General features: G+C 41.2%; 1 protein-coding gene and 2 long non-coding RNA genes across 3 annotated transcripts; 1 reads left to right on the top strand and 2 right to left on the bottom strand.

The window, feature by feature from the left end:
- Positions 1–31,699: 31,699 nt before the first annotated feature.
- On the top strand, positions 31,700–35,634 carry LOC146711437 (transcription factor Sox-9-like). Its single transcript, XM_085454284.1, has 3 exons — positions 31,700–32,488; positions 32,838–33,085; positions 33,407–35,634. Exons 1-3 carry the CDS (start codon positions 32,061–32,063, stop codon positions 34,174–34,176), a joined length of 1,446 nt encoding a protein of 481 aa, XP_085310410.1. The 5' UTR covers positions 31,700–32,060; the 3' UTR covers positions 34,177–35,634.
- Positions 35,635–75,855: 40,221 nt separating this feature from the next.
- On the bottom strand, positions 75,856–122,896 carry LOC146711436 (uncharacterized). Its single transcript, XR_014920166.1, has 6 exons — positions 122,764–122,896; positions 121,760–122,443; positions 90,867–90,928; positions 78,415–78,469; positions 77,587–77,657; positions 75,856–76,639 (listed from the first exon to the last, which is right to left on the bottom strand). It is a non-coding gene; the product is annotated as an uncharacterized LOC146711436 (long non-coding RNA).
- A 12,356-nt stretch (positions 122,897–135,252) lies between these two features.
- LOC146711435 (uncharacterized) lies at positions 135,253–138,234 on the bottom strand. The gene is made up of 3 exons (XR_014920290.1): positions 138,144–138,234; positions 136,031–136,181; positions 135,253–135,485 (listed from the first exon to the last, which is right to left on the bottom strand). It is a non-coding gene; the product is annotated as an uncharacterized LOC146711435 (long non-coding RNA).
- Between the last annotated feature and the right edge of the window lie 5,945 nt (positions 138,235–144,179).

Here is a 144,179-nt window from a genome sequence, read left to right as displayed (position 1 = left end):
AGCTTCTTCTATATAAAAGGAACATGGAAGTATGGCTAAGTTTGAAAGCAAGTTTCATCTGAACAAACTGCAAGACTTCAAGAGGAATGTTCTTTGGTGAGAATAATGCAAAAGAGCCACGTTTGGTGAAATCATCACAAACACTTCACACCAACTATCAAGCACAGTGGGGGGATTTGGGTTTGGACTGCTGCCACGGGACTGCGGCATTTTGCGGAACTTAAGTGTTCACCAAAATCTTCTGGGGTCAAATCTGGCCAACAGTGAAAGCTTGGTCGAAATTACATTCATGCAACAGGACAAGGATTTCAAGAACACCAGGGAATCTAGAACAAAATGAATCAGAATACTTTATTAATCACTGAGGAAATTATGTGGTTACACTTGGTCCAAGAATGTAAGACCGAAAGAACAGAACAGAATGTTATTGCAGCTAAAAGTGGTTCTGCTATGTGTTGAATCATTGTGTTTCACAATTAAATAGGAACACATTTTAAAATGTCATGTGTTGTTGTCTATCTCTGGTCCTATTTAGCAAATTTCAAGACCTGGCTAGAAGGTCATTTTTCTTATGGCTACTATGCAAAACTGTTGAACTGACAGCAATCTGAAAGAGAACAGATCAGGTTTATTATCCTCAACTTCAAGCTAAATAAGTCAGATTCATTTATCCCCTACATTTGCCATGCTATAAAACTGCTCTTACAGTTTTATAGTGTAATTTTAAAACTGTGTATGCACTGTATATTCTGTGTATTTATTATCTCATTCTTATTGCCTGTTTATGCCCGTCCTTATCTTCAACGTCATGCTACTCTGTTGTATCTTAATTGCCTCTTGGGGATAAATAAATTCTTTCTGATTCTGAAACTGAGAAATTGTTGTTATTTTCAGAATGTATTACACAAACTGCTCCTGAATATATGTGGTTTGTTGACTGACACCTAGTAGACAAAAAACTCTGGGAAAACTGAGATGAAGTCATTATGTCAAAAGTGATAAATCATGCACCAGACCTAATAGTTAAAACATTCATACCAGGCCAATTTCCAGGCCTTCAGTAGCATAGATCATATCAAAATGTCATAATAATTCTTGATAGAAACAAAGATTAATATTGAATCTATGTGCTGATTAAAAAAAAGGTTACCACAGAAATATTGGATTTCATGTAGCTTATGGATTGTATTTTTTTCCCTTAGTGTTTCTCTCCACAGTGTGAAATAGGGGCGCGACAGTGATTCAATCTCTCACACGTCAACCTTTTGCACACTTCCCTGTCCAAATAGCCAATCAGGATTCATTTAAGCAGCAGTTGTCTGGAACAGGATCTGACAGGCCTGGCAGAGGTGTTCTGCACCACATGTGAGTCATGGAAGTCCTCAGCAGTCCAGGTCTGAAATCCATACTGTGGTGTGCACAGACATTGCTGATTACCACACCGCTGTTGCAGACGTGTAGGACAAGGTTGTCATGCCTAATCGTCTAATGAACAAAGAGTGAAGTCACACCAATAATAAAAAAAAATCTCGCGTTTTCTTTTCTTTTTTTGTTTTCAAGTATATATTTTACTCTGTCTTATTTTTTTTATGTTTACAGCACTTATATTTGATCGGTTGAATTATTTACTTGTTTCTTTCTTTCTTTCAAGGCTTATTTTAGAAATGTTAGAAAAGTTTTCTACTTAAAAATTTTTTAAAATGGTAACGCACACATGTGATAAATTTATAATGAAAAAAAAAAAGAAAAAGAAATAAAAAATCTCTCATGACTGAACAAGATAAATGCATGGTTATTTGGCACTCAGCACTGTTATTTTGTTCTTCATTATTTTTATTTATTCTATGTAAACTTCAGTACTTAGACTGTGGTTCTGCTGCCAGATCACCTTTCAGGAGGCCTGCAATTTCAGTGTCCTGCCTCGACGCTTGGATTAATTTGGTTTAAACAAACCGGCTCTGGGCTTTGTGAAGCCATTCAGAGCACAATCATTGTTGAGAACCCAATCACACACCAAGGCAAGTTTTTCTTGCCTCAGTGTTTTACACTTCTGTAGACATTTGAAGTATCTTTTTACATGAAACAATGCGATTCATAATATCATATTTGTCATAATTAGACTCATCCTGCAACAAAATTACAAGAAGCAGCGAGAGATTTTATCTCAGTATTCATCTCTATATAATTTTATGTGATGATATGTTTCATTCATTAATTTATTGTCCTATTGTTGTTATTAATGTTCTGTTTGATACTGTTATTACACAGTATCACACAGAGCCAAAGACATCAGCTCAAACTGACTGGATTAGATTTGACATGATTTCATGTTTTGAACCCTTTCCATATTGCCACATTAAGCAGCCTAAAATCTAAATAATGTCTGCTCAGAGTTTCTAAATATCATGGATAGCAATGAAAATATTTCTATGAGGGAAAAACTGGCTAACGTTTAGCTTGTTCTCAATCCAGTGCACAATCCCATAACAAAGGTTATCTGTTTACATTCCATTCAACATCGCATCAGGATATTTCCAGACATGTTGAATTTGTGCGCCGAATGTTTGAAAAAGCACTTTAAATTTGAGGATATTATATGCCTCGCACAAGTTTTCTCATTAGTTGAAACGGGAGGCTTAGCTTTATTTGACATCTGAAAAATGAATTTCCAAAAGGTAATTTGGCAAAAAGGCAGGGTCAAGAATTTGTCAGGACTATCCTCCAGGAACGAAGCTGTTTATTAAAACTGAGAGCTTGACTGTTTTTGCAAACTAACCACACACTATATATTATGACACAAAGGTGTTAAGACTGTGTTTAATGATGCACGGGCACGGTCGTCACCAGTGTTCCGGTCGCTACTGGATGTATACAATACTTCTTATTACTTTTGTAAAATCTAATACATCACTTCACTTACTTCATGAAGAAGAATATTTGAGTCAATATATTTTCCATTACTTTTAAGTTACTCCACAAAATCAGCTGAAATGCTTTGACATATAATTGTTAGCAACACATCTCAACATAAACTCCTTTCCTGATGATCACAGTAAAGATAACACTGGTTATTACATACTGAGGCCTTTTGTCAAATGTGATGTTTACCAACATGGAAACTTAATGCTTCGTGTTGTGGTACAAGAAGGGACCATGTGGAACCAAAAGCCCTGTAGCCAACGTGACTTTTTTCAAAGGCAGGACTTCTTAAGTTGTGCTTTATTGCAAAGACTTTGGCTCTAGCTCTAATTAACAAGAGCAATTTAATGAGGTTCAGTGAAGTTGACCTACATCTGTGTTCCCTGTTCGCAATACACAAAACAACTTTATGAATGGTCTTTATATGAGAGAAGTAATCGCTGAAGGAGCTTCTAACTTTGTCTGAAACTCACAAAGACTGATGGAAAGCAGGACAAACACAAAGACAAAGGGCCAAAGATTTCACGCTGCACATTCTGTTTATGACTGTGAAAGCGCTTTTCTTTTTTTTCCATGCCCAAGCATCCCACATACTTTATAAATCAAACCATCAGTGTGAGGACAGGTTGATGACGTCATTCACGGTCGATTTCCAGCAGCCGGCAGGGCTTTGATTAGAGCAGTAAATCTCCTCCTGTTTGACTGTCCTCCTGAGTGAAAGGGCATTTTAATGGTCACTCCTCCATATGTTTTTGGATTTTATTTGTTTTGAGCTATGCTTTGTAGGTCAAACTTGCATTTGTCATCATTGAGATGTTATTTTTATTTTCATTTAATCTACCTTTGTTGATAAAAAAAAGAATTTAGTTCAAGTTTGAATCCCTATAATCCTGATTCCTAATTTATTGTCGTATGCACCACAAAGCTATGCATATTCACTGAAACTACTTTTGATGGCTTTGACAAAAATGACCTTTTACACAGTGAGACTGTGCTATCTAATGTAATACAGGTTCCTTCACAATTGTTACCAAGCAACAAAATCAACACCAAAACATACACAATGGCTTCCTACACGTGGATGTAAAAAATCCCCTTCTCTTTGCATATAAGGTTAAACTGTTTCTTCATTAGGTATATATAAAACAAAAACCATTGATGAGCAGTACTGGGAAGAGGCTGGAGGAACATTTCCCCACTTTCTCCGGCAACTACTGGACTCACTTCAGTGGCAAAGAGGAGAAAATAGACCAATTAAATCAAAGATTTAAAAGAATTACAACTTGCATTGCAATATGTATGATATCTACATTGATATATATATTGCCTATATCATTGTGGCTTATCATAGACACCAAAAATGGTTTGCCCTCAAAGTTTCAGGTGTTATTCCACAGAGTCATTAGTGATGGGAGACCACTATTGCCTGATTTCTTATCAGTTCTGTGCACCACTTAAAGAGATTCCTGTTATGGGCTAAGAGTCTAAAGACCAGCAGTAAGAGCAAAGTCCAACATCAGGATTATATCACCGAGCACCAAAGGAGAAGGGAGGATACTATTAATATAAAACCAACTTCCAGCACTATGTCAGATAAGCTGGGTATTGCATTAGTTTCATGCATCTTGCTTGACTGATGAGGTGAACAGTGTTGAGTGTAATAGTTTACTATAATCACATTACATTTTTCTGTAACACAGTAATCTGATGTTTTATTGTCCTAAATCTAGTTGTTCTAAATTTAGTAATCACTTTGCAGTTACAATTATGTCATTAAATCTTGCGTTACAAAGGTTCTTAAGTTATCTGCATGATCGGCCAATAGAGCAAAAAAAAAAAGAGAAGCATTAAACGTGTCGTTTTAGATGCACTTGCAGTTTGTGAATAGCTGAGACATGGGCATTACTTTTATTTTTATTGACCCAAAGAACAACAGGGCGATGGTAAAGTGCAAAAACTGCATCCAGGACAGAAACAACTACATCATACTGCTAACACAATATCGACTCTTTGTAAACATTTGCACAGACAACAGAGAAGAACCCGGAGTTCATGCCGCTCCAGCTGATCTTCAACGTGAAACAAAGGCAGTGATGAGCTGTCAGGCTTTTCTACCTGTACATGTTCCTACAGCACAGTCTGTTTGGCCTGGTTTTTGTGTTAATATTTAAAAACTAAAGAAAAGTCGCGCTCTCAGATGAGCAATTATGTAATGTACTTTGATACTTTTAAGAAAAGTAAAAAGTAAAATTAATTAATTTCAATTCATTTTTTTTTTAGTAACAACGAAAACACGGCACATGCTATACCGTGAAAGTCAAAATTCGGCCCACGCCACAGACTATAATGGACATCCTGGGTAAACACTGAGAGTAACGCTGCATCTCAACATGCATTTCACTGTTCAAGTTGTCATTGCTCCGTGAGCCTGTCAGTGTAAGTGCTCAGCTGGTAAACAAATCAGAGTTTATTAAATACACACTTGTCACTCTCCACTAGCCAAGCGTGGAAAAATTTATTTTGACAAACATTGCCCCACAAGACTTAAGTGTCCCTCGCTGACGCCAACAGATAAATACCTCTGAATTAGGAGATGGATTTCAGCAAATGTATGCTTTTAAAACATGAATTTCACGCTGTCCCTGTGGCTTATCTAAGGTCAATAAACAGCCAGTGAGTGACACACACAATTACTTAATCTAATTCTCTTCCTCAGGTTTAAATATCTGACTACTGTACACTAGGGCAAAGTGGTTAGCTAGAAAAAAACAGTCAGAATATATGCATCCACAGAAGTATTAATTAATGTAGAACAGTCTGAATCAATTCTTTTCTGTTTGAAAAACAAAAAAAGAACATATCTCAGCTTGAGCGTGTTTATTGCACCACATACTTTTGCACACTGGTGTTGACAGAAGTGCTGGAGTTGATGGTAAGCTGCTTGTTTCATGTTCTATAATTGAAGTTTTTAAACTAAATATAAATAATTCAGCATTTTATATAGTGTTGGTTATTTGGTTAGTTTATGTATTTATTTATTTTTTAGGGGACATGCTCAACCATCTGTCTAATCTTTGCAAGGTAGACAACTGAGCTGTCAAACCTACAGCTCTATAACAGTAGCAGTTATTCTGTTTGAACTGTATTGCTTTAACTGCTAGATAGCTTGTCTATCTAAGATTCTCTTGCTCTTCAGCATTGCTGAATGCAACGGTTAGGCTACAGACTTTGGGGAACTGCAATGAGAGCTTCCAGACCTGAAGGAGACCCTCAAATATGCACGCACACACATATCGTGTGAAGTTCCACTGCAATCATGGTATTTGACGCTATATGAAAACACCCTGGAAAGGTGGGAATGATAATAATAGCTGCTGTGCATTTCTTTACTTTGTACAATTCTGGCTGACGCTAACCTTTTCAGGCCTTTTTACAATTTCTGTGCTTTAATCGCACATGCTGGACTCTGTCACAAAGCTATGAAATGTAAGAAAATAAAATACAGTTATGTTTCCATTCTCCTCTTTTTTTTTCCACTGGTAATGTTTAGGTTTCAGTAGGGAAAAGGTCATCACAGCCTGTCATGTATCTTTGCTACTTGGTTTGTATTTAGACAACTTTTCTCTAGATCTCTTAGCTAGTGCTATCTGATACGTATGCCACTGTTGCATTCCTTATACAAATATCTGCTCTACCCTCTTTCCTTTACTCTCTTTCCATGTACCTTTCTCAATATGTCCACCTGAGCCACTTGTTGCTCATCTCCAGTTACTGAATCCAGTAATCTGTCAAATGTTCATCGTGATTTTGTTTAAACTTTCTCCATGCTCTTCTTTTCCGTTATCACTTTCTCTTATTTTTACCAGGTTAAGGGAGATAGCCACTATCCATGAGCATGATTCTGCTGGGGTCTCCTGTCTCCAAGTCAAAGGGAAACACTGAATAAATTATTATTCTTGTGATTATTTTCAATTAATAATTTTCTTTTGTAATTAAACTCTGCATATATTAAACCACACAGGAGGCTTGCAACATAAAAGATCAGGGAACTCTGGACAACTACATAATGTATTCAAATTAAATTATATTTACCCTTAAACAAGCCCAGCCAGTCCTCATGTAAGTTAAACAAGACAGGGTTGTTTACATTCCATATGGGACTGTGGCTGTGTGTATGTGCGTGCATGTGAGCATTAATGCTAGTGTGCTAGCTCTTTTGTTTGGAAAGACTGACTTGACTTTCTGAGAGGAACTCAATAATTAATTAAGAATTCTTTTATATTTTGTCCTCTCTTTGTTTCCTATTGGTTTTCTCTCTTTCAATTTTGTCTGCAATCAACTTTTAACATCTCTCCTTTTTCTTCATCCCTTGTGGGCTGAAACATTACCATAACAACAGTCAGGCACAAAAGCCCTGTGGGCATGTGACAGACTTGTGGGACGGGGACACATGGACTGCAAAAGCAAGAGAGAGAGACAGAGAGAGAGACAGAGAGAGAGACAGAGAGAGAGAGAGAGAGGGAGACAAAGGCAGGGAGAGAGAGGCTGCCCATGCTAATATCTGCAGCTGGGCCTTTGGTTTTGTTCTCTATGCAGCTGGGCTGGATGAGAGAGCCTGGATTCCAACACACCCCCGTCGGCATAAATCTTGCCATGCTTGAGGCTGCACACACTGCAACAATGCCACTGAGTCATTCTATGCCAAGTCGGCTGGCCCTGCACATACACACACAAATGCACACAGACGCACACATGCTCACAGATAATTTGTTGTTGTGTGGTCATGTTTATAGCTACCAGGACTTTTTTTTTGTCTTTTAGATGGAATATATTAAGCATTTATCATCTGTTCAGACTGAGGGTAAATGAAATCCCAGACGATGCTAATTATTCCTTTCAGCCTCATTTGCATTGTCTACAGAACAAGACCAGACAAGATTGTGTCATGTGCAGGGGTCAAGTCCAAGATTAATTTTGTCAATCTCTTGTCAGTAAAGGTCTGGAATAATTGCAAGATATCCCTGCAGTTGTTGATGTAAGGTTGGGTGAATACTTCTGTATCGAAGCAGATCCCGGACTTTAGACACAGTATGACAATTTGATGTGCCGCCTAACCGCTTAAAAATTCAACACCCACAATATTGCTCCTCCATACCACTAAAATGCATCCTTACCAGGGCATCGTGCATTAAAACAAAGCAAAACCCACACACAGTAGCAAACTTGTTTCCAAAACATTTGTCTGCAGCTTTCAGCCTATCATTAATAACCCCATAAAGAGGTCTTTATGTCTGAGTGGACAGTGTCACTTTTTGGAGTCAACTTTGACGAGATGAATGTGCATGGTGAGCTTGAATGCTTCGCAGCTGGGTGTGAGCAGGGTGCTGGTGACAGCGGGTACCAGGGCACAAATCCCATGGCAGAAAGGGCATCTTTGTTTGGCCCAGGTGCTCTCTCGATGCACTGCCCTCACATCCTGTTTAGGCTTATTCATTATGCATGAGCCGTACATTTAAAATCATGAGCTTCCTGTCAAAAGCCAGAAAGGGCCAGCTTGGCCAAGTGTGCTTTCTGTGGCTTCAGAGGGAGAATAGAAGCGTAACATTTTCAAGGCTCTGAAAAGGCTAAAAAACGAAGGCCATTGTGGCATGGGGAAGCCTTATAAAACACATTATAGCTCTTTCTGAGATACAACAAGGTCTCATAAACCAGTCAAAGCTTTCAGCTCTGTTGACATGGACTTTCATAGTTGTCTGCCGCCTCAGGCAGCTCTGTATGGACCACATAAATATGCATGATTTTAGTGACATGCAATGAATTTTGTGCAGCTTCTTGGGAAACTTTTACTTGTATCAGTTTGTCATCATCATTGGCTGCCATAATGAATAAAAATGCAAAGTCCACTCCCCTTGTGTGCCCCACTGCTCCCATGAGAAGATGTGGCTCAGTAATTACTGAGGGATTACAATAATCTACGTTTAGAAGCGTAACCTCCCCCTAGCCTTTGTGGCTCAGCACGAGATGAATCCAGTACAATTAAGCCATTTTGTTTCACTGCATGACTGTTAATTAGCATTATCTACACCACTGGCTTCAACTCTCAGACTGGGTTTCTCTAAGGTTCTCATCATTTCGTCAGTTCCCTTGGTTACAGCTAGATCTCCCAGGGTCTGGGGTCACAGGGGTCACCACCTAATGTCGTGATCAGAATACAAGAGTTTTGCCTTCAAGTGTTAAAACTATCTAAGAGACTTTTCTCTTGTATGTCATAGCCTGTTGTACTCATTATGTATGTCGTCACAATACGCTTGCTTAAAATACTAATGTGGCTGACTGTATTCTATAGTCAGCAAATTAGAGTCTACGCTTTGCAGTTCACAGTGGGTTAACCTCAGAGCAGTGGGTTACCACACCTCTGGTAAAAGGTGTCACAACCCCAAGTAAATGCCATAGCCTGGAGGAGCTCTCCCCAGTTGCCACCAATCAATATAACCAGGATCTGAGCAACAGTCAGGAGCACCACAGGTGGAGACATTAACCATTAAGAAGACATGTCTACTGAGTGTCTGGGGATAAAGTGGACCCTGTGGCCTCACTGCTTGAAGTGATCTTCAGGGCAAGTTAGCACAGTTTGGCTTAAACAGGATTTGGGGAGTGAAAACCCCTTTATCATGGCTTACAAGGATGAAACTGTAGAGCTACTTAAAGAGATCCCAAAGTTCTGTGCTCTCTTAAAAGTGGAGACATAATAAAATAATAGTCTGTTATATGATTATGTGGGTCAAACTACCAAGTAGAAACAAAGATTTGCAGTCGTGCTGAATAATAATTGAAAAATATCACTGTGGACCCATGAATATATTGAATCTCTTATTTCATTTCACAAACAGACAAAAATTAACTCAAGCTACAGAAAGAAAAAAGCAATAATAGGCCTTCGTTTTCATCCACTTTAAGTGGATTCATTCCAGTTCTTGTACAAACTTGTGATTAACTTTAATATGAGTCCATCATTTCTTAATTTAGGCCAAACCTGAGGTCACCTGGCCCACTGTTGTAGCTTTAATCATATCACAAGCAAAAGCTCAAGAATGTTTTACGCTTTTAAAATGTATTGCACATTGTTTCATTCGACGGCTATTCCAAATAAATGTAATATAGGAATGTAGGAATGTAATATACGCACACCCAGACACACACACAGAACAAAATCATACAAAAAATGCCTTTTAGCTCATAGCAGGGTGTGTCGATATTTAGTTTGAGCTTCCAAGTTTGACTTTCATTTGCAGTTCTTACAAGCTGTCATATTAAATATGTTACTGGTATAAACTGAGATCACCCATTAGTGAAATGGAAAAATTAATTTGGCTGCGAAGTAGATTCCACAGTGAAGTCAGTGTCTGACAGCTATAATCTGGATTGCTCGCAGCCTGCTGTGGGTCTGTCCCTGCCACAGGCAAGATATCCAGTCATAAGATCCAAAAAGAATGGCATCAGTCACACTTTAATGGATCCTGGATTATTGGGCCTTCATTCCTCCACCCCTACGGGGCCCAAGGGTGGGTGGTTGGCTCCGCCACAGTCTCCAGAAGCAACCTACATCTTCCCTTGTGACCCTTTCATCTGCCTGTGGGCAAACTCAGCATGATTGCTACTAACCACAGGGTCAGAGCCTGCTGTGTCATGCTGCTCACTGGCCTCAATTTTGTCAAATTAGTAACCAATCTTAACTCTTGTTCATTGAAAGTACTTAAAGTCACACTGGGAGCACTGAGGGATCGGTTTTTCCCACTGCAGGTGGACAGACAGAAACAAATGCACTCCCCCTTATCCTGCTGATAACATTCTTTCAGGTTAAAACTGGGAGGAAGCCACTCAGGATGTTTTTTTACATTTATATCTGATCATTAATGATTCAGTCAAACTCTATATTTGAAATTATTTACATTTAAACTTATACTTGCTCTCACTTTCATCACATTTTACAATGGTGGCTTTCAAATGAATGTGCATTATTGTGACTTATTTAGCCTAATACAGCCTCTCAAACCAAAGGGCTGCTATCTGATCATTGGTACCACTTAGTGCAGACCAGCTGAGACCTCTGTTTATGCTTTAACTGGGCAGCAATAATGAGCACTGGTCTCTCACAGTGCATGAGTCAAATTAAATTCCCTTGCCAATTAATGAGAGATTTTCACAAGGCCCTGTAGCACTGACGCTAATCTACTTGGGTGATCTACAGTGTCCCTACACTAAAACACCCTCTTATATTCCGGACCACTGGTGCTAGCCTTCGTGCTGGGATTTGTTCCTGTTTTCATATGTTTCTGCAGGACTGGGAGGATGGAGCCAGTCTGTGTGTGAGCATCCTGCTTGTGGAACAAACTTGGTAAATGGCCTACTCAGGACATTTGACCCTGTGGATTTTTGATTCTTCGGTGTGGGTATTTTGGAGCTAAGACTTTTCCTCTAGCAAGGGCTAAAAGGCTCAAAAGGGTGGAAAGCAAAATATTTTTATAAGTCCTGGACGCCTGGTTGCATAAAAGGTTCCACAGGCGTTTGCATCAAACCTGGGCTGAACTGTTGAGAATACTGATTCTGTTTCACACACACACACACACACACACACACACACACACACACACACACACACACACACACACACACACACACACACACACACACACACACATATATATGTATACAAAACTCCATGATTTAGAGTCATGTAGAAACACTCTTAGCAGCACTAACCTGAAGTAACTGTTTTATGTATACTGATCAGTCTCTCCCTCAATAGAGGAATCTTATCCCACTGTTCTTAACAATGTTGCTTCAGTTCATTGAGGGTTGCAGGGATTTATTTTTGCACGGCCTTCTTAAGGTCCTCCCCAAATCATTTTATTTGAGCTCTGGACCTTGATTGAGCCTAACACTAACACCTTGGTTATTTTTTTCAGCCATTTGTTATTGATTTACGAGTGTCTTAGTCCTCTTGCACAACCAAATTTAGTCCATGATCTGTGGCTGTAAAACAAGCCCAAATCACCACGCCTCCACCGCCGTACTTGACAGCTGATATGAGCTGTTTGTGTTGATATGCTGCGTCTGGTTTTCGCCAAATGTGTCACTATGTGTTATGGCTAAACATCTCCACTTTGTTCCTGTCTATTCAAAGTACATTATTCCGGAATTTGTTTGTTGCAACCCTTCTAACCAAAAAGGGTTGTTCAGTTGTTCAGTCTTCTTTTCTTTTTTTTCAAACTGCTGCCATGAACTTTAATATGTAACTTTCTAGCTGTGGCCTGCAGAGCCTAACATGTAACTCTTGGGGTTTTTGGACATCCTCCAGTTGTGATTACGTAGCAGTTATGATAACTGCCATAGTAACAGCTTTGTAACAGAGGTGCTAAATTAATTTGTCTAGGGAACACAAAAGGAAACCCCTAAGAATCTGGAGACCTCCCTTGTTTACTAATACTTTGTGCAATTCTCCTTTGGTCTTATAGGGCAATGGACAAATCAGATATGTGTATGTGTGTGTGTGTGTGTGTGTGTGTTAGGGGGTGTTCCTCTGTCGGCTGTTCCATCTTCCTACTTTGCCTGATACTAGTGATTATAAGCTAGTTTGCTGAGGTTGTCTGGTCACAGTAAATGCAGGTTAGTTGTCAGTCACTCCGTGGTCTGTTGGTGGTGAAAAGAAAGAAAAACGCAGAGTGCTGGGAAGTATAGGATCCATTTAATCAGAGGGGGAAAGCGGACTCATATTGCATGGGGACTCTTCACAATGACGTGAATTCAAATAACTACAATATTGAAACGGGACTGATGCATCTTATAAATATCATATAGGATATTTTATACAGAACATGCAATATATTTACTGTGCGTCCTTATATATAACAGTGTTAGCATAAATACTGTGATTTTACTCCCTTTTTTAAAGGTTATTTGAGAGAACAGTTTAGCCATCAATCATTGCATTAATGAGGCTCACTGGTTACCCAAAAGTTAAAAAAAGAAAAATGTTCCAGTGATATTTGAGGGTGTGAAGTTATATAAGGCTGTTTATAACTTACAGCTTTATTCACTGCCTGGGCTTTCAGAGGTGGCTGTGCTGCCACCTGGGAGCTGCTAAGGTTGGAAAAGCTATGAATAACTTTTTACCACATTCCCAGCCTTAAAAAGAAAAGCCACAATATGGATATAAACTTGGATTCTGGGAGTGAACTGAAAAATCTACAGGTATGAACACAGGTATATGTTTACATAACAAGAGGATTCTAGGAATAAGGAGGTGCTCTGTACCCGCCGTGTATTATCAAGGTTATCGAGTCTTCAATAGGAGTTATAGGCTTCCTCGTGTATTGTCACTGCCTTCATTTTGTGTTTTCAGCGTAAGACTTGCTTTCGTGACTTTATCAGCGACTGGGATTAAGTATATTTGCTCAGGAACAAGAATGCAATTAGCACAGTCACACTCACTGATCAATGCTGGCCTATCGGTAACAGCTCATGAGCAAACACAGTTTTTTTTTTTTTTACTTTAAACAGATAGGAAAGGAATGTCAAATACAATTAAAACTCCAAATAGTTGACTGCAAGTGTTCAACTGATGTTATGTAAGAGAAAAATACAATTTCCCATGTAGTCTGGCTACAATGGCCACAAACCTTTGTGAAGTCGCCTGTCTAATGTGTGCTCACAAAGCCAGGGAGTCTATTTGTCACCCCTCCCTAGTTCTCATCCCTGTGTTTCAGGTAAACAATAGATATGGGACCCCCAGCTGCTGTGCCAGGTGACCTCATCACAGTTTCGCCAATCAGCCCTCGCTCACGCAAACAAAGGTCAGCCCGGTGAAAATGCCAGTGTCGGTTCTCACAGTCACCCCGATAATATCTCCGTCCTTCCAGCCACACACTCATTGACATGGAGCAACCACACAGATAGGGTTGCAAATGGGCACTTCTATGAGTCAAAGCAGGGGTGGGTGGGACACTGGACATCCCCCCAGCGGATACCTTGTTCTCCCATTAATTGATCGCTACTTGATCTTGGATGGTGATTCAGGGGTACTCTCTAGGGCAGGCCACCAGTCTCGGTGATATGTGTGGGAACTGTTCGGAGGCCACGAAGGTGCACCTGTTAAATGGCCGTTTCGACCTATTCCCCCGGCACTCTGCCCATTGTTGGGGATTTATATTCAGTTTCCTTCTCAGATGGACACACAGTAGAGGACTGGTGGAGTGGAGTACTCTCTTTTCAGAAAATGGGCTGCTTAAAGGCAGACCTGCTATGGTAGGGAGTAATGAAAGAGTGACATAGATCTTTATGATTACTTTATGTTCCACAGATCTGATCTTTTCAAATATTTCTGTAGCAGTCATTTATAATTTGATTCTGATGGAAATGTAATGAAACAATATAGTCATGAAGACCAAACAGAATCTTTTGTGGGACAGAGGACGATCACAAGCAAGCAATTAGCCTTAATGACAGCCTGATGTCCCGTGGCCTGCTTGTTGACCTATGACCTTCAGTTTAATGAAGGCTGTAATAAGTGCCATTACTCTGTCAGCGTGGCATCTCGGTCAAAGGTGAAAAGCTAGATGACAGGTAGCCACTGTAGTGAGGACTGCAGGTGGGATGACAGTTTAAACAGACAATGAGAGGCAGGTGCAGTAATGATATCTAGCAGACAAAGTGTGACAGTTGCCAAAGTGGGAGGTGTCCATGCCAAAAAGTATTTGCTATGTACAGTATGCACATTATAATAGATGCAAATTTGTCACCATTTACAATGTTTTGCCCACTTTTTTAAAAAAAATGCTGTTTTTTACCTCTTCGGTATCCACAGTATAATGAGCAAAATAGGTCAAATTAAACATTTGTGCATCCTGAGATAATTATTTTAGTACATTTCTCTGTTAAACTGACTTTAATTTTATTGTTGCGCTCCTTTCAGCGCTCTCTCTGTGTGTGAATTAAACCGTAATCCATATCATCGCCGTGTCATTCTAGCATGTCCACGCTAAGCTGAAGCTGCTACCCACTGACACACCACTGCTGTGATCTTCAGAGAGAAGATAGAAAGGCAAAGGAGTGGAGGAGCGGTGGGAGTGGAGTGTTGTGGGGGGTGGGGAGGGGTAGGGAAGGAGCCGGAATTACCAGATTTAAATAAAGTCAACTTTCCGGCCATCTGGCCAGTGTTTGGGATAGAGGGGAAAGCCTTGAAGGCTTGTGGAGCCTGAGTGAGAAAGCTGTATTTTTAATACTCCCGATCCAAACCTCTTAGCAAAATCAAATGCATGGTAGGTCTACCTTACAATATAAAGCACCTTGAGGCAACTGTTGTTGTGATTTGGTGCTGTATTGAATAAATTAAACTTGCTTTTGTCCTTATCACAATACACCAGCTACAGAAATAATGTCCTTCAGTAGCATTTATGATGGGGGACATATTTGCCTAAGATCAGATACAAACAACTGTGATACTAATAATGAGGTTTAGTTATCAGTATCAACTGAGTGAATTTTAGATTGATGAGTCAGTCACAGCACAGCCTGGAGTCAGTGTAAGTGGATCTTGAGACACGCATCATGGTCCAAGAAAAGTGGCACATGGGCTGGTGAGAGGAAATCAGGAGAGGGTGACCAGGAGGACATATCCCTAAACCAAGCACTCTAAAATTAAAGACAAAACAATGTGTCAGGGCATGATTGATCAGTCTGTAGTGTTTTGTCAAAATTCAGCCGTCTTTGCAGCCCCACCCCCAGGCACTTCCTATAATCAAAGGCCATGCCCACCCATGGCTAATTAGACATTAAGCAAACGTCAAGAGGGTCTGATTTAAAGCAGCCATCCTAGACCTGAGCAAAACAAAGGGAGCAGAGTGAGGAAATGGGAAAGATCCAGATCAATACTGAGCGGGACTTTTGTTTGCTGAAATGCCATAGAGGCTGAAATAAATCAGATAGAGGAGGGAGAGAAGGCCCAGCGATTGCGTTCTCACGGCTCCCCGGGCACTGCACTGAGAACAGGCACACCTGGCCTAACAAAGCCCAGAAAAAGGGGAGGGATGAGCATGCAGGCAGGCATGCATCCACAGAACCACACACCCACAGACGCTATCTGACTTCAACTAAATCATTTGAACAAGAGGGGATTTAAAAGGATTTCCTATTGACGCCATCAGACATATAGCGTGAAGTCTCAGTAGAAGTAATACTAAAAATAAGAGGACAATAAGAGCATTCATGATAATCACAACTTTTATATGTATGTATATTAATTATTGTCAGCATCATTGCCAATACAACTTCACCATAAAAACACTCTGAATTCTGAATAAAGCGAAAGGAGAACAGCCATGATAATTTGATAAATTGATAAATTGAAAAGTAAATTAGAAAATTGATTAAAGGGCTTCAAAAGATATAGGTGGCATTTTAATTGGCATTTCATTTCATGTGATGATGCCCGGTGGTTTCCTGCTAATGCAGATTTAAGTAATAATATTCATATGGCGGCACCACCTCTTGGTGTTCACAATGATGCCATCAAAAGGAGTTTAATTCAGCTTTGGGTTTTCCCTGATCAGTGATCACTCCAGAGTTTTCTGATATAAAACGCCTCACTTCACCCCTCCTTCCCACTTTCTGCAGCATCTGTGGCAGGGCTCCCCCTGTAAATCATACTGTCACTTCTCACACTCGGCACCTCTGGAGCGTGAGCACCCGAGCTGGTTTCAATTTGTGCCTTGAGCAAAGTTAATAAGTTTGAGATAAATTTAGCTGGCCTGGCTGGAGCTGATTTGGCACGGTGTACGCTTTCACCCCCATGATTAGCCGTGGTCCTAAACTTCATTGGTAAAGCACAAAGAAAGAGTCTGTTTCACCCTAATGCGGTGTGACCCCATGCAGAGAAGCCTGTTATCACTGCTTTTTAGTGAGTTCAGGTTACAGGTGAGCCAGGTACTAAAAAGATAATACTGACATAGCGTATGCTGCTTATGTGGGCAAGGGGGGGTTCAGTTAGGAGGAAGTAGTAAGAACATCCACAAAACGTTCTCTAGCAAAGAAGAAATTCAAGCAAGTTAATTCGCCGAGGAAAGATGAAGGAGGAAGCTGTCACAGAAGAGAAACTGAGAAGTAGCACAAGTCAGGATTATACAATGACTGAAATTGTTCACAGTCGACGAGCTGGGTTTAAGGGCCACTGCCATTTAGGTAAATTTACTTTACATCAAGCTAATACTCATCTATGCTAACCTTCAGCAACTGGCGAGATGCTAGTAAGCAGTCACTTGGCTATTAACCAGCTGGAAGTGACTAGAGCCCTTTTTGCTTACAACCACATGATTGGGGGCTACCCCCAGTAACCTAATGCAGGGACCAATTATACATAATTTAAGACTTAAGCAATTTCGACAGATTTCTGGAAATTACTGTAGAGCTCTTGTTGCTGTTGCTGAAGAGAAATGACAGTGGGATATTTTGACAGGTTTTTACTACAAACCAGTTCTCAGATACACAAAAGTAGGGGTACATGGCGGCTAATATCCATGTGTTGATTGGGGCTAAAGTCAGGGGGTTAAGTAAGGTCTAGTTAGCTGGGTTCTGAATTACCACAGAGGAGGTTAAGCAAAACAACAGGCCTTCATCCCACCTGTCTACAAATTACTGCTACATAAACACGATGGCCGGTCGGCTGCATGCACACGCATAAGATAAATTTACCTAGGTGGTCGAACGTCACGTAACACAGCTGACAACTGGAGACGGGCTCAAAGATCGTGAGTTTGAGCCTAATGCTAAAAAAACTGCGAGCTGTGCCAATCTTTGTGTGTTTTGGAGAGGCTACTATTAGTAATTTTATTCACCACAACTGTATTCCATGGTTAAATGGTTGTCATTGACATTACAGAAAGAGAAGCGTGAAACTGGAACAAAGGTTTTCTATCATGGTGTAAAAATACAGTTCAGCCTGAACCCTATAACATGCACATATCTCCATTAGGAGCTGATCCTGTCTCCCCTGCTGTTTTTGGCTGTGTGATTTGGCACTGTTAACAGGTGGATGCCCCTATGTTTACTACCCGTCTCTCTGTGTTTGCTGATGGTCAGACAGGAAGCTGGCCAGACTGTGGTCAGCCTGAGTCAGTACTGGAAAAAAAGAGACAATTTTCAGATTGGTGTGAGGAAGACTTGGTGACATCACTGTTATGGGATAGCCTTCTGAAGGTGGAGGCAACTTGAGTATTTCTGGCTCTGCTTATATACACACTATCCTAAACATGAAACGCTGAAGTAGTCTCAAAATATCTGAGCAATGACATCATTTTGGATTGGAGCGGTATCTGCCTCCGTGTAAGCGTCATGATTAGGTGAAGCTTAGTATGTGCCAGGGACTTCTGTGGACATTAAATATCCCAAATTAGTCATGTCTAATCCCTATAACTGTGATTGTACTGCATACATATTAGTATTTGTGTGAATGTGTGTGTGTGTGTTTGAAAGCATGTAATTGCGGTGTGTGGTCCTATTCACATCACACATAGGTGTCAGCTCCCCACTGCTGGGCCGCTACCACTTCACCTAGAGACACAATTAAAAGCCCCGGCCGGAAAGCGGGGCTGAGCGGGTGGATGCTGAGATGAGACAGGCTTACTGAGCAGTTCCTTTCCCTCCTCGTCTCTGAAGGCTACTTGGCAAGACGCAGACGGCCCGACATGTCAGTTCCAAACAAAAGTCCAATCTGTCTCAACACAGTTGGTTGACTGCAGGACTTGAAGCAAGCCCAACACGTAGCATCTCTGTGCTTGCTTTGCACTGAGCCATGCATGCTCACACAAAGGGAAACAGGAAGGCCTGATCAGGTCAGCATTTCACAGCTATTCAGGTGGTCTGCATGTAGAGCTGCAGAACTCAAGGGACACAGCCACTGATAATTTTCTCTGGCATACGCTGATTTTTCTTTAGAGGCAGTGAGAAAAGTGTTCTTTCTCATCAAGGCCACTGCTACATGGTCAGTAATTACCAACAGATGCTTGCCCTTTATTTGTATATGTCTTTAATTTTATTTTAATATGAGGCATTAGTCAAACACAATCAATCTAATAACTGAGATTTTAAAAGGATTTTTTTTTTTACGGCTGGAATAGTTTCCTAGCAAACTTTTAGATAAACATCATAATTGATGTATGAATAAGCTGTTGATCCATGTGGCATCTTAATTATTAGATCTAAATAACATTTTGAGGATATAAATCAGGAAACTGAGACAAATCATCTGATAAATTTCTGTTCCTGGGATCCAGTGGCAATCCTATAAAATCCCACATATAGAACGCTGTTTTGTATTGCCTCTAGCAGTACATTAACCTCTGACCTTAAACTTACATTTAGGACATCTGGTTTGTGTACTGGGACCAGCGATCATTCACCTGTCATACAGTCTTAATGCACTCATATTAACAAGGCTAACAAGACTAAAAGAGCTTCTCCAAATAGATGAAATCAAATGAGGGGAAGATTTGTTTTCAAGCCTCAGACGTGTACTCGGAACAAACAAACAGATTTACTACTCAGACAAGTAAGTGCTAAGTGAAAGTGTTGCATTTTGTTAGGTAATCAAGAGAGTAATCATCAAACTTTTAAGCTTCTCTCACATCAAGTGTTTTTTTTTACTCTTTTTCACCCTTTGATGTAACGACAGAGAAAGATTTGCTTCCTTTATCAGTTATGGTCCCTCATAGCTCATAGCTTTCCAAAGATTACATTCATAGATTTTTTTCCCTCTATAAAAAGATGATTCCCAGAGTTTACAGGGGAATACTCAAATTCCCATTTCCTAAATTCTATCTAATTGGTTTTTGGCACTTCACACCCAGGTAACAGGTGTTTGTAGTATTTCCCTTCCTGAAACCTACAGTGGGTTTATTTAGGTTTTCACACTCACACTATATCCACCACCCAGCTCCCACTTTTCCCCATATAACAGGAGAAAAGCATCACTTGCGTGACTCACAGCCCAGCCAGTCTGTTACACAGCTGAGGTCTTGGATGCAACTTAGCCGTGCGCCTCTATAACACAAGCTGTAAAATGACACAACTCCTCAAGTAGCTCCTCAGCAGCTATCAAACCCCAAGTGCCTGTTAAAGCTCACTGACTCCCCCTCACCTCTACCATTCCACCCTTGTCTTATAAAACCAGGAGCCATAAAAGTGCCCCAGGGATCACTCTTTTTTTCTCCACGTGTTCTCAGTGTTGTGACAAATAGACAATTCATACATAAACATGCTGTGGCAATATTTTGGACATGATTCTTTCAATTGGGGATTAATAAGAGCTGATTTATTTGCTGAAGATCAGAGGTCAGACCACAGATGGAGAAAAATAACCACAGTGGATGCTTTGTTTCAACGTGAGTAATTTCCAGTATAAGCAGGAAAAGCAGTGATTATTCACTAGTGAGGGTCAGAATCAAGCTCGCCTGATCTGCAGTTACCTGATCTGAGTATGAAAAATATCCCAGTAATAAAGCAATAAGTCAAAAGACAATTTTATGACCAGTGTCCGTGTGGACATGAAGAAAATATTACAAGCCTAAATAGGGCTGAGGACTTGGAATGTCAGCTCCAGCAGCCCCTCCCAGCCACTGCACCACCCCTCCTACCCAGTGTTTCCACCCTTTTCCTTTTGTCACTCCTTTCCCTCCCAAACTTTTCCACAGGATTGCCAACAAAATTCAAGTTTTAGCAACTGCTGGCATTATTTTTAAAAGAAAAGCAAAAGTATTGATCGACTGATCAAATGTTATGAGATGAAATAAAAATTGGACTTATAGCACAAGTAATTTAACCACATACCAGGTGCAAAGTCTGCTGTGTTTCCTTCCAAGATTCCAAGATAGGGTTTTATACCAAACAGTCCTACTACAGGTCTTTTAAATTGCAACCTTTGCAATATTGCTTCAATTTGCATATGTTTGCAGACACTTGCAAAGAAAAAGCTGCTGAGTTCTTATAGCGCAACATGGAAATGATTACCTCCTGGCAAATGCAGATTTGTTGGCAGATTTCTGCTTGAGTATGTGTGTCTGTGCACATTCAAGTGTGTAGATACACTTGAGCACAAAGAGACTAATTGCCACTTAAACATCACTAGGTTTCATTTGACAAGTGTGCTGTGCATCAGCCAAAGCAACATCTGGACTCAAACAGAGAAATGAGATGACTGCCAAGCACATGCGTTACAGCTCAAACCTCAGCGCAGGAGAATGCCTGCAAGGCTGAAAATTAGCTGAGAAAGTGTAAAGGCTGCACAGCAGAAATGTCTTTCTGTCTCTCTTTCCGTGCTGATTCTGCAAAATACATTCGAAAAAGGAGTTGAAAACAATATGGCAAATGTTTTTTAAAGTATATGACTGTTAGATGATTTTCGAGAAAGCCTCCACAAATACAAATAAAAACTACCCTAAAGGTAAAGGTTATAGTCACCCCGAGGAAGCGTAAAAAAAACCCCTTTAAAATAAAGTCATCGAATACACAAAGATCTAATAAATATTCATTTCACTACTTTTAAGGGATACATTTATTTTACAAGTGGCTTTTACGACCAAATCGATGTACCCCTTACAGAGTGGTGTTTTCTTTTTTGGTGTGTCTGTGTTTTCAAGGATTCAAGCATGGCTAACGTTTGTGGTAATGACAAAATATAGTTACGATTAGTAGCTGTGGAAAGGTGAAAAGTGGAAGAAGATGTAACAGATAGAACAGCTTTGGAATGGCTATGGAAATATCATAAAATCTTCTCCAAATGAAATGATCTCAGGAACATTTGCCTTTAAATATTAACAGTAGCCAACGTGACAATTTTGACATGTACTTAAATACAAGGCTACAAGCATTTCCTTTTCTTGTCTTCTGTAAAATAAATTATTACTAATGATTGTAAATATGCCATACAATTAAAAACCATAACATTATTTGCTTGAGGCAAATCACACATTGTGCTACAGTAATGAAAATGGAGGTGCTATAGCCAGCCCCTAGGATTTAAACATTCAGGGTGGAACACCTCGTGCCCTTCAGGAAGTAAGGCAGAGGGGACCGTTCAGCTGCCCGGAAGACGTCGGCTATCCTCCCACCTTATACCAAATTCAAGGGTAAACTCTCACAACTCAACAACATCAGCAAAAACAAGCAGTTTTTGATCACAAACCTCCCTCTGAAAAAAAGTTGCAGTTGTTACTTGGTTTCTATAATGCTGCACACTCATCAATTCCCTACAAGAGTACGAATTGTAATAGAAACATTAAAGCAATGTTGATGTTTTGACTTCAAATACTGCTGTTATCTAATCTGCTAATGGTTTCATAATTAAAAACTTTATCATCAGACAACTTGTGTTTCCTGTCCAATGATGTTATCATAACCACAAAAACTTGCAAAGTGCACAGAAGAAAAAGTGATAAACTGTTGTTGGACCCTAACTATCAACATTGGTTTCTTGCTGTAAAATTTTTCTATGCATATCATAATTGTCATGTGCAATATTAATACGGCAACAGAGCTACATCTGAAAATGCAGGTTAATCGCTAAAGCTGGAACTCCTAATGCCACCGAGTGGCTAATCAGCTTATTGATGCATTTCTTTCAAACCTAAATGCATGCTTTTTTGGCAGCGGTCCTGCTCATGTGTCCTGTTGTAACTTTGTTGGCCTTTTTCTTTCAGGCAGGCGGTGATCACACATCTGTTGTTGGTTTCACCGTATTCTACCTTTTCATATGCAATAGGTAACATTTTGCAGAGCATAAGCAATAATTGGTGAGACAACTGTTAAATGGTGATCAGGCTCTGAGTGTTGCAGAAATCTTATGACAGACTGTAAGGCATATCTGGCCTCCATTAGTCTGTCTGAGTGAATGGCTGTGAGGTTTAGTAATCTGGATTTTCATTGAAGGGTAAAGCAGGGAGATTTTTTATTTTTTATTTTTTGGTTTTTTGGGAGAGGAGTAGAGGAAGAACAGGGAAGAGACGGTTTAGGGAATTGCAGGCAAGGACATTCCTTTATGGTTTTGATTTGGGAGTGACGCTTCATCAATTGCATAGTAAACTGCCTGAGTAGAAAAAAAAACTTAATACCACTGAGCATCGAAGTGAAGTGATGAATCCAGCAATGCTGATGCTTTTTTCCCCAAGTAATGTGACTTTTCAGGCTGCCTCAGTAATCAAACTGTGGATTTTATAGATAGTGGTGATGATAATGATGATAACATTGATGTCACAGAATGTTTTACTGAAAAAGATAAATTAATAATTCTGCTGTTCATAGTAAAAAACTGATCCAAATAATACAGATGGAGGCAAAACTCTGTTAGCATTGTGTCTACCCATTAAGCAATTTACATTAGAGGGATGCTAATCCTCTCTAGTCTCCACTACAGATGGATGAGAACATTATTTATGCAATTGGCTCCACCATTATAGTTTCACTGAAACTGTAATGGCAATGCAGAGCACTGAGATCCACCGTATTTGAGACAGCCACCCTGCCAACCTTCAGGCAAAGAGCACCTCACTGGCTAATTAAGACCAGAAGTCCTCCAAAAACAAAAGAAGAAAAAGAAGAAACCCAGAGGATTTTCTTTAATTCCATACACAGGAATCCAGGTTTCACTCAGCACTCACCCAGATGCAACAAAGGGATTACTTTAACCTTCAGCTGCTAAATATTCATAAGCAAAACAGTATCCATAACAAATATATCAGCAACATTCAGTCACCAAAGACCTATGTATCTTACATAAACGCTGATGCACGGCACAGTTCAAAAATGGATTGCCTTAATGTGAGGATGAAAGCAAAACAAGCTATGCAAACAAAAACAAAACAGAATAGTATCAACAGACTGGAAAATCCATTTTACTCTGCTAGATTTGCTTAATGATGGGTTAAGTAGTAGAGTAAGTAGAAGTAATAACTGCTTCATGATCAAGCCAAAAGATGGTAGATTTTGGACCGGTCTGATAAAGAAATACCTGACTTCAATCATGCCAGTGAGAAATGTATGCAGAACCCCAGAGAGCGGAGAAGTTGGGGAAGCGGAGACAGTTTTCAACACAAATAAAAATCAGCTGGCGCCTGCTGAGGAGGCGCCCGAGTACAGTATGTCCTGTCACCGCCATGGACAAAACTCTTCCTAGTCACGCCTAAAAAGAGGATTTACATCTCCATTTTCACATTTGGCTTTTGGTTCATACTAATATGAAAGTGGCCAAATGTGTGCCATGCAATATGAATGAAGGATTTCACAGCTGTTTCTTAAAATAAACAAATAGTTGTATATGTATATGCTTTCTGTTTTCTCTCTTATATCTTTAAGTCAAAGCCAGATGGCAAAATTCATAAACAAAATTCTTATTTAACTAAACTAAAACTGCCAAGTAACGTTGCGTTCTTTCCCTTTCACCTCATATTCTCCTTTTTTCCTTATGTTGTTGTTTTTTACTTGCTGTTAGCCAGCACTACTGCCCATTTTACCCCCTGTGGGACTGCACGCAGTCTCTGTTGCAAGCTCTCCCTCCCTTGCACTTGTGATCTTTGGGCTGGTGGGAAACGTGCGGAGGTATTCCATTTTCTCCCTGCTCCGTGCACTACTTTAAGCGCCATCCCAAGAGATGTGGATTGGGTTTACCGTCCAGACCTTCCACTCCCCACATGCTCATCAACACTGTATACATCCACTGGTTTTCATCAGCTCCTTCTCAGGGTCTGCCACCTGCATGTTCTTCTAAATAGATACTATTGTTAAAAAAAAAAGAGTTAAGCTTCAGTGAGCAACTTCAACCAAACCAAAGTGCGCTGGAGCCACAGTTTCAGGTCACAGGAGTGCGCTGAGGTGTAGGTGCTGTGTAACTCTAGATGGTTAATTACAGTGTGTCCGTGGCAGTGAAATAAGAGGGTCATAGCTTCCCGATACTCTTTTTCATGATTCAAATGTTCCTTTTCTCTGTCCAGATGGAGTTATCTCTCAACTTCTTCTAAAATCAAAGCAAGAGTCACCATCTGCTTGCTTCTCTTGTTTTGGGTTTCATTCATTCAGTCATTCAGTAATAAAAAAAAAAGCTTGTTTGTGGCTAAATTTAATGATGCTTTCTTGCCTGCATGCCCCATCATTAGAGTCATCTGATCTGCTCCTCTGCTGCACCTGCCTCACTTCACCATCTCTTGTTTGCAAGAGTTTCTTTGAAGCTTTACCACAGTGGATTATATTTACCTGTTACTTTATTTTTTACTTCAGCTAATATAGAGAACATATTTATGCATTTGACTATTGCCTCCTTGTTTTCACTTTTACATGCATGCTTGCAGTTTCCCAAACTGACACGTTCAGACACTCATTTAAAGGTTAAAGATAAATGATCCAATTCTGCTATAGTTAATTATTTGTGAGCAGGAGCAGTGCTTTGCTTTGTGCTCCAGTAGTTCCAGTAGTTCTTTCTAATAGTGTAAACTCCTCTTTAAAATACAGGGCCAATAATCAGATAGCCCAGAAACTGATGCCCGGACACAGCAAGCTACAGCAAACAAGATGGTACTCAACTGTGCAGCAAATCCAGTAAATCAGTTAGAGTTTTCTTACTCCTACTAAGAAAGGTAACCAAACTGCTCAAATATTGGATATCAGGAAATAGTGGAGAACAATTTCCTTTCAGAGTAACATTAGAATGCATGAGCCTGGCTCCCGGAGGTTCAGGGCCAGCACCGCTGGGCTGCTCCAATTAGATGGCGCTTCCCTGCTGTGTCTGACCCAGCCAGAACACAGAAGCACCCAAAGGGAGCTGGAAGGAAGAAATGGAGGAATGAGAGAAGGGAGACATACATACACACAGGCGTGAGAGCTGTGTTATGTTTGGCACGTATCACCTTATGTCTCTCACAGTCTACATACGCTGCGTGTCATGCTGCAAAGTGATCATTAGATAACTCCAAAAGGTTTAGCAAAATAAAAAGATGAAAACTCAAAAGACTAATGTGAGGAGAAAGCCTCTCATATTTAAGAACAGTTTTCATGCTTTCTGTGTATGAAATTATTGGACTGCATGGTGTAGGAACAGTAAAGAAAATAGTAAAGGTGATATTGATTGCTCCTTTTTTTAAACCCAATTAGGTCATTTGTAACTTACTGAGTTTTAAAACGTTGTATTATTACACTTAACCCACTATGTAAACCATTAATAACAAGTTTTAACTATATTTTAAGAGGTCTTTGTTTTCCACAGCACATAAATGATAACAGTAAAAGCATCATATTTTGTGGAAATAAAATCCAAACTGTCTGGAGTCAGAATCTCGCAGTCAGTTGTCAAAATTCAAATTTAACCCCGTCTCCACAGGTTACAGTCACTAAAAGCAATTTGTTCACCTTCTCTTCCTTCTCTTTTTCCTTTTCTCTGAAATAAGTTTTAACAAGAATAGACTTGGCTTCCCCCCCCCCCCCCCTGTAATAAGACACTGTTTTAAAGCCCTTGAAGTATGTCATTGTTCATTTCACCTCTGCCCTTTCTGAATGTAATAATCTTATTGCCATGGTCTAATGCTGAAATCCCTGAACACTTAAGAAGACTAGTTTTTTTCTGACCACACAAGATATTCCTGCTTCTCCTGCAACAAGCGGTATCAAAGGCACATGGTGAGCAGCTAAGAGGAAGTGCATCTGTAGAGCATCCGTTTGCGAGATTTCTGCAAAGGTTGGGGCACTGGCTCTGATGCAGGTGCTATGCTCTGGAAGGTGATTAGATATCATCACTCTTTCATTAACTTGGTATTTCTAGTATCTCCATGACCGTGTGGAAAGAATGGCCCCTTTTCATCGGTGCTCCCAGAAAATGAGCCGTGCTGAAAGAGCCAGGTTAAGTTGGGAGGATAATGAAACAAGAGAAAAGGGGGGAGAAAGCTGACAGAGGAGTAAATAGGTGCAGTGTGGGTAATTTCTTCTTAGTATTTAAACCCATGTGTTTAACAGTGTAAACACTCTAATGTCACTGAGAATAAGCAAATATCAGCCAGCAACTAAACAAATGCTGTACTGAGAAATAAATAAATGGGGATCTAAACAGGCGCAGGTGACGTAGACAAGAAGGGGAAGTAGGGGAAACACATTAAAGTTTATTTTTAGGTTGCGACAGTACGGGCGACAACAAAAGTCTCCATTTCACCTGATCGCTGAAACAGGTGGAGGGAGGGGGTATGATATTCCATTTCGTAGACCAGACCCAGGCGCATACAGGTTCAACGTGAAAAGCGTCTCTGTGGGTAGGCGCTGGTCTGACATCACCCGGAGTCGTGGATGGGAGCTTTTATGTGTAGTGGTGCCAGGAAGCTGCTAGCACTGTCAGCCAGTCTGAGTCAGCGCTACGCTCTAGACACAAACGTGCAAAAATCCATGACAGAGATGAGTTTCACAACTCTGCCTGCATTCTGCTCAAAATAACCTAAACAAGAAGGCCCGGCCCTTGGGGGGTAAAGTATTTCACTGGCAACAAAAAAGAAAAACTGCAATTTATTAGTGTTTGTTATGCAAATTGTCACTGTGACATTTTTATCTTGGTGATGAGGCTTTTTATGGTTGTTTGACTGTATATTACACTGAACAAGAGTACAGCTTATTGTGTATGATTTTCAACTTTCTACTTTCTTTACGTAGTCTTCCAAAACTTATCTACTGTGTTTCTTTAAAAAATAAAACTCTAGACGTCAAAAGAAAAGCAGCAGCTCATTAATGTTGTTCAAGTAATGCTTTGTGACTGTCACCTGCTCTCGTTCCAGAGGTCCCCTGTTGAGAGCGAAATCACCTTAGCGACCTCTGCAAAGACTCGGGTAATGTCATAACATTTTGTCAACACCTTCCGAATGAGCTATTGTCATTCAGACATAATTATAGGTCAAGGCCTGTCATTGGAAATGGAGGCCAGTGACCTACAGATATCACACTCTGCTTTCATTAGCATTTCATTGTCATTCAAACTGAGTCTGAGCCACTTCACCTGCAGGCATGAAAGGTACCTGAAAGTCACTCAGCTGAGTTCAATATTGGATTTTCTTTTCAGGTGTGCTTCCAGGAAAAAAATAATTTAAAATATTGTTTAAAAACTGATGCTTGGCAGTTGCACCTATCCAAACAGCTTATGTTTACCAAGTACCATTGGTTCCACTGTCTTCCCAAATCAGAGTGTGTTTCCTTCCTTACAGATACACTATCAATAGGTACCTTCAATGTTTCAGTTTACTAGAAGCCAAGAGCAGATAAGACTGAGATTACTGCTGCACTATCTCCAGGGGAGGTCAAAGCAAGAAGAAAATATGCAAGAAAGTGCACAGCAGTGACTAGTACACACAGCTGAACCTGTACAGGGGTGAAGGCCAGAATACATCTGCTTCTCAGTTGGAAGGTATTTCCTTAGTGACATAGATAAGCTATAATCTGATTTGACCTCATGAGTGAGGTGACTGCATGGTGCACTTTAGTATCATTTTAAATCAGCTTTTTAAAAATTATGTTAATTATAAATCAGAATTTTCCTGAAATATTGACCTCTAAATGTATCTGCAGTGTTTTGGGCGGAAAGCCGTTAGGCTCTGTTTTTGTCTCCTCTGTCTTTCTGATGAAGTGGAGCTGTTGTGGTTCTGAATGGGATATCAGGGAGGTGCAAGAGAGTCAGAGCAGGGAGTAAAAGGCTGGCAAATTCTTAAAAAGTCCCTCTTAAATTTTACTCACCGCAAAATGCCAAAGCAGTGCCGAAGCACTCTGACCTGGAATGGCAAACACTGAGGAAGCCCATCCGTATGAGAATGCCATTGACAGTGGGTACTGCAACCAGTGTGGTCTGTTTCAGACATAACTTGTTTAAGAATCAGTTACAGAGAAACTGAGGAAGTACCCGGAAGGACACTTGATTTGTTTTGCCAAAAAGGATTTTGTTAGTTTTCCCTCTTGTGGTCTTTTGCATTTCTAGTGAATTATGTGCTAGTTGTGGTACGTCTCAAACAGATGTGATGTCAGTTGTGAGTGCTTGAAGCCACTTCTGGGGGGATTTTTTGTTTTTATTTATTTATTTTATTTTAGATATTTGGATAAAATCTTTTTTTTTTTAAAGAACAAGAATATGGAAAACAAAAGATCAATGCCAATACCAATTCTCCTCATAAAAACTATCATTTCTATTTCTTTCACACACTTCAATGGGAACACCACAAAGATTTGCACACCCACTAAACTAACACATCCACACACAAATGAAAGGGGGAAAAAAAAGAAGGAAAAAAATGAGGGGCGGTCTGTTCAGACGGTTGCAGTGGAATCTGAGAGTGCTAGGAGAGGTGGAAGACATGATTTGGCAGTTTACCCCCAGTGTTTGCCTCAACATTTTGACGCCATGGCTCGAAGTCAAGCTGAGAAGTTTCCCAAGACCTGCTCAGCCTGCAGGTGGGTGTTCCGCGAAAGCGCTGAGCCCGGCCCCTGAGGATGTGTGTCCCCTTGACCGAGCGTACGCCACTGTGTAGGGCACCTCAAACTCTTAGCAGTCAGCACTGTGAGGGTGCGAACATGTCCCACTCCTCTGATGCCTCTGTGTTAGCCATCACAGGGTTTACTCCTCAGTGTGTCGAGACGAGCTGCCTCGCAAACTGACAAGGCAGCAGCTCTCTTTGCACTTCCCATGTCTGTTTAAAAGCTGAAAATTCTGTAAATTAGATCAAATATTCAGTTTCTAATGAGATTATGTATTAAAGGAAAAACAACAAACCTCTACTATGTTCCTCTACTGCTTGTATTTCTCTCCAACAGCCTTTTTTACATTTGAATCTATGTCATCTAGTTATATGAAGGGAAGCTGTAAGGGCCGTCTGCCACAACATCTGGTCGACCAAGAAGGCAAGGAGCACAATGAGAAGGGAATTAAAATAAATGTAATGAAAATCATGGGAACAAGACGGGAAACAATAGACCTTTACCTTTAAAAGAGAACACTTAAATGGGGGGAAAGGAGTTCTTTAAAATATATAGAGATTAATCAACATGTGTAAAATAGTTTATGTACATGTTTAAAACACATATTTTGACTACACCATACCATGACAAATATTCTCTATTTAAGCAACATTAAAGCTATATCAACATGTATTAACAGCAAAGATTTTGAGACTTCTCACAGTGGCATTTGTAAACGTTCACTAATAGAAATCCAAATCATAAAGTTTTGATAAAAATGGGAAGCTTTCAGTCCCTTTCTGTGTCTCCATGTGATCTCATAACTTACAGTTGGATTTCATTTCTAAAATTGAATACATGGATTAGAGGGACTGAACTCTGAACAAAGTGTCCTTTGTCCACAGGAAAACAAGTGTTGGAGGAAATCCAGAAAAGTAGATTTTGCCATTGTGACATGTTTTTCATGCACTCTTTTTTATAAAAAAATAAGTTGCCCTCACTTTGAATCTGTGAAATGTATAAACAAAATCAATGAATGTTTTATGCATTCTGATTTTTTTAAAGACAGTACATCTACTATTAGTAGAAGTTAGAGTCTAAATATGTAGAGAGTGACAAAACTTTTTTTTTTTAAATATAACCTGCGTGTAAGTTCTTAAGACAAATCACCCGTCCAATTCTAAATCCAAAGCTAACCTACCTCACTCAAATAATACTGAAAGTCTGTCTAAATGACGTTAGAAATAACCACCAGTGATGTCACTTGTTGAGTTTGTTTAGGGGAAAACATGAGGGTGAGCGGTCAACCTGTTTGGACCACTAATTGTCCACAGATAGGAAGCTACAATTTTTAACTGGCGATTACATTTAAATTATTAAAAGAAAAGAAAAATTAAATACCCTCCTGATTTGTTTTAATCATTGCAGCACCGCCACAAATCCACGGCTTCCTCTCAAGTTTCTGGACTGCTGTCTCCCCCTGTTGGTCAATGTGCACTGTGCAGGGAGCTGAGATGACTGAAGGCTGCCGCTCCGGAGCAGCTCTGCAGGGACTCACTGGCAGAGCTGTCTCTGTGCAGCACTAGTTTTTGACAATAACAGCCTCCCTGTATTCAAAGACCCATAAACATCAGCTCTACTCTTCATCGGTTCCTCAGCTCTGATTTAACGTAACTGACCCTGTATTTATAAAATATAAATAAATAAAATGTTTTACTTATTTCCTGTAAATTACTCACACCGCTGAATATTTATCATAGAAAAATAGCAGAAACACAAGGATAAACTTAGTTGGTAGAGCAAAGGATTAAAACTGCAACATCCCAAATCTACATTCCACCAACAAATGTATTAAAATAAATCTAAGAAGAAGAAGTTAAAGAAAAGTTGAAGATTTGTAAGTATGACTTCAGTAAAGAAACAAAAACAAACTTGATTTTATAATCAAGTTTTTAAAAAAGAAAAATACAAGAGTTTTAATGACAATCATACCTTTATTAAAGATGGGGCGGGTTTTGTGCCTGTTACCATAAAAAGGAAGTTCATCTTATCTGATTTTAATGTACGAGTAACTAAATCAGTTTATATCATAAGCATGCTCTTTTAAAAGTTACAAAGTTACAAAGTTGAAATGAAATGAAAGACAATAAGAGGGGAAAAACACGTTTTCCTAACTTGAGCTGAGTTTTCAGTTGTTGACTGCAAGACTGCTCTGGAGCAGAGTCAAATTACGTCCCGCCTACTAAAAAAGTTTCCCCCAATCATTTCCTTGCCGTTAAAACATAAATCCAGGCATCGCCTCCCGTGTCTATAGACTCTTCAGCAATCCTGCAACAGCAGTTCTCTCACGTTTGTCTTCAAAGTCACAGTTTCGAAGCTAAGTATTCAAAAGCGACCACTTACAGATGGTTTTCTTCTCTGCGAAATTGTGAGCATTCAGCGGAACAGAAATATTTCCATATTTACTTATTTTTTCTTATTTTTTTGTTTATTTTTATTTTTTCATTTTAAAGTTTGCCCCCGGCAAGCTGACACTGCAGCTTTGGGGCATATCACCTGGATATAGAAAGAAGGATTTTTCCTCCTATTTTTTTAATTATTTTTTTTAACTGCGAGAAGCTGTTCTTTAATTTTTTCGCATGAATCTCCTCGACCCTTACCTGAAGATGACAGAAGAACAGGAGAAGTGTCACTCTGACGCTCCCAGCCCAAGCATGTCTGAGGATTCCGCGGGCTCGCCTTGTCCGTCCGGGTCGGGTTCGGACACTGAAAACACTCGTCCGTCCGACAACCACCTCCTCATGGGTCAAGACTATAAGAAGGAAACCGAAGAGGAAAAGTTTCCCGTGTGTATCAGAGACGCGGTGTCTCAGGTGTTGAAGGGTTACGACTGGACGCTCGTGCCTATGCCGGTGCGCGTCAACGGCTCGAGTAAAAGCAAACCCCACGTCAAAAGACCCATGAACGCGTTCATGGTGTGGGCTCAAGCTGCACGGAGAAAGTTGGCCGATCAATACCCACACCTGCACAACGCAGAACTCAGCAAAACCCTGGGCAAACTTTGGAGGTAGGCTCGCTTTAGTTTATCGTTCACTTTTACAATGCACTTTTACGCGCCGCTGTGCGCGGCACATTATTTATTAACGTATAGATTCCTGCTCTTTCAAGTTTAGCTTTGCAGTATTTTGGTTTGAATGCTTTTACTCACCTATGCTTTTGATTTTATGAGTATTTTAAGTTCATTGTTATGCATACAATGACTTCTAAAGAATTACGATGCTAACTTTTTTTTCTTCTTTTTTGTAATGATCAATGCTAATTACCAACTGCACAGATTGAATCAGTGTGCTTAGCTTCTGCAACTGTTTACCAAGCGCAGTTTAACAAGTTTGTACAATTCCGTGTGCTATTTTCAGATTGCTCAATGAGGTAGAGAAGCGCCCGTTTGTGGAGGAGGCTGAGCGTTTGCGAGTGCAACATAAGAAGGATCACCCCGACTACAAATATCAGCCAAGGCGGAGAAAGTCTGTCAAGAATGGGCAAAGCGAACCGGAGGACAACGACCAAACTCATATCTCTCCAAATGCCATTTTCAAGGCGTTGCAGCAGGCCGACTCTCCGGCTTCAAGTATGGGCGAGGTGCACTCTCCGGGAGAGCACTCAGGTGAGGGAACAAGAAATAAAAAGCAAATATATTTTCTGTAATGTTTATGTTTTTTCAAAAGTTCCGGTTTGGATTAAAAATATATTTTTTAGAAGCCCTCAGGGCCTTAACTGGAGAACTGTTAATGATTAGTAGTTAATGATTATTAGGTTTTACAAGCCATCATGCAAATACACCTGCCTGTAGTTACAATAAACCTCTCCTGGAGGCATGTACAGTTAAGCTTTTATATCTCATGTGGGAAACATGTTCTTAAATTCAAACTTTTTTAACAAAAATGTTATGCTAAACAAATGTCTAACTTTGCCTTTGTCTCACTAGGTCAGTCACAGGGTCCACCAACACCCCCAACCACCCCGAAGACAGACCTTCCCTCCAGCAAAGCTGATCTGAAACGTGAGGGGCGGCCCATGCAGGAGGGCACTAGCCGCCAGCTCAACATTGATTTTGGAGCTGTGGACATCGGTGAGCTGAGCACTGATGTCATCTCCAATATAGGAAGCTTCGATGTTGATGAGTTTGATCAGTACCTGCCACCACACAGCCATGCTGGGGTGAATGGTGCAGCGCAGGCTGGCTACAGCAGCGGCTACCCTATCAACAGCTCCTCTGTCAGCCAGCAAGCTAGTGTTGGAGCCCACGCCTGGATGTCCAAGCAGCAGCAGCAGCAGCAACAGCAGCTCTCTCTGACCACTCTGGGTGGAGGAGGAGAGCAAAGCCAGCAGGGTCAACAGAGAACCACCCAGATTAAGACGGAGCAGCTGAGCCCCAGCCACTACAGTGAGCAGCAGGGCTCCCCACAGCATGTCACCTATGGGTCCTTCAACCTCCAGCACTACAGCACCAATTCTTACCCCTCCATCACCAGATCACAATATGACTATTCAGACCACCAAAGTGGTGCCAACTCCTACTACAGCCACGCAGCTGGCCAAGGCTCAAGCTTGTACTCCACCTTTAGTTACGTGAGCCCCACTCAGAGGCCGATGTACACCCCAATTGCTGACACCACCGGGGTGCCCTCTGTGCCGCAGACCCACAGTCCGCAGCACTGGGAGCAGCCCATTTACACACAACTTTCCAGGCCCTGAGGAGGCAGTCTGAGCACTGACTATATAACACATATATCCCAGACTTCTTTCTGCTCGGTGGCCTTTGCACCGTTACGTCACACACCTTTCATTGCCAACAGAAAAACATGACAAGAACTTTTTTTTTTTAAGGTTCTGAAAAAACACATCTTTGGATTGGCTCACAACAGTGCCTTTTGTATTGGTTTGAATTGTGATTATATTTTTTTAGATATAATGTTTTAAAAAAAGTTAAATCCTCTGTGAGGACATACTGGCTATAAATATATTAGTATGTACTGTGTATGTGTTCTGCTCTTGTCATTACTATCATATTCAGTGTCATCAGCACCCTCGTCGTCACGATTTGAAGGTTTAACAAACGTAACAGAGCAGGAATGCCGGGTAAAAACACCCTTCAGTGGCCTTACTTCTGACTAATGTATTTTTGTACAGGAAGTAAGAAACCGTTTACTGACACTGCCGTCTCATAATAGCCTATATTCTGCTTTGAACTTTTGTACTGTACATATTTTAATGTAATTCCAATGAGATGCAAGGATTGAGCGACGCACGTTTGAAATAGATGAGAATTTTTGGCCATGATATGACCGTGTCATCAGTGAATTAGTCAAATATTCTACTTCTTGTTTGCTTTAGCTCAAGTTTATTGTGTTGGAAACGCTATAGCAGGTGCCATGTAATTCTCCTAAGGGCCTTACTGTGTTGCTAGCTGTAACAGCAATGCTTGCTTTGTTTTGTTTTCGTTTTGTTTTTTTGCCTTGAAACCATTGGTGCCTCAAGAGCTACGGCAGTGAGGCTTCGTCCACTTTGAATTGCAGTGTGAAAACTACAGCATAGTTCTGACTTCCTGCTTGATGAGATACAAGAAGTGACCTTTGACCCCATTATTCTCACCAACCATCAAGTCTGAGTCCGGTGTGTTTCTATCAAGCCTTCTGCCTCAACTTTCTTTTCCTAACCCTTGTCTTAATTTATTCTTTAGCATTAATTTTATTTGAAAATAACTATTTGCAATTGTCGTTTTAATTCAGCAGCAGCTAGCTGAGGAGAAATAGGTTGCTGTCATATGTGGTACAAATTTGTTTATTTATCATTTGTAAATGTTTTCCTTATAAAAGTTTCTTTTATTCATGATCTAGTTATGTACAGAATACTTATAATTACACGAGTAAGTAAAAAGAAAAACTGGAAGTCTTTCCTTTTGTCACTCTATTTCTAACAAATGTCTAAATGAATATAAAAGCAGCCGTTTTGTAAAGAATTTGCTGGAATCAACATGTTTTTTGTTTGTTTGTTTGTTTATCAAAAACATTGTGTTCCCCATTTTATATTCTGTCTCATTAGTTCCCATTTTGTCATCTTCTTAATGCAGTTTCCCTAGGTAAACATGGCATTTTCTTAAAAGCTTATCTTTTGTATTATATTTGTTTGCAATAAAAGCAAAACAGCAAAACGTCTTGTCTCGTCCTGTGTTTTTGTACAGCGCTGCTCGTGGTTTCCATCTGTCAGCATTTCTCACCAACACATCTGAGAGTTTCGGGGGCACTCTGGCAGTACGGGTACCTTAATACGGTGTGCAATAAGTAGTTATGGAAAAAGGCATCTAGTCATCACTGGAGATGGAGAACAACAATAGGTGGTATTTTTAAAAAAAAGGATTTAGTTCAGTTGATGTGAGAAGAGACATCCCCATCAAACCAGTTACAAAAAGGTGCTGACATGAGATCAGCAGATTGGCGATGCCACTGGATGAGTCTGAATTACCTTGGAACAGAAAAGGGGGGGGGGGGGGGGGGGATAATAGATTGCACAGATAATTTAATTTCTGCATTACTTGGAACCAGCTTGTCATCCACCAACAGCAGTAGTTTGGTAACGCTGCACATCGACACTTCTCCCTTCTCAGACCGTGAGGTCACAGGTCCATTATTACCATGGACTACTGCCAAGATGTATGTCCACCCCCAGCCCCCCTCGCCTGTATACTCAACGGCTTGAAGAAACAAACTAAACACTGAATATTTTTTAGTCATTACTGGCCTCGTAACATTGGAGCACGGCTGACCTTAATAAATCAGTGACAGTGTAAACACAATCAGGTACTATAGGTTTGTGTTGAAATTTGAGGCACATTCACAGATGACGTCTCTTTCCTCATGTCAACTGGACTAAAATCTTTTTTTTCTTTTTCCTGCCATCCACTGCTGCACTTCATTTCACTGTGATGACTGGACATTTTTTTACCTTGTTCTGTAGCTACTTATTAGACATCATACTAAGGTACACAAAACCTGTATTATGGATAGAGAGCCAGATATATTAACTAGACCCATCAACCATTTCAACACCTCATTGTAATGCAGACTGGAATCGGTCTGAGTGACTTTCTCCCAAAGTTTTTTTATGTGTTTTTTTTCTTTCTTTTCTTTTCTTTTTTAACCATATTTTGCACTCTTATGTAAAGAGGGGGAAAGAGAAATTGCTTCTCTAAAAATATGTCCATCAGACTAATTTATTTATTAGATAATCTAAACTGTTTGCTATTCTGAGAGAAAAATGTCTAGTGGCTGTTTAACATTTCGTTTTATGATCAGAGTAATAAAAAAATACAAAAGTAATGCTTTGTGACATCATAACGCCAGCTTTACTTCGTTCATCTGGTCTGGGATTTTCTGTGGCTTCTGGTAAAGCGTTCAGAAACTGATATGCGGTCACTTAAGGTTTATTGTGTTGAGGACACAACACTGTCCTAAGGCTTGACTTTGGTGTCTCTGGTTAAATACAAAGGTAGTAAACTTCCCCTCTAACGGTGAGGAGCATGCGGGGCATGTGAGGCCCTGAACCTACCTCCCACAGAGAGCCCCTGAGGCACATCCATCACTGAACCTCCAGTGGCTCAAACGTGGAGCTAGGCAACAGGGCAGCAGGGCCTCAGGGCTTAGGCAGTTACCGCTGATTCAGAGCAGGGCAGAACGGTGATGTGGGCGTTCATGAGAAAAGGACAGAAGAACATTAAAGAAAAGCGCCCCTTTTATCATTAAAAGCACTGATTGTCAGAAAATCTCAGGGAAAAAAAATCCATCAAGAGTTGTTAAGCACGAGTTCTTAATGAAAATAAAATGTTACCTGACCTAAAATGTCTTGATGCTGCCTGAGCTTGCTCCAGCAGGCGTGACTCAGTGCTAAGGACATGATTGGCTCCTCGTGAAAACTGCTGCCTGAAAGTTAAACTGGGGCCAACATTTCTGTTCAGTAAACAAAGAAAAAAAGTCAACTTTAGTAAACACAGGTTCGCTAGTTATAGGAAATGACCAAAACATTTTTGCTAAATTGTTTCACTCTCAGGTTGTTGGCAGTGTTAGTGCATGGGAAAATGTTAAGTGTTTACACTTGCAAGTCCAGCTCCCCCCAAAATCAATCCAGATCAATTCAGAACACATAAGGTGATCATATTAACACTTCTGGTAAAATATTAGCCTGCCTTTTTTGCTTTAATATTTCTAAAAAGTATATTTTTGATCATTTCTTTTAATTGATCCTTTCTCTGAGTATAGTTTCTGTTGTTCCTTCTATGCGAGTTAAACTCACTTGATTGATTCAGGGTGAATCAAGTGAGTCTAAGTCACTCTGTTACAGAGGAAAGGTGTTTGAATGTTTATCTTTTATTATTCACAGAGAGTCTGGATAGGACATGTTTGAATTTCTCTGACTTCAGTAGAAAAAAGAAAACATAGAGATAATAGAGAACAAGATGATAGTGACTTTCATCGTATTTCATCAGAATGATGTGTCATGTAGTTTTGTCAAATGGTAGCACCACGCCAGGAAATGACATCAGTACTGAGGTTTTCCCTGTGTGAGACCACAGTGATTCATTTCTCAGGCTTTTCTGCAGGCACAGGCGGTCTTGGCCAGAGGCGAGTCAAAAGTAATGTTAAATTTAATGTAATTCATCCCAAAAAATTGCCACAAGAAATGATAATAACGTTTTCCCTGATTATAACTTCTGTTAACAATTCAAAGCAACTGCACAACATCAGATATTCAGGAAACGACATATACAGTCACAGCCTATCATTACTGGGGATCTATATTAAAAACAAATCTGGGCACAGCAAAAAAAAAGAAAAAAGAAAAGCATCTTTCTAAACTAAGCGTCCCAGCCTGCCGAGCTAGTGAGTGGATTGGGGCTGAAATGGGTCTGCCCACCAAACAGCAGGAGTGCCCTGATGAATGTTTCCGAGAAGGATCGGAAACAAGACCAAATTTTTCTTTCTTTCTTTCTTTTTTTTTTCAGACAGGCCTTTCCATGGGCAATTTTCCCAGGACGACTCCATTATTATTCCGCAGAGACGTCTGCCCCCTCCGAACCCTATGGGTGGTCTTTCTAAAGGCAAAAGGAAGAGGAAAAGAAAAGAAAAGCTGAAAAAAATCTGGTGATACACCCACGGTGAGTGGACGACAATAAGATACACAATAAAGTAAAACGAAACAAACCAAAAGTCGATCTCAACAACATACTGGAAGCACACCGTACGCTGATGGACTTTGTGAGTGCGCTTTCTTTTGCTTGGAACATCAATTTTAAAAAACAAATACTGCAGATGTTCAATGAAACCAAATATTATGGATGATATTTAGTTTATTGATGACAGGATTGTTTCAATGTCCTGTATAAAGAATTTAAATTGCTCATCCAGTCCATAAAGTTGCTTCTGAAACTATTAAGACACATCCAGATGAACTACACTAAATCACATGGCAAGACAAGCTGACTACAAGGCTGTTTCCATGGAGGCTACACCCTCAGCTGAAGAACTACTGTGGGAGTAAATGGGGAGCAAATAAAGGGCACATTTCCTCCGTCCTGAACTGCATTAGGTGGTGTATAGCCGAAATCGCAATGTGATCTTCTTTCTATTGTGAGATTATATTTACAATAAAATTTCACAACCGTCACTGCTCAGTTTTGCTTTGTTACTGTTGGAGCAGACTTAGGAAGTAAGACTTTGCCCCAAAGCCATCCATCTTCCACAGGCCCTAGGAGGAGAGCGGCCTGTGCCAAGAGGCCGAGCCGGGCCAGCCTGCTAGAACCCTTGGTGAGTTTTGTGCCTTTGTCTGAGGATGTGGAAGAAACCTGGCACCAGCCCGAGGTCAGCGGCACAAAATTATATTACCATAATCCCATTAAGTGTGTCTGAGGCCTCATGAGCCCCAGCTCAGTCTGGGAGGAAGGTAGGTGAGGTCTGGCAGTGGGTGGTTTGTGCTAAAGTGCACAGCCAATGAATAAGATGAGACTGGCAGTTTAGGCATTTATATATATTTTTTATTTTTTTTTATTTTTAAGAAGTCAAAGATCAGTCAAAGATAAATAAATGAGTAAAATCTTGGTGTCAGTCAAAAACATGCCTAAAGCATGTGTTTTATATGAGTATGTGGTACGTAAAATGCAAAAAAAAAAAATAAAAATACAAACAAAAAGCATGTATTACAGAAAAAAACATGTATTAGCAAGACAGTCTTCCATAATTGAATCCAGGGGCCTAAACAAGAACATGGATCAACTGGGTTTGTCTATAAGCTTTATTTAATCAAGGTTTCTCATCCTTATCTCTATTATCCCTCATTGTTCAAAGAAGGATTCTCTCCAGTAATAGAGATGAGATTTTCCATCCATGTTTCCATTTGTTTCCAGTTAAGACACTTAAAGTTTTGTTGACAAACCAGCCACAGATATAGTAATTTGTCTCTTACTGCGACTCTGTACCTGACAAGTCTTGACAGAACATATCATTTAACTGTCCATATTTGCTTATTTGGGACAGATTGTTTGAGAAAAGTCAAACTGACATGTCGGTAAAACTGATGCCATTCTCGCAGGGCATGAGGACTTGAAATAAGCCAAGCTCTGCTAGCTGATCCTTGAGACAAAGCCGAAGCTGTCATGTACATGGAGAAACTATGAGGCATGTAAGTCAGGCATGAAACCTAGTTCCTGTTTTGTTTCAGTGTTAAACCACACCTATTTATAAAATAAATAGAGTGGAATTACTATTGCATTCATCTTTTTAATAAGACTTTTTAGCTCATAAATTAGAAACAGGAGAAATATTAGGTTGCTTTTTTTCTTAGATCATAATTGTCCGTTTCTGTTATTGCATAAAAACGACGACTTCTTAACTATCGAGTTATCTAATTCTCTTCCTGGGGCACAGGCTGGGAGAATTTTTACATGAAATGGGAGTGCACTGTTTGTGTTTCTTATATCTTTGTTGGTTGTCTGCAAAGCCACTGCTGTGACACAAGCTGCAGAGCATTATTAGCCGTTCAGCAGCCTGTTCTTTACTGACAGACCCCGGTATCTCAAACATACCTCCCTTATGTTTGTCCATTCCATCTACGGGACAACCAGTAAGCCTTAATCCCCAGTCTAAATAAGTTAATACCTCAACCAACATGTAAAAGTAAAGTTCATGGCCAAATGCAGATTCCAGAGAAACAGCCAGTACCTAACCTGGCAGTAAACCAATTAATCAAACACAGAGAGACTCTTTGTCACAGCAACAGAAAGTGACAACCAAACCAGCAGCCAGTTTGTACTAAAGGAAGAAATGAAAGAAATTTTGCATGTTTTTAGCATTTATATGTGTCCTACTTTTTTCCTCCTTTCCTTCTGTACAGCTCTTTCTTTTGCTGAACCCAGTGGCCTGCATGTGTTAAGATATGAGCTGTCTCTTTTCCTTTGAGAGTGGAGCTTTTGAATATCAGCAGAAGGCCAGGAGTATTACTAACTAGAGCCAACAGCATATTTACCATCAGAACTTGCTTAAATCACTTTTATCATTATCATTTCACTGCGACCAAAATAATCAGTAGCCTGGTTTTAGTTTAGAAGCTAGTCTCGGACTTGTGTCTTGTGATTTGGTGCTCATTGTTTGCCGACAGATTATAGCTGCAGGAAATCTGACTTTTTACAAAACTGGCTGACAACAGGGTGTAAGCAAAGTCTACAGACAAAAGCAGAGCTCTGGTAATTATAACATTTTATCATATAATTTTATAGGTCTGTCAAAGAAAAATAATGTATCCATGCAGGCAGCCTCTTAAGAGCATTAATTGGTAGCAGTACTGGGATGGCGATCGGAAAGGGCTTGGTATGATTCAGCTGTGTGCCTCTATTATTTTCTCCACAGGTAGTTTAATGCTTTCCAACTACCTCTGAAGGATCAGCAATTTTAGCGTCATTGCGAGCAGAAGGGAATACTTTAAAACAAGGTGCAGGAGAGCACGCTGATGTTAGCTGTTCTGCAGCTCCGACTTTTTTGTTTTACAGATACTTCGATGGCCCCCTCCCTTTGCTGGTGATTGTCTGGCACAAACGCACCCTGTGATTTAAAACTCTTCATTAGGTGTCAAATGTATTTCCAAGAAAAGAAAACGTTTCTAAAAAAACATTTCTAGTGTTTTTTCCCCACAAGAGGTTTGGAAAACATGCAATTCGGATGTCCTAGAGTGCAATGAAGCTGCAGCAGCTGCAGGGAACAGGTGTTTGTAGTGAGCACAGGGTGAAGGGTAATGAGGTCTGCAGCAAGTTAGATGCATAAAACACAAAAAGGCAACTTAAACAGTGCAATAGTGAAAGAGAAAGAAAAATATAACTTAACCTCAACGGGAGCCATGTTTTTGTGTCTCTGTCAGATTATAAGAGTAGAAGAAAGTAGCCAGTACATCTGGAAAAAAACAGACAGTGGGAAAAGAATTAAAACTAGAAGAGACTGGGTGTTTCTTTTTTCTTCTTCTTTTTTTCTTTTGACGTGGGCTAGATGAAGGAGAAATTTGAATCGCTCACTTTATAGCAGGATCACAGAGTGGGATTTCAATAAATGGGTGAGTGCTGTGCCCAGGTACAGAGCCAAAAGTGCCAGACAGTACATCCAGCTCTCTCTTTCTTTCTCTGCCCTTCTCACTTTCTGTAACTTGCTGTGAAATTCCAAGTAGACGTCAGGAAGTAGAGAATCAGTAGGGACACATTTGTTTTTCAAGAACAGAAAAGAAAAAAAATGCATGAATTGAACGAATAATTTTAATTTCTTGTTGTTTAACCCCTGGCATTGAAACTATACTACAGAACACTGTTTCTTCTGACGCTCTCATAATTTGCTTCTGTGGTAACGCAGCCCGGTGTCACTGACCACCAGAGAGTGACATGAAGCCCTGGGAAAAATCATGCCCCTTCCTGATTTATGATACCTGTGAACACTTCGAATTTCTCTCCCAGACGTGTCAACAAACATCACAGCGCAGGTCTAGTTATGCGTGTGCTTATGTGCGCAGATCCAACGTGCCTGTTTAACACCTTGTCAAGGTTTTCCTCTTCTTCCTCGCGCATTCTCTACCTCTGTACATCCATGCTCAGTGTGACCTTTTGATCTTTGGTCACTGACCTCAAAGCCCTGAAGTCCCCTTAAAGGAGCCTCCTAACAATCTTGGAACATTTGGCTTCCAGATTTTTTTTTGTTTTTGTTTTTCCCTGAACCCTAATCTAAAACTGTTCTTTATTATGTTTGACAATGGTTTTGCTGGACATATTTTTACAGCTATGAGCCTAACAACGATACATGTCAAACGCAGCCTCATCAGCATAAACTATAAAAGTGGAAAACAAACTTGTTTTTCTACTACTTTAAATCAAATTTGATTGGGAATAATTATATGAAAATACAAATAACATGTATATGCATGTATTATATATGGTGGATATGTGGTTAAGAAAATGAACAGATGGATAGATATATATAGAAGCTATATAAATATTTGTATGAGTGTGTCCAATTTTACAAATAGAAATTGATGGGTCTGCTGCAGGCTATATGTATATGATAACATGGACCCAGGAACCTGCTTCCATGTGTCTAACCAGCCAAACTACACCACAAAACCCATGAGAACAGACTCTCCTGTAAGATCCAAGAATGCACTGTTGCATATAAATGACCCACAACAACACAGAAAGACAGAGAGCGAGAGAGAGAGAGACAGAGTGAGAGTGCAGGAGGGAGAATGAAAGACGGAGGGAGAGACAACAAAATACAGAGGAGAAAAGGGCCCCTTCCTTACTGAGGCACACACACAAGCACGCCACAGACACACACAGGCAGGCAAGCCTGTGAAATATGACAGCCCCATGGTGAAGAAGGTGGGGGTGAGGGAAGCCATATTGTAACAATCTGATTCTGTGGTCATTAATCGTATCCTGCTGTTCCAGTCTCCCCGACCGTGTGCGCTGAGCGTATGTCAAACACATTTCCCCTCTCGCGGTGGGCGCACTCCCAGCCTGCTCTAATGCTGCACAAAGACACAAACCCCGAGAGCTCCTGAAGGCAGACAGGCCAGATAATCTCCCCCTCGGACTCCAGCGCCAAGTCCAAAGCCAACCATAAAGACACAGAGAGACACGGGCATACAGGGAATGTCCTTTGGCCTGGCTGCCTTCGAAGCTGCTATTCTATTGTCACACCAAATGCTATGACAGATAATATCATGAATGAAAAGGATATATTTCGGCAAACTCCTTTAGCTACGTCCCTACTGGCCTCATAACTAAGAGCTACTGTTTAAATGTACACTGTCTCTGTTTCTTTCCACATGGCTTTCCAAATAACTCTAATCCTTTCAGTACAGTGGCATGGTTCAAGTATCTGTCCTAAGACGTCTATTCGATGAGATCAAAAGGACACTTAAATGTCAAATTAAGCTGGAAACAAAAGCAAAAGCAATCATTTAAGAAAAACTTCCTTTATGTAACTGATTATAGTTTTATAGGTCTAGTATTCCAGAGCAATCCTAAAATCTATTCCTTGATAAACATAGACAATCTCTGGGCAACCGTCGGTATTTGGCAACTATAAAGTGGTCTATCTTCCTTTTATTCATCTCTCCCTCCATACTGCTTGTCTTGTTCCATCTTTTCCCCTCCTGCTGTGAGCTCCCTCATTAGGGAAGTGATGATGTAACCCCTCTGTTTCATCAAACGCTGTCATTTGTCATTATGACTGATAAGTGCCGAGCTGGGCCAGCCAGGAGGAGGAAGGGTCTCCCTCTGACCTCCTAGCTGTGTCACTAGCTTCGCCTATTAATACAAAGTTCTATCACTTATCTGCCTCACTGCCCATCTCAATGCCTAAGTGCACAATGACAGAAGAAATGAAAAAGCTAAAATGCCTCCAATACTGTTTCCTGGCATCAGTACCAATGCTGTCAAATGTAAAAATATGACAAATATTGTCATCATCTCTCAATCTTTGCATTCCCATATTTTAAACTAGGTCTGAAAACATCTCTGAAACTGCACCGGATTACTATTGCCAGGAACCTGAGAAGCTTCTTGACATACGGAGTCTCCGGAGCAATGGAAAATCTGCCTGAAACCTCATCAATCACAGAAAAGCAGATTGGATGAAAAAAGTGCTTTTCATCAACTACTTTAAGATCCTGACAAGATAATACATTGTGAAGTTGTCACAAATACTTGACTGAAGACACATATTGATTGCAAGCCTAAGATTTTCCAGACTGCAGCTACTGTAAATGCTGCTATTAAGAGAAAATCTCTTTTATGGCTTTCATTAGAGTAGAGGAAATTGTCAACTTTGTAGGCTGAAGAATGCCACATTTATCCGAGTACATAGTCGTTTCCTGGATTTTCCACATGCGACTCTGAATCAGTTGGTTTAGGAAAATGAACCACATCAGAAACAAAGAGTGATACATCAGTAAGTAAGACTTGAGTATCTAAATAAGACGGCAGTAAGAAAATGAACAATGAACACTTGGTGTATGAAGACACACTTAAAGTGATCAGATTAATTTGCCTCTGGTCAAGGGATGAGTGTAAGGAACTGGAGATGTCTTGACAGAACCCTTGACCTGTGGGTCTCGGTTTGGGTGGGTGCTCGTCAGTAGGGACAGAAGAGTGGGGTGATTGATTGAGTTTCTGTTTGTGGGCTCAGCTGGACATCCTGAAGAAATTTCCCCATCCATCAGATCGTCCAGAGTTGGGAAGGTCTGTTTCCAGATGGGCATCATTGTTCCTGGGCCACCCTGACAGACATTTGAAGGACCCGGCGAGAGCCAAAATGTTGTTGACAGCAGCCACAGACAACCCACAGCACCGGCAACTGCGCCTGTCTGTCAACAACCTTCAAAAGTTGTGGCTTACACCACCCTAATCGATAACATGCACCAGATAGGACATGTAGAAACAATAAGTGTCATTACAATTACAAGCCATAACTCAGTAATCATGCACAGAACGCAGATAAAAGGTAGCAGCAATGGTGCCCTGGCAATGATCGCTGTGTCTAGTGACCAGTGAGGCGTAACATAGAGACTTAATTGTGGTGCGAGGCCTAATTGCATGGTCAGGATAGGGGGTAATGAGTTAATCGCAAGCCAGTCATCCATGATGAGAAGAAACAGGTCCCTTGCACAGTAATTACACGGATGGTCATTAACCTCTATGCTTCAGGACTTGAGAGAGGAGGATGTCTTTTGGTATCTTTTTTTACAGTCCAACCTGTAAGCATTTGGACAAGTATGCAGCCTTTTGTACTTGATCTTGAGTATATTTGAGTCAGTTTAATTGCATCTAACATATAATCTAGGGAGGATAGATGTTCATTCAGGGATGTAGAAGTACTCTTGTCAGTTTGCAAGTCATGTTGACATATTGAAAGAGCTATTCAAGAAAAAGGACCATGTAGATATTTAGGGGAAATAATGGGGATGGAAAGCATGTGATCCCACAGTTCCACTGCAAAAGGCATAACATTACTGTCTATTGGGTGATTTCCTCCATGTGGATCCAGGAATAGTGTGTCTGTGTTTACATGAGCTGATCCCCAAAATGTGTCCAGAGACTTGGCACTGCAACTGGCAAAGGCAACTGGCAAATCAGGGCACCCTAATGGAGATCCATTAAGGCCGTCTTCACAGTGAGACCAAGCAGACCAAGAAACACCTATGCACTTTGATCCATGCACTTAAACACGCAAAGCACTATGAAAGATTCCCCGCTTCATATTTTCATAATTGTTGGAGGCTACTTAAGTCAAAGCCAAGTCAGCAAATTTTACCTGGCAACGTATGAAGAGAGCCATTTGTGTGGAGAAGTGTATCAAAAAAATTTTTCTTCAGTGTTTGCTTTATAACACTGAAGAAAATATGAAGGTGTCACATTGAGGTGGTAGAATATGAGCGTCTTTGTCAACCTTGGACTGAAGAAAGTGTCAGTTCACGTTAACAAGGTGTAACCATAAAGTCTCCTAAGTTCTGCTGCCAAACTAAATTCTAGTGTGGAAATTAGACCTGGTACGACTGACTGAATTACTTACAACTTCCTGTTTAAAAAAAGGAGTCAACTTTGAGCAGTAAGTACTTTTGGGGAATTTAGTGTTGGACACAAAATAAGGTACACTAAACTGCTTGAGGGATTTATATTAAAACTACTTGAGGGATCTCACAGTCACAGAAAAAATCTGCAATTTGGACAACCTACAGTTATCACGCCTTCCTCCTCTGTCTTCCTGATAGCGGTGCCTTAATTTACTGGAGATTATGTATCTGAATTTCAGGAGCGGGACCACGCCTCCAAACATGCTCCTTCCGGTTGTCATCTATATAGGTTCCCCCAGTTCTGCAAGCTGTTCATTCTCGTTTACGTGCTCCACCCTCACTCCCTCCTTGTTCCCAATTCTTAAACTCTTTCGCTCCTATTTAGTGCATGGGGATCTGCCAGGCCCAGGAGCTGTCGCCAGTCCCCTTTGAGGCCTTCCCCAAACCGCAGCTCAGTTAATGTCCAAGCATTCACCTTTACCTACTAAAATGCTGTCAAGCCTAAAATGAGGACGTGGGCCCAGCTAGTGAAATACATCATTTCACGATCAGCTTAAAAACCCCTCCGTAGATGTTTCGAGAATGTGGGCTCTCCCTATAGTCTACTTAAATAACCACTTCTTCAGTAATGAAAAGAGATCCACTGGAGGATCGACTACACTGATATCTCCTTTTCTACTGGGGCACCTCTGTTAGTGTCCCATCCTTTCTGTTTTCAGAGGCTAGACAGGATGGGATGTCATGGCAGAAAACTGCCCATTCCCTGTTGACTCAGAGCTGGAAATGAGTAAGCTGAACTCAGACCAAGTCTCACTAGGGACCAGCCGCACCTCACTTCAGACATCCAACCCTTGACATTCTTAAAAAGTCTTTGGTTATTAAGGAAAACAAACAAGGACATCAGACACACACCTCTCTGTGTGATACTGCCCTGGGTTAATCACAAAAATCAAGTGAAGCTATGATAATTTTTAACGTTCAGAAATGGTGACCACCATTTAGTCTATGAAGGAATGTGAATTTGATGCCAAATAATATTTGGAGTAAATGAAATGTGTCTATTTCACATGGAGGCTTTGCAGTTTGTTACCCCAGAAGGAGACACCATGTGCAACCTCACAAATATTTGCCTCAGTGCAAGGGGCTGCACGGTGGGATGTGATTCTCATTCCATAGGAGGGAGCTCTTTCACCCCTTCAACCTACCCCCACATCCTAAGCTCCTATTCTGCTTCCTTCCCTCCCTCCCATCTTGCCACACATCATTGCCCCACTAAACGCTGACAATTGGTGACAAATGGACTGCACTGCACACTGCGCGTCAGTTGCCCCAGGAGACAGTGGCAGACTCAGGGTAGCGAAGAAGTGCAGAGGAGGAGGAAAGGAGCAGGGAGCCCTCGCAGCAGCAGGGCGCCTGGCACAGGTGGCTGAAAATCAATACAGATCCGGCCACTGATTGGGCATGACAGCACAAGAGCAGTGGAGTGTGGGAATCCACTGAGTACCACACACAGCAGATTTGGATGATGGAGGGAAAGAGAGCAAAGAAGAGCCAAGAGGAGAGGGAGGGGAAAAGAAACATTATTCCACATTATTGCAACTAGGGCAGTCCCATTTAAAACATACTCGTTCCAAACTGTGTCTTGCAGCATGAGTGAATGATTGAAGTCATTAGCAGCAGGGAGAATGGGTTATGGCAGCAAAATACACAACTGATTTGGAATGACAGCATTTCAATGATGCATTTCAATGAAACGATTCAGCAGCATCAGCCTTGAACTGCAATTCAGATATATGACATTATCAAGATTGATATCACACACATAGGATAGCATTTAACAACAATGGCTGAAGTGAGCCTATAGAGCAGAGCTAACACACACACATGTGCACGGCATTGCTGTTCTGAAAAAGACAGCTTTGAGGACACAGTTACTCTCATGGGGTTGAATGCATGTGTCTGTTGCATTTGGAGCAGAGCTAATGCTAACCAAGCAAGCCACCCATTTTCTAAGAAGCTTATGCAACCACAGAGTCTAGCTGTTGTGGGACAAGAGGCAAAGTACTGCTCAGTAGTCCATCACAGAAGGCACAAAACTGCATGCATACATTCTACAGCCAACTTTGAATTGCCATTTACCCTAACGTGATTAACTAATGTAGGACAAATATGTCACTCAACTTCACCCAGGAGGTCCAAATCAGGAACTTTCTAACTGTGAGGCAACAGTGCCAGCTACTGTATCACCCCGTGACAAACTAAAGGAAACTCCTTTTCTCTGACATAACCTTTGAGGTGATAAATACTTGGTGGGATGGATGATTGTTATTAAAGAACATCACACGTCAAGCGCTAATACCTTTTCCTACATTCAATCTCACTTTAAAATAAACTTTAGTGAGTAAATGAGCTCCGAAGGTTTCCTGCCGAGGTGCAAATTTGTGTGTTGGCTGAATGGGATGGAGATGGTTGTGGTCACAGTAGTAAATTTTGAAACCTGGAGTAAAATTTGTCAGCCCTCATGGTCTACTAACAAGTCACAAATTTACCTCTTTGGCTGCGAGTCTGACTGTTATGAAATTATAATGGAAAATAACCTTTAACCAAAATATGAAGACAGCATTTTCAAACAACTTTATGACTGACAGTCCACTTCAGCAAGTTCCTGTTATCCACTTGCCAAGTCTGAAGCAAACAGTGAACCATAGAAAAGAGAGACCGTGTCGCACATACACTCAAACAGAGAATCCCTCATTTGTTAAATAGATTACATTCTGACAGGGCGATAAGGTATACTTAATAAAGAAGGATGCAGTTGGCATTTGGGCAATTCAAGTTTTGCATATTTCTATAGCTTATGTAAATAAATTACACTCCCAAAGTAATCACACTGCTCAAGTTAACAATGCAGCTGCTGATATGTTGAGCATATGTTCCGGTTCAGTGCAAATAACAAGGATTCATGTATTCATACATACAAAACCTTAATGACTTTCTGTCAAACAAACTCTTGTTGGGCATTCCACAAATTTCACTCAAAGCTGAGTGCATGAAAAACTGTCACGTTGACCACTTCACTGCTGCTTGGCATAATCATGTGACCAGATGGATCTGCAGGCCAAGAGAGATGCAGGTCAGTGAAAGAAGAGATGCAACAGCAACAAGTCTTTAAAAACTACAAATAAACATTATCTATCATAAGCAGACATAAAATACATCATCTTATAATCACAGAATTATCAAAAACGATGTGACTGAGTCATTGCAGCAACTTGAAGAACTTAATAAACTTCATCCCCAATGGGAAACATTTTTGCACTGTCAGAAAAGATTTAAACTAAGTTTGTAACCTTACCTTAACAGTTTTCAAAGCTTAATTAATGTTACTAACACATTATAAGCTGTTTTAGAACATTTAATTTAGTCAAGCTAGAGGTTCATGTTATTTATTACCAGTAAGTGTACAGTGCAATGCACACTGGTGCATTGAAGTTTACCCTGTAAAACATCCCATTATTTTTCCAGTGGTTTAAACAGCTTTTACTGAATGATTGAATTACTCCAATATTAAAACTCATTGTGTAACATAGAGTAATAGAGTAGTATCTCTTTGAATTGAACTTTCCCTTCTTCAGCTTAAAAATCACAAGGCGAAATATTTTCAAGTATATAAATTTCCATTTGATTTTGATGAATGGTGATTCTTTAACGAGTCTGATGCACTGGCAAACTTAAACTTGACATAAAAGAACTTGGGTGAGTTGGGTGAGTGGCATTCCCACCCTCGTAACCCCTGGCGAAGGACCCCTCCCACATATGACAGTACAAATTAATCACGATCCCAGACAAACCCTCACCCATCATGCAACAAAAGATTTTCCCTGGCACTGTATGGCCCCCTCCAGGCAATAAATTACACGTGGGAGTGTACGTGCACATATGAATGAAACATTCAACAACGGCATCGCATGTCATAAATTTTTATTCATGCATTAAATGTTTCATTTCATTTATTTAAAAGGAACAACGCAATTTAATATAGATCCAATATGAAGCATAGCTGTTGCTAATTTTCAGCTCTTGCTGTCCCTTGTTGGGCTTTACATTCACAAAAGACTCAATTACATAAAACCATTGTACACTAAGATGATAAAACTACAAAACTTACACATGAGCAAATATCTGTGTCCCACCAGCAATGTATGTAGAGTGCATGTGAGCATTGGGTTTGTAAGCGTGTGTGTGTGTGTGTTGACACAAGCATGTGAAGGAAAATTTTTTTGTGCAAGTGTTGTGAGTGGGGATGGGGGGGTGTCGCAGCAGGGGACCGCGATCAGCTGTGTGCAGGTTGCCGTCTTTGAGCTGTGGCTGGGTGGGGGTGTGTGGACATGTCGGCCCTGTGTGTGGGAACCCTGCGCTCCTCACTTCTCATACATTGTTCTCCCGTTCCTACAAACCGTTAATGCCACAAAAGATGCTCAGCCTATTGTGGCCCGGGACAGCTGAGGGAGGGGGGAGGCCAATGGAGCGAAGGCAGGCGAGGGAAGAGAGGTCTAGCCAGACCTGAGCATGGTATAGATGTTTTGGTTACCGGCCCACCTTTTCTCTCCTCCCATCTACACTCCTGCCCTCCTCAACTATCCTCTCTGCTTCCATGCTCTTTCCTCTCCTGTCCTCTCCTGTTCTCTCTCGTCTTTGCTCCCCTGTGCTCCCCACTCCTCTTCTCTTCTTTCCTCTTCTCTCTTCACTCATCCTTGCCACTTAGACCCTCTTGAGAGGATTTGGCTGGGCCGGATTTGGAGGGGGGGGTGCTTATCATACAAAAGAATTAAACCAACTCAAGGTCCAAGCTTTCTCTTCCAGTCTGCAATGGCTAATCTGAGAATCTGTGAAGGAGGGCTTAGGTGATGTTATATTTTCATTAGACTAGATGGCAAACAGGCCACTAATGGTAAGAGCTGTGCGTACCATTGTGATGCAAATGCTGATTATTTCTTTAATTAAAGCACTGGAGGGGGGCAAGAGGGGAGAAGGGGTGGAGTTGACACTGATAGAACTGCATGTACTTACCCCTACTAGACAAGAATTCTCACGTCCGGCCCAGACTGGATATCTGGGGCTTGGGGGGCGGCGGGGTTTAGCTGGTGTGTGAAGTGCTGGGGATTGAGGCTGAGTCTTTCAGTCTGTGACCCAGGGTTTTCATATATATTTATAATGCCTGAAGGCATACATTTTTCTGAACCTCAAAAAAGATCTTTGACTCAGTTACAAGAAAAGCTGACTAACTACACATCCAACAATACATAGAATGCATAACCTGCACTGACAATGCCTATTGAGCATTTACGGGTGAGGTAATATCTTTCTTATTATGTTTCGTATCCTGTTTGTACACATGTGTGTATATTATTTTTATTAATACCACTCTATGCATTTCCAAAGGGGGATTGCTTTGAGCTGAACTGGAGCTGTTCATGAAAACAAATAAATAAAAACAACTGATTGTTGCAATGCTTGTGCGGTTGGAAATTAAGAGACATTTGCTGATGGCTTATACCCATTCAGATAATGTGCATTACAAAGGAAGAAGGTAGAAAAACATTCACTGTTGTGTAGAGGAGCCATCCACCCTAAGGATCTGTACTGTTTGTCCTTGCCACGGTTCTGGTATTCATGGGAAGTCTCTAAGGCTGTAGACCAGATGTGGTCCTAAAGTGACTGCATAGCATGACAGGAACAACTGTAGGCACTGGAGACAGAGGGAGGGAGACAGAAACAGAGCGGTGGGTCAAATGGGTGCAAGAAGTCTCCCAAAACACCTCAGATGGTGGGTGAAAACTGTGCGTATGCATCATGATTGGTGGTGAGTGAGCGCTGCTGCTGCTCATGACTGTCGAAAGTGAATATTTGGAGGTGGTTGAGGGCGGGATAGGAAGGGGTGTGTGAGGAAACCCTGAGAACGTTTTTTTTTCTCTCTTGGCATAGCTGTGCTGCTCTCCAGGACCACGAAGTGTTGCACCCCTGCAGCTTAAGCCTCTGTCTCTTTTTGTCCTCAGCACAACAGCCTGTGGCATTCCATGGCAGCAAATCTGGCTGTGCTGTCACATGGGGGAGATTAGCCAAACTAAGACCTCAATAGAATGCTCACTTTACTCACCCATTCCAGTAGTGGCTGCCCCCCTCTGCTACACCCCCACTTTCCAGGGCCCGAACACCCTCACACACCCAATTTAACCGTTCCTCGTCTAGACAGAGTGCAAAGCGATTATTATTGTCATTATTAAGACTTATAAGCAATGCCCTTTTTGGTCATTGTCACATTCCCAGCAGTACACATGAGCTGCCAAGCAATGAGCCCTATTTCCCACTGGGAAGGAAACTTCCTCCATGGTTGGGCCAGTGCAGCAGACCACCCGGCCAACCTTCAGCTTCTGGGAGTAGATGCAAATATCTTGCAGTGGATTTACATCTATTTCCTATCTATTTTCTTCTCTAACTGTGGCTTCTCATGGCTTCTGGCTCCTCCGGTCCACCTCCCTTTTATAATGTAGTTTTTTTGGGCTTGGTCACAGATATTTCACAGGATTATTCTTGCAACACCGCCACTACCCACAATATCCTCATCTGGCTGGGGACACTGGGAGGAGGATCTTCTGGGAAACAAGGCTCAAGCAAGCAAGAGAGGTTTGTGGCTGCTTGAAGGGACCCGGGCTGAGCAGAACTCTCTCCTAGGGGGTACTGCAAGAACAAAGCCATCTGACTGCATTTACAGACAAAGAGAGAAACACATGTGGTTCATGTTTGTAGCATGTAGGACTTACACCATTTTTCCCTTTCTGTAGAACCCCTTCAGGCTCATTTGCATATGCATTAATGCCCAAATGAGAATTATTAGATTAAGATTTACGAGATTCTCTCTGATTTTCTTTTTTTGACAAACATCTTGCATCAGATTGGAGTCAATACACTGAAAGAGGACACTTCACATATTATTATAGTAGACAGAATCTGATCATGGTTATGATTTGAGAGTTAAGCGCATTGGTACAGTTATTGGCTAAGTGAATCACTCTTTCTTTTTTGGGTTAGTTTTACAGAGATGGGGAAGGCTGAGCTTCATTAGGCCCCGGAGCTGAGGCCAGAGCACGAGTCTAAGTTTGCAGCTGGGGATTGGGGGCCACAGTACAGCAGCTCAGAAAATAATTAGGTTTACTTTCACATAATGGTCTACTGGTCAGATCAGCACCATTGCTAAGCACAGGCAAAAAGCAATTTTATCGCTTCTACATAAAAGGATCTAGCTCACTGCCTCCTAAAATGGATGTCATTAATAGACCAGGTCTGGCTAAAAAGGGGTGAGGGCAGGGACACTGCAGGCAGGGTGATAGCCAATAGATTAGCAAATGATATATGGGCAAGAGCTGCACCTTTCAAACTGGGGAGCCACCTATGCTGTGCCTCAGTGGCACTGCCTCCACCTGTTTTGCATTACAGGCAGGGCAAAAGAAATGGTAAACCTCAGACCACATGGTATATCTAAAGTCATATATACCTAAGTTGATGCATGCATGATAATATAAAAAATCAATGCTGCAACTGAGGATAGTGAACATTTTTACTACCTATCTAATCTCCCTTTCCTTCCAGTACCAGTTCAGTGCTTTCTCTGAAGAGTTTAACTATGGGCACATAATTCACTAACATTGTGCACCACAAATAACAGCTCACTGGTTACTGGTTTCACCAATATGTGTACATTAATTTCTTATAACATCACCATATTTTAGATTCAACTTTAAACACACCATGCAGGCTGACTTTGTTTATCCTCATCTTTCGGTCTGCTGCCTGCTATAGTCAGAGATGTCTGCCAGCTGCAGCCAGCTGTAGCCAGCTCAGCACACTGCAGTCCCGGCCAAGCCTATGCAGGCGTGTTGCACCAGTGGGCCTGCTGGCATTAACTGGACAGATTAAGTCATGCTTTTACACTTGGGAGATATTGCGAGTCCCAACAAGCATTTATGCCACTGATGATCTAACACACCCAATGAAAGATAGCATCAGCCACTCACTGAAATTAAGTAATTCCCATAATATCTCCTACTAATGGCCAAAAATGACTCCTATCAACTTCAATCACAGAGCTAAGCTTGGCTCTGATTATGAGCCAGATATTTCAGTGTCTTTTTGGAATAAAATGCTGTGTTGTTAAAAAAAAAAAAAAAAAGTAAAACTGATAGGGCTAATATGACATTAATAGCTATGGCTCACTGCAGTGCTGGGGGTTATGGTTGCATAAATGATCAGAGTTACTGTGCTCTCTGTCACTAAATGCGTATGGCCTTTTGGGTGTGTGCCTTCATCTTTCACCTCCATGAAAAATAAGGCGCCAGAGTTAAGTTTACCTCTCTTTGTCAGGCTTTGGGTTCCTGTCAAACAGACAAACCCTAATCACCTCCTCTTGGCAGTTGACCCAGTTAGGCTGGCTTTGCAACATGGAAGCCTTGGGCATATCCAGCACATCCATTATGAATTAATCCCAACTCATTACATCCCCGGGGTCATAGGATTACTTAAAAAAATCAAAGGAAACAAGGAGCAGATTATTTATGGGGAGACCAGGGAATGTGTTTGTCAGAGATGACCTCTTGCAGCTCTTGTGACGCACTCAAGAGCAAGAGTGAAGTAAGCGCTTGGCAAAATGAGCTAGTCTAGCTGGTGTGGGTACCTGAGATGAAGGTTCCTGGCTCTCTGAGTTTTAGCTGTTTGTGCTCCTTTCCATGTTTCCATACTTCCCATTTTCCATTCACACACAACGGTGTCTTGCCAGTGGGGTCACCGTTTCACACGACAGCTTCACACTGCTGTATTTTCTGTAACATGCCAATTTTGGTAGTAAAAAGAAATGATTTTAGACAAAATTGACAGGTTTGTGATGTTGCTGTAGCAACAATTAGCCATTATTTGACAGTCCTACTATCAGGCTGTCCAACTGGCTTGTGTGGCACCCTTTAGCCTTATAGCATCATAAGTAGTGTACAAAAAAAACAAAAAAAACATCCTACACTTCTGTTTGCTTTCTCAGTGCTCGATACTTACCATGAATTTGGATCCCTACAACACTAACTTACACAAGTTTCACTAGTACTTCTTGTTTGTGACTGTGCGCATGTGCGCCTGCTCACAGTTGTTATGTACAAATGCACAGGATCATATTTGCTTTATTTGCATGTGAGATTCCTCGCAAAAGCTGCAATGCAAGAAGTGATTCTGGAATTTCCGAAACAACATTTGACCTTTGATGTTTGATTAAGTCTTGTTGTACTTTACAGGAAAGCTTTTGCTGATGCCTTTCAGTTCTGTTCTTGTCAAAATCCTGACATTTTTCATGCAGACACACAAACATTAACTTTAAATTGAGGCAAGTGGAAATTTTTAACCCTTGGTGTGGTCTGGAATTCATTCAGCCACAGTGGCATGTAGGAAATGGGAACAAGGGAGTAAACATGCTGAGGCACAAACTGTGAATCCCCATTTTTAGGAGGAGCTGGGAATGTGTGAAATATGTATAACCCATGACAAAAGGGGATGCACCTCTGAAGACCACAGGGCACTCCCAACCAGCTCCAGAGAAAAGAGAAGCACAAGCCACAGAGGTTATATTAGATTACTACTTAGAAAGAAATTGTCATGCATGTTACGTCACTGTGCAGTGGAAATGAAAAATGAAAAGTGCATTTAGGCACAGTGAGAGACTCAAACTTCCCCTCTTGAGCAGGGTGAAAAATAAAAAGTGCTTGAATCATATCAGTAATTTCAGACAGGCATGAGAAAGTAAAGAGAAGTGAAAGAGCGTAATGTCTGTGTTCAGCCCACAGTGATGATGTCAAAGCGTCTCATGAAGATCAAAAATCTGATCACTCTGACATTGTCTCCACCATGTGAAACATGACTTCGGGGAAAAACAACAACTTCTGAGCTTAAATATGATTCAGCCAAATTAAATTATTACCATCTGACTTTGATTTAAAAGAGACGCTATTAGTTTCAAAGAGGAAGTTAAATGATGAACATGACTTTTAAATGACAGTCTGCAGTAAAACCAAGTTCTTTAAGTGTTTTATGTGTATTTGTTAATATCTAACTCACAGAGTTATCAGGTGTTTCATTCTCTTTTTTAAATGCATATTTTGGTAACTTTAAGAAGAATATGGGTACAGCTCTGCTAATTTAATATTTATAAGATAATTCATATATAGCTTTTAGAGGAAGTGAAATATTCTTTCCTCAGCTATACTCTTGGATGCTGTTTGTTTGTCTGTTTGTCTGAGTTTGTCTTGGCTACTAAGTAAATCTTGTACATGCTGTTGTCCTTGATTTATCTTGTACGTTCAGGTACCGCTGCTCAAAACAACAAATTGCCAATGGAACAATTGAAGTAGTTGCAGCCATAATATTGTACAATGATTTTTTTGGGTCTTTTTTAGCACTTTTTCCTGAGTGCAGTGGAACTAAAGTCTCATACTGGGTATCAGTTTCCACTTTCCAGCTCCCTATAACTGAACAAATTGCTTTGAATCAGATTCACTGGCATGGTCTGTTCTTTGTTATATTGGTTCAGTGTGATTACAGGATCAAGACTAGGCTTTGCATCAAATGATGACAGACTACATGGATTCTCCTAGTAATGTGTTCTCCTGTAGCCAGCCATATGTTGCTAAATTCTTGGCTTGTTGCTTGTTGAAGAGCTCCGCTGACTTTGGATCATAAAGGAAAGATTAGAAAGCTTGTATGATTGAATAAAAAGCATAATAATCAAAAGCATTATCCCATTCAGGTACTGGCTGCACTTGAATTGAGTGCAAAATGTTTTTCATTATAAAATCATTTGGAAAGTGTTTTTCAGCCAAGTTGTTAAGTTATTAATATGCCACTTGCTGCTAGTTACTAACCAAGCCACTATAAATCCCAAAGTAGATTATTTGACAAATGCATGTTAACCGTCATCTGAACCCAGACGCACACCCTTTATAGATACCTTAAAACATATGCAAGTGGTGATACATGCAATTGCACAGAAAGACACAAATGTACAGATAACTTCACTGGATGATTACATTTTATTTATTGCAAACTTATAATTACCAACGTTGTCAGCTATGGCAAATTTGCTCTTCATGGCAGAAGAAGAAAAGGTTCAACTTCACATATGAAAGGTACTTTCAACTACTCCATTATTTTCCAAGAAGTCATCACAGCAGTAGATCTGCCCTGCAGGTTTGATTTGGCACAGATATTGCACCGGATGCTCTTCCTGATGTAACCCTCCCAATTATCCTGGCTTGGGACAGGAACCAAGAGTACACTGACTTTGACCTCCTGAGGCTGTATTTTCGTCTCCTCCGGGAATCACACTGTAAGCCAGTTTCACATGAAAGGCAAATGTGTTATTCACTAACCATGGAAAAGCCATACTTTACAATACCTTACTTTATTATTATTATTATTATTATATTTATATACATTAACATAATCGAAGCATAGACACAAAGAAAAAACAATAACTGGGAGGATATTGAGATGTAAGAGCTGCTGACGTCTAAATAGCAGTGCCTGAGGAAGCCGGCACCAAAAATAAAAGCAAAGTTGGGGCAATGCAGTTCTACAAATCCTGCAAATAATCTTCATCAATCCATTAAAGAAAAAGCTATGAAAAGTTTTCTTTTCCCATAAGAAAATCACTTCACACCATGTACTCCATACACAATAATACTATACAATCCTACAAGTGCCTGATGTTTCTATTTGACAGACATTCCCATGGTATCAGCTGTCCTAGGTGCTTGCCAGGATGTTGCTGTCCCACACAGCTATTTCCTCTCAGGGCCAGGTGATTGACAAAGACACAACAGACCACAGAGCCAAAACGACCCAGTGCTTTACTGCCAAGCACTCTGGGTTACAGGACTATTCCCATACTGAACAAAAGCATTGAGCAACTGAGCACAGAGAGCCATATCAATTTCAGCTTTAATGAGCACCTTCTGTAGTCAAGCCTAATAAGCAGCGTCACCAGCTATCATCTCTGTGTATACTTACAGGAACATGAAAAAACACATTTTATGATTGCGGCTGTTACTCTAAGACTAACGCACAGTCAGCCAGTGGCAGATTTATGTTGCGATAATGATAATATAGTTTATATGGAAGTGAGTAAAACATGTTTTTCAGCTATCGTACTCATCTCATCACAGCACAAAACGCGATTGTGAAGCGACATCCGTCGGAAATGAAGGAAAAAGTGCAGATGTGACAGAACACCTATCTCTGGGTTTGGGGGCTGCCTTAAGTTGTAAACAGCTGCATGTCATCCAGCTTAGAGCAATGAGACGTGACCAAGTCTCCCTCCCTGCTGCACATCTCCCAGGACCTCTTCAAGGTGAGATACCATCAGAGTGATAACATCACATGCGGGCCCCAAACATCCCTTCGTGAACAATATCACTGATTTTCTTTTTTTTTCTTTTTTATCTCTCTCAGTTCTCCTGAGTTCCACTGAACGTACGTAAGCTTTTTTTTTTTGTCAAGCGGAGACACTGAGACAAATTTTCTGTCAAAGCTCTTTTCCTTCAGGGCCCTTTCGTGAACAGTTTGATGTCCGCATCAACTGCGCTGACGATTCTCATCTGTGAGGTGCCTGTGAGTGCACAGTAAACATAAGCCCGTGCATTTCCACAGTAGTTGTTGAGCTCATCAAATTTCACAGGACAGGCTTTCTTTGACAGGTGTCCTTAATGTTTGAGTATCCGTGCGCGGGAACGCTTACGCACTCACAGTTGCCTATTATTAAAGAAAACAGTCTGCCGTCACCATAGCGATGGCAGCGCTCTGAGATGGCTGCTGGGAGCGCTGAGAGCCCCTTGTCAGAGCAGAGTTTCCACTCGGCCATTTAGGATCACACCATCTCTTCACCTCTACTCCACATTCTGTTAAACAACTGAATCTTTCTGTAAAATTACTTTTTTCTCCCTTTCCTTCCACTCATTTTCATTTTCCTCTTTCCATATAGCTTCTTATTGGCAGTAACTCTATTCGCCAACACGCTTACACTCTCTGAGACACACCTCTATTAGTTTTTAGCTTAACAGACAGACAGCACAAGAAGGAAGGACATTGGCTGTCCAAGTTTTCCCACCTTGGACAACCATAATATCCTCTTAAGGCCTCATTATCTGGCATTACTCAGGGGTTTTTTGCACCTCAAACACAGTTTTCATCCTCAGTGAACTACAAATGTGTTTTTAGATTATACAATTTATTCAGATAAAATAAAGCATGTTCCTAGCTGGCAAGTACAACCCACAATAAACACTGTCGCTCACTTTAACGTCAAGGCAAATGATTCTGTCTAAAAATACGTGAGTGTGAGTATAGCATAAAGCAACAAGTACCCGTTCATGTGTTTCACCCACCAAGCACAGTTGACTGGGCACAAGCTGTCAGCTTATGTGTTCTGCATGACTCAGATTTTCTGATTAGTGGCCTGTTTGCATAGATACTGAGCAACAAGAAACAAATGTGGCTGAAGAAAAAAGTATTCAATAAAGGAAAAGATTTGTGCAACTGAAGGTTCACTTTACCTTTGGCTTTTGACTCTTAAACTGACCTGGTTTAATTGGTTGTGTGTGAAAAATGCTGCAGATGTTCACAATCAAGCATCCATTAGCCTAAGATCTTACATATTCTACATTTTGCATCCTTGCTAAAGTGAGGTCACTTCCTGAATGTTGTGTATGCTCATCTTTGAATGCATAGCAACAAATGTGTCAGTCCTTTCCAACTCTTTCCAACAGGATGTCAGACAAAAAAGACAGTGATCTGTGTATCCGAATTCTTCACAATTACATGCTCTAATTTTCACTCTCATATGAAATGAAATATGCTGCAGAGAGCAGCAGCAGCAGCAGAGAGAGGTGGAGAATAGTAAGCTGAGGTGGACAACACACAGCAAAAAGGCTGGATTTTATATGGCTATGATAGGCTGTAACTATCAGATCATGGGTAAGTAATAAGATATTTTGTGGTATGCATGTTTAATATGTTCTTTTAATGTTTATGCATTGTTTTCTTAATAGTGCACGATATATATGCTAAACTTCACAAGAGATAAATTATTTCTCTATACCTGATTGTTCATGTCTTACAAGACATTGGATAAAGTTCATACATCAATTATGAAGCAGGTTACAACCTGGACAGAGCACCGTGTTGTTACTGACACAAAGAAACAGGCAACAACTCACATGCATATACACACCAACTTCAAGATTTAAGTTGCTGGTCCAACCTGGAGAATATTCAAGCCAATGAGGAAGAAACATCTAAACACCTTCTATCTATACAGCACTGCTGCATTAAAATTGTTTACAATTTATTAAAATGCTTTAAAAATATTTTTTCAGACATACCCCATCTCGTCCATGTAGCCTGTTTAGCTTTGCTTTGTTTCTTTTTTAATGTGTTCTGGCAATCCAGCATATTTCCAGGTCACGGTCCTGCAAGCGAGCCTCTGAGAGACTGGTCATAGTGCAGCTACATGACTTAAGAATAATTTTCCACTAATGTGTAATCATCACCAGTGTGCTTTTATGAGCCGGATAATACTGTAAAACTTTGGCACCCCTAGCCAAGTTCTTTCATCTCGTTCTCTTCACCCTTAATTTTGCTCTTAATTTTTAAGGCAGCGGGATAATAAAATAGCTAGTAAGAACTGGAATGGCTGCAATCTGATGACAGAACTTCGGAAGAAGCTTTTTATGTGATGCGCAATAAAATAATCACATTTCAAAGAATGAGGGAGCGCTATAAAACCTGCTGGATCCAATCTGTTAACACAAACAGCTGTCAATATATGCTGAGTACAGAAGAGTACACATTGCGCTGTACACATACATGAGCGTTGGGAGAGCATGACGATGAAGACAATACACAAACACACTTTATTCCTGTTAATCAATTTTGCACAGTCATGCGGTTCTAAAAAATGTATGCCAATTTGTGCAAGTGTGCAAACTTATACACACCCAGCACAAAGCCACTGGATATAGAGCTACTGACACTTCCTCTGGGTTGATACTCTTGAACTACAATGACAGGCAAAACAAGTCTTAGCAGAGTATATTCATGCACTATTTAATAACCCTTGGCCTAAGGCCTTCAGCATACTAGGCAGGCAGTGAAGGGTGTGGCTAACGTACTTATTAGTCTTGGACCAGACCTGGCAAGACAACAAAATATTCACACTTCTGGTGAGCAAACAGTAGTCCTTCAATTCAACAAAACTTTCCACTGATAATAAAAGCAGTATTTTTGAGCATTTTATTTGAGGATCTCTTTTTGATTAAATGAGATAAAAGTTTGTTTTGCTTGAAATGCCTGAATGTCAAGTCTTCTTAAAACCTTTGTGAAATTCAAGACAAAATATAATTGCTTAGTTTCCTGGGAAAACTTTGTATAACTGCTGCAAACTGCTGACTATTCCCATACATGACATCCCATAATTTGAGTTCCGTCTCATTCTCTAGCGGTTGTGTATCACAGAGACAACATCAACAGTAAGCCTGTCCTCCAAGTGAACTGAGCTCTGTGCCCTGACGAAGCGAAGGGGAACAACAGCCCTTATGGCTATGGGACAGGTAAATTGCACGGGGAGACAAGGAGCTGTTTGTGTGAGACAGTAACATGACACTTTCTAATGCAGGAAGTGATTTTTTTTCTCCCACTGTAAAATAAAGAATCAGACCCTGAAAGGAGGGAGCGTTATAGAAACAATACTGGCACCTTTGTGTCTGTTAAGGTGTTAGAACAAGGTGATGTATGACTGACAAGCAATATGTTCCCAAGCCATGCGTGTCTCATCGTGTATAAAAGTTCACCGCAGTTTGAGCAGCAGTGGCGATATTACCATTCAACATGGTATGGTACAAGAAAATTGCCCTTGGAGCTTGCCCAGGCAGTAACTGAGCTGTGGAAGTGTAACAGACTTCTGTGTACAAGTCGCTGCAAAGGAGACCTGGAAGGAAATTTAAAGTTCTCCTCTTTCCTGTTTATAATTGCTTGTTGCATCGGATAACACTGTCAAACTAAAGCTACAGATCTGAATCCAGCATGCATTGTAATTTGCATTCAGGTATACAATTGTACCTGGTTGCGACTCATCAGCTTCCCTCCTTTCCTTCCCTGGAAGAAATCTCTTTTTGATCACTGAAAATAAACACCAGCACCGTCCCAATGATTAAATCTCCGTCTTAATGTCTGAGCTTTATGTCCAGTTTAGCAAGGCAGTCATGTAGAGAGATGAGGGATATGGTGCTTTCTTAGAGGTTTGGCTCGAGACTTGATAGGCCTCTGTGGCATGTAACTGTACCCAAACATAAAAAGCTCCTCTGCCTTACCATATAGCCACCTTGGCAGTGCTGGTGTTATGCTAACATATCACGTCATAGCACCATCCTGTAATGCCAAGAAGCAGACACACTAATGATTTCTGCTGTGTGAAGATGGATGTGATCTTGATGAGTAACATGACCATGATACGGATAACATATGTTCTGTTGCTTCTTCCCCAGATCAGGAGGTTGAAGGATGATGAAGTGTTAAGATGCCAGATCCCTGAAAGAAAGCCGGGTGATAGTAGAGAGAAAGAAGCGGGAGCAGAGGGAGAAGAAAAAGGAATGGGAGGTATGGGATTTAAAACAGTTCTCATGCAACATGCCAAGTATTAGGCTGGGGCACGCAGTCTATGACCTCACAGCGAGGTAGAGCCTCTCAACAGTCTCACTGCATCAGCCCCTCCGCTTTTGTGGTTTTGTTTGGGACGGATCAAGAAAGCCCAAATTGAGCACAGAACATGGAGGTGGGATGGCAGCCCGAAAATTTACTGAAGTCGGCCAAGCGCTTGTGGTCGTCTAGTCAGGTCAGCACTGGTCAAGGCAGAACATTGCCCCATCCATCCAGTAAAGCAGGCTTACCCTTGTTTTCTGGCATGACTGCGTCACAAAGAGAAGCCCCTGTTTCTGACCCAGAGCCTTTGTCTTTGAAACCTTTTTGGACAAAGCTGCCATGCTGCAGTAGTGGTGCAGACCCTGGACCTGGAACAAGAATCACAGCCAACAGCTTTTGAGGTGGAACCACTGCTCAAGCCCCGCACTAATGTGAAAAGTAAGGCTGGATGTGAGAGCAAGTAGAAGGACCATTTTGGGATTAAGGAACTGTACTCTTAGTGGATAAAGTGAGGCAACCTCACATCATGCTGAGGCAAAAATGGGAAAATGATTACAAAAAAAAAAAAAAAACCGCTACGTAAGTTAAATATACAGTTTATTTTAACCTAAATCTCATTCCACTGACAGAGAGACTGGAAGGGGTTTTTCTCACAATTGCTGTCTCATTTTTTGATTCACAACTGGGAAATACATGACTGTCAGTTACTGTTTGTGTTCTCATCAAATATTGTGTATCTTCTCTTGTATTATTTGTAGGGCAGGTCCACACACAAACAATGTTCGGCGGGCCTGTGTGACGCAACTGCAAAGTGCACTCTGAACATGATGCTTGGTAAGTGAGACATTAGACTGTGCATGTGTGAATTGAGAACATTTGGTGTCAATCCTGTTATGCTTACATCAGAAATCTCCTTCTGTCTTTGTAGATTTTGCTCCTCTCCCACAGAGCTGAAATTTATCCAGCAGCAATGTCAGCTAGCCAGGATGCTAAACAGTCCCAGGTGCTGTCAGAGCTAAGCTAACACAATAGGCCCACCTAAACTGTAAGGCCTTTGGTTTTACCTCAAGCTGCAGGCACCTCTCACTTAAGCATCCAAACTATAACATGAAAGTAATGGGCTAAGTAACTGAGCTAACCTTTGTGCACTCATACCCTGTCATGCATAACATCTATATTTCAACTACTATGAATCTCAGTTACATTTCTATGTTTTATGGGCAGGGACTGTTTTGTTTCGTTAAGTCCTCTGTAAGCTTGTTCAATGGAGGTGCTCAGTGCTTGCTGCCAATCACTTGGGCAGGTTTAATATAACTAAAGGATGCCAAACCCAAAACCACTCTAGATAAATTTGTTGGCTTTTGTAAATCCTGCTCCTGTTTAACCAGTAAGGTTAAGGCATTTTGTTGAACTTCCTACATTACACACAATACTTCCTGTTTCTGTTTTAGAAATATATGTGTCTGCGTGATAAAAGAAGCAGAACAAACTTGACTTTTTGTTTGAGTTTCTGCTCTGAATTTGATACACACTTTTAATCTTCAGCAACTGAGCGCGGTGCAAAACCAGAGCTGTGCAGCTGCTACTTTGATGCTTGTAATCCTCCTGTTTGTCAGGTGTGGGTAGCATTGGAGTCAGTATGGTATCTGCACTGCTTAAATGGCTATTTGCCAGCAGTATGTGAGGGCAGTGTGATTGCAGACATAAGCAGGTGAAGGGAGGGGTGCAGTGACTACGTGCTTGCAGAGTGGTTTTACAGAGGCCAGGTTAAGGGGACAGAGGAAGAGAAAAAGCAGAGGATAGATCATGATAAACTACGCTCTGCCACCATGCTCTGACTATAGATATGTCATTCACATTATGCACAAATGCATACCAAGAATGAGGTAAACAATATAGTATAGTTCGCACCATCAGAGCCCTTCTTATATTCCGAAAGTCATAGAAACTCGCCACCTCTGCACCTACAACCTTTTAACCACTCTTATCTTTTCTTCCTTTTCCTTTTTTTCTTTTAGTTCTAGGAGACCAGCGGTTCTAGATAGCAGCCAAAATCCCTCGATGACATCATTGTTTCCACTGCTACCACATTACCCTAAAAATCTTTTCAACAGTGTTGTTATCTCCTCTGGCACCAGGCCAATCATTTGTTGATGGTGCTCTTTGTTACTCCATCCCCTAGTAGGAAACATAAGCATCCCTATACAGTGTATACACACACACACACACACACACACACACACACACACACACACACACACACACACACACACACACACACACACACACACACAAGCATACTCGCTGCCACCTCTGCCATGGAGAATGAGCCAATGACATGTTTGTGAAAACATGTCAGCACATATCCACTTTCTCGGAGGCCATTTTAGCTCGTTTAACTTGTCTAAAACGGAACACAAACAGTGCAAAGCTGCTCTGAACCTGTCTTCCAGTGCAGCTGAAATCTTTTTCATATCGTTTTACATCAGCAGCACCACGCAAAGAAATGGGCTGGGAATAGTGCACATCTCTCTGACTTAAGCTTTAACACAGAAAGCATGTCACCATGCCAAGTGGATCCCACCCCACAGCTGCAACACTGCAGCTTTTGGCCTGCATTGGAAGCATAGACACAAATCACTAATGTAAACCCTCAAAGACAGCCAAAGAAATAAACCCAAGCAACAGCAAAAAAAAAAAAAAGAAGAAGAAGAAGAAGAGAGGGAGAAAAAAACGAATCATTGCAAGAGATACAACCCTATTCCAACATAATGAGATCATTTACTTCATCCTTTCTCTTCTAAACAGAGCTCTATCACTTCCTCTTACATGTCTGATAAAACCAGTGTTTTCTTTTTCTTTTCTTTTTTTATCTCTCCAAACGTTTGTTGCAGCATTGCCGGGTCAGCCACAGGCCAACTGATGCCATCCGATTGTGAGCTCTGATTTGTTGTAGTGTCTCTATCAATAGTCATCTTTATTCAGCTACTGTTTGTTTTTCAACCTACACAGAAGCTAGACACTTGTCAGCGCTCACACATGACATAATGAGCGAGAGGTGGCTCATTAGTGTGTCAGTTACTCGGAGGATACGACCATCTCGTGTCAGACAGAGAAGCACAGAGACAGAATGGAAGAAATGGGGAGAAATGCAGAGCACACAGTAGGCAACGAGTTATGAGGAAATGAAACATAAGCTGCCTTTAAAACAGTGCCATGTGGAGAGAAGCCCTACAGAGAGTAAGGTAGAGGCCTTTAGTTCCCTCTGTCATCTCTTTCACAAAAAACGATCCTATCCTTAACCCTTAACAAACAGAAGGACCAATCTAATTGTTCAAACTGTGTTAAAAGGCTGCGGCACTATCGTTTAATGCAAAACTAACATTAAAGAAGTGTTTGTAGATGCAGGTAGATAGATTTGGAAATCATCACTGATGCACAGGGTAGGTAGGAAGGGTGATATGTTACAGATAAACCAATAAAGTGGTGCAAATAAATAAATTAGCTAATTAATTGAATGAATTAATGCTGCTGGATCGACAATTAAAACGAGACAAGAAATATAGGTGCTCAGACTTTGTCTTCACATGTCAGTCTTACATTATGTCTCTTTCCAGATGCTATCTGAGTTGATTAGTGAGTGATGAGTGAGTGAGTGTGTGGATGAGTAACTAAAATGGCATTAAGACAGAACACGAAAAACAAGTATTGTTTCCTGTCTGTCACTGGGAGCCATACATAATAAAGAACAATAAAGCTCAAGTGTTCAGCCTGCAATGACAAGACATTTGTTATGAATTCATTTGTGAATTTGTTATTAATTAATCTATTTCACAGATCATTTGTTCGGTGATTAGTTTAGTCTTTATTGTCTCCCTCAGGAGAAATATGGCTTGGACAAATGTGACTATGAGAGTGAGAGAAAGAGGAACACGGCTCTAAATTCACTGCTGCTGAAGTGTACTCAACATGTTGAGTACTGACAACGAAACTACGGTGCATGTGTGCGTGTGGGTGACCTGCCTGGAGTCAAGTTAGAAGGGCTGGAAGAAAGGAGGTGAGTTATGGGTAGTGTGGTGTTGCATTGCAAGCAGGCAGTGGGTGGTAGAGGTGGTAGTGCAGTGGAGATAATCCCCGGCTTTTGCCCTAAGTCCTGTGCATGCTGGGCAGATCAGTGGCGAGGGAGGGAGGAGTAGTGCTACCCTGTGATAGTCACCCAGCCTCAAGCCTTCCACCTGACCAGCCTGGAAGCCCTGCGTCCCGCAGGCCTGGAAATTGAGCCTTCAGCTCTAATCAGGAGCTGCTGAACAGTTCCTGCTAAGTCTAGCCGAACAGACTTTGAGCTTGTAGTTGGTGCGGCTATGTCCTAAACTGCCCCGTCCACTGATGATGCTATGATCTTTTGCTCACATGCAAGGGGACCATTTAGTCTTCAACCTATTATTCATTATATCTCACTATTTGCAAATCAGTGTGTATAAAAGCCATTGCTGCTACTGAGTGAAAATGGAGTGTACTAAGGAGCACAGAGCGGGTCAGTGGGTTAATGTGTTCAGTATGGCTATGGGTTTGACCCTGGGGAGAGATGAAGCTGATAGGTTAACCCAGGGGCCGAAAGGTCAGCTAACCCCATAGCACTCTTCGAGGCTGAGCCCCTATTCAGCTGGAAATCCTGAAGAGAGACCCCTTCAACCCACACATCACCCTGCATGCAGTTGCGAGCGCCAGCTGTTTAGAAGAGAATGGAAGGAGGGAGAAAAGAAGAGGAAGTTCAGCTGACAGGATGTGCTCCAGTCCCAAGACGCTCGATCACTCCCATCCATCCCACACTATTTGTTATCAATCATACCAAGAATTTTCTTATGTTCATTTCAAGCTATTCCCCCTCATAAAAGCTGAGTTGTAATATTTTTTTAGTATCACAGCTATAAATAATGCATTTAATTGGGATACCAGTTTCTGAAAAGGTTCTGGTGTTAAAAACAAATACATACAATGCATTCCTCCCAGTGGCAATAAACTCTGTCTCTTCCTCAGCCCATCATAACCTCTTGGTAACCTCAACACCATCACCACTGTCATTATGGCCATCACACTAATCACGCTTGGCCCCAGCTGTAAAGCCACAGTATAACTCCCATGTCCGTTGCTAAATAACTCCAACATGCCCCGGTTGTAAACACTTAAACACTTAGCACACTGCTATACTGGAGGGATTTTTCAGATTGCTAAGCTGACTTTTTTTCCCCCTACACCATAAGGTCATTGTTACTTCCCTCTGTTTACTGATTAAGTTCATCTCTTGCTTTCCCTCTTTCTGGGGAGTTCCCAGGTGCTTTAAAGGCATAGTGTGAAGTGTGAGTAGACTGTATCAAAACAGGAAAAGAAAGAGTTTGACATCACTATGGGGAATTTAATGCTGTGATTCTTATTCTATGTCAAGCAAAAGCTCAGCACCAGGATCAGACTGAATTTGCATTTGGTTTCTTAGATGTTAAGAGAAAGATCAGATGGGAGCGTAACTGTGTGAAAAAAGGTTGAATCACTGGTTAGCGTGCTTCTTTCTCACAGCAAAAAAGCAAATAATGAAAGGTGTTCAGTAAGAGTAGTACATTCTAGACGTTAGTTGCATTACATTGTATGCCATGAGAAATTGGGCCTAGTCCAAACAGGTGCCAAATAACAATAACCTGCAGAGATGACAGTGTCATTCAAGCTGCTTCTGGTGGAGATGGGACTGTTTTCTAAAAGCCATTCTCAGGAGGATTCAACATGGGTACTCCCATGAGTACAATGAAGCTTCACAAAAAGGGCTGAATCATTCAATGCCGGAAATTAGATTACAAGCACATGACAGAATCACATAAACAAATAAGCTCATGCACAAATACAACCTGTTACATTCTCTCCAACTGAGAAATAAACAAAATTAACAGTGAGTGTAGGTAGTTTTATGGCGCAAGTCTTGCAACTGTCATTTTACACTGGGAGGCAAATCCACCTCCCCTACAGAAACACATTCCCGAAGAGAGGGCATACGGAGCCAATTGCTGGGAAAATTACCCAACCAACCTAAAAGCCTGCTCACTGTCAGACACTGATGTACGTTCCTGGAAACCTCAGGAAAAAAAGTGTCTCAGCATCGGAACATATCACACAAAACATCAATATTAAGAGGATCTCGCTTTTTTAGAGAAAAAAAAAGGGTTTTAGTATTTAACTTTCCCCAATCAGATTGTTTTAAGTGTTGTGTGACTACTACTCCTGCTGCATTTCACCCAGAACTAACTGACTGGAAGAGGGCCAGTGCGACGCGTTTCTCCATCCAAATAAATTTCCCTTAAATGTGTGAAATCATGCTTGATTCTGCACACAGGGGAAGTAAACTGTGGGAGTGGCTCAGCTAAGTAAACGCATTTTGTAAAGTGAATTGCTCAGTCATGGACAGACATTTTACAGATGTTTAGAAAATGTAGATTCATGATTTGATAGGTTGTGTAACTCAATGTTTTTTTAATTGGGGAGGGAGGGGGCAGGCATTATTACGCTATTATCCGTCATATTATTTAACCAGAAAAAAACATCTTGTCCAAGGTGCAGAATGAAATGCAGTGACACTGCATTAAAAGTGAAAAATAAATACAAATTTTCTATTGTTTGGAATTCAGAGTTTTCAGAGACGTGGGAAGCTTTTTGAATTTCTAATAAGAAAAGGGACGTTTTCTCTGATAAGATCACATAACATCAACTTTCTGGGCTACATTTCAAGCAGGATGAATATCAAGAGAAAGCTGCCTTTGAAATACAATCACAAGGGAAGAAAAGCCCTGAGTCTGCAGTATTTTTACATCCTCTGTTTCAAGATAAAAGCGCATCTAAGTTCGTGTCAGATTCCTATGATTTCTGCACATGCAGAGCGCATCATGGCTTTAACCTTATTTACCCACAGTTACCAGAATGTTAAGCCTTAATGGGGACATAGGAGTGTTGCAATATTTATTTTAGCATATCTCTTGCTTTTCAGCACATTGTAAGAGCAGAGGAGCCACTAAGCGTTCCACATTGAATGCAGGACAGGACTGGCACAAGTTCATGGTTTGATTTTCCCAAGCTGTGATTTTTTTTTCCTTGCAAAGTGCAAACATTGGCTATATGATGGCGACCTTGGTGTACATGCATGTGAAACGGTGTGTAGCAGCTGAATCAGAGTTGTGTGTTGGTACTGAGGGCCTCACTCATGTGTGTAGACTGTGTAAACAAGGGCCGGGTAGCTTCAGACCTGATGGCTATCAACCAGTCTAGATACAGGAGTGACAGGTCTTATCTGGCAACGCGATTGGCTGTGTACGGTACGTCTGTGTGTGTGCAACAACTCACGGTGTGTTTTAGGATTTTTCTATGCAGATCTGTCAAAGAGCAAGCTTAAGAAATAAATAAGAAAGCAAACTGCACACGCTGGCACCGCCACCATCTTTGTGCTATCATTGTGACAGATCACTACTTGAATTCTCGCTGCTCCGCGCCGCTCTGTTAGCTTTACACGTCAGGAAATGAAATTCAAGTGCTGTGTGTAAAAAGGAACTTTGGGTGTGTGTGTGTCACAGGGTCACTCTTTTTCCCTGACCAAAGAGGTCTGCTTTGGTGGGCGTGTGTGGGAGGTAGAAAACCATCATGCTGGTTTTTACAACGAAATGAGATCCCACAATATTTTTTAATTACGCAACAAAAAATGGTAAATTTACTATTTTCAGGAAGTAATTAGCTTCCTTCTTGTGTATACAGAAAATCCAGTCTTAAAGGTTGATTATAAAGACTTCAAGAACCACCTTTAATGATGAGGAACATGAACCTGTTTTTGTTTCTTGTTGAGTCAAGAAACGTCATAGAAATTTCTAACATACAAGCAAACAAACAAAAAAAGGTGTTTTACCTGGGATTCAAACGTGATGTTTCTTCCATTTAAAAAGGAAGTGATCTTTTTTTTTTTCTCAAGCACTTATAAAACGTTATAAACTGTAAATAAACAACACATGGCTACATGTGCTTTTAGGGGAATTTTACTTTTACCCTAACTTACCACACACCTCTAAGGAGAAGTCTGACCACAGTGCCTTTTTTCTGAGCATTCTCACCATATTTTACGATACCTCTTTCTGACAGCTTGACATTAAGACATCATTTATCCTTGGAGCTGACAGGTTGACACCATCCTTCTAAATTCATCAGAGGCATAATGAAACATCTCTAGCTGACAATGTTTCTTTTGGTAAAGTCCAGAGTATCACCAGACTTTCTAACGAAGAAGACAAGTGCTGACCTGACCTTTGACTTGACCTTTTCTCCACAGAGAAAAGGAATGAGCAACACTGTTTGAGAGAACTGACGCCCAAAAATTTTAGTCTTTTCCATTTAAATTTGATTCTTCCTCTTTATAAGTCGTTAAAGGTCACCCAGAGCTGATGCGGTGAATCTCCCTCTGCTGGAAAATTTTCAGATTTTCTGTGTAAAATTAGGAAAGGGAATTTAAAAAAAAAAACAATCATTTGTCATAATTTTCTTAGCTGAACAGATTCGGCTCTGCCAGCTGGCCAAAGTTCAAACGTGGTGTTCAGTGGCCTGGGAGTGACGTTCTCACCATGCGGTGACAAGCCCAGAGTGTTTGAGGTGGTCTCTCAGCCTGGATTCTGAATCCAGGAGTGAAATGGCCTGTCAGAGTGATGTATGATGTAGGAAGGGAAGAGGGTTGGCATCCTGGACTTGAGAACTTCTGCCATGCTCCTTCACTTTACACTGGCTCATATATGTCCATGCAACCTTTTTTCTTTCTAAAACATCAATTAAAAAAATACTGTACATACAAAAAACTTTCAGATTGCAGATGTGCCCTTAGCAAGAAGTTGAAAGCATTTTTTAAAATTGAATAATGGTTTAATTTAAGTCTAAGTAAATTAAATAATCTCCACTGACAGTAATTAAATAAAAGCACTGACCTGGACCAAAAACAAAGTGAGAAGTGACTTAATCAGAGAAATAAAATGTCTGTTACAGATAGTCGTATAAATATATTATGGTAATCACTTTTCCAGAAAGCTAAAGGGAAATGTTGCCTTGAATCAACATGTGCTTTCTCATGAAGCTCACGTCATATTTACCATAATTGAAAGTAAACCCACAATTCTTTCTAATTCACCGCCTCTTCTCATTTTCACTCTTGGATCTGCACCATTATTTCTATCCTTGACCGACCCTCCCCCAACCCCCTTCCTTCTCCCCAATCCCACCCCCAAAACTCTCCCACACCCCTTGCCCCCACCCCTTGCCTTGCCACTGCCTCTTTGCATTGATGCTGATAATTACCACTGAATGGATCTGCAGATTCCCATGGATGTCAGTGGAGCCTTTGGCCTGCTCTGTCACTCCCCTCCTCCTCATCCTCTGCTGCTTACCGAGTCTCTCCTTCCCCTACTCAATGAGGATTAGGAGTGAGTAAGAGAGGCAAGTGATGGAGAGGATGATAGATGGTGCTTGCCCAGACCGAAGGATGGTTTGCCATGCAACCACCTTATCTGAGTCACCCCTCCAGTCCAGTCAAGGCTGTCACAGTGAATAAGTTGTGCAGTATCTGTTACCTTAATGTCACTCTCACTTTGAAGTCGTTTTATTGATGAAGTTCTTACTTGGGAAAATACAGCCAAAATACACTCAAGGTAAATCCCATGACACGTGAAAACCTGTTGGAAATAGGTTCTCTCCATAAAAGAACAATTGTGGAAAATAAGGAGAAAGGGCAGGGTATAGCAGATTCCCACCATTTCTTTTTTGCAAGCAAAGCTGAGCAGATCGACGTCATGGACATTGGGAGCCCACGCATCCTCGGCATGCCAGAGGTAACCGATACCCAGTCGGTGTTCAACCAAGCTCAAAAACCCACTAAAGCTGCTTTCGTCCAACAAAGTCCAAAAAGGGGCCAACCCTGTGCACCACAGTTAATCACATCACACCACAGGAAAGACGAAAGGCAAAGTATGAAAACTAGAGAGAGGAGCACTTTAAAATGGGTAAGAGACTTTACATGATGGGCACGATAAAGACAAAAACCTGCATGGAAAGAAGGAAAAAAATGACCTTATATTGACTATTTAAATCAATACGTACCAGCAGAGGCACATGCGTCACACGACTCTTTAGTGCAATATGTAATGTTCAACATGAAGCATGGACTCTCTCCAAGACCAAGTGGTAATTGTGTCATTTTTTCTTGGGATACAGCACCAATTTGAGGAAATGGTTTGGAGCGTGCTGAAAGGCATCAGTGCTGCAGGAGAGTTTGGAACCAACAAGGTTTGGCTCAGAGCTGTATGTCAACCACCTTCAAATTATCCTCATTAATGACAATTCCAAGGGGAAATGGTCATTTGTATGTGTGTGATAGTCTGGTATACAGGGCCTGTAATATTTCTGGATGCATACCAGTATGAAAAGTGGCATTCATTAGTTAAGGACACAGGTTTTACAGAGCTGAGCCATAGGCAGCCAGCAGATTTTCTGGCTCTGATTCTGTGTGAGAGCCTAGGATGTATTATTTGATGTCATAGACCAGTGGAATGACAAATACCACCACTGCCCACAGTTTTAGAAAAAGTGTCATATTATGTCAAATTCGGAATACATATGCTGACATTATTATTTTTTAAAGGCAACAAGTACAAAGTACAGCTTTGAAAAATCATGTATTTTAATCATCACGTATTTTAACAGGATAAAAATCTGTAATTAATAAAAGCAAATTAGCCAATTAGCCATGCCTTGTGGGCACATACTCTCTCCTTGAACTTGAATATAAATGGAGACAGAGTAAACCTTATACCAGAACCATGTGGAGGCTTCAAGTTGTAAGAGTTCACTAGTTGACAAGAATCTTCACATCAAAGGTTTGTGACTTGACACTTCTTGTTGAAATACTTCCTGACGCTGATAGCTACATAAATACTCCATGTAGAGGAGAGGTTGAATGAAAAGGCAACCTATCATTATCCCATCCCTTCTTCCCGTCTCCCCCGTATCATTTCCCAAGACTGTTTACCACAAACACAACAGCAACGCTGCCTGAGCTTATTATGGACAGCCAAGCTGCAACACGTTGCCAAGTCCTGCCCCATGGCCTGGGCCTAGCTCTGTTGTCTTGGTAACACAGCATCCAAGAACAGAGGGGGGGTTGTGTGATAGTGCTGGAGGTGGTGGTAGAGTGTTTGAGGGGGAGGCTCGCATGATGTCATCTTGTGGCATGGAGGGGGCCAATCAAACCCTGAGAAAATTATGTCACCTTTTGTTGAGCCGGTCCATTCAAGGCTATAGAAGTGCAGTGAATTGAGAGCTGCCGAGAGGTCATTTTTTCCCCCCTGAGTTGTGTAAATGTGTATGTGTGTGAGAAAAGGGAGGAGAGAAAAAAGGGGGGAGGCAGACAAGCAGAGAAGTGCATTGTGGACATGCTAATGTTGTTGAACATAAGCAGGGCCATAAAGATGTCACAAAGCTCAACTTCCAAAACATCACCACCGGGGCCTTTATCCCGCTTGTCGGTTTTTTTTTTCAGACGGCTATGACCTCGTCCACCTCAAATTTGAGTCTTAATATGATTCCTATGATGCCCGAGACAAGTTGTCAAGCACTAGAATAAAAGCCTGAACAAACTGTAATGGAACTTGCCCAGTCAGCTTTGTTTTATCACTGAGGCAAGGACAACAATAAGTAACCCCTTGAGGAATAATTACACCCCTAGCAACTATACACTCCTTCACCTATGTGCCATTCCCTCTCCCCACATGGCCCTTAGCTCCCACCCACCCTGACGCAGACTTTATTGAATCGTAACTGAAATGACAGCGAAAGACAGCTGAATGGGAAGTCACTGCTGAAATGCTGAAGTCACTCAGACTAAATGAAAACAATGCATGCATTAGCGACGTATGTTGAATATTTTTGGGACAAGACGAGGGATCTGTGGGGATTTCTTCCACAGTATGGTTGGAAACTCCCTGCATTTTGACACACGTTGACCTATTATGTGACATTAAGCACTTCTCCATCAACATCATACGTGACACGTTTGTAGAGTGTAAACTCAGCAAAATGATGTCATCTTTTTACTGTTACTTCTACAATTTTTTGTGATTATAGTAAGTGATGCATTTACACATTACATTGTAACATCAACCAAAAATATACATTCAGTATGTTGCGATTGCCAGTAAAACTATTAAAAATCACTGTTTCAGTTTAAATGTAACATATTACATTTTTACTGTAAAGTTCACCTTTACCTTGTCTTCCTTTGAAGAAAAAAAAAAAGATAACACCCCATTTATTCCTCAAATGCTAGACTAGCACATACTGGCCTAACTAGTAAGGAAGCCAGCATGAATAACCGTAACAATGAACACCACTGAAACATCCAACCATTTATCTCATGTATCTGGAATGACAACACAAACAAACAGCAGCTTGGATACACCTTTTAATTTCTGCTAACAGGGCTTAACAAAAACAACAAAAGCTATGGAGTCATAAATCATAATGAGAATAAACTGCTTGACAGGATTATTAACTGAAATTAGCAGAAGCTGCCAATGTGTCACAAAAAAATGCAGCGTAAGAAGGAGAATTCATGGTTTTACATTAATGACAATGGCTTCTTTGTCGAAGATGAAAATCACATATCCACTGATTGAGTGATTCGTCTGATTAATCTCAATCACATGTGCATTAAGTCTTTATACACAGTAGGAGACATATTTTGTGCTCCTCCCTGGATAAACGTTCTTATGCAGTTTTAGAAGAGCCACTTTGAAAACAGTCACATTACCAAAAATGACAAAAATTACACATTAAATGCTGAAGTTACTGAATGAGCGACACTGTAAATAAAATCTGCAAAACAAGAGAAGATACATAGATGCCGGGAAATTATCATCATAAAATCAATTAGAAAAATAAAGTCAAACAACATGCTGTATCCATCAAAGTAACTATGGTAAATATATGACTCTTCTATAGAGCATTTCTCCAGATGGGGCTGACTGATCTGTTCCATGATGTCTGAGCAGCAAAACGCGATTCACCGTCCTGCTGCGTTTATGTCATAGCTTCTCCAAGCTCACGCTGCTCACTGAATCCTGGGAGCTAGATTGCCAGTGTTGGAGCTCATGTTGTCGGCAGCCTTGCCAGGAGCAAACATCTGCTTCAGAGGATGCTGGTCCAACAGTCCAAACCAGGATTTAGTATGATCCTGGAAACATAATACAGAAACTAATGACTGACTGGAGCCCAAAACCACTTACTTGAATATTGAGACATTTCTCATACCCGCGCTTAAGAAAAAAAAAGATAAGTATTGGATCCTTTATAACAATGTTTTGCTTAAAATGTTGAGTCAACGTTTTTTAAAGTTACGTCAAATAATTATTAAATTAATAAAACATCAAAACTGATCAACTACTGCGCAGCTGATTACTTTAGCAGAACAGAACTGGCTCTTTTCAAAAAACTGCTGACAAAAGAAATGGGCCTGAGAAGAAGAATTATCCACAGCCTCATTATCACATTATGGTGTGTTGGCTAACTCCAGATGCCTTTGTTGGATACAGCGTACCAGGCCAGGTAATCATGCAAATGAAGCTAACTATTTTTCATAAAAGAAAAGAAAGATAAGTCCATCTTTAAGACTAAAGATAGAAATATAAGCAAATTGCTTAATAAGCAGCTGAACAGCTGAGTTATTTTCTGAATTCTCATCTAATCTGGCTTCAACATCTGCTTTTAAGATGACATAATACACAGAGGTGCTCTCCTGACAACCCAGGCTTTGCTTTACCCTCCACAAAATGACATGACGTTGTCTACCACCCACTCAACCCTGCATGTTTTATGGCAGAAAAGTGGCAGGACGGGCCTGCCCCGCTTGTTCTTTGCCCGGGGAAGGAACATGTCAGAGGATAAGCAGTCATCTATCAATGTTTCCTATCTTCTTTCTGCTTGTCTGCACCTCTGAGTTGGTTTACCTGTGAGTAGTCACGTTCCATCAGTGTACAGTATAGCCTCATTCTTGTACTCTTTCTTCATGCGCCTATTCCCGCTCTCACTTTTTGTTACCACTACACATTCTTAGCTACCCTTCTTTTTTTCATTGTGGCTTTGGTTTTGAAAATCAGGGAAAGGAGGACAGATTTCCTTTACCTGACTTTGTGCATCTCTTCTGGCCTCCATTCTGGATTTTCCCTTCCCACGTTTCTCTCACATGCCTCACCCTGGAGCACAGCCAAGCAGAGAAACATCAGCATACAGCACCAGGTTTCAACCTGCCTCTGAGTCTACGCCTGCCTGTGTATGTCTCTCTCTGCCCGAGGCTGCAACTGAGGCCTGCCCCTATCACCATCCCTCATCAGCACATCTACTGTACCTGTCTGCTGGCACCCTGCCATCCATACACAGTTCTCCATTTGGTGAGAGAACAAGATGGAAGGGAAGAAAAAAAAAAAAGATAAGGCAAGCCAAAAAATCTACAGAAAATGACTACTCATGTTGAGGTCAAGCAGATCTGACCTCCAATGAGAACACCCAGGAGTATCCTGAGAGGCACAAATACAGTACCACTCATTCAGTTGGCTGGGTGCACTGTGCAATCCCATCAACAGGTTTCTTTGAAAGCCACCGACTCTGTGGTGGGCCATCAAAGCATATCTTCATTCAGTTCCACTGAAAGGATCTGAGGCTCCTGAGAGAAGTTGTGTTTGAAGTGATATCTCTGTGTCCCTGCATTCTTTACTGTGCTGTCATGACTTGGGTTACACAATAAAAAAAACAGCAAGAACACGGGCATGAATCCAGTGGCACCACCCTGATCACATCTCTCATATATGTGAACTACCACTTCTTCCTCTGTTTATTTAGTCAACATACCATACTGTGGTTGTTTATAGCAACGGTCGCTGCTCCTCATAAGACGACACTGTGTGTAATCACGTACTCCTAGGCTTTAAGATCAAACAAAAGACAGAATCTTACCTGTTGAATCTCTTGAGGTCATGTTTCCATTACTCAGCCCCTTCTTGGTGATCATCTGAAAAAGATAAAGAATGGCGAAATAAAGTGATTCAGAGAGAGGTGCACATATAAGACAAAAGAAAAAAAAACTGGAGTCATATTTTATCTCGACCAACACTGCCCAAACTTGTATTAAGAAACTTTGATAACTGTAAATGAGTAATGCCAAATGTTCCCTTGATTTACAGATGCCACAAGATTAACCCGCAGTGTTGTATAATCTCTGAGTCTTGTTGGGTGTTAAAATGAAATCATTTAGTACACTTGCTTGAACTGATTTGGATTATGTTAATATTCCTATAATTAATTATATGGTTTCCCATTTTGGCCTCTAAATATTATAACAAGAAAAAACAGAGAGAAGGAAACAACAGTACAATAAGAATTACAGGTCATGTGCACTTTATCTTTTTAAAATAAATGAATAGTACATAAGACAACTTGCTTCCTCTCCAGTGTCTGTAAAAACAACAGGTCTCTCACAGACATACAGATCATAAGTGACTTGACTCATTTAGGGAAAGTCCCACTTACTCATGCAAAATTATATTTCAAATTAGAGCCAAAAAAGCTGCAGTATGTAGAAGTATTTTTTTTTTTTAATGGCATGTTCAGGGTTAAGCAGCTGGCATAGGCAGCTAAAGGCAGTACCGGTTTTCTAGTCTTTACCTCTGCTAATTCACTGAATGGGAGAAATAATATCCTGCTATGAGTTTGCACAATCTGTGCACAGAGTTTTGCTCTTTGCTCCGCTGCCTGTGAGTGAAACCCCAGTACACCTCTGATATCTCTGTCTGTGAAATGGACCCATACAGCTGACAGATGTAGCTTGCTATCCTAGCTTGCTAGCATTAGCTGATAACTAATAGCTCAGAATTACTCTCTGGCCTAAACATAGCAACTTTAAGCTCAAGAAATTTAACATGGTAAGCCAAAGCCTCTTTTATATGGAGTCTATGGGCACTATCGTTTGTTAGCTCTAATAACTGAAATTTGTGAGCATGTTGTACATGTAGAAGTTAACCATATGAAAAAGAACAAAAGCAGAAAATGACATATATGCATGACTGTATATAAAAATAAGTGAAAGCAGTACTTTCGCAGAAACTAAAAAAAGTCAAATCCGGATTAGAAACTGAGATCTACGTTTCATCTTTGCTTAGTGTAAATCTAGGGTTTCAGGGGAGCTCCGCAAAACCTGGCATCCCAGGAAAATTTAAGTAGCCAAAGTAGCTTTTCCATTGTAACATTTAAAATTTATTTGGTGTGCTGGTTTTATTTTATGAGGTCAAGAGGTTCAGGTAGATACTGAATCAAGACTCTTGCAGGTTTCTACAGCACATGCAAACACGTTAAGAGGCTGGACCAAAGACAGCGTCGGTCACTCTTCATCCATTCCAAGACAAAGGCGCTCTCTGCTTCTGAGTTTCATTGTCCCAGAACTGTTGCCTTGGCAACAAAGGCACTGTTTCCAAGTGACACAAAGCCTAAACTAAAAAAACTCTCCTTTTCAGGTTGAAGGCTCCAAGAGTTGAGGGGAAAACAGCAATAACAGGACGGTGGGGAGAGAAACTGAATACCGGCAAATTGCTTCCCAGAGTTTCTGGAGGACATGGTAAAATGATTCTTTCTTTCCTCTGCCTTTTAAAATACCTTTCCCTGGCACTAGGCACCATAGGTAGTTGTGTGCTGGTCCCATTTCTTTTATATCCTTTCTTATATTTCTAGCTATCATACTGTGCTAAGTGAGTTATCATGTACACCAGCAGACTGGAGCTGCATGTGGCTAGGCTAAGCCTCCAGATGAGGTAATGTTTAGAGAGTTGGTGAGCCAGCAGAAGGGTTGGTCAGGTCTTGATTAGCTCAGGGGTAGGGGCTCTCTTTAATATTGGACACCCCTTTGTCTGGTCAGATTACTACCTTATGAAAAACTACTCCTGCTGACACGCCTATTGGGATCAGAGCTTCCTGCTTGCTACATCATCCTGCTTATGAGTTCTCCACACACAGGAAAACACTTTCAAGCAACAGCACTTTCACACACACTTGCAACTCTCACAAACTCTCAGAAGCACAATTACTAAGAAACTCACAAGACCTGTGCATGCATTTACACGACACTCCCAGGAGCACTCATTGATATCACCTCCTAGGGCCTCCTCTCTTCCATTTGTGTATGCCATGACCGCAGTTGACGACCTCGAGATGGAAAACAACCTGCAGTTATTAACAAGGCCAGATGACACACAAACACACGCTCATGTGTGTTTTATTGTGGTCGTCTCCTCCGGCCACTCTCCAATGAAAATCACATGATGGACCTCTTCCAGCTCAAAAAAAAAAACCCATCTGAGAATCTTGACCACAAAAACATCAATAAACATTTTTTTTCTATTTATGTAAAAAAAAAAACAACCCAGCAGATTCATAGGGGAAGCTTTAAGGGGATTTTAATCCTAGCAGTCTTGTAAAAAGGGCTCAGGCTACAGGATGATTTCAATTATTTGATATAATTTCTGATGGTCCATTAGTTCAAAATAAAGCTCTGATTATAAGAGATGTGTAAACAGAAAGCTGCAAACAAAACCTTCATCCGAGTCTGTAGCAGAGCTTTGCTTTTTTCCAGATGTGTAATTGACTGTTAATTAGTGGTGGCTTTATTTCTGCAAATAAACCGTGTTTAAACCGAAGAACAACGGAATAAAAGCAAAACTCTGGTGTGTTTGACCACATTGCAAACTTCAACACCTCTCTTTTTCTAGTGGAGGCAAGCCTATAGTAGCAAATGATCACATGTCTGCGTTGCACTTTGTGAAAACAAATTAATACTTGTAGGTGTATACACACAAGTATTGAAGTACATATATCCACACACACACACACACACACACACACACACACACACACACACAAATCAGTCAGGGACACTGGCACAACCTTGCGCCAGCGGTCCTTTAAACCAGTCATGTGAAACGACCCGTTCCTTTCTGCAAATCAGATTACATCTCCGAGCTGAGCTAAGGTCTGCAAGTCTACACACACATTCAAAGTTTGGTGGCTATACTCAGACACAAACAAAAACACCCACACACACACACTCAGTTAATCAGATTTTTCCCCACAAAACTTCCTGTCTTTGTGAATGTACAAAAAAAATTGACAGCATCGGACATTGGCCAAAATAATCATTTAAAAAAATGCAATATCCAGTTAATTTATCGCAGATTCCTTTGATTCCACATTCCATTAAAAAGAAATATATATATTTTCATAGAAGGCTGTGAGATAAGCCTTCTTTCAGCAGCCTTTGACTGCTGTTTGGCAGATCAGCTATGGAATGAACACATGCGGAAACATGTTTATAGCGTATTTGGCAGGAATGCAAATGATAGATGATTCACAAATGATTCAAATCCTATTCAAGTTACCATGCACCAGAGAATTAAGCCAGGAAAATAACAGTTTATCAAGCTTAAGTAAGTGTCAATTTGGCTTTGGTCAATGATTTTACTTTAAACAAGCCTTATTATTCTATGGAGTAATGAAGTTTGGGTTAGCACATAAATAAGCACGGTGTGGCAAAGTTATTATACACAGTGTGCATATCCTTAATGACTGCTTGGTTCTATGATACGCTGCTGAACACATCTAACATCTTTGTGCGTTTTAGCTTCAGTGGTCAGATTCGTAACTATTTGCAGTTTTTTTTTAAGTTACAGTGTTAAAGAGGATGCTTGGCTTGATGCTGGTGGACTGTTTGGCTTAATCAAATCCAGACAGTTGGAGAAGTATAAATTGTCTCTACACAATCTATGTTAAGTCTCTACTTTTTTAGTCTACTCTCCGTCTACTACCACTTACCATTTACGTCTTTAAAAATGTTTTAAGGAAATCTAAATTACTTTTGAGTCTGGAAGAAGAATCAATGCTTTTCAATTTCCATTATAAAAACAAAGAAAGTTCTTCGTGGATCTACTGCATAGCTGAATGCCTTTGCCTGTTTTGCCCTTGGTGCCACAAAGGTCAGAAGGTGGGAAGCTGTGGGTGGCAGGTTGAGACAGGGTGCCTACAATGGGGTGTCAGGACTCTGTCAGTCAGTCCAACTCAACTGGGTCATTCTCTCTTCACAGTGACATTTGAGAAAACCAGCAATGGGGACCGGCTGCACAGGGAATGGAGGAACAGAGGCACCGCACCCTGGTTTAGGTTGCACTGGATGCTCAGATAAGACAACAGGAAGGGGAAGATTTGAGCAGGGCAACATGGGGAGCAAATCATGGCTACCATTACTCAGGAAGAATTCACTCATCCCTCAGATCACTTGCCACACCTGTGGAGGCCAGTGTCTAAATCACACAGTGCCACCAGTCAGAAGTTTAGAATTGGTCACCAAAGCCTCAGATTAGAGTCAATGTAAATTGAGATAGCATAATGCCCACAAAAAGCTATTGAACTGGAAGCTCTGGTTGCGTTGCCCAAAAATTAAAATAAACGATACAAATATTTAATATATGACACAAACCTTATTAGCTTCAACAATCCAAATCATGTCAATCAAGTAATAGTAATAGTAATTTATCAAAAAAGCTGATTTATCCCTGTATCTAAGGCAAGGTAACAACACAAGAAATTATTCTCTACAACCATATGCCTTATTTTTGTTATAACAGAACAAATGAAGGTGAAGGGTATCTAGTATCTGCTATGTAAGAGGTCCAGTGTCTAAACAGCTGCAATATGGTGCAAGACATTGATCAAAACAGTCTTAGCCACTGAGTTGCCAGTTGAATTTCTCATGTCTTATGGTTTTATCTGTAATATTTAGAATAAGAAAACGAGCAGTGTTCCACATTATAACTTGTGATGATAGCTGTCATTATTTTAGATATTTAGGATATTTGATAAAGTCATAGACCAATAGATCAATAAAAAACCTGTTATGATCCTACAATTAGAATAGATTGGTGGAAATGGAGATGCTGTGTGCTGTGCAACTCAAAAGACAGTCCTACAGTTCACTTACATTACAGTATGTGCACACCCACACACATAAGCAAAATAAACCACAATGTAGTGTCTTCATCTGGAGTTTATTTCCTGCCCTCCAGCGTGACATATGGTTACTTGTTTCTGTTTTACACCTCTGAATCTTTCTGTTGAAGTTTTCTGGCAGCACATAAACCATTCATCACCAGAACTGGGACCGAACTTTGGTGACATGGGTCATGACCTTAGCTCTAGGTTAATGAAAATGTCCACATGGTGGATTAGGTTGGTGTTTGGATATAGTTTTTATCTCACCAAGTAGCAAGAAAGTACAAAAATCTGTGTTATATTGGTGTTACTGACCCACATGGAAACTTAGGAGGATAATGAAGTTCAGGTGGTTCTAAAATAAGACATATTCAGTTCTAAGGGTGTGCAAAACCCCCCTTTTTGGAGGTTTGAGTGGGAACTCCCACTTGCTGTGCCATTAATTAACCATCATACACTGCACTTGAAGAATGTTAGACAAAGATCGAAATCGAGGCCTACGACTGGGAAAGTGTGAATCAAGCAAACGTGCTGCACCCCTTGCTCATTCAAATGTACCTTATGTCATTTTGTTTTCCAAACCTGGCCTTGAACTCTTCCCTTTATCCATGCATACTTGGACAAAAATGTGTGTCAAGTTTTACAAGGTGTGAAGTGAGGAAACAGTTTTATTCAGAATCAGCAGCGGTAAAGATTCATCTAGTCTCAGATGAAAGTGTCACCTTCTACGACCCTTTTAAACCAGAAGGTGCAGTGACCAAGAATTGTCACAAGATCCATGAAATGTTAGTTTTGGAGCAAAGGTAAACAGCTTCTCCCATGGTGGGCCTGTACCCTACACAGAGTAAGCACATGTTTCCCATTGTGGTTGAAAGGAAAGGGGATTAAAGTGTAGCACAGCCGGAGCCACAGCTATACACCCCATGGTGGGATCAGAGTACTCTCAGGTCTTTGAGTATTGCTGATACAGCCAGTTAAAAGTGACTGGTGTGTAGGGAGAATGCATGGTCAGATCTAGCACTGATCCTCTAGAGTCCAACATTGGGGCCTTTTCTGGCGTCTAAGGAGGCAGACATGTTACCATGTTGACAGCATGGCCTAACTATGGCCGATGGAGTAACACACACACACAAAAAAAACAGAATAGTTCAGGGTTATGGGAAGGCGTTGAAACAGAGCGGATTTTATTTTCAGTGACCCAATGCTGCATCGATGAAAAAGAGATCACCAACTCACACTGGAAGCAGAAACAGAGGGAAAGAGGAGAAATGATGGAAAAAACTGTAAGTAGCAGATGGTTAAAGCTTGCAAATACAAGGTTCTCACCCCGAGGCCTCGAGGTCAAACAGGCCACATTTAGGTTCCACAGGGGAGAGTTAAAGCAGGAGACTGTGACTGTGCAGCCAATTAAAGGACACTTTAAAAAAAAGCAAATAGTGGTGGGCACATTAAGGAAGATATGCATAGTGAAGCATATCTGCACATACCAAAAACTGCCAATTAACTAACACCCCATGAAGCTCAGCTGTGACTGCTTCAGCTGAAGAGCTTACATGTGCAGCAAGTAAAGAGACTTTTCTGTGGTGGGTCAGAAGGGATGCTGAAGGAGGGTTGAACATTCATTTTGTCAATCACACCCAATATTAGCATCTCTATCAAAATGTCCGAGGGATTTTTAATCTTTGAGACTTTACCAAATTTCAGCGGCGGTGACTCACTATAGACTTGATGGCTCTAAAATACAACTCGCTTTAAACAAGACTTTAAACAGAAACGTCAAGAGCTCAGTAATGACAAATCACACACTAACATTTTTTTTGAGAACCTTATACATTTATATAACCTTATATAATTATCTTCTTATATTATAAGAAGAGCATTTAGCCCTGGCTATATAGAACTATCATAACATCCTTAAATGCGAGATTATTTCCCTGAAAATTACCTAAAGAGACAAAAGTAATAAAAAAAGAGACTAATAATGTACTTAGAAACTAATGAAGTCTGACATGCCTTAAACATCCAGAAAGCAGCAGTTTTAACATAAATCTAGTGACTTACTGTACTCCTCCGCCCTGTGAGATCAGATTCTCACCCAACTTGACTACTCCAAACCATCATTCTTACACTTTTGACCTCAAAATTCACACTCGTACGCATAGATACAAACTTCCTATATGTCTGCCCATCTTGCAGCAGTGGTGCATGCTTCTGTGCATGTTTGTGGGGGAATTTGAGGAGCGTGAATTACGTGCTGGGCGTTTGTGCAGATTTGCAGGACTTTCTCACCCACAAAAACACTGTTTGGGTGAAGCAGTACGGCATGTTAATGAGCATGTGCGTGGTTGTGTTTTGAAACTGGAAACAGATTTATGTAGTGTTTGGGATCAGCTCTGTAAAGGTCATACTAAACAAGCTAGCTCATTTCAGTAAACCCTATTCCCTTTCTGATCCAGGTGACTCTCGGCCAGTAGTTTCACGGCACACAGAACTGGCATAAAATCGCCATTCTGACCACTTTCTCCATCTTCATGACATCACTAATTTCCGATTCCAGTGACGCCGCACTGACATTCAGCTTCTTTGATTAATTGTTTCCTACAGGGCTCTTGCGAGTGTTTCTGTTTGAAAAAAATAAATGACAAAAAATATTTTCTGGAGCCCTATATTGCTAGATCCAAACACTCCTTCAGCTCCAAGCATTGACCACAAAGATGACCTGGCATGGGATAAAATATCAGCCACAGCAATAGTTTTCCTACAGACCCTGATTCCTCCAATAAAGAAGAAGTTAGAGGGGTATCAGTCAAACTCTTGATTACAAACATCCTTCAGCGATACATGTGCAATAGCATTTACTTAAACACACATTCGCGCATTAGTGCACAAGCCTAAAAGCATGTCTATGCATGCGCATGTTGTCAGTGCAGCCATTAGCAAAACATGCAAAATGTAAATGTCCCTAAATGCCAAAGTGGAAAAAGGTAGGATAAGAATCACCTAATCTGGCTAATCCAGCCAAAGATTAGGAGCAGGCAAATATTGCCAATAATAAACAAATGACTAACATTCTCAGTCTGTGTGGTTACAAGCCCAAGGGCTCCAGCTATAACCCAGCAGGGTCTGGATCCAATCCGTGCTGTTTATCAGTGCAAGCAGAAGTGGCCACTTGTGAAAGCTCTATGATAAACACTTGGGGGACAAACCGAGAATGGCTAACAGATCAGTATGACCAAATCACTCCTCTCAGTTTGATTTACAGATCTGACTTCAAGGACCAAAGCACGACATTCTCACCATATTATCACCACTTCATTACTCACTCTGACACTACCTTCATGATAGCCATATTCTGTGGGGATATGATTTAGCCTTGACCATCTCTAGTGACGGTCGCATATTTAGACACTTAAATGACAAGTTTGTCATAGCATTATGGCTGAATTAGTTAGCATGCAATCAGCAATGCAAAAATTCAGTAGATACACAGACAATGCGATTAAATAGACTTTTTTCCCAAGTCGTGTGTCCCAGTTAAATAGGTAACTGCGACCACATGGAGTTCAACATCACAAGCGGTGGTTCAGAAGAGCGACTGAACTAGTTTCCAAGTTCCTTAAATATGAGCATGTTTGTTTTTCTTTGTTAAAATATAACAAAAATAAATATAGTTAGAAGTAGTAGACAGCTGAGCACTGTATTTTGTTCAGGATGATTGACACAAAACCGTTCGCATGTCGAGGTGTCACCATGGAGGTTATGGCAAAATCATGTCTGATAGATACTGTGACTGACCATGAATTCCTTTAAGTAGTAACAGAGCTGAGTAAATAGTATCTGTGTGATGAAACATGACCTCAAAGGTAAAGCAGTGAAAGTACTGAATCTCACCTTCATGCAGTGTACATGTGTGTTTTTTGTGGGTGTGGTGAGAAGTAAAAGTTTCCCTTTGTTCGAAACCACCTATTTTCTTTTGGTTCAGTGTTAAGATTCAAGACGGAAAAGTGCAGAGCAGGCGGTGCTTTCATTGTCTCGTCCACAGTGCTTTACCTGCTGTGCCCAGGGACTCAACGGGCCTAAAGGACTCTGTCACTTTAACCTTGTCCCCAAGTATGTCCCTGGCCAGCACAAAAGCCATCTGGGGTGCGGCTGAAAGCTTAAGTAACAAAATAACTCTTTCAATCTGCACACTGCATGGTTCTGACTGCAGGGTGCTAAGGTTGCCAATACCAAGACACTGGACCTATTTCTCCTCCTTCTCCTCCACCCTTCTAATTCTGGCCTACATGACTAACTCCAACTGAAAGCCCCACACGCCAAAGGTGGGAGCCCAAAGCACTGTAAGATTCAAAAAAAGACCACCTGCTCATCAAACTAAATTGTACTCACTGAAAGCAAGAATAGAGAGAATGAAAAGGAGTTGAGCGAGAGGGAAACAAATGAAAGGAAAGACAAGTCACCATTCTCCCTCTGTGATCTTGGCAGACAAAAGAACAAATTGTGTTTCTGCCCCATGGCACCAAGCGTCAAAATTGATATAGGGTCCCACTCAGTGCTGTTTGTATTTGAGCATACTGATATAGGCTCCATCAGTTCCCACAAGAGAGCCAGAGAGGTGCATGGACCTACCTACCAGCCTTTCATCTAGGTTTCTTTTGTATTATGCCCACTTGTGTCTGTTGTTTGTCTTGAGTAGAATTGACTGTTATTATTCCAAACAGCATTATCTTTATTAATGCCACAGGTCTCAGGACTGTGCACTCCCTAGGAGTCGGGTCTGGACTGAGCTGCAAGCAATCTCCCTAGATAAAAGCTCAGTAGAGAGCTGTATGCAAGCCAGACAGCCGGACGGGCCTTTACCCTCCCTCCTCATTCTCTGAGAGAAGTGTAGGCCCTACAAAGACTGAGATTTGACTTTAATCTTAGCTCTTTCATAAGGCATCTCAGCTGAGGGCATGGCTCTAGAAGCCTATCAGAGTCACTTTGTGTCAGCCACGAGTCAGAACAAACAAGTGTAATGTTAGTAAAGAAAATAAAAAACTTTCTATAATAATTCACAGAAAGTAAAATATACATGATCAAAAAGTTTTGAGAACTTGAAATACTGAAATCACAATATACAGATACACAGTTTATAATGTTGGTGGCTAATATGTGCTCAGAAGTGAGGCCATTTTCCAAAGGCAGCCATGCATGATGAGTTATTTTAGAGGTGGTGTGGAGAGCTGACGTGTGGCCAGGTCAGGGCAGGGCAGGAGCTGGGGTCTCGGTTTAGTGCCTAAAGCTGCTTGCTCCAGTGAGGAACACAGCATCAGCTCCCGGCCAAACCCTGGACACTGATTTATGGGACATGCGGATTACCATCAAATCAGCCATAAGGACCACCCAGATAGTGGCACAGGACAACAGCCACACAGACTCACAAAAGGCGCACAGCTATTCGAATATACTTGCAGGCTAATAGTGACTAATATGGACATTGTTCAACAGACATCCACAAAACACCGAACCATTACTCAATGACACTTTAAATGCAAACACATATGCTGTTTAAGATGTAGTAAATATTGTAGATTAAGACTTTCTGGGACTAAATGAAAAGCTGCACATGCCATGGGTAATGGCTGGTTAACCACTCAAGTGCAGTGGGAGAAATGAGTTTGCTGAGCCTTCCTCACAACCACAAAGGGAGAGAGCCAGCTTCTCTCAGAGTTCATCTGCATCTACGGGATGTGCCTGGAGGATAATGGGTGATGTTCACACTGGCATTCATTTTCTTAACGGCGATGTGGACTCCTCTCACTCATATGCCATCGTTAATACTTTTCCACCAAGTCACACAATCCAATAACATGTCCTGAACCAAAGAGGAAAAAACACAAAAAAGGACATTTCTCACTTGAAAGGGCACAACGCAACTCAGCCATAAGGGACCAGTTTGATGAGCTAAACAATATGTGTCATGACAAATCGGACATGGTACATTCCCTAGGCAAACACTGATCTCATACGGGGAGACTGCTAGGCAAATATTCACCTGCCCTAAGCTAATAACATGTGTGGGGGCAAACACACACTTAAGCTCGTCAATACTGAGACAATGATGGGAATTAGATTGCACAATGACTAAATGAAAAAAGCATCAGAATTTTCTTTTAAAGGACCATCTCAGTGATAGTCACATGTAACATTTTTAATGACAAACTCACCGTATCATGAAAGAATGCAAGATTTGTATCAACAGAGGTAAATGGTGTTAACTTGGGCCATCACAATGCCTTTGGTAAGAGGACATGCACAGTGTACATTTTATTGTGCAAGAATCTAAAAAAAATATCTGCATGCTTTGTGTGTCAGGAAATCCTACTAAACAAATGGCACTTATTTGTCTCTAAGGCCTTTCTAACCTAGTTGAGCCAAGCTCCAGAGACAGCACCACGCTACACAGTGGGCACCCTTGACACTTCCTGACCACGTGACTCTCTCCAGCTGCCTTTTGATTGGTTTCTCTGAGACCAAGGGATTGAAGAGAAGAGGAAGCGGTAGTGGCAAAGGGTGGCGGGTAACTGCCTGGCAGCAGACACATGAGAAAAAAAAAAGAAATTCCTGCCCCATTGCCATGGAGATGAGTCAACAGCAGGTCGAGGGAGAGCAGAGAGGGCTGGGGGGCTGCAGGGCACTGGCTGACCTGCTGTAGTTAACAATTCATCCCCGTATCCGGCTCGCAAATGATTGGGCAAACATGGAGTGCCCTGGAGGCAAAAGGGCCCCAAGGGGCTGAGAGAGGAGCATTACCCTGGGGTGACACACTGACAGGCAGACAGAGGGTGGACCAGCTGAAAGAGGGAGTAAGGGATAGGGGCTACCAGTGTGGGGTGGGGGGGTGAAGAGGCCTAATTGGAAGTGGGATAGTGGCGAGGCACACCGAGTACTGGGGGCTACAGTACAGTCACAAACGGTACTGATGGTTGTGCCCTTTTAAAGTAGCGTAATTAAACGACTTGTGTTAAGATGCCATTTTGAGGATGAGAACAATCTTTTAAGGACACCACAACAAACATCACCCTGGAAATTTGGTTTCTATTCGTCATTCTAAGCTAAATGGTTAACAGCACTTGGCTACTTATACTGTTGTGCCAACAGTAAAAGCAGGAGTTACGTCAGTTTTATAAGCCTAAACCACAGTAACACCATAAGTCTTTGGCATGTATCCTCTTTGCTACAGAAGATTTTGCCACAAATGCGGCAAATAAAACACTCATGCACACTTTAAGTTCACGGAAGGTTGATTTGCAATGGTTTAGAGGAGAAGACTCTAAAACTAAAACATCCCAAGCTCATCAAAAAAGTCTGCAGTGACTTTGGAAACACAAACTCACCAGAAGATCGCTAGCATGCAATTAAAGGTCGAACTCTCATCTCGAGAATTTGGATTCCTTCACTGTAAAGACAAATCAGAAGAGGAAATATGTCAGTTCACACCTTGATAATATGCGGTACAATTACATTGCTTACACTTCGCTCTCCTTAACAGTGACAGAGTAGCTAATACTCAACAGGTTTCGAACATTACCCACTCTGCAGTGGCGCAGACTCACATCCATAATGGATCAGAGTAAAAAATAACAGATGAGCGATGGGTGGATTTCATCAATGTCACATCATACAGACAAACCACAGGACTTCAATGCTGCACCTATTTTGGGCTAGACTTTACGTAGTGTTGGGTTCTGTCTCACTCAGCAGAAGTTCTCATATGTAACTTTATGCACTGTCACAACTTGGTCTGTTCCCCAGAATGGCAAACCAAAATTCATTATCCAATTGGCTGTCTTTGACTTTGAAGGATTGAAATGCCACTATTACAACAGGCCTTTCACTGGGCAGTGGTGTTTAGAGGGTGTGTTAACAGAGCAGACCTTTTACTGGTCCTTCACTTCTACTAACGTCAGAGCACAGTGTTTTCAAAAACACAGCTGAAGCATGCCCTTCCTTTAGAATCCTCTCAGTAATAACGCAGCCAACAAATCTTATAAATGAAAAACAGAGCAACACTTACTGTGTCTGTGAGAAGGAAAACAAAGAGAGAATAGAAGGAAAACAAGAGGAAAAAGTGTAATTATGATAAACATAGCAGATGTTAAGAGTCACTTCTCGAAAGGTGTGTCATTCAGGGAGTTTGGGACAAACTTTTGGCTGCGGCTGAGCTCTAAATTTAGCATATTTGCTAAAATAAAAAGTGAGTTCAGTCGCTGGCACTGAGAGTTTGTCCTGCCCATTCATGACCTCAGTGGTGCAGCCGGCGTCACTCGTGACGAAACACAAACCATATAAAACAACAAAAAAAGACCTCCTCAAATACTCAGTATATAAGGAAACAGGCACACTTTAGCGTTTCCTGTAAATTATCCGGTTAAATAAGGCAAGCCAAAAAACAACAAAAAAAATATAGCTTCCTGCTTTCTATATTTAGAACAAAGTAAAAGTACAAATGTGCCTTTTACATAACTTTACAGAAAAAGATATATAAAAAAAAAAAGAGAATCATCTGTCTTCAGTTTCTGTGCATATTGGTTTTGTGTATCTAACGTGAATAGGAGACTGAGGATACATGAGTTTGCTGTATACATTCTGGAGATGAGCCTGTGTGTGTGTCAGAGCTGCAGAGGATGCCCTCGGGGATAAGATGAGGAGTAAATGAAGCAGAAGTCCCATCTAAGCTCAAAAGCATGTGTGTATCAAGGCTGTAACTAAAACACAAGCATAAACACAAGCAATGTTAGGGATTACACCCTGCAATACCACCGCAGGAAATCACTGACAGCACAGGTGTAACCATCATCGCGGACGCATTCTTCCCCGTCTCCGCTCTGCCAGCGGAGGCCTGATTGGCAGCTCATTCTCCACGTTCGTTGGCTGCTTGAAACCTGTGTAAACATCTTGTGGGCATTTGTGTGTGGGACATACAGGTGAGGAGAACACACACAAAGAAGGATTACCGTGGCCTAACATCGCGTCAAACATGCCTTGCAGCACAATACCACACAGTCTCTCGAAGACTTATTATTTCCCCCGAAATCCTTTCCTTCCTTTGCCTTTAGAGTCGAGTCCGATCTGAAACATACAATACGTAAAATATCCACTAAATGTGAGTTGTTGTATCTATTACGATCTTCTTTACGCTGGTCGGATAAGTTTAAGACTTCACGTTTAAAAAGCAGGAGGAACAGAATTTAGTGTGAGCTGCAGGAAAGGAAAAAAGGGAGGAAAGCACATTTCCTCAGCAAACAGCACCCTCTAGAGTGACACAATTCATTCAATCCTGCATCTCACTCCTGGTCTCTGCATGACGTGCAGAAAACGTTGCTCAAGCACAGCATTAATCAGCAACATTTGCTTTACTTAAAATGCAGATAATTCCGTTTAAAACGTCAGGCTTGCGGTTATTTTTTTGGTTTTCTTTGAGACACTAACTAAGCAGGTTGCCTTGTTCTCTGGATTATTTGTGAGCCACATTATAGAGGCAAGAGTGAACCTTTCGTTTTCCCAATGCGAGCTGATAATGAGACAGGCCATTATTAAGATGTTTGCTTTAATCGTGTGCAGGGTTATTAGGTGCAGTTTACAGTACACAAGAGAGATTAAGTTAGGCCACGCATGATGGAAAGAGCTGAGGAGCCCCACGATAAGCCAGCTACCCCACAACTGTGAAGTGGGCTGAGAAATATGAGCGCACAGCAGGACATGAAACGCAGCAAGACAAACCATTTTCCCTCCTCTCTCTCTTTCTCCCTCTCTCTCGCCTTCTTTCTATCTCATTTTCTCTCCTTTTGCCCCAAATCATGTTACACAACTGCCAAGGAATGCCTGCTATATCAAAGAGAGACTTAAAACGAGCACAAAAGAAAAGAACAGTAAAGAGTGGATCGCAGAGGCAACTATGGAAGCTGTAGGTGTTTGATTCTTTTATGTTTGTAGAAAAGAAAAACATGGCAGGGAGCTTGGCATTAGTGTAACAGTGACACACAAGTCCGGACACATACACGCCTGACTGCTTAACAAATGCTTGTATAAACTAAATCAGACTGAGACACACAGCACGGAGCACCAAGCAGGGAGCCCTACATGTTTCCTATATATTTTTTTTCCATGCCATTAATAAAAAAACACATTGGGCTGTTTCATTACATTTTGTTGGAATAAAGGGAGTGCTTAAAAATCCATCATTTTATGAGTGCTCAAACTTTCCCACAGAATTCCCACCATTTTCCGTGCGTTTGACCCAAACGCATTAAAGTAGCACTCAATTAGGCTGGCACACGGAGCCAAACCGGGGCGTTCGTTTGCTGCTTAATCATGACACACAGCAGCCACCAACAGAGATCGCACGACCTGTCGTGCATGAATAGAAACAATTCCCTGCATGAAGACAATGGGGAATCTAAAAACAGAATAAATAATATGTTTTAATGTTTAGAGAGAATGTAAGGATTCAGCTAAAGTTAAGAATGAGTGGGACTGTCCTGAAAAATCAGGTGGGTCACACTCACATCCTTTAGCAAAAGGTAAAACGCTGTATGTGTGTGTGACTGCATGTTTGTCTGTGTGTATGTCAAGTTAGCAGAAGGTCGGAGCGGTGAAGTATTAGAGCGCTGTTTGCTCTCTTCCATTCTTCCATGTACTCTTGGGGATCAGTTTGTTTGAGAGTTTGAACAGTGACGTGTGAAACCCGTAAAAACAGGACATAGCGCCACACTATTTGCTCAAGAACACCCAGAGAATGGACTGCCATTACAAAACAAATCCCTCAGCCCGCATTCCTCCTGTCCATCAAACCCTACCTGTTGAACAACATTTGACATGGAGCGGAAAAGGTAGCTTGCAGAAGGACTTCAATTTATTAAAAGTGTTTGACACTACAGGTCACTCCTCCTCCACGTACATGTCAATGCACACATCCGCAAAGTGTAATAGGAACACAGTATCTGCTCTGGACATTATTTATAATGTTTGAAACTTGCTGTACTTCCACAAAGAGGATAAATTGAATGTCACTGAAATTTGATACGTCAGTGGCTATTTTGTAATGTTGAATTTTTATCTCTTCTGTCTGTTATCAGTGTTTTCAGCAGACGTACCCAAAGTGCTATTACTGCTATTAGTATTTTTATTATGCGATTTCAAATGGGGATGATTACTCAGCTTCATTATGCAATTTTGATTCTTAACAAAACTACAGATGACTGTGCTGAACACTGTTACTGTAACAGAGTGCATATTACTCATCTCTTCATTGGTTGCCAAACATTTTAGAGGATGTTGGAATTCTTCTGGTATCTTTATGTCACATGAAATCAGCTGATTTGTCTAAAAAGCTGTTAAATAATTTTTTAGTATTTTCTTCGTTTGTTTGCTTGTTTTTTTTTCTTTTTTATTGAGAAACAATGCCTAACAAATGTGTGACATGTCAAAAACTTTACATTTTTTTGGTTGATGGAATTAACCAACTGGAACAGAATAAGTGGAAAGAGGCAGAACTAGATTCCAGTCCCTTCCCCTTTCTTTCCTGCTGTCACCCTCATATTAGAGGAGCCACTGGGAGAACTGGATGTGATTTGTATGTGTGTTTTTGAAGAGGGGTGCTCATAAACAGCCATGAAAGGGGCCCCTCTATTCAGCCGGCCAGGCGAGATGCGCTTCACTGGGCCAGCCTTTTGTTTTCCCCTGGTTCACAAAACCTTAAGCATGGAAAAAAAAAGGGGGTTGATTCTCTTGATGTGTGCAGGCCCAAATGATGCCATTAGATTGGTGCCCGTTTTGGGTGAAAAAGGCTTCAGTAGCGCTTGAAGTGATTTAAAAGATGCAGGAGAGAGCGGCCCACAAATCCTGTTTGATAATAACGCTGAAGGAGAATGGGGAGGCAAAATGCCAAGCTAGTGATCATTCTATAGTATGCAAAATTGCTCTCAACCCTATGAGTGCCATGGATGTTAAAACAAAAGATGAGGAACATTCCTTTGTCACGTGATGAGGGTCAATGTGCTGTGGTGGTGTGTGGGGTCAGGAAGTTCAACAAACTTCCCACGCTGCCTTTCACCACAAGACCATGGTTAAAGCCTGTGACACTTCATTATAGGCAGGAGAATTTTGTTTCCCAAAGGGGCAGTGCCTCAGTGCCCATACAAGGATGAGCCATAAGGAAAAAGAAGAAACAAAAAGCAACAATTAAAAAACAAAAAACAACCATACTCAATTTCCTCATTCACGTGGCAGGACTAACACATCAATTACACAAAAGAACGTCTGGGAAAACATTCCCACACTGTCCATCACGTGGAGTCTAGAGAAAATATCAAGGTACTGTATTTTAGTGTCACAAGAAAAAATAACAATAATCTACTGAACATGTGTTTCTGTAATGCGACAAAGATGAAATTTTCTTGAACATCTAAAATTGTTTCGGCTATTATTCCGGTTAAGTCGATGGTAAAACAGTGTCACCACAGTCCTGTCTGTCAACAGCAATCAAATAAGTATGAGAACCTGGCAGTGTCAACAACGGGGTAGTGCCAAACTAAACCACTTGTGAGTAAAAGAGCTCCTGATCAAGTCCGGTTCCACTACACTCCTCTCAGCCTCATTTCCAGTCATATTACAACTTATCCCTTTCACATCTCAGATCAGGAAGAAGCTTTTCTGGTTACTTTTTTCTTTCACAATTTATGTGCTAATTTTGGAAGTTACCTACATTACTCTCAGATGGCCTTTTTATGGTCTCTGTCTTTTTTAATATTATTATTTAAATCTACTGCCAAAATCACACTGTTGTTGCAGCATGATAATCTCTTTCATTATATTTTCTGTAGGAGAAAAACATGTATGAATTTTATTAGGGGAGACTTTTGACATGGATTAACATATTCTGAATTAAAAACTTTACTCAAATGTGCTTCAGGTTGTTGGGTTTTCCCCCACTTGGCATGATTATCAGGTGTCGGTCCTGCTGAGCAATATTACCTAGACTGAGGAATGGCCCAAATACCTCTCTTATCAGTGCACATTAGAAACACAGTTTAAAAAGTTTGAGATAAAGTTTCCGCTGTAGATAACAGTCACTTCTTGGATGTATAGACAGTGTATCCACATGAAGATACTGTTTCCTACATGATATCTATCAGCTTATTCTCAAGGTTTGTGCTTCACTGAGGAGGATACAGAAGTTCAGTCCTATCAGTTCTACCATAAGTAATTATCTTATTACCTTTAGTTTTAGGAATAGATCTGGTGGCATGGCACCACTGTGGCTGTTTCTCAAAAGCTTGAGAGCATTATGTTTCCCACACTTGTTTATTAAAATGATATGGAGATATTTTTTTCTTTCCAGGAATGCAACCACAGCTGTCAGATTAAATATCTGTAGTCCATACTGATGGGGGGAAAGCCGTGTTTACATTTATACTCTGAATTGTTCGTAAAATGAATCTAGTCTCTAGTTCATTTGAAAAAACAAAACTAAACAAGAAGTTAATTTATTTCAGAATTTTATTATCAAAGGTGAATTTGAATATATTCTATATTTCAAGTGTTTTGTGTATTATTTTTGGATGATTATAGCTCACAGAAATCTGAAATTGTGCATCTCAAATTCTTAGAATATTCCATTTCAAGTTTGAGGAAATGCATCAAGAGCCACCATGCACAGATATTTTATGTTGCTGGTCTAAAGTCCTCTTTTCATATGAAATTATATTTTGCATTTTATTTGGAAATTAAGATCCTAGCTTCTGAACACAGTGTGGAAAGAAACAGATACAAAGGTCATCTGTTGGTTGCTGGTTTACCCTGTTTTTTCAAGTCCAAAATCAACGTAGATGTATGCCAGAGGATTTTAAAGCACTTCCTGCTTCCATCTGCTAGCAAGCTTTATGGAGATGCCAGTTTCCTTTAAAAGCAGCACTCTAACATCTGCCCACAGAACCAAAACTACAACCAAATGATTTGCTGACTATATTATTACTGTCTTTGGCTGACTACACAACATGCTTGACCTGAACCCCATAGAGAATGTATGTAGTATTGTCGAGAGCAAGATGAGAAACACTCAATCCAAAACTTACAGAAGCCCGCTATCAAAGCAACCTGGGTTTCAATAACATCTCAGTAGAGCCATAAGCTGACAGCCTTGATGCCACACTGCACTGATGCTGCTAAAATTTAAATCTATTAAACAGTTGTGAGAAATATTGCAGAAATTCAAATGTTGACAATTTATTTATGGCCGAAGATGTCTTGGTTTTGTGCCTGCTTGAATCACATTCATTTCAGGATTTTCTGACATATTAACATCAGCACGATGGAAAACTGGACAAATGGACATACAACCCCAAAACACAATGTCTCCAGGGTAACGGAGTCATTTTTGTTGTGTTTACTCTAAATGCAAAAATTCTCACGACACCCCTACATTTACAGTTTCTGCCCTTGATAATGCAAAACAACACAGGTTCTCATTGTCTTAATGTTTCTTTGCAAAACCAAGTAGCCAATTCCCACCTAAGCCCATGGTGTCAGTGGAAGTGTTTTCCAGGATGCTTATGGAGCCTCCTAGCAATAAGACTGAGAGAAAGTCAGAAGGAGACCCTCAGCAAACTCAGTGTTAGCTAACAATAATGCCTTAGTTCCAGATATCAGGCCATCTCACCACAGACCACATGTGGGATAGCCGGACACAGGTAATCAGGGCTGTCAGAATAGGACCAGTTCCTCTTGCAAAAACTATAAACCACCAGCTAAACCCTACTAAACTATTTCTACTGTATACACAAGATAGAACATTGTAAAAAGAAAAAAAAAAGGAAAGAAAAAAAGAAAACACATTATATGATTATCATTTTAAAGTGGTGACAGCTCAATTCCTATTTCCTAGAAATCTTTAAACAGGCTCACTTTGAGCCACAGTCAGTAATATAAAGCAAACATTTCCCTCTTCTCCTCTCAAGCGACACTCCTTCTACAAGTTTTGCTACAGACTCTCTGTCGAACCGGTTGGTGGTGAAATATCTGTCCATTGTGAAGCCTGTTGTCATAGATACACTCAGGTGTAGCTCGTGGGCCAAAGCTGAAGAATCAGAAAGCCAAGGCACTCGCTAATCCTTCGCCATACCACAGTGTGTCAATAATCAGGAATGCACTGCTTAAACTGAAGCATTGTTCCTCTGCCAACAAAATCACAAATATAAGCACTGATACTGCCTTTGGGCACTGCCGTCTTTGGGACGGGAGAAGAGATGGATTGAAGAGAAACAATGAGAAGTCAATGATGGCAAAAGGAAGCTTTGATATCTTTCCAGGGAGCTTAATACTGTCTACAGCATAAAACTTTCTACTGCGGTACGTGGGGGATATGTACAGTTGTGAATGACAATAGCTTCTTCATACAGTAGGACAAAGTCGGAGGGCCAGAGAAGACCAGCTGCCGTCAACAGTTGGATTACTTTGAAGTAGCTCTGTGCCGTAAGACAGCAGGAAATATCCTCTTGATGTCTTTGAACCCATTAGACTCTGATTCATAATAGAAAGTTTAATGAAAAAATAATCTCACAAGCACTTATACACATGCACCTGACAAAGGGGGTCTGATCTTGGTGGACAAAAGCCCTCTGAGACAAACCAGTGATTCCCCGGAGTTTATCTGTCAGACTATTATTTTTACGACTTTTATCTTGAGGATGGAATGTGGAAAGCTGCCATTGAGGATGACTCGAGAGGTGTCTAAAATCATTTCTCACTCGTGTCATTATCTTTACGTCTCCCACTTTCAATAAACTAAATGGTAGCTGACACATTGAAGAGTCATCTTGGCAAACACCACTAGGAACTAAACCGTCTTAAACCACAGACATGCAGACATGAGCAGTTCTGAGCCTATCCTATGTACGACAAGACAATAGCTCGCCTGTTGTCTCTGCTTATCCTCTTTCTCTTCTTCCTGTGTGTTTGCGAGAGCATATGTGTGTTTTCACATATTGCGACATCACAGAAGAAAGATGCGCAGAATGGGGCAAACGGATGCGGCCAAAGTGGTGAGACCATTGTGGAACGCCGTGGGGATGAAAAGGTCCTCCTGAGAGCTTTATTGTGTGATGGGACTTGCCGCAGCCAGTTCTGTTTCCCCAAGATGCAAGGCCTTGGTGCAAAGCCGCAACAATGAGTATCTTTGTCAAGCAGCGCTATTATCTTTATACATTACTGTAAATGACAGGAGAGTGTAGTACAGTGCATATTACATTTAATGAGCTCCAGGTATGTGTCTGTCGTTAAAAAAAAAGCTAATTTAAACATCTGCAGATCTTAGCTCAGTGTTTAAGAGGATGTACTGTGTTGATCAGAAAGCTTATACCAAAGAAAATGAGTGCATTACACAGTCCACGCAGTCTGTTCAGTTATCCGACTACCATTGTTTCTAAAAGCACCTGTGCAGAAGATGCGCAATTAAAACTCTTCATCTTGGGTGACGTAATAGATAAGTAGATATGGTGCAAACCCCACGAGCACAAAAGCTGCAATGAGCTTCTCTCTCATACTGACTATGATCCTATAAATACAAGTTTGTGTTTTTTAGACATAGTTTTGCCTTTGAATATTTGAAGACTTAATATATGGATTTATATTGGTCACTCTTCATTTTGAAACCAAATAAACAACAACAAAAACCCTATAGCTTTTACTCTTACCTGCACACACTATAGATTAGATACACGATTAAAGCACATTTGGTGCACATGAAAACTATGCAAATATTCTCAACTGAACAAAACACTACTTATATGTTTATATGCACACACTTGGCACTCTTTACTCGGTATAAACGCCTAAAAAATTAAACACAACTCAACTTGTTAAGTCAACGGGTCAAAGACAATCAGACAGGAAGCACTTGACTCTCTCAGCTAAATTACACCTCAACCTGAACTTGACCTCTCAGTCACCTGATTTAAGCACCTGCATATCAGACAGAGCTGCTTGGTTGAGGATTATCTGACCCCAAACTGAAGAACTTGGCCCTCCTCACTTGGCAAGTGCTTACTCGTCCTGATGTCATGCATCTAATTGCTTGCACTGCGTGGGATATGAAGTCTGATATAAGGTACATTGTTGTGTGCACAGGCTTGTGTGTGTGTGTATGAGTTTGTCATCAAGCTAACACTTGCCTGCAGCAAGATACACATATACACTCATGTCTTCACCTGCCACAACCTATCATTACCACTGTCACGTAGCCACCTCCGCAGAAGGCCTCACAAGTCCTAACAACCACCGGCGCACACACCTGGAGGGCCAAACACTTAGTTCCCAGCCCTTTCCTTCATAAAAACAGCCTTTTAACGCACACATACATAAACAGACATACACACACACACCTATTCATATCCTGCAGCCTCAGCTTCTGCCCTGCACCTCCCATTTGCTGTAAAATCTGTCTCACTTTTCTATCTCCCAAACCGCAAATGTTTTAGTACTATTTAATTTATTTCCTTCGTTATCATTTCCCCACAAGGTGAGTGAACCAGCACACAACCTGCAGAGCCCAGTTGGCAGCCACATCCAGGCTGCTCCTGTGACTAGACAAACAACAGGCCACAGTATGTACTCTAAAGCAAACAGTTTGGAGAAATGGAATCAGATAAGTTGAACAGTTCAACTCAATGGAAGAAATGAACTCTCTCATACAGTTTCAATAGCAAATTATGAATCCTTAAACCTGATATTTTAAATGCGATGCCTTCCTCGTGTAGATTTCCTCATCCATGATGGCCATTGTTATTTGAGAGTGTACACAGGTGAAAGAACATATAAACCCACTAAGTAAACGTGGATAACAATACACACAGTACACACGGCTCAGCTCACCTGGTGCACATATACCACCTTAAAAAAAAAGAAAAGAAAAAAAAGCAAATATCTGAAGATCACAGCCTGCTGTTTAATGGGTTCTCTCTGCAAACACATCATCTAATCAGGGTTAATCAGAGGATCAATCAAAGAAGGCTGCTGGGATGCGCTACCCCAACAAACTCTTTCAAAGGACACGGATCGCTGTAATGTTTGCCCCCCTTTATCTTCTGTCACGTTAACAGAGTTGTGTTAGGCCCTCGCTTGTTCTGCACTATGGCCTAGTCAGAGATGGCTTAGTGTGTAGCAACCTGTTCTGATAGGTATGTCAAAGCTGAAACTCACAAGCTTTACAGGCAAACTGTGCAGAAGGAAAATCAAGAAAAACAGCATGTCACACCTTACCAGTTTCTAATCCCAGAAACCAAAAGCAAATTATCTCAAGTGCCAATGTTCTTAAGACTGACAAAACTTTCTGTAGGAAATTGTAGCATACTGTTTAGCCATATATTACAGATATTGGAGGTTTGTATAAAGTACAAATTGGCTAAAAGTAGAAATTTGCTGCTGCACATTGAAGGTTAAAGAGTCGTGTGCTTTCTTTTACCTGTCTTAAAGGACAACCAATTTTGCACCTCTTTGCAGACAGAAGCAATGGTCTTCAGCAAGGTTAGGCTTTCTTCTCTCTGCCTTCATTATATCTTGGCATGAGCATGCTGCTTATGCACATGTATATAGAACACTGTGTGTTATAAATGATCTCCTAGAATACACAGCAAATGGATCTGGGTAACATCAGTCGCAAATTTTGGCCCTTAGAGCTTCAATAAACGTTCTCTGCTTCATTAACATGCAACAATATACAGGTCCACTGTCCACACTCACTAACACTTACACAACCAATCCACGGCATGCTAAACTTAATGTTAGTCAGAGCATAACTGCACAAATATGTATGTGTGTGCATGTTTCTTTGTAACAGGCGTGAAAACACGGCAAAGCATGACGTGGCAAGGTGGTTTTGTTGCTCACAAATCAATAACGCTCCACTTTTTTGAATGTCTTTATAGCTTTTGGGCAGACATCTGTAAATATACTCCACTTCTCCAAAGGTAGAGGCAGAGGAGGTGAGTGCTGTGAGAAATATGCAGAGCTGTCTCCATTTAGAGGACGGAGAAAAGATCCAGCCTCAGGATACGAGTATGTGTCTGTATATATGTGTATGTGTGAGTGTGTGTGTGTAAATGCAGAGGGCTCAGGCATGATCAAACAAAGCACACCCAGGTACAGTATGCCATCTGCACTTCCCCCATCCCCCCCCCAAAAAAGTACTCTCCTCCACCCTCTGCATCTCCAAGTGGAGTCTTTGCACTACATGGCGTATCAGAATGAAAGAGGCCTTGTCTAAGAGGCTAATCCTTGGGCGATTAGTCAACGCGTCTCGATTAAAAGCTAGCAGAGCTGCCACACCACACCCCCATCCTTCAACCCCCCTCAATGGAAATGGCAGTCCACAGGTGTCCCTACAATGCCTGTCTCATTAGGAAAAAATGAGAGATGGGAGGTTGGTCAGAGCTGACTTTCACATGAGACAGAGGAGTGGAACGCGGCAGGGGCAAGGCCCGAACAATCTCTCATAGACCAGGAGTAGCAGGAATGCCAGCGCAGCAACTCTGCAAGAATATGATTTTTTTTAATGCAACAACAATAACAACAAAAAAGATTTTGTTTCCATTAATTTTGCTTTGCACACGGAGTCAGTTGCATGCATTGATTAAATCTGCCTTTTTTTTCTTTCCTAAAGATGCAAGAGCAACAGAAGTCAGTGAGAGAGAGAGAGAAAGTGAGGCAAACAATGAAGGAGTGCACACTGTGCAGTATATTTTTGACAGATTATCCCCTCATCAGCCAATGTTTTCAGTAAACAGTCGTTTGAATTGGAAGGATTGAGAGAAAAGACGGGTGTTTCGAGTAATCAGCCCCATACACCCTCACTTTCCATCAACATAAACACCTCACTTCAGGAGTATTCCCATGCCCGAGCATGTCGCCATGACTAAAATATTGTGATTGATGACAATGTACACAATTTGAATGCTTAGAAAAAAGCTTCAATGAAGACACAGTCCACAGCAAAAATACAGTATGTTTGTGCTGAATTACATGACTGAATCCAAGACCTTTATACTGAGCTTGAAAGTGGGATTTTTATATTGTGTTCTTCAGCGTGTAAAGGCATACAGTAGGTGCTTATTAGATGAGAGGTGTGTCAGAAGTTGCTACGTGCATCCTGAAAATCTCTCCATTTTACAACTGACATTTTTTTCCACCTGTCAAATACAAGCCAACAAAATGATCAATTTATGTGATTACAAATAAATTGTACGTAATTATCAGGGCTTCACTTCCTCCATTGTCATTGTGAGTCTGAGCCATTTTTCTTAATCTGCTCCTAGTTAACCCGTGGCAGCAGGAAATGACCTTTGGGCCGGGTGACAGACTACTGTACTTCCCCAATCACATCCATCGTGTGCCTAACCTTGAATGAAAGCTGAAAAGGGGAGGGGTTTTTCTTTGGAGTCTGGACACAGGGAGGAATCACTTACCACTCTCCCCAAGAGACCCCAGTGGAGCTAAACAGAGACGGGATTCAAATAACAATAGTGGAAGGGGGAGGGGCTGAATGCTTCCTGAGATCACATGTTGTTAGAAAGACCACATCACTTGCCAGCCGGGCAGCCAGGCTGGCTGTATGCGGAGGTCCACGGGGTGAGAACACACATGGTTTCAGTTTGGTCTGGTGTAGTACCGGGAGGAAAGAAGGGGCCTGGTAGCAGGAACCCTCCAATTCTCACTTCCTGCTTCTGCTGGAAAGATGATCTGCGCGCCTGCCATCACCATCAACACAGAGCACAGTGTTCACGCAGCAGCCGAGGGGATGGCATGTTCATGCGCAGGGCAACCCATCACACCAAATCAGGCTGTCAGCACCCTGAAATCCGGGCTGGTGTATTTCCCCTAACGAGATGGCGGAACAGAGCAAAGACAATCCCATTCAATCATGCCGCCAAGTCTCCTGTGACACACAGGAGCCTGTTAGCTGTGTCATCTATACAGGAAGTAGCTTTCAAACAAATTAAAATGCATCAAGTTAAACAGAGTAGCCGCGATATATACTGTATATACATGTACTTTTTTTGGTTGGCTTTTTTTTTTTATTAGTATTATTATTTTCTGAACTACATGTGACACGTAGAAATTACCGTGAGTGTGACAAAAGGGCTATATACTGACAAAATGGAGAGAAGGCATAATGATAGGCTTGTGCAACCGTGTCAACTAACTTTACTACCTGAAAGCCAGATCAGTGTCACTCAAACAGCTTCTGAATGAAAGAACTCCAGGTGACCTCTCGGTCCCTCCTCGGCAGCGGAAGATGACTAACCTCCGCAAATCACGGGTTGCATTTGAGTAAAATAAACACAGAGCACTAATAAAAACCACTGGAGCGAGGAGTTTGTATGTATGCAGCATTGACCCAAATCTGAAGTAAAGATTTTAAAAATCAGAAAAAAAAACAGCTGCAGTGAACCGCTGCACAATTTGCAGAAATAAACAGCTTTTGGGTACTGACAATGTATGATGTGTGTGGTAATGTGTGTGCTTTCATGTGTGCTGCTAAAGCCTTAGCAGCATTGTTTATACTCTGCTGTGTCTGGGTCAGCAGGGTCCTTGACTGAATTCTTGCCTCAGCATGCAGACAGTTTTAATAGTGTTGTTGCAGGAGGAGGAATGATTACATTATAAAAAAATATGCCACACCATATGTCCTTGTAAGAGCCCAAACCACACACAATAAAATCCAGCAGGCCTTCTAACGTGGCTTCTGCACTTCACAAGCTGACACAGCCTCGCTTTGGGCATTTCACCAGAAGTTTTTTTTTTTTTAAAGAAAAAAAGAAGTTATCAAAAGGGAAAATTTGTGCTTAAAAAGTGTTAATTCTCTCTATTTGTGATTTCAGAATCTCCCAACCTAAGAACTACATACCAAAACTTGTACCGCTCTTGACATGTTGCCAGATACTGCAGTGGGCTTGTGTAGTGTGTAGGCTTGATGGTAGTAGTCAACTGTGTGAGGTGGTGCGAGAAATGGCGTAGAAGAACAAATGCAAATCTTTGGCCAGATGCTAAGTCCAACTTCACACACACGTACATAAAAATGGCACAACCAACTCAGACATTTTTATTCAAAGTTGCCTCTTCTGACTGGAAGCCAGCTTATTACTTCGATCAGAACCTCATTCTCTACGTTCCTCATCTCTGGTTCACTCTCTCTGTGCTCTGTGCTCTCCTTGTGTCTCACAACAAGACAGAGCATGCTCACTGTAAACCTCTCGGGGGGGTGAAAGGGATTGGGAGATTAAATTTATTTTGAATTCCTTTTCCTTAATGTGCCAATTACCCCCACCCTTCCCTCTCCTTCACCTCTTCTCTCCACCCCAAGCAGCACAGCACAGAGTCTGTGCTCAAAGCACATCTCGTTTATGTTTTGTACACAGAAAACATTTCTTTCACCCCCAGCTGCATCTCAAACTTCACAGCTGTAATGGGATGCTATTCGCTGAAAAAAAGAGGGCGCATTAGATATGTTTGCACGGCTAAAAAGTGTGGGATAAGTGTGGGATAATAAGAAAAAAGGTTTGCTAGTTGTCAGTTTAGAACACGAGTAACTCTAAAAAAATGTTTTAGAGTTTTTTAATTACAGGTATATCTCATTCTTAAGGTTAGCAGTTGTAGCTTAAAGTTTATGGGAACTCACGGCTTCTACTAATCAAACCAGTCTTGTGCAATATGTTTTCCTGAATTAGACAAAAGTAGATGGCCCTGAGCTCTAAAACCGTATTAAACCATAATATTCTACAGCGTCATAATCCCGGTCATTTATGTCTAATCTTAGTAAGCAGATCAGAAACCATGCGTGTACATGTGCTTTTGCTTTGAAAGACATTGCCGGGCAATTTTTCTATTTTTTTTTTCTGCATCAAAGGTCAGGAATGCTAAGGTCAATGTAATGCTACAGTTATAAAAGTGCCTGATAATGACGTCTGAAATTCCCGATCTAACCCACTTGTGTAACAAAACGAGCTTAGGATGTGAGATTTCTCGACTCCGTTTTTGTTCCACTATTCAGAAGTTTGTTTCTTAGCTCTCAGAGGCAACAAAGACTATGCTTTAGTAAATGAACCCTGGCAAAAAGCTCAATTTCCCTCTTTTCTTTGGTTGGAGGACCAGTCACAACCCTTCTTTTCACTACATTTTCACACATTCCATGCATCCAAAATGGTCTTGTTTTCTATCAACTAAGTCCCTTAATTGACCGTTCTATCCAAGGAGGGATTAGCTGATAAGAGGGGGTAAAGAAGAGAGTGAAAGCAAAACAAAAAGAGGAAGTAGACGGACAGTTGGGGGTGGCAACACACCAAAGGATTACCCCTGTCATCTGTGCTCTGATAAAAATACATCTTTAGATGTGTGAAGAGACTTTGTTAGGCATCCAAGAAAAACCTGCGCTATCAGGCACTTTGGGGGCACCTTCTCTCCAGGAAAGAACAGAGGAAGGCCCCTGCAGTGAGGATTCAGTATTTCCTCCACCAGCAGCTACAGTTAAGACACTCCGAGGACCCAAAGGTCTTTCCAAAAGCCTGTCTCCGATGTTCTCCCACAATGCTTGGCCCCACTTTCTGTTTCTTTATGTCATTTTACACAGCTGCAGGGCCCATTCTTGCACTAAACATTTTGCCGTCACATTATGCTGTAATGTTTTAATCTGTTCTTTCCATTGTTTGCCGAGGTGCCAGCGTGGTTCATGATCTTCAGCACAAACAAGGAAAGTAGAGTTGTAAAAGGTGGTTTCGTGCTGTTGTGAGATCTCCAAACTCTTTAGAGCAAATCTGTAGAATGACTAAGTACAACAGGGACTGATATAGTACATAACCTGTGAGCACACACACACACAAAGTAGCCAAGTGCCACCCACACTGCTGACGTAGGTGGAGTCCGAGCATCAAGCCAAAACAGGCTTTTATAATTGTGCTAGATTTATAGGTGTGGCGCCTTGTGTTCTATATTTAATTACAGATTTTACAATGAGAGCATGTTAAGTGAAATCTAATACAAGAACATCAGAACTATTGCCTTGGCCTAGATGTAGCAGTTTATGCAGCCCTACCTTGTAATTTCACCATATAAGGTTTCTGCATAAAATGCTAATGTATGCTTCATCATTAAGGGTAATGTGAGTAACAAAAAGTTAGAAAAGTGTGTGTGTCCATCTCTGCCTCTCCTATGCTTTTCATCTACATCTATACGCTCTCTTTTTTGTCATTTTATGCACATTCCTTTGATCTTGTATTTGAAAAAAAAAAACGAAGCTGTTAAGCGGCATGCCTTCTCGGATTATTTAATTAGGTTAAAACAAGTAGAAATAGCCTGTGCTGACTCCAGGGAAATTCCACCTGGGGGATGACAAGGGCTGTAAGAGTAGTGGGAGGGGTCGGGTGAGGGCGATTTGGGGAGGGGGGTGAAAGTCGAGCCCCATCTCTTTTTGACAGATTGGTACAGACACGGGAAACTTTACACGCTGTTTATTTGAGCACACTTTCTGTATGCACATATCATATTAAAAACCACAAATGTCAGGAGAAGAGTCAGAAGAACGCGCCTTTCCTCCCCTTAACATTACCCGAGCTGCTCCGGCTGATTTATGCAGCACAAAGGTCACGGCGAAGAGAAAAAAAATACACACTTTCATGTGTCAGTCACCAAGTCCCCCTCTCTCTCTCTACTTCCACTAATGATTGGCAGTGACACATTCAAACTGTTGTGTACACAAATACACATGAGCACATGGGCATAGGCACACATATACGCACACTTTTCTAGAGCATCTGTCGGTTAGTGCAAGAAACTTCAGTGTGACACCTGGCGATCAGCAAACAATTCTAAAGCAATCAAGCATGAAAAGCTGAAACCAGCTAAAGGTAAAAGGTGTTGAGTGTTTTCAAGCGCTGTAAACCAAAAAATAAATAAAGCTGTTGAAACAAATTATCAGAATATTACAAAGAAGACAAATGCCGTATGCTACTTTTGAACAAACTGAAAGTAGCACTATTAAACATCATAATACATCAAACTGTGCTTCAGCTAAGCTCTGAAGAACAGGCTCCATGTCCCCCAACATTTGCAAAGCAGATGTCTTGATTAGTGCATACCAAGAAAATCTGTCATTCCCTCCAACAAGACAAGGACCATAAAAAGTTAATAAAACTACGAAATGTTCTGCATTAAACAGTTCTGCTTTTTAACAGAGAAGAAAAAAAGCGATTTTACACGCAGATACCTGAAAACACAGGACACCATAGTGCATGCAGTGCATGCATTAAAAACACTGGGATTCTTTCCAAGATGATTAGTGAAGAAAAGTGAAGCCCACCCATGTTTACTCAAACAAAAACCCTGGCTATCCAATCACATTTTGTGGATCAGGCTATTTAAGAGAGTACCTGTAAAGACCAGAGGCAAAGGCTCGGGCACATGTTTTACTGCTCTGTTTGAATAATCAGGTACAAGTAAAACAAACAGCTACAGAAGGGATGTTTAGCAAGTCGCTCAGGATCCAACTCAGGGCAATAAGTGTTCATTAGTTTTAATAGCCTGGCTCCCGGAGCAAATGAAATGAAGACCAGGAGACCACATCCAGCTAATGTAAATAAACCAAATAAACCAAAAAAAACTCATCAACTGTCTGTTGTGAGAGAAATTTGAAAAAAATATTTAAAAATCATCCTGACTTTTCTAAGAAGTTTGCATAAGAGTAGAGGAGGAATGGGAGGAAATAGCCTATTTCTGAAATTAAAACTGTGTCCTCATATAATTGATGAAAAAGTATTTAACAGATGAGTTAATTCACTGTAGGATGATGATCGTAAAATACTAAAAGTGGGAGGGAGTACTCGAGGAAAACTTTAAAGTTACATCTCAAAAGCCCAACTATGTCTTTAGCCTGTGTTAGTCTGTTATGCTGGCGGCACATCTTGATTCCACCTGAGCTCAGAGAAAGGTGGTGATACACTCCCAGTGGTCCAGATGGTCCCCCCCAACACTGGCCCGAACATAAACATGGCTTGGGTCTGGTTGAGGAGAGGGAGACCCCGTTTATTTATGGACATGTCTGGGTCTGGGACACAAATATAGAAAGATAGATCGACGAGATGAGGGACAAAGGAAAAGAGCAGGGAGGCGGTGTGCTCAGACTTGTGGACGTCTTCCAGTATGGTCAGATGGTGTGATATGGCCCACCTACACAGGAGCTGAATATTCATGTGTCTATGTGCAAGTGTTTACAAGGTTAAAAGTGCATATTCCCATATGCCGCTTCTCTTATCTGCAGATTCAGTCCAATGTACAAACTATAAAGCAAAATATCTTTTTAACCCGAGGAGCTAATTACACCCTCCGTGACGTCAAATGTGCCGCAAACAAGCACATGTAGCCAGCGGTATTGGCTGTCGGGCGGCAAAAGTAGAGCGAGGGTGTGAGGCCGGGGAATTCAAAGAATTTTCCTGTGTGCTTACCGGCACAAACCAAGCCCACTGTACATCTATGAAAGTATGGCTGAGTAAGGCCCTTTTCATCTTTGCAGCGCTCTCCTTAAATAAATCGGTTCAATCTCGATTTTTACAATAGGGTTTTACAGCTTAATAACCTGGCTACAGAAAGCCAGACATCGTAAGGTGTTTTATGGCTCTTGTAGTTCCTTTATGACCCAGCCAAATGTCATTGCTTCACTGTACACCAAAAGGGGCAGATACTTCTCTAGAAAACAAGACAGTTATGATGTTTTGGAACTTTGTTTAGGCTAAGGAAGTGTTGATGAGGAGAGGATTGGTCCTCCCACACAGAAAGGTACCATTTGCTCTCACAGACTTCTACTTGAGTTCCACTAGAACACAGTGCTGCACAAAGAAATCTATTTCATGCATTTTTGGTGCTGTTTTGTCACACACACACGACCTATCTATGCTTAAAACCAACTTGCATAATCGCACTGGACCTACCCTTATGGAAGACATTTTGAGATCGCGTAATCATGATGCTGCTACAAAGCAAGATGACGTACATTGATGCTACAACAGCAGCTGATTTTCGTTGCTATAAGTCATTAAAATCACTATTCGTCCATCGATCTTCTGTCTCCGTGTGAGGGTTCTTCGCTTGTCTCGCTTCGGCATCGTTACAACATCGCACGGGGCAATAAAACTAAGGATAGGTGATTAGCACTGTGGCCTGACACAGCATGCACTCACTGAAATATAAACATTACACAATCACACCAAACATATGAGCAGCTTCAGCTAATTAAGACCACGCTGCTTTTTAATGCCTGTTTATATCTGACTCCTAAATGAATGCTACCCCTGGAGCTCCCTCCAAAACAGGTCAGCCAAAGAGAAGAGGACAGGGGAGGAACGGAGGCAGGTTGGAAATTACAGGTAAACCAATCTGACCTGCGGTGCCCGAAACGAAAAGCTTTACTAAAAGAAATGAAATAAATGCAATGAAAATGAAAAAAGTCCTAGCATGAATCTTGATTATTTTCATAAATCTCTCGGAAATCTGATGATTAAAGAAGTTTACACAAAAGCATTTGAAGTAAGCAACCATTTTCAACTTAAAAATGACCAAATGTGCTGGACATATCTGAATTTCTTTGATCATAAAGATTTAGGAAATGTGAGCTTTAATACTTCTCAATCAGTACCATGTGGAGCTTTATTGGTGTACTGCTGCCATTCTTATTGCCTTGGCAGGCATGAAGGACACAGAAACCCAGGAGACAGGGGGACTGACCATCGCTCTCTAACATCATTAAAAGCGATAAGCTGGCAACTGGCAGAAGCCAAGCTTGCCATTTGTAGCCGCTAGGTCCCTGGCCACCTTACTCAAACTTTCCAAAATGTTTTCACAATCTAAACTCTGCCTCTCCTCCCCGGTTGTACACGACTCAGCCCTCAAGAGCTCAGTGAAGTTGATCTTTTGCATGGCGCCAGAGTTCTGGGAGAGGGCCAGCCTCACCTGAATGACCTCTGCCTTGTCTTCAAAGCCATTAAGATTGTCTGCTGTGACCACGATCAATACTTCCACAGACCTCCCCTTGCTTTACGAGACAAAGAAAGCACGCTATCTACATACAATAGAGCACAGCATTGTCACATTTGTAATTATATTGGAAGGCGTATTACCTGTTTTTATATGCACACATTGTGGTGCACGGGGGTTGGATTTCAAGTTGCAGCTTGTTGAGACTTGGGGATTTACTGAGAAGGTGGGAAGGCATGTGAATGTGTGTGTGACAGGGAGAGCGAGCGAGAGAGAGAGACAGATGTCTGGAAGAAGCTAGGCTGGCAGAGTTTACAGTGAAGGAGGACTGGCTTTGTAAGCAAATGAAGGAACACACACAAACGTGTGTTAACCTCACACCAACTTTTCTCCTTACACCACACTGAATGCCAAGCTCACAACAGACATGCACCAGTGCTAACCTGGTGTCTGCATGCAGGGGCTGGTGTCTTTGTGTGCATGTACATGTCTGCCTCTAGTTCACCTATGCTACCTGTTGGGCACTAGACTCTCGCTCTGTTAATAGTGTTACGTGCTTTTACAGAAGCCATTAAGAGCATTAGCAGATGGGCAAGATGTAGTACTTTACTGTGGTAGGATTTCCCCTGGTTTTAAACTGAGGTATTGCCAGTGTTATACCAGGGAGGGCTTGTGTGGAGGTGACCTGCTGGAAAGTTTAACAAATAAAAAAAGAAGCTATGTGCACCAAAAAAGGCCAGTCAAGGAGCTGCTGCTCTTAACACCCCTTTTAAAATCAACTGTAAGGAGCCACGGCACAGAGCAATAATAAATAGCTACAGAGAAATGTAATTCTTTACTGCCCAGCTGCAAAATGTGGTTAATGCAAAAGCCAACCTTCTGAGGTTTGAAATCTAAAAAATGCAGCTAATGAACAAATGTTTTCCTAAAGTCTTGGCCTCTTACAAAGTAGAGAAAGATGGTGAACTCCGGCATCAATGATTAACTTGAACAGTAGACTGGGGTTTACCTGAGCCATTGACTAGACAGGCACATAAAAATACACTACAGACTTCCTCCTTCATATCGCTACCAAAGCTCCACCCTAACTTGCTCATTCGGCAGCTCTGCCATGCCTCAACAAACTGTCTGCAGTAAACAGCTTGGGGAAAAACACAGATCTTTACCGTAAAGGCAAGTGAGCTCCTAAGATTCCTGCCTGACAGTTTCGAACACGCCGGGTCAGGTTCTGAGCTCTGCTAGCCTGCAGTAGCTGTTATCAAAAGCTGCTGAAGGATTTCAGTGATCGATTATTATGAAGAGATGAGTAATTCTGGAGAGCTTAGAAGAGATGGAAAGATAAGCAGCTGAAAGCAGTGTTGCAATCATTTGCTTATGTTGTATACAGCAACTGTCTGAGAATGAATGAGTTTTAATTCAGGTGCGATTGTCAGCGAGCTTTCCACAAAGACCTGAAAATAAAATATGGGCAGTACAAGTTTGCACTTTCACTGAGAATAAACAGAAAGTATATGGAAAATGCAACAAGCTGAATGGTCAACAGCTTTGATAAGCCCGCAGGTTGGAAATGTATTTAGGCTTTGGTGAGAAAGAAATGAGGCGATAAGAAGGACCTACAGTACATGAAATATGACTAAAGTTAAGAAGGCTTTGCATATCTCAGTGTGTGTGTTCAACTTTTTTTTTAAAGTGTCAAAGGTCCAAGTTCCATGACTGACATACTCAAAAAGAGAAATCTGATAGGCCGTAGATTATGGATGACTTGATATAGTGCATTTGTGCATGACTTGCAGCTTTACATTTAAAATGCACACACTTTACATATACACAAATGCATGCAACAGTAAATGTCTAATTGCACATGTGCACATACTGCATTGAGAATGAATGCACAGACTGTTTGAGAGACATTCTGAGACACGTCAAAGACACTACAGGGCCAAAAGGTCACATAAAAATCCTCCTGTGATTAAAACCTGTTCCCATGACACTCTTTTCCATCTCTAATCTCAAACTTTTTCAGGTTTATCTAACCTGAAAAACTGCATAGTTTCAAACCTGTTTTGTTTAAAGCAAATTGGTCAACGTACAACAATGTGATGTACACAATAAGAGGACATGGAAAACTTCACCTTTACAAATATGCAAAAGCTGCAAGATGTGTAGACCAAAGTATGACTTTGGCCTACACACAATTTGCGCAGACACATGCATATGGGACACCCGTGGGAATGAAAACTCTACTTGCATTGTACTAATGACTGTGCTGTCACTTTGTCATAAGTTGCCCCACCTGTTCCTGAAGTAGGCCAGTTTTATCTCCGCTTCATTCATTCTCTGTTCGTTAATGTCTGAAGTTTATAGCAGAGCTGAAGTACATGAATGAATTGATTGCTCAGTAGTTGTTAAATCTAAAGGACAGAGTGGGATTTGAAGGCTGTTTTTGTTTTTTTCAGCACTTTATCAAATTATCAGGTATTTAAAACTTTGTTGAAATCGTTCAGATTATCTTGATAGCAGTAATCAAAAATGCTGCATATTTGAGTTTCCTGTAATTTGACAGCAACTTGCAGGGCTGGAAAAGGGTCATGGGAGACAGATGTACAAAGTGAACTTTATTGAACTTCACTCTGATTTTATCGGTGTCGGTACACACAGAGGCACACGGCCACTTTGATCTTCAAAGGGAGATGAGCTAGAATGAGGGGCAATAAGAAGATAATAACGCCAATCTATATCCATTACTCCATAGATCACAGGTTCACTGCAACATGCAAAGTAGCTTTCCTAGCTTTTATTTTCCAGACAGAGAGCCACATTTCATGTTACCACATTGCCACCTAGTGGTCGCATGTACCCGGACCAGCAATGGAAACCTACTGCAAATCTAGCCATGCATTCAGTTTCTTAACAGCAAACCTAAACCTTCTCCATCTTAGGTTAGGTCAGCTGGATGCAGACTCGAGCCCATCTAAGATGTCACAGAGCAAGCTGCAGGTTACACCCTGGAAAAGTTTTCAGTCAATCCCAGGGATAAAGCAGAGACATGACCACCATAAACTCTTCCATCTATATATAAAGCCAATGTAAAATCACCAGCAAGTCACTGGACTGTGTGAGGAAACCAGAGCACCAAGAGAAAGCCATACAGCCACAGGGAGAACACGTAAACCCACAATGAAAGGCCCAGCCAACCAGGAGATTCAAGACCAGAAGCTTCCAGCACTGCATTCTACAAATACTGCAACAAATTGAAAAGTGAAGGATGTGAATGAATGCTATTCAAAGCATTTGTAAGTATAAAAGTATAAAAATATTAAAAACACTTTTAGTGATAAAAAAAAGTCAACCTCTAGCAGTAGAGGACATATTGTACTAATGACTGTGCTGTAGTAGAGGAAAGAAAGCTCTGCTGTGATTTACAGTTAAACCGAGGGCAGAAGAGTCAGCGAGGTGTAATAACTGTATATGAAACATGCTTATCTACTGTGACAGGTGACATATGTAATCTAATTACACTTAATAATACAATAAAACACAAATAGAAAGTGGGGCCTTGAGAAACCCCACAGAAAAGATCCAATTGTGACCTCTAGTGGTGAAGTCAAGGAAGTGTGTGGGGGACGTCACAAGGCACAGAAAAACAAGAGAGCAAGCGAATGTGTCCCCAAAATGATATTTTTTAATTTTCTTTTAACTATTTTATTATGTTTTATCATTTTTTTAGACTCTATTTACATTTTATTTAGCTTGTGACATAAAATTAAATTTGCAATGCTTAACAAATTTAAGTTTGTCTCATTTGCTTAATAAAAACAATAAAACTTTTAGTTTCAAACAAGATTTTAACAGATTTCCTTTTTTTTATGACAGACTGTCATATAAATTTGTTAAGCACTGTAAATTAGAAGATCAGATTTCAAAGATGGATTTTTACACTACTACGACAGATGAACATTAGATAGATTCAGTGTAGTCAGTGTACATTACAATGGGAGACCAAGGTAACAGTATGAAAAGTAGAACATGTTATAGATGAACGCACAATCTGTAAATGCCCCCTTTTTTCAGTGCAGCCTGCACATTTAAATATATATGTGGTGGTGGGTGATTAATCACACGCTGTACAAACAGCACAAAGTGCCCGAGGGGGCACCCAAATCATAAGGCCCACAAAGCATGAGTAATACCTGGACCCCAGTGTCATATCTGATGGCAGCAGCTCAACATGTACTCCCCTACTACTCTGGAACCCTCAGCACACAGCGTGATCAAAGAGGGTAGAAGAGTAGGAGGATATCATCAAAGACTCTCAAGTTGTTAGCCACTAGAAAATATTTATTAAGTTTAATTTCTAAGTGTTGTTTGTTAGCATGCTAACTCATAGTAAGCCAAAGTTGTCTGAACAAAAAAGGGTGATCTCTCCAGCTGTAGTTTGGAGAGCCAGAATTACTGGAAGTTTTAATCAGTTAAGGTGACAATGCCATTGTTGAGATTTTCATAACTCCTGAAAGTCATTAAAAAAAAAATCACAGACGTGTGAAATGTTTTGAATGCCTTAAAAAACATTTAACTAGTAATTATGATGATTTTGTCATTGATTTTTAATCTCTCTTTGATTTCAAACCCCGATTTTCTCTCTTCAAAATAAATGAAGATATTGTGATCATAATTCGCTGGATAAAAGGCACTAAGAAAACCACCACAAAGCTTAAAAAAAATCCCTAATGAAAACTAATTTCCCGAGGGATAAACCTTCTTCTTCCACAGGGATGCAGACAGATCTGCATGTTCGTTGTGTCATAGATTTTTCACTGGATGCCATCCCTGATGCAACCCTTCCACTTCTGCTGGCTGCCGGAGGTAGGAGTAAAGTTCCAAATTAGCGCCACACATTTTAAGTGGCCACAGAAAGAAATGCAGGCCAGAAAACCAGGATTATGTTGTTGCACACATTAACCACAAGAGTGCAGCAGAATGTAAGGCATGCATCAAGATAATCCGAAAGCTTGACTACAGATGGCACTACAGCACAGCAATTCTCTCAGTGTTATTTTACACAACTACTAACATCACACCTATGAAGCCCAGATTTCATTTTAAGCCAATGTAAGATAACAAAATAAATCAGTCCCCTGGGAAACATGAATGGCTCTGCTTATTTGACTGAAGCCTTCTGATGACAGCCCAAGTAGAGGACAGCTTGCAGTCAATTTAACTACTTTGGTGCTGTAAGTCTGTGACTCTGTTCAGTGACACTGGCAAGCAAATTCTTCCCTGTCTGTCAGGGCTCAAAGTAATAGTTTGACAGCACAACACACTGGCCTGCTCAGCATCTGCCCCCCTACTTATCAGGCCTAAAATTTGAATTCAGCAATGAGCCTCTATGCGTCAAGAAAACCAAAGGTATCAAACAATCAACCTTAATCAAGCATTTTATGTGGAGACGACTGCGAGTTGACGACATTCAATCTCTTTTAAAGGAACTAAAAGCTTTCACAATTGCACGGATCTCCAACACGAGCACATGACTTAACACACACATAAACAGCGGTCTGAGGAGCCTGGTGTTCTGCTGTGTCCCAGGGAGGTCACACAGGAAATTTCACGCTCCTCTTCACACTGAAAATGTCTCCTTTATCCTCCCGACTGGAGACAAAAGAAAAGAAAAGAGGAATGAAAGACCGAACTGGAAAAGAAAGGAAACCCACTCTGTCTTACTTATGTAGGTGTGACTCGCTGAAACAAAGCCATGGCAACCCACACCCAGCAAAGTAAAGGAGGAACGTGGTCACAGGTTCAGTGGAATGTGACATTTATGAGAGCAAAACACAAAGGGAGGAATTTTCCTTCCAAAACAGGAGCAAGAAAACTGGAGGAGAAATGTCAGGAATTTAAAGTATTTCTAACTCTCGATCAGATTTTTTTTCCATACAAGGACGGTTAAGAATGCACCTGAAAGTTCACTCCAAGTCTGTTTTAAAAGAAATGCATTTTAAACTAGTGTCATCATTGTTACACTGCAAACTATCAGAGCGGGCTGTTTGTATTTGAGTTTTACTATTAAAGTAAGAGTCTTTATTTAGCATCGTTCCTCTTTGGGACAAGTTTGAGGTACGTAGAGCATCCTGTGAGAATGGAGAGCTGTCTGCCCGTGCTGACAGAGGTGCCCCTGTAATGTGGCCTGCTGAGCATTTTCACTGTTTGCTCTCTGGTCTTAACATTTGGGCTGACACTCTATCTTCTATACTCCTGCAGAGGTCAGTGTGGTTTTTCTTATGCACAAAAGGTAAAAAGCCCACGGGGTAGTAGGATCACAATTACAGTTCCAGGAAACATACCGTTTTTTATCACATAACAGCAAGTGACAGGCTATATGACAGCTATGTAACTTCAAAAGGTGTAAACACAAAGTGCACTGGGAATTTTTAACCAAAGAAGTCAGGTTTCGTGTCATACCTCCCAGGCATCGCTCCAGAAAACCCCTCCACCCAGGTTTGCTACTTCCTCTAAAACAACCTTCTTCATTCTCACCTAAGCACAGGCTGGATGCCTCTCTCAGCCTCACACTTCCTGGTAACTCCCACACCAGGATAACACCACCCTGAGGCAAATATACACACACGAGCCACCTTCTAAGTTGTGGTTTCCCTTTAGGAAATCAGCAATCTGCTGCCATTACCCACCAGCATTTACACCTCCTCTCTGCACCCTTTAATTTTTCTTTGCCCCAATGTTTAAAACAAACAACTTCTCTCCCTTATGAGAGATCATTACAGGAAGAAAGCACCACACAGACTGTTAAAAGACGCCAAAAACAGCTAATAAATCTAAGGCGGTGATCTGGTGTCAGAGCATCAGGGTGTTATCAGTGTTATTAACAAAAGCTATGTACACATTCTGATGTGACTGCTCTTGAAGGACGTTTCGTGATTTCTAAACTTCAGAATATTCTGCGAATTTGAAACTGTGAGCAAGACGAGAGGACCGTTCAGAAAAACATGACATGATGTTGGACCGTTTAGCTGCTGTGTCAGTTCAATTTGCGCTCTCTTCCTACCTTCCTACCACAAAATTTTAAACACGAGACAGCACATATGGAGACACAATTGCCAAAAGCCCTGAGAAGAAAAACACTTTATAAAGCGCTCCAGCTTTTCAAAAGCTCTCTCCTTCTCCCTTTCACACACACACACACACACACACACATAAACACATAGACACAAACACATACACCTCGAAACAAAGGTGCCATTTTACTCAGGAAGGGTCAGCAGTTCTCTCCATCAGACAGGGGCTTGTTCTTGGTCAGAGGCTGCTGCCCAATCTCAGGCCACCCTCCCCTGGCTCCACTGCCCCCCCCCCCCCCTCCGGCCCCCACCACCCCGGAGACAAGCTCCCCATTGTTCCCGCACTACTAATAAATGACAGTTCTCCTGTTCAGACAAACTTTAGGGCCCATTCAAACACACACACACACACACACACACAAAAGTTTAAATGGTGCTCTACATAAAAAGATACCAGGAGCATTTTCTTTTAAGACTGGTATTTCTCGAGCTCATTAAGTGTTTATCTGACACTAATGATGTAAGGATGTCTTCCTGCGTCTTAAGCTTTGAACCTGAGGACAGGATGAGATAATCCTGAGGGCCGTTTGTGTAATAATGAATAACAACTGTTCCTATTGCCTTCCATTTCTCTTCGGTGGTCAAAAGCAGTCATGACATTGAGTCATAGTTCACCAGGAGGTCATGCTGCTCAGTGCGTGTTGTCACCCTGTGAGCTCAATCGGGGGCCAGGGAGCTGAGGTAGGCCTTGAGTTTAGACATGATAAATCACCACTCAGCTTAAGCTCATAAACACACCATTAACACGCTCGACCACATGAACTCTATCCGTTTACCTTAACCGCATGGTGCTCGGGACTATCTGCCTGTGATAGCACTCTTAGGGGTCTGATGCACATGGCTGTCACAGCTACATGAGGATCTGTGAGGAGCTACATGAGATCCTTTCCCATCACTAGTAATTAGATATGTAATGTGCTTCAGACCGCAGTGTAGAAACAGTGCACGCGCTCCCTGATTTGCTTAGGTGACATTTATATTCAGGGAGTGTAAACTGGTGTTAATCGTCTAATAAACATCAGCTGCATCTTACTAAATAGAAACAACTAGATTAGCGTATTATATTCCCGACAACACAAATCAACTTGAAGCTGAAACTCAATTGCCAGTGATGACAAGGTCCTCCTGAAACGTTGATTGGAGTAAATACAGGGTTGTTAAGTCTTGCCCCGGTGTGTGTATATGGTTCTTTGCTGTGGTTCACCACAAACATATCATATGACAGCACAGAAAACTGAGAGAAAGCAAATTCCTGCTATTTTTAGCTATGACAAACATAAACAAAAGAATCAGAAAAAGAAATACACTTGCTGAAGCGTCATGGCTGCTTTGATGTCTATCCGATCACTCGTGGGCTTCCATTTAAGCATCTTTATTTTTTGATGGGCTTAAACAGGAAAAGGGGTGATGCTGGCCATGCGCAGGACAGATGCTGGACAACCGGGGTCAGATATTGCTCCCGCTTTGCCGTTTAAATAACAAAAGGAGGCGGAGGAAGAAGAGGCAGAAGTTGTGAGAAGAGGAGTAAGGGGGAAAAAAGCCCCAGTGTTTAGTCAAGGCCTGCTCACTGACACAAAGTCTGTCTTTGTCTGCCTCCCAGGGTGCCAGATAAAGGAATTCTTGTGTGTCGGGGGCTCTGACCGAGTTTATTTGACACTTCAGCTCCTTTTGTGAAGCAAGTGTCCCACCGTCAATGCTGGCCATGAGAGTCACTTGGCATTAGACAGAGGGTCGCTCTTCAGTGGAGAAAGGGGGTCTTGTTTGGAGAAGATTTTTAATAGAGGTGGTGTGTGTGTGTGTGTGTGTGTGTGTGTGTGTGTGTGTGTGTGTGTGTGTGTGTGTGTGTGTGTGTGTGTGTGGACAGAGGGGTGCTCAGTCGGTGCTCTAAGCTGTATACGGACATATAGTGGAGCTCTGTGCCCTCCCACAACCACAACAGGAGAAATTCTTCATTGCTACAGAAGTGCGTGGGATTGAGAGGACTGGGTACTGAAAGATGAAGACAGGTGAAAGTGGAGGCTTCAGCAAATGAAGGAAGACACACACACACACACACACACACAAACACACACACAGCACCCATTATGAATGCAATGCCGTTAAGTCACACAAGGCTTGTAAAAGATGGACATGCTAACTTGCAAAGCAGGTTATCTCACGCTATTTTGAGCATGTTTATCAGTTGGGTGATCACATGGACCTGTAGGTTCAACATAATCCAATTACATTCCATATATATATATATATATATATATATATATATATATATATATATATATATATATATATACATACATATACATACATATACATACATATATAGATAGATAGATAGATAGATAGATAGATAGATAGATAGATAGATAGATAGATAGATAGATAGATAGATAGATAGATAGATAGATAGATAGATAGATATGATTGACAGGTGTTCCACTACCACTGAGGTCAACGTTATAGTGCTCAAAGCACTTTCCTCTCACCTTGAATGGAGTTACTGTATGAGCGGTGGGAGGGCCTGCTCCTTTTTATGAACACTGTATCCACACTGTGGATTTATTTCAGCTGCACCTGGTCTTTAACAACTTATAACAGGTCATTGCTCTCTAGGCTGTGAACACCCGGCAGTGCAGGTGCATAGCCAATGGCTGTGCTCAACACATGCATGTGAAATATTAAATTGAGCCATTTCCCCTTTTCTTTAACATTTACAGATGCATATGTAGTGATGTTAGAGAATAATAAAGAAGAGTTCTCACCTACTGAACAGGTGAACTTAATGAGAGTTTGGCGAGGCTTCCATTGTCAAAATACGCAGCTCCCAACTGACAATGAGCAGAAACACACCTTCTGTGTTTGTATGTATAAGTATGTTCCTAATGAGTCCACTTCCAAAAGAATTTCAGTATAAATTATAATTTGGTAGAGAAGATATGGGCACCCATGTGGGTGTGTTGAGAAGATAAGAACAGAACCTTTGGCCAAAGCAGACAGTGCTGAATGCATTGTCACGTCGCGAATGTATAACATAAATACAAACCTCCATAGGTCAAGCATACTTTGGGGTTTTTATATTGACGTTGTCCACATACCTGCGGAATCAGGAGATGCGCACATATTATCCAAATCACTGGACATCCACTGGAGCACAGCTTCCAAAACATAATCCAAGATATCCAACTGTGCAAAAAAAAAAAAAAAAAAAGAAATCCACCAAATACAGATTTCATTTCCGAAATCAGCATATAACATTAACCATCTATGAAAATGTTAGCACTTGACCACGCGTGTATCCCAAATATCCCAAGAGACTTGTCCAGTAGCTGAATCTGTGGCAGGAGTAGAAACTCATCCCAGACTGAAGTCAGCATTTCCTTATAACACGCGAAAAGATCCATAGCTGGAGTTTTCAATCCATCAGCTGCTATCATCGTGATCACGTTTAAACAAAAACACAAAACAATAATAACTTCTCCACGTTTGTCAATGTCGCGATTAATCCCGTTAATGCGTCCAAAGAGCCCCAGCATTAAACGATTTACGCCCAGGCAAATCCAGCAAAGCAATCAGAACGATTATTTTCGAAGATGCTGATTCCTCCTTAGGGTCCAGCGCAATGATGGTATCTGCGGCAGCTGCAGCCAGAGTCTCTGCTGACACGACGCGCTCTCGTCAAGAGCCGCAGCTTCACTGAGCCATAGTTTGTGCGGAGCGCCTCAGCACATGCTGCTTTCACCAAACGTAGATGCGCAATGCATGACGGTAAGTGGAGTTAACTGGAATAGGAAAACAGCAGCAGGTTTAAACCTTAAAAGCAGTTTTTAAAGACAAAAAAAAGAAAGAAAGAAAACACGGAACGCAATGAAATGATTTCACAGGTTAACCTTAAAATAATGAAAGCAAAGTAAAGGTGAAATAACTTTTAAACTTTTAAAAGTTTTAAAATAACTTTTAAAACAGTTACAGGCATTAGAAATTAGATCATATTATCATTATTATTATTAGCAGTAGTAGTATTAGTATTATTATTCTATAAATATCAGTAAAGCTGTCATGGATATCAGCTGTTACAATCTCTGTTGCAATCGTTCATCACCTGTTAGTTTCATTCCAGGTTGCGTGTGAGCAGTGTGTGTGAGTAATAATGATCATCTGTAGCTGTGCAGAGATACAGAGATGTCGGTGCCTTGAATCACCTTCCCATGAATGAATCTCTTGTCTTTCTTACCTCACTTTCATGTCCTAACCACCTCCAGGCTTGCTTGTATTGCCGGGATCACGCTCTCAAACTTCAAAACAAGGCCTGGATTCACGGGAATGGAGCACAGATCAAAATCAGAACAGAGCCCACTTAGTTATAATAAGCTGAAGCTAAGTAAAGCTGGACATTTCTTCTCTGTTCTACTGTGGACTGTGGAGTCAAAGCTTGCATGCATGTTTGCTGTTATTTGTGATTTTGTTGTGTTTTTTACTTCATCATATTTAAGAAGTACTCGGATGAAGTGTTTATGACTAAAACACAGCAGAGAGGATATAAGTGACAACAAAGCTGGGATTAAGGGAGTAAAGCTGATAAACTCTGACCTAAACCAAAGGGGAAAAACCATGAATAAATAAAAAAGTATATTCACGTAGAAGTTATATCAGTCTTTATTATACTTTCGTTCCTCATACATTACTCCTATTCACACAGGGCCTGGCACGGTTCCATTCCACTTTTTACTTTGTTCTTTTGGCTGCGATCCAGTCCAGTCCAGGAGTACCTGAATTGCACGCGATTCTGTCAATTGCAGGTACTTGATGGCTTTCTTGTGTGCAGGGGTTGAAAAGTTGCTGGAGGTTTGCGCACACAGCATTGCGTGACTAGCGCTGGGGACGAAAACACAAAGACATTGTTTTCAGTGATCAAACCCCCTTTATAGTAACTCAACAGCATTCCTGTCTCACATTCCTAAGCCACCGCTGCAGTGTGAAGGGTTTTTTTTTTCTTTCCTTTAAAAAAAAGGAAGAAAGGAAAAAAGAAAGAAAAGGAGGGTTGCACTTTTTTAATCTGGTTCACTGTGTCGACCTCGCTTCTTCCACAATTTTTCTCGTAGCTCATTAATCATTAATCAAGACTGAATTAAAGTATTAGTTGAGGCAATTATCTGCCATGGGGTAATTAAGAGGTGTTTATCCCTTATCCAAAACAATGTGATGAATGTAAACACAGTGTGCCAGCTTTCATGTTAAGCCAGCAGCCAGCTGAACAGCAGTATTAAATCAAATGAAAATGCATTGCTTCTCAGTGTATCCCCTTAAAGCATGCGCGGGTGGGATTTCCAGGTTGTTTGTGCAACAGCCTGCAAATGTGTTTATGCTCACTTGTGTGCATCCTCCTACACCGTGTCTCCACTCACGCCAGCATGCGTCTGTAGGTATGTGCTAATGTGCACACAAATGTTTTCCACATTGGTGTGACAAGGATAATCATATCCAGGGAGCACAAACCCATGCTGAATGCTTCTCACACAGATGGGAGGAAAAAGGAGGAATGCATTAAAAAAAAAAAATCCAGAGGAAACGAGACTGAGTGTACACCCACAGACAGTCGTGCAAGTGTAAAACTTATGATATGTGGAAATCTACTGGCAAAGGAGCCAAGCGAGGCCGCCATCACCTGGAGTGGGTGAAACAAATCTAATATTTACTGAAAGCGATGACCCTCATGACCTTCTGCTTTCAACGTAGAAAACATAGAGACGAGGACAATTGAGTCAGTCATATCTCCAGTGTGTGCTCTGAGAGTGATTAAGACTAGAGCACATTCATTACTGGCCCAGCTCAGACAGAGAGGGGCTTCAGAGCAGAGCCCTTGTGTTGGACTGTTTGGATGTCCTATCCCCTTGTATCTCTTTGACTACTTCCAACACAAGGCTCTATTCAACCAGACTGGGAACAAATGTTTCCTTATGTGACCCTGAGTACCTAAGCTTCAGCAGGATATAGAGAAGAGCCTATGAGACTGAAAGAGAGACATTACTGAAGGCCATACCTCTGCTCTTATAGAGGGATATAAGCTGGATCACAGGTGGGGACAGGGGGAAGGATGGTAATGACCTTACAGAAATAACAGGGTGGATGGCACAATGACACATATTTCCCAATAACTATATGCTGTTTCTCTGGTAACCACAAAATTGCTAGTCTGCTTAGGTTTCCGTTCTTTATTTTCTCACTTTCCCACTTCTCATGAGTGTTATTACTTCTACATCCGCCTGGGAATTAATTGGGTAAACATCAGCCAGGAAACATGAGGTTAGATTCCATGTTGGCAGCTCATGTAATTTCACATACAGCCAACATGCAGATTTCCGTCTGTTTTTTTTTTTGGCACGCCTGTGGGAATGGGCAAAGTGTAGCAAAACAGAGGTCAAGGCAAGGTTTCTCACTGAAGTGGGTAAAAATTTCTCATGTGAAACTAAAAATGGCTTTCACCAGTTTTACATAATGAGACACAATGTGGCATGTACCTCTTTTCTATAGAATCACCCAGGATAAAGAGCTAATCCTCTTGTGCTATGAGACTGATAGAGCTGGATTCCTTCCAGCACCTTAGGAAGAGATCTATGGAAGAGAGAGCCTTTCAAAGAAAACCATGTAATCAATGGCACAATCCCCCTCAAACCCCCTCATTTGATTGATGCTAACCGTAAAGATTTTAGTAAATCAGTTCGCTCAAGCCTTTCCCATCTCATCTTGCATTAAGATGTCAAACTGTAACTGGAGTTCCAGTGTTTACCCAACCAAGTTTTCTCACTTGAGGAGAAATTAAATGAACTTTTGGCCTGGACTAGGCTTACAGAACCACTGACATGTAGCCTATATGACTCATTCAGTCTTTCACTGGACACAGGCGGAATTTATTCGGAGAAACACACCCTTGCTGGCGTGTAGCATAGTTTGACCATTGCAGGTGTCTTGGTTTATTGGGTTTCTATGTCAAAGAGCAAATCTTAGTCTATAAAAACCTAAATTTATAGCTCTAATTATGAACACACTAAGCACCAAGGAGCATGCAGCTGCATACCTGTGCATGCATTTCAAGGAGCATGAGTTCTGGCTTGGTGACTCTACAAAGAGCCCTCATGAAGTTTAAAATTTTAAACAGGAAAAAATGAAGGTGAGGCTAAAATTGTTCAAATAGGGGAAATACTATGAGTAAGTTTACACCTCTAGTTGGAGAATAAGCATATGAAGCCTTTTTTAAAATTTTTCCTCTGGATGCTTTTCTAAATGTCTGTGTGTGTGGGGAGGGGTCAGGGGGTAGATTTTGGTGCAAGCAGTGTGTAGGCAGCTGGGAGTGTGGCAGGGCTATGCGTGACTAGGAGAAATACACCTGTCTCTGTGCTCAGGTATGGAGGGGGAGTCGGCAAGCAGGGGCCTGCCAGGTGAACAATGCTCCCTATTGTACCTTGCGCTCTGACTGCTGATACTCGCAGGAGAGGAAGCCCTGATCCCAGTGTGTGCGTAGCTCGCTTGCCCGTCTCTCCCTCCCTGCTCACACAATCACACGAGATACACAGCCAAATTATTTACAGTACACATATTGCGCTGACCGCAGGCGCCCTGAGCTAAATCCCAACAACTCTGCCTTTTACACGCAAGTTGCCAATCAGAGCAGTGACTGACAGATTTTTTTATAAGATAAGATAAGATAACCTTTATTAGTCCCACACGTGGGAAATTTGTTTTGTCACAGCAGGAAGTGGACAGTGCAAAAGTTATGAGGCAAAAATTAGAATACGATAAGAATAAATACAGTACACAACTGTACAGAATAGAATAAAATAAAATACTATATACAGTAGAATAAAATAAAATAAATATACAATAAGATAAAAATAGAATACAAATACAAATGCTATATACAACTGAGTAAAAATACAACGATGACAGAAAGGATTATTGCACTTAGTATTATTGCATATGTATGGATGTGTGTGCTTGATCAGTTAAAGTCTTTATTATGGAGTCTGACAGCAGTGGGGAGGAAAGACCTGCGAAATCTCTCCGTCCCACACCGTGGGTGCCGCAGTCTCCCACTGAAGGAGCTGCTCAGTGCTGTCACAGTCTGCTGCATGGGGTGGGAGATGTTGTCCATCAGGGATGACAGCTTAGCCGCCGTTCTCCTGTCACTCACCACCTCCACTGGGTCCAGAGGGCATCCTAGAACAGAGCTGGCCCTTCGGATCACCCTGTTCAGTCTCTTCCTGTCCCCAGCAGAGATGCTGCCGCCCCAGCAGACCACACCATAAAAGATAGCAGAAGCCACGACAGAGTCATAGAAGGTCTTCAGGAGTGGGCCCTCCACTCCAAACGACCTGAGTCTCCACAGCAGGTACAGCCTGCTCTGCCCTTTCCTGTAGAGGGCGTCTGAGTTATGAGTCCAGTCCAGTCTATTGTTCAGATGAACACCAAGGTACCTGTAGCTGTCCACAGCCTCAATGTCCATACCTTGGATGTTCAGTGGTTGCAGTGGAGAATGCTTGTGCCTGCGGAAGTCTACCACCAGCTCCTTGGTTTTACTGGCGTTGATCTGGAGGTAGTTCAGCTGGCACCAGTCCACAAAGTCTTGGGTCAGACCTCTGTACTCCTTGTCGTCCCCATCAGTGATGAGGCCGACTATTGCAGAGTCATCAGAGAACTTCTGCAGGAAGCACTGGGTGGAATTGTGGGAGAAGTCTGCAGTGTAGATGGTGAAGAGGAACGGAACCAGAACCGTTCCCTGTGGGGCCCCCGTACTGCAGACGACCCTGTCCGACACACAGCCCTGAGTCCTCACATACTGTGGTCGGTCGGTGAGGTAGTCCAGGATCCAGGTAGTGAGGTGATGGTCCACTCCAGAGTTCACCAGCTTGTCCTTTAGAACCGAGGGAAGAATGGTGTTGAAGGCACTGGAGAAATCAAAGAACATGATTCTCACAGTGCTTCCAGCGATCTCCAGGTGAGCGAGGGAACGATGTAGGAGGTGAATGACGGCATCATCCGCTCCAATGCCAGGCTGGTAGGCAAACTGAAGTGGGTCCAGTGATGAGCTTATTAGGCGCCGAAGCTGAGCCAGGACCAACCGCTCCAGGGTCTTCATCAGGTGGGATGTCAGAGCCACCGGCCTGTAGCTGTTGAGGTCCTTGGGGCGTGAAGTCTTTGGCACTGGTACAACACAGGAGGTTTTCCAGAGCTGTGGGACTCTTCCCAACCTCAGGCTCAGGTTGAAGAGGTGCTCCATCACCCCACACAGTTGGTCCGCGCAGGACCTGACGACCCTCGAGCTGATGCCATCTGGACCCGCTGCCTTCTTGCCATTAATCCTCCTCAGTTCCCTCCTAACCTGGGTGGTTGAGAGAGACAGGCTGGAGCCTTGTGTTGAGTGTGTATTGGATGCTGTTGTTGGGGGTGGGGGGGAGTGAGCAGGGTGAATAGAGGAGGTGTGAAGTGTCTGAGGTGGAACAGCAGCAGTGGGGGTGGGTGAGTCTGCAGCCGATGTTGCAGACTGCCTCATGGCTGAGTCAAATCTGTTGAAGAAATGATTCAGTTCATTTGCCCATCTCACATCCCTCCCAGGCAGAGAGTTCTGCTGTTTGTGGCCCGAGATGGTTCTGAGGCCTCTCCAGACTTCACCAACGTTGTTTTGTTGAAGCTGGTTCTCCATCTTCTGCCTGTAGCTCTCCTTCCCATTCCTTATCAGTCCCCTCAGCTCTCTCTGCACCCTTTTCAACTCTTCTTTGTCTCTGGATTTGAAGGCCCTCCTCTTCTGCTTGAGGACGGTTTTAATTTCTGGGGTAATCCAAGGTTTGTTGTTGGAGAAACACCGTACAGTCCTGGTAGGTACAGTGTTATCCACACAGAAGTTTATATAGTCAGTAATGCATGTAGTAAGGCTGTCGATGTCCTCACCGTGGTCATCACAAATCACCTCCCACACAGTCGACTCAAAACAATCCTTAAGAGCCTCCTCGCTCTCCTCTGACCATCTCTGTACTGTGCGGGTGGCTGGTGGCTCCCTGCGCACTAAGGGCTCATACACAGGGACAAGGTGCACCAGGTTGTGATCAGATCTGCCCAGGGGAGGGAGAGGTGATGAACTGTATGCCTCTTCTGCATTGGCATACAGTAAGTCCAGTGTTTTATTGACTCTGGTTGGGCAGGTCACATACTGGGTGAAGGTGGGCAGTGTGGAGTCCAGTGAGGCATGATTGAAGTCCCCTGATATTATGAGAAGTCCCCTGATATTATGAGAAGTCCCCTGATATTATTATATCCAAAAAGTTGAAATGTTGGATTTTGTAAAAGTTCTAATTGTGTTGAGGATATTTTGTATGTGCAGTATTATGAAGGGGAATATACAACACACTGTCATAATAATATAAATGGTAAAAAAAAAAGAAAAAAAACATGTCTTAATAGGTGTGAATGTTATTCGTAGAGAGATTATTCAGAGGTGTCACTTTAAGGGTCTATAATTGAGAGCACACAATGTAAATACATGACGTGACTGTTGATAGTAATCTGTTATCAGTTCTACGCCAACCCATGTTTTTCCAGCCTTTTTATTCTCGTTGCAGATAAGGCAATTTTGACACGGAGAGTCATGCAGATACTGTAGATTGCAGATTGAGAGAGACCCCCAAAGAAAGTAAAAGGGGGGTCGCCTATTGGTGAATTACTGACACTCTCTGTACTTTCAGCAACAAAAGCTGTCTCTCATTTTGTTGTGATTTGTTGGGCAATTATAGAGGGAAAGAAATGAACAGGGTAACTATGGGGAGGGTCTGGAATGTGTGGGAATGCTAAACATCTGCTTTGAGAAGTTCTGGGTTGAGCTTGGACAGTCGCAAGTAAATATCTCTGCCAAACAGAAACTCCAGCTGTTCCACAGATGGCATCAGTTATTTTGTCCCATTTGTTGTTAAAAAAAGCCCATGTTTGCCTTAAAATAATCTAAGTGCCTTTGATCTTCCTTAACCTTTTCCATTGTGTGACAAGGAGAGCTGCAGTGTAAATGCCACCACTTATCTATTCCTGTTAAATTCCTCGACTTGTGTCGGTGTGTGCTTGTGGGCATGTATAACACCAACGCTATCTCATGTGAGTGTGTGTGTGCTCACTGACTAATGAAATACAGTCTTCATAAAGGTAGTATTGTTAAGTTGCGTGCGAAGCTCATGCTTTAGGCTTTGGGTCCCCGCCCACCCCTGTAAACCACGGCCTTTTTTTCCTCTCCTTTTTTGCCTTCTACACCTTCCCCTTTCTCTTTGTTACAGGTAAACATTTGATGTCCGCACGCAATCCCCGGAGAGTCTCCTCCCCTTGTTCTTTCCTCAGCTCCAAGGCTTACTCACACTCTCTTTTACACACACTTACCACACACCTCTCATTCTCAGTCTCTCGCTCATGCACCCTCTGACACGCTACCTTTCCCTCCCCATTCTTCTGAAATTCCTCTCCTTACTGACTCAGCACCTGTTTCCTATAGAGGACATGAAGTTTCCTTCTGTTGCTCGAGAAACTGGTTGAATATCTGATTGACTCTGAACATTCAGTTTCACAAACACTTTACACACACGTTTTTTGTTACTGAACGTTCGTCTCCTTTGTCTGTGTTGTTCCTTCCTGTTTGTTGTATTTGTTTTTTTAACCAGTTTGTCCTGCAATATTGTGTTACATTACATGAAGTTTGTCTCTTTTTTATTTCTATGTGCTTGTATTTCTTTTTAACATGTTCAAAATTAAGATTCAATTCAATTCAAAGTTATGGACAAAACCAACAAGACTTATTTCAGTAAATTTGCTTTTTTAATTCAAGTTAATGTTGCCAGAATCAAAACTAGAATTCCTCCTGGAATCACACTGGCCACAACAAAGTCTCAGATACCGGAGACCGATAAACACGGGGTTGGTGTGTTGAAGTTTACTTGGGCAAGACACAAAACCCCAAGATCCTCCTGAGAGTAGTCTAGGCTCTTAGATGGTTCTGCCTGCAGCTTTCAAGAATTTATCTAAGGTTAGATAGTAATATACAAGCACTTAATATTTAATATTTCATTGCCAACTACATGCATGTCACATCCCATGACTGCATCCCTTAGAGTTGGCACCATATGCTAAAGCTTGCCAGCCAGGTTACGCAAAACTGCCTTTCTGCTAGTTTCCACGATAGTCGGTGCTCCAAGAACCGCATTTTGTCACAGACTCATAAGATGAGAACATGCCAGCTCTGCTGTCACTTCTGGTAATATCGATACCAACAAAATTACCTTTGGCACACTAGAAAATAATCTGCATTGGTGGGGGTACACCCTGGATACGTTTCCAGCCCATCATAGGGATAAAAGAGAGACAGAAAACCACATCTACTGACAGTTTAGATTAACTTAAAAAGTGTGTACGGTCAGTGAGGGGAAAATGAAAACACAGCCCAGAGCCTGCTTTCTGTGAGGTGGCAATGCTACTGAGCACCACCATCGTGATATGATTTGACAATCCAAAATGTGAGAAAAGGGGGGAAAAAAAGGATTTCTCACTGATTTAAATCAGAAAGAGATTATACTGTTTTAACCGCTTTCAACTTGTGTAACCTTCAATTTTCTGTTTCAGGTGTTGTACATAGTTTTGGTACAGCTTTTACTGACATACAAAAATATGTGTGAATAACTTCCAAAATATTTATTGGTGTGTGCGTGAATGATTATGATCCAACACTTAAACTTAAACTCCTGGGGAAGGTAATAAAACAAGTCGAAATCTGGTCTGCAGACTCAAGCTCTAGTACTACTGCCAACCTCAGTCACGCACTTCCTTTGAGCTGCACTTCACCACAAACTGTGAAGCTATGAAAAGTCCTGTCAGGTTCCGATACACGAAGATCCATGATTAATGACCGTCATGGCTAAGCAGGGGAAAACCAAAACCTCTGTGCCAATGTTAGCAGCATCAAATAGAGCTGAAATCACTGAAAATGAATGCAAGAGAAAAGGAGAATCGTTTTATCATGTCAAGGACACACACACACACACACACACAATGCGAAACCCACACGAACGTGCATGTCTGTACACATACTCACATGCTGCGTAGTAACAAACCCAAAAGTGCTTGCAAAGTTCACACATGAGAGACAACTGCATATACACATCGCTGTTCTCCAGTATGCTTAGATCATATATGAACAAAGATTCAGGATTCTCTCAGATTAATTGATAAATAAATGTAATACCTGAGTCCTGCCTCCATCTATCAGTTTTTTTTCTCCTGATCCAATTCAGCATCGCAGCATTTTACTGCTGTCATAGCAGTAAAAGGTGGGGTGCACCCTGGACCACACAACCAATCACACTGACACCTACGCTCAATTTAGAATGACCAGTTAAACAACCCCATGCATGGCTACGGCTTTGGGAGGAGGCAAACATATCCAGGAAGAACCCACAAGCTTCACACAGAACAGCCGCAGCCAACAGGTGAATTTGATCCCGGGACCTTCATGCTGTGAGGCAACCCCTGTCTGCTCTTTTTTGTATTTGGGAAAGTCAGACTGTCAGAGAGGAAAAGACAGTCCCATACAGCCACAAAATAAATTATTTCAATCCCTTCATTGTTGTCTCCTGTGATCACTGTGCCTGCTGCTCTCTTTCGTCAGGGGCTTTTGGCTCCCTCCAACCAGCCCAATTAGTAGCCCTGCAGAGGTGAAGTGTATTATGCAAATACAAACAGTTACTGTACCAGCTTGAGCAGCCCCCACGGGTAGCGTACAACAAAGCTATGTTAAATGAATATTAGATTTGTTGTGCCTACAACAAGTTACCTATTGTTGTTCTGGCCTTTCTGCTGCTCTGGAAAAGCCATTCAAACAAGATAATCTGTCTGCATCTCGTCAATGCAGCTCACTGTTTCACTGTGCTTGGACGAAACAGTGACACAAAGGGGTTGTTTGATAGGGGATATGAAGCAATTGGTGCAGGGGACTAAATAGATATTTCTTACAGCCACAGCTGCTTGTCACTGGACCACTGAATACGGCACAAACACTCTAAAGGAAAATATCAGAAATTCTCAATTTCCCACACATTTTTACAATCCACCACCTTTCCTGTAACTTAAACTGTGTAATATTTTTTGCCATCTGAGTCCATTGTTTCATATTGAGTTCATTTCTGTCTCTCTCTCTGCTTTCATTGCGAACAATTGCTTTTGTCCCCGTCCTGGATAGGTGTGATGGTTGGGTCAGAGCTGTGAAAGGGCTGTATTGTCCTTCTTCACACCCCAAGGTGTGCTTGGAGGGAGACCAACAAAGTGGTAACTAAACAGTGAAACAAGTTTTCTCTGTAAATGTGTACCACATGGCACCTCAAGGAACCATTGTTCCCTTTCATTACCCGCATCATGTGGGAAATATTTCAGTATGTATCCATAAAATTAGCCAATAATACAAACTGTGCTTTTTTGAGAAGTTAGAAGGCTAATGCAATTTTGACAGAAAGTCACGCAAATGAAAGCTGCTATCAAAGTTCTCTCTTTTTTTGTTAAATTTGGTGAGTGCTGCACTTCTACTTTTTCCAATGTTTTATTAATAGAGAAAGCTGTCACAAAGGCAAATTTCAGGGTGTTCTGTTGCTGTCTTGTTTGTCTGTGTCACTTTCTCTCTGGTCACGTCAGGCAGCTGTTTGCAAACAGTCTTCCCCACAAGCCAGTCATCTAATAACAGGGTTGTGTTGGACGATAATGACTGCTTTCTGGCACGCTCCAGCAGAAGAAAAGAAGCACATTGGCAAAGCACCTCTGAATACAAAAAAATAATCAACAATAAAAAGCAAAAAGTGTGTTGTGATTGTCATCATTGGTGCATATTTTCAGAAAAAAAAAACCCTAAAAAGAGTTGATTTCCAACTACCAAAAATTAGAAAGCCATATTTCATTTTTGTTATGACATAATCACCACTTTCTTATACTATATTTCGCATTACTGATTTAAAAGGAACATGGCCTCTTGCTCTGAATCGTAAATATATCTTAACAACCACTTCAAAATAAAAGTAAACATTTACTATGATTTACTGTATCAGTATAATTAGCTTTAGCTCTTATTTTGTCACCCTTGTCCCCTTTTGGTTCCCGCAAACTGAATGACCTCAGAACATTTTGTTTTCTTTCCCGACTGGTTCTTTTGAGTCCTGTGTACACCATGCCACGGAGGCTCAGCGTATGGAGTCACTTTAGCATGCGCCTTTGATGTGTGAGAATGGTATGCCGAGGTCCAATTTCACTTGCTGACGCTGACTCACACAACTGTAAGCTAGCGTGACAGCAGAGGCAGGTTAATGTGTTCTCCCTGCAGGCAAATACAGGGAAATATGAGTGACTGACTGTTGGCTTTAGCCAGAAGAGATGAAACACAGAGAGAAGGAAGTTCTGTTTGAACAATTTGAAGGTTTTCATTTGCAAGCCCACCTTTCAAGAAATAATTACATAGGGTTTGTGTTATCTTTGCATTTAAGAAGTCAAGTAGCAATAATTTGTGTGATATATCACGCTTACTGTATACGACTCAGTGCACACATGAGGATCATCACAGTCCACGAGTAAAAGCATACTCTCCCTCCCCCTGGGTAGATACAGTGTCCCCTGATTTCTGTTTAAACCATTATGTGCCTCTAACACGTATGCCCCTTAAATCTATATTCAGAACCCCAACAGAGAAAGAGTCCACGGCAGCTTTCAACGTGCTTGAAATTGATTTTATGCTGTAGTCGTTCTTGAAATAAGTGTTTTTTAGCACATTCAAAGTCCGGAGAGAGTTTAAAAAGAATGAATTAATCCACCGATGCACGTCAAATTTAAATACAACAAAAGAACAAAGCGACACTTCTGACTCATAAGATAACAGACCCTGTCTACATCAACCTTAGCGATGTTGTGCATCTGCATATAAAATGAATGCGTCTTTGTTTTTATGAACTCTAAACTTATAAAATCCTGTCTTTCAGATAGCTATCAAAGTGTTAGAGAAAAAGACACTTTAAGAGAAACATAACACCAGGGCCAAAGCACAACTAAACCCTATCTGTGGCAGCATTGTATATATTTCCCACAATCTGAAATACACCCTCAGCACTTAACTGCGCAACCATATTGCGAGATAATGTGGGTTTGAGTGGAAAACAGATCTAAGGGTAAAGAGAAGTGGGCAAGTTAAGTAGTATGTGGTGGTGGGTTGTAAAGGTTGGATGATATATTCTAAGAAGTAAAGTATGCGTGTGTTTTGGTGTGTGTGTGGTTTATAGGGGCTGAATGGGGCACTACTTTTGAAAGATGAGATACTGCAACAATGTGGAGGTCACAGTATCATCACTCACAATAATTTAGGAATCAGTGGGTGTAGGTTTAGAGGTTTGGGTTGTAATAAATTAATAAAGAAAGGGATGATGTATACATAAGCGAGAGTAAGCCACTGATATACAATATATATTAGACACACACACGCAGAACAAACATTGGGTGTCTCACCTCTTTCTACTGGCTGGCATTTATAGTGCTTACAATGGACTATAAACCTCACAGTAGCTCTTTATGGTGGTGAAGGATCTGCATTTTTATTAGGGGCAAACATTGAAATTACAACTCATTCTTCTCCCAAGCATTGCAATGCACAATTACCACCTGTGACACAAAGTCCAGAGTCTGCTGCCAACACACTGAGGATGATGTCAAGGATTGGTTTACCTACTAAACCCCAGTCAGCCAGGTGAACTCTGGCTCACCTTCCAGACTGGTCATCACTGGCTGAAAAATACAGAACACAAATAAGGCATACTCATTTTAATCTTAAATATAAATGCAAACAACCGAATATGCAGGGATCAAGCGTTAAACATGAGATGTTGAATAAAGCTTAATTATTATTGTAGGACTATGCTGAGAAGGAATTGCATTTTTGCATTGAGTGTTCATTCCTGTAAACCTGTTATTATGTTATATAGGTGTGCGGAGTTTGATAACATCACACTGAAATGTCAACAGAAGTTGACTCATATTCTTGGAGTAGCTATAATTATTTTCCCTTCCTGGTGGCTGAAGGTAAATTATGATTACAAGTACAGATGAGTGAAGCAAAAAAAAGGACATAGATCGAAGTGCATCAGTGGACAAAGTCTGCTGAAATATTTGACTGAGAAATGCATAGAACCAAAATCATACTCATCACAATGGACATGGATTAAAAGAATCATGAGTGACTGTGACAAAAAGGTATGCACCTCATACGTGGCAACCTGCATGTGTATACAGAAATATTGTTAAGCTCGGTGTGAATGTTTAAGGGCACTTACAGCTGCTGTGTGGAGAAGTGCTGCCCCGAGGGCCGCGGCAGCATGAGTGTGAGCTTCGTGGTGCTCTGGAAACAAGAAAAGCGGCTCTGTTTTTGGATTGCTGTCTTGGCTTTGTATGAACGCTTCCTGGCACACAGTCAAGTTTCTGCCCCTAGTGAGGGAAGATTAATGACAGCAAGTCACGGAAAGGCAGAGAGCAGAGGAAAGCAAAGGAAAGCAATAGGGTGAGAAGGGAAAGACAGGAGGGATGGGGGGTAAAACAAAAGGTAACGGCTGTTATGTTGTTGATGGTAGCAGGTATGAGTAAAAGGTGTGTGACTCTGTGAGTGTTTGTGCCTGGGTGTGCATCAGTAAGAGTACAATACTAAAAGAGATTTAGCAGATTAGTGGAATCCTCATAAACATTCCTGACAGTTGTACAAACACGATGAATATAATCACTGGACAAAAGGCCATGCCCTCCTTAAATTTCATCTCTGTAAATCCAGCTAATGTCCACATACTCTTGTTATCTCCCAAAACCTTAGCCTACTTCTCCAGCTGTGGTCAATCTCCATATTCTCACAACACCTTCAAATCTGACGGAGGGTAAAGTAGTAAAGTAGTTGAAATGGCAAACATGGATCAAGAGATCAAGCTCCGCAAGTGGGAAAGCACAGACTTGGAAGTGAAGTAAGGAGAAAAAACCGAAAGGCATCAAGAGTTCTTCTTTTAGGTAACATGGATCATGACTAATCTGTGATGAAAGATTCAAGAGCTGAGTAGATCATGACGCTGCCAGGGCTGACCCCTCTCCCTGTCTCCCAGCCCCAAACCCCCAACCAAAGTATTAGGCTCCAGGACAAGCACAGGTCATGGTGAACTCACTCTCCTCATTTCCCCTTTCTTTTCTTGACCACAAAAACAATGACATCACAGACCTTGGAGTCTCTGACAAACCTGAGTCTTTGTATCAGATGAAAAATGATCCTGAGAAAGAATATTCATCAAACTAAAGGGGAAAAGAGCGTGTGAGTCTGTTTTTTTCAAAACAGTTCACTTCATTCTCGAGCTATGCTGGGTTTTCCCTATGACAGTGAAGAGCAAACTGTTCCGTTTCACAGTGCCAGGACATTCGAACAATGTGAATGAAGGGAAACTGTAAAAGCCTTTTAATCCAAAGAGCATCTTTATGCGATTGTTTTATCTGAAACCGAGGTTGCACAGATGTCACTTATTCTCAATGCCATTCTATTAAAAGCAAAAGTAAACAACAGGTAACTGTTGTTAGACGGCATGTGTAATGGGCTCAGCACTGATGCAGACTGGATCGTGACTTAGAGCAGCAACAGGTGACAAATGGTCTGTTCTCTTGTCACAGTCGATCTTTTAGGGCTTTGCCAAACTTAAGTGAACCTGGAGCGGTGCTGCTATTGCTGTAAAAGTGCAGTTGAACAGATTTTGAAAACAAAGAACTCCATGCTTCTCTTGCCGAGCTCCACTAGCGCACCTGGAGGAAATTAATTTAGCTAAGCAAAACAGTCAAAGCCCAGTGATACCTTTCAACACGTTTTTTTTCTAATGGAATATTCACACTTGTGATATATTTTAATATGGTGTTTCTAGAATTGAAACTTAACAGTAAGTAATTTGCAGATGACAGCAATGTATCTGTCTGCATACACATTCCCATTTGGTCCACAATACTTGAATTCTTTTGAGCCAAGTCATGCCCATACTTCCTATCCCGTGGACATGGTGTTTTACCCAAACACCTGCCACCCATTCCGCTGACTTTATCTGGGAGAGAGCAGAGTAGGTGGCGGGGAGTGAAGGAAGAAGGGAGGGGTGCTATTGTTGGCACACTCCTATGGTTCTGTAGGATGGAGAATGTGCAGAGGTGGAGAAGGGGATTAAACAGAGCAATATTATTCTTTCACAGACCTGCTTTGAATCAGAACTCAACACCACACATAAAGCTGTGAAGACTGGATGAGCTCATTGGGGGGAAAATGCCGCTGTAGTGACCCGGGAAAAAAAATGGGAAAAAATGTCTAGCAGTAACAGGAAATAGCAAGAAAGAGAGGAAAAAAACTAGCTGGCTGAGGACTAAAACATAAGTCAACATGTTTACCTTTCTTAGATGAAATAATAGCTTTTGGAGGCATTCCAGTTAAGGTTTCTGTGATCAATTTCCAATCCTGATTGCTTTTTTGGGGTGTATTCCTCTGTGGAAATAAGGAAATGTAATATCAGGTTTCAATCGTCTTCACATTGTGGCTGAAAGCTTGTTTGATGGTTGGCCAGATGCATACCTTTTTAAATAGCATGAGTGCAATTGAAGAATATTCTATGTACACAAATTCACAAAAATGCCCTGAAAACATTTCCTCATTCAGCAGGACAATGATCCTAAATATGAATGCATATTTAGCCAATGCAACTACATAAAAATAGGAAAATCTTCTTATGAAACATGCTAAATGACCATTTGCAACTTTTGTTACTTTTCAGGTAGCCTTAAAATTACAGCTAAGACCTCATTAGCTGTCCTAGATTGTATACTGTCACACAGCATGATGTGCTAAACACACAAGTAACCACACCTGGTGGAAATCACTCTTTAAGTTGAACACTTGTTGACAACTGACTCCATAAATGGCAAAGTGATTATGTTAATAGGGATGTTGATGATGCAAAAAGACCATTTACAGACTGCTATTTTAATTAAAAGAAATTCATTAACAGAAATACTGCCTCGCCTTTGCCAATGAGTGAAGTTGTCATAACATTCCATATCCAGACTCATCATGTGTTATATGGTTATGGGATACTTTTATTTTCTTCACAATAAGTGTATCTATTTTTGAGGTATGACATTTTAGAAAGGGCTGAGTTTTAGGTAAAAATGACCTCAACCCCTCAACCCCTAGAATCTCAGAGTACACTGGGAGTGGCGATGTGCAGAAGATCAGATGTATATGGAGAGACTTCAAAGTAAGAAGGAGAATCTTAAAAATACCACAGACTTTCTGAGTACTGTTCCTCTATAACCACAGTGTACTGATAACTCTGTCCAGCAGAATAACACAGCAGGTCGCAAAGCTCAAAATTGTTTCTCCATAAAATCTGTGATGCTGTCATGTCAGTACCGACCAAGGTCTCTGAGGAATGCACGTTGTTGACTCTCAACCTCAGTTTGTGTCTCCTTTACTGTACAATCCCTGGAAGTTATGGCATGGTTCCATAATGTAAGATGTGGAAATACTGTTTGTTTTTCTGCTAAATTACAAGGAAAGTTTAATGCAGCACTTAAAATTACGTACACTTACAGTATAATTACTTCTGTTTCTTGTAAAAACCTGACTTGCTTTACTTGTTTTAGTTGTTGCTGGTCCCTGTACAGCTTTAGTGAGAGCTTGGTTTGCACTGCCAGCAAGAACTCTGATCGGAGAGATAGTTTTGTGCTTTTCATCAATTTGTTCTTATTATCTATGAACAGAATTAATAAGGACAGCCAAAGTTTCGAGTGTGGTGTCTATGGTCTCAGGATCCCATCTCTGCTGTTTGGAGAGATTTGGTCCCATGGCTTAATTGAGCCCCCCCCAGTTTACACTGGTTTGCAGCTGTGTGTGAAATGAATGTGATGGAAATCAGCAACTCCTAATCTGAGGCTATAGTTCTCAGCCAGAACAGGGTGGGCAATCCACCGGGTAGAGTGCCCACTCCAGGTCACAGACAAGAGTGAGATCACAGATACAAGCGGCAGAAATGAGCTTCCTCTAAAGTGCGCCTGAGCTCTGCCTTTGAGATGCTCGGTCATTTGGTCTGCCTTAGAGCTCTAGGTTGTTTATTTCACTTACTTTATCATGGGATCAAATTGAGTGATCAAAATGACTCTTAGCAACTTCATCATATATATATACAGCACAAATAATATTAACTTGAACTGACTGAAAAACAAAGTGATAACAGAATAAAGTATGCTAAACAGTGATAATGTGGAGCACATGTTTGAAAAGTTGCAAGTTATATGAAAGAAAACTTTGTTTTATTTAATAAATTATGCAAATTACTTGTAACAACAATAATTTCTTTCTTTAAATGACACCAATTACATAACTAATAAGACTTTGAGAAGAAATGTGTTTTGCTATTGTTATTATTCTGCTCTTATGACTACTTCTGAATTATTCTTGGGGGACCCAGGTAAACAGGTAAAAACGTTAATAGGATCAGAGTTAAGAATTAAGTCCATTATGAGGGCAAAAGGTGGTCCATCCTGGTATTAGCAAGGTGTATTTAATGAAGTGGCCAGTGAGTGTGTGTTTGCAGCTGTATTTTAGTTAGTATAATATTGATTGTATAATAAGCACACCTCTATACTTCAAAATCATAGCTTGAGATTAACCAGCCTGCAGACAAAGGTGGGTAGTGAACTTGTTGAGATTTGCTGAAGTGGTTATGGGTGTGAAGCAGGAAGAGAGGCAATAGTTGGTCATGGACTATAGGGTACAGAGAGGGCAGTGTGTAGAGGAGAGAGAATCTAGGATGGACAGGCACAAAGGGACCATTGGTTTGGCTGAGACGCAGCATGAATCCAGTCGGAGTTCCGTGGGAATACTCAGCTCAGTGAGACAGATCTCCCTCTCTCTCTTCTCAATGAGTTTGTGACGGAGAAGAGGAGAAGGAGACATCAAAAAAGATCCTCACAAGCAGCCCTCACTGACACAATGTGAGCATAATTTCAAACCAACACAAGATATGCAGCCTAGCAACACGTCTAACAAGGAAGTGAAACTAAAAAAGAAAGATTGTTCTGAGGAACTCTGGAATACATTATATGTAATTATTAACACGCACATTTGATAGACTTCCTGTTCTTGTTGAACAAACAACAGAAATAATTAGAGTTGTGTTTCCTCGTACATCAATACCTGGAAAAGTTTATTTCTGCCAAATCCTAGTTCAAAATACTTCTCATCCCCTACAGCCAAGTCCCCCCCCCCCACCATTTGTATCTGTATCATGACCCACGCCAACACATGTAGCAATCCAAAGTACACACCAATTCCCATGAAATAGAATCTGATCCAAAACTACTACAGAAATCCCATTGTTCTCCATCATGCAACACTGAGCCTTCACAATCAGACTCTATTGGGAAACTGCACTCGTGTTGAACGGAGCACCAAAATACACATATGGATACAGATTCTAGATTAGCTCTGGGAAGATGGGCGGGGGCGCTGGGCAGCAGAGGAAACATTGCAAGAACATGTAAATCAAGAGCTTGACAAGTTTTAAGCTTACATATTAATTACAGTATTATAACTCCTAATTCAATAAGTTGTCACATGATGGCTTAACTGCATTTATTTACATTTTTAGTTTATCTGTCTTCCTCTAAAGCAGGGGTGGGCTGTTGTGGGGGGCTGCACCAGAAACTCAGTTCTGTGCAATTTTAATTGAATCACTTCATAAGCTTATTGATGAGGCCCTCCACAACAGCCCCATTTTCTCATGTGGCCCCTTGGAAAAATTAATTACACACCCCTGCTCTAAATGGTGATAATCCCTAGTTTCCTCATTAGCAACTCTTCTTACATATACATCTATGTTTCTCAGAGGGATGTGGCCCTTACACACTGTTCCGAGTGTAGTCAAATGGTATCAAAGGCATTTTTGATGCAACTGCACAGATACTGCCCTACCACCTTTCGCATTTGGACAGGGCAATCACACAAATAACATAGTTTAAATAGAGCTAATGCATAATGTCATCAAACTTTTACTACTGTACATAAAGCTTTTATAATCTAGACAAACAGAGGAAGAATGTCAAAATGTCATAATCACAAAGTTGCTGACTGGTCTGGTTGTTTTAGACCAATCGGACTCTGATGGTAATCTCAGCCTAGTGTCTTGTCTGAATCAAGAGTCACTGCCCAAACTGAGACTTCGCTCCTTTTATTCTCTAGCAGCCTGCAGCATCTCAGACCCCCTGCAGTGTTCTAATACCCCTGTGACCTGCTGGACTCTGCCTGCCTCCTGCCCCCTGCACTTCCCCACCCTCCCGTGCCCTCCCTGGCACCTTTGCCCCACGACCATGCCTCATTCATCTAGCCACCCCTCTCCGGCCAGGGAAGCTGAAGGCCTTCTTTGTATGTGCTCTCTGGGAGATATTAACCCCCGTCTCTATGCTCCCACCAAACAAAGGAAGCACTTACTAACCGCTAAAGCCTTAACAAACAGTGGCTTTCAAATGAACCCTGCTCCATGCGGTGCAGAAGGAGGGGAGCGCCCAGGAGAGTAAAGCCCGAAACATTTGCTTGTTTTTGGAGATTACAGAAAAACCGGGTGGCGTGGTAGTCGATCTTTTTTTGCATCGATGCACTACAGGTTTATGTGGTTAAGACGGAAACAGGAGTGGAAGTAGTCCACATATACATATATATATGCCAAGAGAGAAAGTCACAGACTTTCCAGCAACAAAGAGTGCAAAATATTTTTTCATAATTTTTTATCTACTTCCTCACGTTTTTTCAAAGATTTGATATTTCAAATAGAAACCTTTCACATATATACAGTGAGGTGTTTTCATCTCACGAGTCTCTTTCAGTTTTAGAATGTGTCATCATCGCACAATGCGATCCTTGTTTTACATGCCTATCTGTCATAGTTGTTGTCAAACTGATTGTGTGGATAAGTATTATAGTCAGGTCGATTTTGAAAAAGAATGTAGTCTAATACATCTGCTGTGATTAAAGGACTAGAAGTAGAAATGGGCAAAAGTCTTACTCGCAACTGAACTGTGGATGAGACACATTTGCAAGCACAAGACCTTTACAACTGTGGGCCTACTATCAGCATTAGATGTAATAGAAATCTGGTGCATTGTGAAGTGTAATATAAAAACAAGTTAAAAACTGTATGATGCAGTTAACATTAACTAAGGCTACTATATAACTGAATTTGCTACTGGAGCATAAACTAAAGTAGCTGCAGGGATACCTAACTCATTTAATTAGAAGTTAGCAATTATACTGCGCTAGCTAAGGTTACTTTAGTCTCTTTCATTATGTTTAAATAGCAAAATGTCAAAGTGTGCTTGACACAGGGAAAGCATTATGCTTGAGTGACATCAAGTAGAACAAACAGATTTTCATTTACAATGGTGACAAAGACAAAAGATCACTTGCTCCCACGTTACTTCACAATGCAGGCGCTAGCATGTTTTGTTTGGGAGACGGAAATTGTTACGCCTTAGAAGGATATGACATGGTGCATTGCATGAGAAAACATACTACAGTGGAAAAAACTAAGTAAGCCCTTCCTATTGTATGTAAACAAGTACGCCTGATAGCTTTTGTTGGCTTTGTTGATCAGGACCTATCAAGCCAGTAAAAACAGAGTCATGTGTTACTTAAATTTGTTTTGTATGTTTCTGGGAAAGAATGGAATATCTTTGAGTTACACATTACAATCAATAATGCCTCACAGGTCTGAAATGAATGTGCCAATGTCCATTTATCGCCTAACAAATGTGCATGTAATATCGTAACTGCCACCATTACATTTTATTATATGTACTGGCAAGCTGACTGTTTTCTGGGTTAAAGCAGAAATGAGGTGAAAGGAGCCATAGTGAGAGAGACAGAAATATAGAGCGCAAATGCAGTTTAACTGTGGGGATTATATAGTGAAAAGACACTGGACAATCATACAGGAGTGCCTTGTTTCATGAGCTTGTAGTTGGACTAAAGGTCAACAACCTCTAAATGATGACTGCATCTCCAGTCTTAGCAAACTACACTACAAATGCACACTGTAAAAACAATCTCAAATTAAAGAATTGAAACAGAATTGATGCTTGGAATTAGGGCTGAACGATTATGGAAAATAATCTAATTGCGATTTTTTTGCCCCAATATTGCGATTGCGATGCGATATGCGATTATTTTTTAAGGTCTTTGTCTTCTGTATTATTAAACAAAGACAAGCAATACATCATATAGTATGGCCAATACTATATTACATTAATTTTAAACTGTTCTTTCCTGGAAGACAGACCTCTGTTATGATGACATGAGGTGATGCATGAATTGATGACTGACATTTTTATTTAACTTCTTCAATCACAACAGTATATTTGAACATACACAATAGT

Source organism: Copadichromis virginalis, linkage group LG4, assembly GCF_057382275.1.
Source record: "Copadichromis virginalis isolate Kocher_CV1m ecotype Utaka linkage group LG4, C_Virginalis_male_GT1.1, whole genome shotgun sequence".
Taxonomy (NCBI): Eukaryota; Metazoa; Chordata; class Actinopteri; order Cichliformes; family Cichlidae; genus Copadichromis; species Copadichromis virginalis.
Note: the sequence above shows the minus strand (reverse complement) of the source record. Positions and strands in the feature narration are given on the sequence as shown.

Coding starts and splice junctions, on each gene's coding strand:
- LOC146711437 (XM_085454284.1), top strand. CDS start 32,061: ATGAATCTCCTCGACCCTTACCTGAAGATGACAGAAGAACAGGAGAAG. Junction 32,489..32,837: donor ACCCTGGGCAAACTTTGGAG/GTAGGCTCGCTT, acceptor TGCTATTTTCAG/ATTGCTCAATGAGGTAGAGA. Junction 33,086..33,406: donor CTCTCCGGGAGAGCACTCAG/GTGAGGGAACAA, acceptor TTGTCTCACTAG/GTCAGTCACAGGGTCCACCA.